The sequence below is a fragment of the Rhinoraja longicauda genome, chromosome 32 (genome assembly GCF_053455715.1).
Source record: "Rhinoraja longicauda isolate Sanriku21f chromosome 32, sRhiLon1.1, whole genome shotgun sequence".
NCBI classification, from domain to species: domain Eukaryota; kingdom Metazoa; phylum Chordata; class Chondrichthyes; order Rajiformes; family Arhynchobatidae; genus Rhinoraja; species Rhinoraja longicauda.
The window spans coordinates 4537810-4659705 of NC_135984.1; the positions used below are offsets into that span (position 1 = coordinate 4537810).

The 121896-nt window shown below is 40.4% G+C and overlaps 2 protein-coding genes across 4 annotated transcripts; one reads left to right on the forward strand and one right to left on the reverse strand.

Annotated features, from left to right (window-relative positions):
- Positions 1–825: 825 nt before the first annotated feature.
- Positions 826–16225, reverse strand: drc12 (dynein regulatory complex subunit 12 homolog). Of its 2 annotated transcripts, XM_078426728.1 has the most exons (7): positions 16025–16225; positions 13441–13539; positions 11264–11329; positions 9550–9669; positions 6862–6954; positions 3168–3298; positions 826–1119 (listed from the first exon to the last, which is right to left on the reverse strand). In XM_078426728.1, exons 1-7 carry the CDS (start codon positions 16155–16157, stop codon positions 991–993), a joined length of 771 nt encoding a protein of 256 aa, XP_078282854.1. In that variant the 5' UTR covers positions 16158–16225; the 3' UTR covers positions 826–990. The 2 variants fall into 2 exon arrangements, with proteins under 2 accessions (XP_078282854.1, XP_078282855.1); XM_078426729.1 differs by lacking the exon at positions 6862–6954.
- Positions 16226–22958: 6733 nt separating this feature from the next.
- Positions 22959–120292, forward strand: cbl (Cbl proto-oncogene, E3 ubiquitin protein ligase). 2 transcript variants are annotated; one of them, XM_078426823.1, is made up of 16 exons: positions 22959–23354; positions 42067–42314; positions 64682–64828; positions 69080–69236; positions 86264–86385; positions 88177–88314; positions 90625–90712; positions 94625–94756; positions 97358–97558; positions 102420–102551; positions 103647–104027; positions 105553–105647; positions 106126–106287; positions 106656–106750; positions 107289–107486; positions 109688–120292. In XM_078426823.1, exons 1-16 carry the CDS (start codon positions 23166–23168, stop codon positions 109954–109956), a joined length of 2754 nt encoding a protein of 917 aa, XP_078282949.1. In that variant the 5' UTR covers positions 22959–23165; the 3' UTR covers positions 109957–120292. The 2 variants fall into 2 exon arrangements, with proteins under 2 accessions (XP_078282949.1, XP_078282950.1); XM_078426824.1 differs by lacking the exon at positions 107289–107486.
- The last annotated feature ends 1604 nt before the right edge of the window (positions 120293–121896 follow it).

A 121896-nucleotide genomic window follows, 5' to 3' on the forward strand; every position in this document is an offset into this window, starting at 1 on the left:
TATTCTCTATTGCTTCTGATAACTCAAGCCCTCCAGTCCAGGTAACATCCTTTTCTGCCCCCTCCTTTCGTGATTAGTACGGGGTGTCAGAAGTTATGGGGAGAAGGCAGGAGAATGGGGTTAGGGGGGAGAGATAGATCAGCCATGATTAAATGTCAGAGTAGATTTGATGGGCCGAATGGCCTAATTCTACTCCGAGCACTTATGAGCTGAATCATATGAGCTTAAAAATATTGCTTGGTGAAAGGCGCACAATACTTAAAGTGCTGCCTAACTATGGTTTGGCACAACTCTGTGTTTCTGCTTCTGGGTTTGTTTGTGTGCAGCGGAATGAGAGAATATGGGTGGATGGCACATCCCTCTCAGGTAGAGGTTGCCAACTATCTTACTCCCAAATACGGGACAAGGTGACGTCACCACCACAGGGCCCACGTGACCTCACCCAGCCAGCGGCCACGTGCTCCCGCTCCACCAATGGCGGCCGCCCGGGCCGGGAGGCGGGTTGCCACGCAACCTCTATTAGGCGAACACACTCCGTTAGCCTACAATGTCCCGGCCGACAGTGGCCCGTGGGCCTAATACGGGACAAGGGCGGTCCCGAACGGGACAAACCAATTTAGTCCAAAATACGGGATGTCCCGGCTAATACGGGACAGTTGGCGACCCGACTCTCAGCCCAGAATGGGGAGGGAAACGAATAAACGTATTTCTGAACCTTTATTTTACACTTGAAGGTGAGGATTTCTCCAGTATTTAGATCGTTTAATAATCTGGATAATGCCCTGCTTAAGACAAAAGTAATGCTGTTCCAAATCACAATTTTTAAGTGATCATAAAATAATAACACTTTATTTGTTGGAAGACGAAATCTGTAAAAAAAGAACAGAGGAACTTCAGATTCACTGTCAATATCCTGACTCAGGGCACTGGGAAGTGAATAGGTTTGCGTGGAGACAGAGCCACCCGGATAGTTCCACCACCACCCTTGTGCTAGATCTCCAGCGGGTTGAGCCCAAATTCAAGCAGTTTCTGCTTGTGTTCCGAGTGTAAATTTGTTGCTGCTTTCTCCCACTGCTGTCCGGCCTTCTCCATCTTGTTCAGCAGCAGGTCCAGGCTATCCTACACCAAAGGGAAGGAGGAGAGAGGTCAGTGGCTCCACTGTCTGCAAGCTCCCGATCTCACAGCTGTCCGTGGAAAAGAAGATAGAACAAGAAGATAAATAAGTGACGGGCCTGGATAGAGTGAAACTGAAGACAGACACAAAAAGCTGGAGAAACTCAGCGGGACAGGCAGCATCTCTGGCGAGAAGGAATGGGTGACGTTTCGGGTCGCGACTCTTCTTCAGGATGTTTCCACTAGTGGGAGAGTCTAGGACCAGAGGCCACAGCCTCAGAATAAAAGGACATACTTTTAGAAAGGAGATGAGGAGAAATTTCTTTAGTCAGAGGCTGGTGAATCTGTTGAATTCATTTGCCACAGAAGACTGTGGAGGCCAAGTCATTGGATATTTTTAAGGCAAAGATTGATAGATTCTTTTTATTCACAAAATGCTGGAGTAACTCAGCAGGTCAGGCAGCATCTCGGGAGAGAAGGAATGGGTGACGTTTCGGGTCGAGACCCTTCTTCAGACTGCATTTTGTGAATAAATCGATTTGTACCAGCATCTGCAGTTATTTTCTTATACTACTTGATAGATTCTTGATTAGTACAGGTGTCAGGGGTTATGGGGAGAAGGCAGGAGAATGGGGTTGAGAGGGAAAGATAGATCAGCCATGATTGAATGGTGGAGTAGACTTGATGGGCCAAATGGACTAATTCTGCTCCTATAACTTATACATTTATGAACTTATCACCCAGTTTTAGAGTTCACTTTTCAAATTTTGAGGAGGAAGAGAAGACTGATGGGCTGGGCGTACTAAAGTTGAAAGAACAAATTAGAAGGTGAGACGATATAGCTCTTAAAACCACATTCAGCTTCTGAATGTCAGAACTATTTCAGTCGAGATATTTTGCTTTATGAAAGGGCTTGAAAGGCTGGATGTAGAGATCTGTCTATGTCGTAGAGACCAAAATTAGTGGCTATAAATTAAAGAGAGCTGCCAATAAATACCAAAGGGAAATTCAGTAGAAATGTCAACACCCAAAGAAAGGTGAGAATTTAGAACTCGCTATTAGAAGGCGTGGCTGAGACTAACAACGTCAAGAAAACTAGATAAACATAAGGGTAAAAGGATAAATGTAGAGACAATGATCTGTAGATAGTGATCTACACAAAAAGACCAAAAGGTCAGTGATATGGAGAATGTTTTGGGTCAGGACCTTTCAGTACGATGGTGGCTAGCTAGGTGACCCTTCGGTTTGGGTCACTTCTTCAGACTGATTGTGTAGATGATGTTTTGGGTTGGGTCCCCTCTTCAGACTGGTTGGGATTCAATCTGAAGAAGGGCGCTAATCAGAACATCACCTATCCCATGTTCTCCAGAGATGCTGCCTGATCTCGCTGCAGTTACCCCAGCACTTTGTGTCTTTCTTTAGGGTGAAAGGATTATTTAATATGCTGAAAGATTGAGATCAAGGGAAGAGAAAGAGGATTGGCTGGAGCATGAACAACAGTAATCAGATGGACCAGAAGGTCTATTTCTATGCTTTACATTTAATATATGGAACTTTCACTTCATGCATCCCACATCTTGGTCTCCCGCACTGCACTCTGGGTGTAATGAGCCACTGCCTCACAGCACCAGAGACCCGAGTTTGATCCTGACTATGGGTGCTTGTCTGTACGGAGTTTGTAGGTTCTTCCCGTGACCTGCGGGATTTTCCTCAGAGATCTCCGGTTTCCTCCCTCATTTCGGAGATGTACAGGTATGTAGGTTAATTGGCTTGGTGTAAATGTAAATTGTCCCTAGTGTGTGTAGGATAGCGTTAGTGTGCGGGGATCGCTGGTGGGTGTGGACTCGGTGGGCCGAAGGGCCTGTTTCTGCGCTGTATCTCTGAACTAAATTACGTAAGCACAATTACCCCGGTCAGGACATGGTCAGTCCAGGCCAGTGGTGTTTACTTACATTATTTATTCACAAAATGCTGGAGTAACTCAGCGGGTCAGGCAGCATCTCGGGAGAGAAGGAATGGGTGACGTTTCGGGTCGAGACCCGGTGTTTACTTACATGCAGAATGGCCTCGTATTCAGTCTCCATGTTGTCTATTTTCAACTGCAGCTCTTTGATGGTGGAGTCTTTCTCGCTGATGATCTGTGCTTTCTCCTCCTGCGTCTTTGCTAGCTGCTGCTGACACGATGCTGACATGGAGTTACAGCAGGGAGTTACTGTTGTGATATTGCTGGGACTACTTTGTGTATCCAAGAACTACTTTGTATGGCTGTGTGTATAAGTGATGGGTGTGATTAGGCGGTCACTCTGGATGCAGGTGGCCACGGAATAAACAGCCTGGAGTTGAGCTCCAGCAATGTAACCTTTTACACAAGTGTACTTGTGGTCATTCCAGAGTCACTAAAGGTACAACAGGTACCGGACCACGAAGTACAACATGGTGGCAGCGGCTTGGTGTTTCACCTAGGGAGGGAATGAAGCATGCCCGAGCAGAAAAGGTTTTTAAAAGAGCCCTGAAGGGAAACAAAACGAAAGAAAAGTTTCCAGCTCGGTACGGGACGTTTGGAGTGCATCCCGACAGGGCCAGTGTGAGTTGGCATAGTTACCTGCTCAGTAGTCGGCGCCGAGTTGCCGACGTGACGCTGCAAGCTGCTGGGGGCGGTGCGTGTAGGCTCACGTCGCGCCCCAGCACCTGTGTAGGCCCGAGATTAGAAGCCTGCGACTGCTTCGCGGGGGAGAGACCGGGAGACCCGACACACACGGAGATGTGCGGTGACCGGGGAAGACCGGGAGACCCGACACACACGGAGATGTGCGGTGACCGGGGAAGACCGACACCCATGGAGGTGTGCGGCAACAGGGGAAGACCGGGAGACCCGACACACACGGAGGTGTGCGGTGACCGGGGAAGACCGACACCCATGGAGGTGTGCGGCGACCGGGAGAGCCCCGGAGGAGACCGACACCCACGGAGGTGTGCGGCGACCGGGAGACCCGACACCCACGGAGGTGTGCGGTGACCGGGGAAGACTGACACCCATGGAGGTGTGTGGCAACCGGAGGAGACCGGGAGACCCGACACACACGGAGGTGTGCGGCGACCGGGAGAGCCCCGGGGGAGGCTGACACTCACGGAGGTGTGCGGCGACCGGGGAAGACCGACACCCACGGAGGTGTGCGGCGACCGGTAAGACCGACACCCACGGAGGTGTGCGGCGACCGGGGGAGGCTGACACCCACGGAGGTGTGCGGCGACCGGGAGAACCCTGGAGGAGACCGACACCCACGGAGGTGTGCGGCGACCGGAGGGGGTCGGCGACCGGAGGGACCGACCACCCGCGGAGGTGCGGCGGCCGGTAAGGCCGAGGCACTAAATACTCACCCAGGCGCGTCAACCGTAGAGTCGGGACGGCCCTGGGCCCGAGGCAGCAGCAGCGCGTTGGAATTGCGCGGCAGCTGCCGGGAGCACCTGTGGGCGGAGCCGGGGAGCACCTGTGGGCGGGGCCAGAGCGCACTGCAGCGGAGGCGCGATCGCACCGCGATTACAGCAGTGCCAGCCCAGCAGTGCCAGCCCAGCAGTGGGAGCCCAGCAGTGCCAACCCAGCAGTGGGAGCCCAGCAGTGGGAGCCCAGCAGTGGGAGCCCAGCAGTGCCAGCCCAGCAGTGGGAGGCCAGCAGTGGCAGGCAAATCATGGTGGTGGAGCATCTAGAGCCTACACTACGTTTGATCTACACAGCACGTCTTTTTGAGGGGAAGATATGGAACAAAATGAATATTTTGTGTTTAATGACCTGTGTAGTGATCTGTGTAATGAAAGTTTAATGTATTATATTTGATGCTTTGGTATAAATGTATATATCTGTGGAGTGACCACACGGAGTGAGTGACCACACGGAGATGAGTGACCACACGGAGATGAGTGACCACACGGAGTGAGTGACCACACGGAGTGAGTGACCACCCGGAGATGAGTGACCACACGGAGTGAGTGACCACACGGAGTGAGTGACCACCCGGAGATGAGTGACCACCCGGAGATGAGTGACCACATGGAGTGAGTGACCACACGGAGTGAGTGACCACACGGAGTGAGTGACCACCCGGCGATGAGTGAAATTCCGCAGAGGAGTGGCCACCATGATGGCGAAAAAAAGCAATTGTGTTTAATTGTGTTTAGTTGTGTTATTGGTTTTGTTTGCAAAAAGCAATGGTGTTTTGGTTTTGTTTGTTAAATATATTTTAGCCCTCGAATGGTAAAGAAAACAATTTAATATAAGACAAGGGGGATGTTGTAATATATAAGACAAGGGGGATGTTGTGATATTGCTGGGACTACTTTGTGTATCCAAGAACTACTTTGTATGGCTGTGTATATAAGTGATGGGTGTGATTAGGCGATCACTCTGGATGCAGGTGGCCACGGAATAAACAGCCTGGAGTTGAGCTCCAGCAATGTAACCTTTTACACAAGTGTACTTGTGGCCCTTCCAGAGTCACTAAAGGTACAACAGGTACCGGACCACGAAGTACAACAGTTACCTCCTAAAGACTACCCACGGTTCCAAGCTGACTCCCCTCTGCCATCGGCTGCAGCCCACCCAACGTGTCGATCCAGACTCTGCCTCGACACATTCACTCACAACCCCAACCCAGCCCAACACTGCAAAGCTCCAGCTAAATGGCGGCACAGCCCCATCACAACGCAAGACAGGCACACAGTGCTGGAGTAACTCAGCGGGTCAGGCAGCATCTCTGGAGAAAAGGAACAGGTGATGTTTCTTCAGACTGAAAGTTGTGGAGGGGGACTGGAGGTAGGAAAAAGCTTACGTTTGATTTGAAGGCTGACCCTCATGTTCCTCGTGGGCAGATAGTCTAGAAGAGTGTGATCCTACTGGGAAACCTGCAGGTCCCGCACTCACACAAATCACCCTAATCCAATTTTAAATGTAATTTCAAGCACTGAGTCACAGAGTCATACAGCGTGGAAACAGGCCCTTTGGCCCAACTTGCCCACACCGACCAACATGCCTCATCTACATTAGTCCCATCTGCCTGTGTTTGGCTCATATCCCAGTCCTATCCATGCACCTATCTACATGTGTATTAAACATTGCGATAGTCCCTGCCTCAACTACCTCCTCCAGCAGTTTGTTGCGCACACCCACCATCCTTTGTGTGAAAAAGTAGCCCTATGGCTTCCTATTAATTTTTTTCCCCCTTCATCTTAAACTTATGTCCCCTGGTTCTCGATTCCCCAGCCCTGGGACCTCTACTTTTAAAATATGTTACAAGGGATCTGAATGGGGTTTCGAGTTAAGTTCAGTTCACCAAGAAAATGAAAAATCCAATTTCTAGGCTGCCATACATCCTTACTCTCTCTTTCTCCCTCTCTCTCTCACACACACACGCTCTCTCACACACATTCTCACTCTCACACACACACGCTCTCTCACACACATTCTCACACTCACACACATTCTTACACTTACACACACTCTCACACATTCATTCACATGCACTCTCATTCTCTCCCACACTCACAATCTCTCACACTTTCACTCTCCCACACTCACGCTCTCACACACTCTCACACACTCTCGTTCACACACACGCCCTCTCACACACACACATTCTTACACTTACACACCCTCACACACACGCATTCTCACACACTTCCACACACACACACTCTCACTCTTGTCTCAGCATGCTACTATCCCTGTCCTCATTGTTCATACTACCTGGAACTCACTGAGTTGCTGCTGCAGATGACCGACCTCGATCTCCAGCTGATGGACACGGAGATCCAGGTTGGACCTCATTGTCTTGTACTGACGGGTCATATCTGGGAGACGGAGAGAACGGCAGTGGTCACACATTGTGGGGGTTGCAGGAAGCCTTTAACATTTGCCTCACACCTCAGGAGGTCAACTCAGATCCAATCTCCATCAGCCACTCAACACCTTCGCTCTCCAGGAGTTGTGTGTGAGTCCGCTGCGGGTCTAAATCTATCGCAATCATGCAGCACGCAGGAAAACGGGAGTGGGAAGAGTGTGGAGATGTAGGTGGAGGGGGAGGGGGTGAACTATGGGTGGGAGGGAGGCCGCAACTCCCACTTCCAGCTGATGTTCGGGCCGAAGGTCGACACAAAATGCCGCAGTAACTCAGTGGGTCAGGCAGCATCTCTGGAGAACACGGATAGACACAGCGTGTTGGAGTAACTCAGCGGGTCAGGCAGCATCTCTGGAGAACACGGATAGACACAAAATGCCAGCATAACTCAGCGGGTCAGGCAGCATCTCCAGGGCCGTCTTTACAGCATTATGGGCCCCGGGCAAAGCAGTGTACTGGGGTCCCTACGACAACTACTCACAGGAATAAAAATGTAAATGGTCAATAAAATGGGGCCCCTATGCTCGTGGGGCCCCGGGCAAGTGCCCATCAGGCCCATGCGTTAAGACGGCCCTGAGCATCTCTGGAGAACGCGGATAGACACAAAATGCTGCAGTAACTCAGCTGGTCAGGCAGCATCTCTAGAGAAAAGGAATAGGTGGTGTTTCGGGTCGAGACCCTTCTTCAGCTGGATTAGACCTGATCTTCAGGCCCACCATTTTGTAGAAACCTGGATCGCCTGGTTTAAACAATCTTCTCCCCCCTGCCATCTACCCTGATCATGAATCAATCAAACAACTTTCTGTTTTTAGTTTTTAGATCTTGATTGATCACAGAAGGAATAACAAACTAGAATTTCAACCCATGAATCTCCTGCTGAAACAGATAACACCAATATCATAATGTTATACTCCGTCAGTCTTTGCACATTCACTATCTATGATCACTCCCCAGGCTTTTGCTGTGCTCTGTACAACATGATTTCCCACCTTCCTTTAGCAAAATAGGCTGCATGCACTTTCCCTTCATCTAAGTCATCTAAAATTAGTTGATGCACCAGTCCATGTGACATCCCACATGTGATAGATTGCCAACCTGATAATGAACTGTTCTCTTGCTCTCAGTGTCCAGCTAGTTCGCCAGTACAGTCTACGCTGATATCTTAACCCCAACTCCATGAACTCTAATGTGTAGATAGGAGCTGCAGATGCTGGTTGAAACTGAAGCTGGACACAAAATGCTGGAGTAACTCAGCGGGACAGGCAGCATCTTTGGAGAGAAGGAACGGGTGACGTTTCGGGTCGAGGCCCTTCTTCAGACTTCTGAGGAAGGGTCTCGACCCGAAACATCACCCATTCTTTTGAGAAGTGGAGAAATGCTGCCTGTCCTGCTGAGTTACTCCAGAATGTTGTGTCTATCCATGAATAAGCTTGTAAAGTGGTCAATGAGGAAACAACTTTCCTTTGATGCAATTTCCGCAATTATAGACTCAATATTTCCCCAAAGTCGATTGTTATGTGAACAGACATGGTCTCCAACTTTCTTACTTCCTCCTTTCTTGAGGAATGTCAGAATTATGGTTTTATAATTCACGAGCATATTTCCAGTATATATCTCTTCAGCCATTTCCATTAAGATTCTAGTAATCAGGTTATCATCACCAGCAAAAGACAAAGCCCCCTTATTTTAATTAGTACTTTTCTTTGTGGGAAAGTAATTGTTTTAAGTTCTTCTCTCTGCTCCCTGATTCTCTACATAATTGGAATGTGTTATGTTTTCTACCATGTAGACATACGAAGCTTTTAGATAGGTTCACCTTCTAATGTTCTTAAGTTGAGATGAATGGAGGCTTGCATGGAATGGAGGGATGTGGACTGCATGCAGGCAGAGAAGATGAGTTTAATTGGCATTGTGCTTGGCATGGTCATTGTGGACTGGGAGCAGGGCCGTTTTTACAGCATTATGGGCCCCCGGGCAAAGCAGTGTACTGGGGCCCCCACCGTTACTCTCCCCCACCCCCCTTTCCCTACCAGCCCACCCCTGTCGTGCCGGCGAAAAGCACTTACCGAAAAGCACTTAGCGATGGACTTAGGGTGCTACATTGTTGCGAAAAGCACTTACAGATCGCTGTGAGAAGCACTTAGTGACCGAAAATGTTGTGAAAAAATCACTTATTGAACCTACATTTTTAAAGTAGTATTTATTTATTGCAAGTCACTTAACATACACAGATCAGCATGGGGCCCCTATGCTCGTGGGGCCCCGGGCAAGTGCCCATCAGGCCCATGCGTTAAGAAGGCCCTGACTGGGAGTAACACATTCTTCGGCTATACAGTTCTATGTTCCATGCATTATCGACCTCCACTCTGCTCCAGGTCTCTCACCACTGCCCAACTGAGATCTTCTAACTCAGTGCAAACCTGGGTCATATTCCAGCACGCCCGTGCTACCTTTCAGCTTTCTTTCAATGCCTCATCTGAGATACCCTCCCCAGCCCTGAGCCGACATTTCCTCCCCTTCCCCCTCCCCCTGTACGTTGCTTCCTTACCTGAATGAATCGACTTCTTAACAGCCTGCTCTTCTTTTAAGTCATTGGTCAGAACCTGTAGCCTTGCCTTCCATTCTTCCTTCACGAGCAAGGCCTGCCTTGCGATATCCCTTCGCAGAACTGGCATGCAGGAGATAAGAGTTTACACAGAATCTTCAGGCATTTTATTATGAACTGAGGGCAATTTGTGATAGGAATCTAATGTAATAAATAGTAACAAAAATGGATGTAAGAGCTGAATCCTAGACTAAGCTGAGAGTGGCTGCCCTTCACATCAAGAAAGCATTTGTTTGAGTGTACCATCAGAGTGGACACAGGCCCTTTGGCCTACTGAGTCTGCACCGACCAATGATCCCTGCACAATCCCTGTTCTATCCTACAGACTAGGGACAACTTACAGAAGTCAATTAACCTGCACGTCTTTGGAATGTAAGAGGAAACTGGAACACCTGGAGAAAACCCACGTGGTCACGGGGAGAAAGTACGAACTCCGTACAGATTAGCACCCATGGTCAGGATCAAACCTGAGCCTCTGGCGCTGTAAGGCAGCAACTCTACGACTGCACCACTTTGTCACCCACAAATATGATAAATGCATTTAAGAGGCTTTTAGATAGGCACATGAATGTGCAGGGGATAGAGGGAGAAGGATCATGTACAGGCAGACGAGATCAGTTTAACGGCATCAGGTTCGGCACAAACATCGTGGGCTGAAGGGCCCGTTCCTGTGCTGTACTGCTCTACGTTCTATGTTCTGAAGTGTCCTGATAAAACAGATGTAAATTGGCATCAAGGGGAAAATCTTCAGATCATAGCTCAGACAAAGGAAGCTGGTTGTGGTAGTGGAAATCCGAGAGCATTTGCAACATGATACGATATGGAACTACGCTTCCTTCATACGTTCCCATCTCACTGTGGCAGATACTGTACAGAATGAAGCTCCCTCTCCACAATGAGACACAGTGAGGCCCCTGATCCAGACCCCCCTCAAACCCATCAGAGCCCCGCTCCCTCTGCATCCTCCAACCTTACCCGACACTGGAAAACCTCTAGTGAGAAAACTGTGTAAGAGTGAAAAGTATTTTACTGTCATATGTACCGAAACAGAGCAATAAAATTCTTACATTTATGCAACATTTGAAAAAAATGATTCAAAGTGCATTGGTGCATTAATAGATAATAACTTCCATTAGACTGAAAAATCTGCCCGTCCAATACCACCAAAGTCTTGAACATGTTTATGAAGGAACTAACTTTACACCGCAGATAGACACAAAAAGCTGGAGTAACTCAGCGGGACAGGCAGCATCTCGGGAGAAAAGGAATGGGTGACTTTTCAGGTTGAGACCCTTCTTCGGACTGAGAGTCAGGGGAGAGGGAAACTAGAGATATGGAAGTATAAGGTGTGAAAACGACAGATCAAAGCAGACGATGTTCAAGGAATCAATGCAGAATGGCTCATTGTTGGCTGAGGGGAAGATGACAAACGAGGCTTTCAAACAGTAAAACATGTTTGTTTATTGAAGTTTTAAACCAGGACATAGCAAAGCTGCAACATAATTGACCGGTGGCAGAGAGCTCCTAGAGGTTACCCATTGTCAGAGGCGCCACTAGCAGGCACGACATGGAGTTGCGGTCCTTATTTCTTCTCCAACACTCCAACAACTAGAAATTGAGGATAAACCATATTTTAAATGCTAGATTCTTCTCTTACCTAACTGGTCTTTGAGTGATTCCACTTGATGCACCGTTCGTTTGAATTTCTCTTCAATAGTGTCTCCTTTGACATGGGAAATGGCCAGACGATGGGAGGGAGTCCAGGGTTGGAAGGGGTTTGAAGAACAAAGAATCAGTGGAATGGAGACAAAAGAGCATTAATAGATTTAATTGATAAGATCAGATGTCATTTGTAATTTGACATATGCTTTTACCTGTTCCAGGATCATGTTACTGACCAGAACAATTTCCTGAGGAATAGAATCACAGTGTCTACAGTACAAACATAAAACATACCGGTCAAAACAATTGTTTATCCACTCGCAAGCCTGCTCCCACCCTAGTTACTCTCTTTCCAATATTTCCCTGTATCTTTATCTAACATATACTTCCAATTTCCCTCTAAATGTTGCAAGGATCTTCGTTTAAATTATTCCACACAACAGCAAGTTCCACATTATACTGTTTATTTGTTTTCTTAAGAACATTAATGAACCAGTGAGAGGATTTTACATTCACTAATTATAACAATTTATTGAAAATGTTAAATTAAAATCAAAATTCACATTCCCAAACTACCATTGACAGGATCTGACTTTGCAATCTAAATGTAAAATACTGCATGGTGGAAATATGAAATAAAAACTAGAATATATTGACACACTAAAAAGGTCAGACAGTACCTGTGAGCAGAGAAAAGACATGACTTTAAATGTTAATTTTATTTTTCTCTCGATGGATCCTATCTGACTTCCTAAACATTTCCAGCATTTTTTATTTTGAACTCACATTCCCTGGTGACAGGTATTCCTGCAACTCTAATGAATCTGTGAATCATCACTATATCACCTCTCCCCCTGTTCTGGTTTCACATGGTCTTAGGTGTCTATATGTACTTCAACTGGAGGCCCCTTTGCAATGAGTGGCTGTAGTTAGACAGCCACAGGAGAATCATAGGCAACCCTGCTTACACTGCACACCCATTGCAAAAGAGTGTCGCTGAGACAAACAGCAAGGAAACAAGCCCTTCGGCACAACTTGCCCATGCCAACCAAGATGTCCCATCTACACTAGTCCCACCAGCCCGCATTTGGCCCATATCCCTCTAAACCTATCCTATCCATGTACCTGTCTAAATGTTTCTTAAACATAGCAATAGTACCTCAAAAATTATTTTCCTGTCCCATCCCTGCCTCTTTTGAATCTTTTTTATCCATTAATCTAGCCTCAGAAGGCAGTGGAGGCCAATTCTCTGAATGCATTCAAGAGAGAGCTAGATAGAGCTCTTAAGGATAGCGGAGTCAGGGGGTATGGGGAGAAGGCAGGAACGGGATACTGATTGAGAATGATCAGCCATGATCACATTGAATGGTGGTGCTGGCTCGAAGGGCCGAATGGCCTACTCCTGCACCTATTGCCTATTGTAATCTAGCAATCTCTGACTTGAATGTGATAAATGACTGGGCTTCCACAGTCCTCTGGGGGAGAGAATTCCAAAGACTAACCCCCACAGTGAAGACATTTCTCCTCCTTTCCATTCTAAATTGTCCACTCCTTACCTTAAGATTGCCCCTTTTTCTAGACTCTATGGCATGGGGAAACATCTTTCCCACACCTATCCTGTTAAGATCATAAAACATAGGAGTAGAATTAGGCCATCGAGTCTGTACTGCTATTAGATCATGGCTGATCCATTTTTCCCTCTCAACCCCATTCTCCTGCCTTTTCCCTCTAACCTTTAACGCCCTGACTAATCAATACTTCAAGACCTCAATGGATTTTGAACATTAGGTTAGTGCATATCATTGTGGTATTGCCAAGTTAAAACATGTTCACAGTGAGAATGGTGATTAGAAAACACTATGAAATAATACATGCAAAGAAAATCTTAAAGCTATGACCGATATAAACTGGTTTGGGAAATTTGGGAGTTAGACAGAGCTCTTAGGGCTAACGGAATCAAGGGATATGGGAGAAAGCAGGAACGAGGTACTGATTGTGAATTATCAGCCATGATCATAATGAAAGGCTGTGCTGGCTCGAAGGGCCAAAATGGCCTACTCCTGCACCTATTTTCTATGATCCTATTTAATATTTTTATCGGTGCTTTGGAATGTGTGTGTGAGGGTGCAACAAGACATTGGCCTGGATATGGTCATTTATTCCAATCATTACCTTCTGATGTCTTCTTCTTTCCTTTCTTCACCTTCCCCTTCATCTTAGGTGGCATTTTCCAAAGACTGAACTGAACCTGCAAAGAATCAGTGAGGAAATCTGAGTGGGAAGATGACAAGTAGGCAATTAGTTGAATGTAACAAAAATATAAATCAGCATGTCTAGCTAGCAAATGAGCTAGAAGCTGTTGCCCTTGAGAAGCATTTGCCCTTCTCAATGTGAAAATTATGAATTCAATTCCCACCAGAGCACGAAAATGTATTTATTTATTTTAGTTTCAGTTTAGTTTATTGTCACATGTAGCGAGACAGATGCTGCTGAACTAGTGCTAAATAATTGGAGTAGATTATCACATAAATATTAAATCATTGACCAAAGTGAATATACAGATCCCATTTCTATTTCAACAATTACAGATAATCTGACAATTGTAAATTTGTTTTTATGAGAGCTTGCTTTATGCAAACTAACTACCACAAGTTCACGAAGGACAACTTGGGTTATAGAGTCATAGAGTGATACAGCGTAGAAACAGGCCCTTTGGCCCAACTTGCCCACACCGGCCAACATGTCCCAGCTACACTAGCCCCACCTGCCCGTGTTTGGTCCATATCCCTTCAAACCTGTCCTATCCATGTATTTTCTACTAACTGTTTCTTAAATGTTAGGATAGTCCCAGCCTCAATTACCTCCTCCGGCAGCTTGTTTCATACACCCATGACCCTTTGTGTGAACAGGTTACCCCTTAGATTCCTATTAAATCTTTTCCCCTTCACCTTCAACCTATGTCCTCTGATCCTCAATTCACTCTGAGCAAGAGACTCTGCTCTGCATCTACCCGATTTATTCCTCTCATGATTTTATGCACCTCTATAAGATCACCCCTCCTGTGCTCCAAGGAATATAGTCCAAGGAATACAGTCCCAGCCTGTTCAACCTCTCCCGCTAGCTCAGACCCTCTAGTAATGACAACTCCCTCAAAAAATCTTAGCAACATCCCCGTAAAAAATATACGTAAAATAACTCTTATCCAAAAGGTGGTTAAATTATCCAAAAGCAGAACTCCTGAGAGTGTGGAAATTAATACATAAGTGTATGACTTTTTTTAACACCTTGTTTTAGAAACCTCTCCCTTCTGTTGACGATCAGCACCCTGCTGATTAATAACATGGCAAAGAAAATACTGTAGTGCGGTGGTTAATTACTGCACTGGTATCTAGGGGAATGGACAATTGATTTGGAAATGTTAGTTTAAACCTCACCACAAAGTTACGGAATTTAGATTCAATTAATTCAATTAATTCAATTGTAACCGTGAAACTATCAAATTGTCACATTGTTCTCTGACCATTAAACTACCAAAGGTAATAAAAGATCAATAGTTCACTGTATTTCTCAGAAGGGAAGCTGTTCTATGAATGAGCACACATGCCAATAAACCATCAATGCAGTGGTATGAAGGTATGAATGTTGATTTCTCTAATTTCCAGTAACCCCTGCATTCTCTCCCATTATAGTTGTCCTACTAATTCCACTGTTCACATCCATGTATCCCTTGTTATCACCTCTTCCCCGGCTAACAATGGGCCATTTTGGGTTCCACCCTTCCTTGGCCATCTGTTGCCGGCCCTGATTTGTTCTGTCCTTGTTCTTTCAGTCTGAAGAAGAGTCTGGATCTGAAAAGTCACCCATCCCTTCTCTCCAGAGATGCTGCCTGACCCGCTGAGTTATTCCAGCACTTTGTGTCTATCTTTTGTTTAAACTAGCATCTGCAGTTCCTTTCAACATATCAAAGTGGTCATCCTTGGCAAGGTACAGTGTTTAGTTGGATGGTGAGATACAGTGTTTCTACCCAAATAGAATAAACGCCATACAGACGAAGAGATGTAACTCATACACAACTGTCGTAACAGGACAAAGAACCAAAGAAATGACAATAACAAAATATTTACTATCTTTAGGCTTTAGAGACACTGCGTGGAAACAGGCCCTTCGATCCACTGAGTCCGCGCCGACCACTAGTTCTATCCCACACACAAGGGACTATTTCCAGAAGCCAATTAGCCTACAAAACTGCACGTCTTTGGAGTGTGGGAGGAAACCGGAGCACCCGGAGAAAACCCATGTGGTCACAGGGAGAACGTATTGTACAGACAGCACCCATAGTCAGGATGGAACCCGGGTCTCTGGTGCTGTAAGGCAGCAACTCTACTCCTGCGCAACTATGCCACCTGTAAATCTGCTTTCACTATCTACATACATTTTTATTCAGATATGAAAAAAACATTAAAAATATGTGAAAAAGTAATTTTATTAAAATATAGAATCACAGAAAAAAATCGGAACAACCACATCTTTGGAAATTGTAGAAAACTTTTTATAGCACAGCATGGATATGTTTACAGTTCTAAAATAAATATTTACACAAAGACAGCCAGTGGGTATTGATGTGACTCCACACCGACCTGAAACAGTTAACAGGTCTGTCGTTTTCACACCTTACTCTTCCACATATCTCTAGTCCCCATCTCCCCTGATTCTCAGGCTGCATTAAAGGGTCTCGACCCCGAAACGTCATCTGTACCTTTTCTCCAGAAATGCTGCCTGACCCGCTGAGTTACTCCAGATGTTTGTGTCGAGAGTCGGTGTAAAGCAGCATCTGCAGTTCCTGATGGATGTGTTGGGGCACCAGTCAGCGGCGGCACCTGAATGCCCATGCAGCCGGCACGAGGGAGGGGATCCAGGCGCAATGTTTGATGTTGCTAAGCAGCATGAGCGCCGGTTGCCTGGATACTGCAGCTCGACACAAGCTCTGCTACAGTCCGATAGCCATCTTTCAGACTGGCGGACGTTGCACAGTCTCTCAGGCGTTGATCGCCTCCACAGTCAGTCAGTAAATAAAGGAATACAGCAATGCGTGGAAAGAATACCAAACGGGCTCTTCCTTATCAAAAATATATGTCACGGCTAAATAAAAGCGTTTGTGCATTAGTTTCATATTAGCTTGATAATAATCAACAGTGAATACATTTGATAAACATAGTGTAAGAAAATAACTGCAGATGCTGGTACATATCGAAGGTATTTATTCACAAAATGCTGGAGTAACTCAGCAGGTCAGGCAGCATCTCAGGAGAGAAGGAATGGGTGACGTTTTGGGTCGAGACCCTTCTTCAGACTGGATCAGCCATGATTGAATGGTGGAGTAGACTAAACGGGCCAAATGGCCTGTCTTCTCCTAGAACCTATGAACTTATGAACATGGGGATCAGTCTGAAGAAGGGTCTCAACCCAAAACGTCACCCATTCCTTCTCTTTTTGATAAATATATATACCGGAATATTCCACAAAACCATTTTGTGTCAATAGATTGTCTGAAGATAGACACAAAATGCTGGAGTAACTCAGCGGGACAGGCAGCATCTCCGGGGAGTAGGAATCGGTGATGTTTTGGGTCGAGACCCTTCTTCAGACTGGATCCTCCGACTGGGTTCAGACTGGATTCTTCAGATCTCTGGTGAGTTGACATAACATGGAGATCTCTGGAGACTTGATTAGAACGAGTGTCAAGGGTTCTGGGGAGATGGCAGGAGAATGGGGTTGAGAGGGAAAGGTAGATCAGCCATGATTGAATGGTGGAGTAGACTAAACGGGCCGAATGGTCTAATTCTTCTCCTAGAACCTATGAACTTATTAACATGGGGATCTCTGGAGATGTTATCCCCTGGAGATCCATGGAGTTCTGACATCACCTGGAGATCCATGAACTCTTGCCATCCATTTCCAGAAGTTATGTTTCCCTTTCCAACATTTCAGACTTCGACCAACTGTCTTAATCAATTACATTGGTTGACCTGCAGCTCATTCTATGGATCAGAGCTTTTTCTAATTCACTCAAAATGAACCTAATCTAAAGAACATGTCCAATGTCATGTCAGTCTACTTTATGCGGATGTCTTTAGGGGATAAATTAGGTGCATCTCTTATCACTGTTAATGTACATCCAAATTTAGTACAATGGAAATTAGTGTCCAATCAGATTGAAACCAACCAAATAATGTGGTTTGCCATTTCTTTGTCATGCACAATATTTGCCTTCCACACCCATCTCTGTAAACCATTCTGCAGAGCCACACTGAAAGGAACTTATAAAGGGGAGTTTCACTAAACTTAACACTGTGGACCAGAAGGCCTGTTCCTGTGATGTACTCTGTTCTATGAGAAGAGGGCAACGGTCTTATGGATTCATTTCAAACAAACAAATTCAAGTCAAGTCAAGTTTATTTGTCACATACATATTCAAGATGTGCAGTGAAATGAAAGTGGCAACGCGTGCGGATTGTGCTAAACTACAAAACAGAACAGAATTTTTTTTTTAACACAAAAAAAAATTAATACAGTAAATTAAATTAGTCCCTGGTGATATGAGAGTTAACAGTCCTGATGGCCTGTGGGAAGAAACTCCGTCTCATCATCTCCGTTTTCACAGCGTGACAGCGGAGGCGTTTGCCTGACCCTAGCAGCTGGAACAGTCCGTTACTGGGGTGGTCGGGGTCCCCCATAATGTTGCTGGCTCTAGATCTGCACCTCCTGATGTATAGGTCCTGCAGGGGGGTGAGTGTAGTTCCCATAGTGCGTTCAGCCGAACGCACTACTCTCCGCAGAGCCTTCCTGTCCTGGGCAGAGCTGTTCCCAAACCAGATTGTGATGTTTCCGGACAAGATGCTTTCTACACCCCCAGAGTAGAAGCACTGAAGGATCCTCAGAGAGACTCTAAATTTCCTTAACTGTGTGTATAAGCAGATGTAAAACTCTTGGTCCTTTGAACCAACATGGCCATTTAAGAAGATCACATGTGATCAGATTCTAACCTCAACTCTGCATTTTAACTTCCCCTTCTTATCCATCTCTGCCTTAAATTTTTTGAAAGATTCTATTTCCATCGCCTTCCAAGTAAAAGAGTGCAAAAACTGACAACCCTCTGACAGAAAGTTCATTTTATCTCTGCCTTTAATAAGGGGGGCTTAATTTTAGATTGTGATCCACTGCTCTAGATTCCCCGACAAGAGAAAACATTCCATCCATTTTGCTTGCTGTAGCTACACATCAACTTTCTTTTTTTTGCCAATTATGCATTAAATCATCCAGATCTGTGCATTTTCTCACCATTTAGGCAATCTGCTTTTGTTTTTAACCTTTCATTCCAAGATGGTGTATTTCATGTGTTCGCATATTATCTGCCAGATCCTTGCCCAGTTCTAACCTATTTCATCATACTCTTAATCCTTCTCTGTCTGATCATGCAGATTGCATAGCTATTTTCCGCTGTCTATGTATGACCCTTGTGAGTCGATGACTAATTTATTTTCATTATGTTTCACTAAATGCGAACACATCCTCTTGCACTTCCTCTTCGGAAGCTGCTGAAACCTCTTATGAAATTATGGCATTGGTGATTGGGTTACCTATTCTCTTCTCTCTTACTTTAGCCAGAATAATGTTGAAATAAATGACAGAATTAAAATCCCAATTGTACCATTACTCCATTGCTCTTATTTGGTACATTGCCTCATTTCACATATAACATATGCTAAAAGTTTTAGATTGTTACTAAGAGGGAATACTGTGGAATTTTAAAGGTCAATGCAGATTTATATTAATTAATTTCACGTGATATTGCACACAGAAAGGTGAGGTAAAATATCACCTTAGTGGAAGTGGGTTAAAGGAAAAGGGGATAATAAGTCAAGTCCAATACATTTGCCTTTCTACAATGATGCATTCTGTGCATATCATTTTATAATCACCTATTTGCATAGAGTAATTTAAGAAGCAGCCAGAATTCTCTGCATTGACAGTTGATGAGAGACACCAAGGTGAACTGATAGTGGTCACGAGTCTCCAGGGCAATATGCTCCCACGAGTAACGTCACTCTCAGCTTATTTGGGGTTCTATCAATTTGGTATCTTTAGTTTAGTTCAGTTTAGCGATACAGCATGGAAACAGGTCCTTCAGCCCACCGAGTCCACGCTGACCAGCAAACCCCATAAACGAAGACACACACACTGGGGACAATTTTTATAATTTTACTAAAGCCAATTAACCTCCAAACCTGTATGTCTTTAGAGTGTGGGAGGAAACCGGAGCACCTGGAGAAACCCCACGCAGGCTATGGGGAGAACGTACAGACAGCACAGCACCCGTAGTCAGGATCGAACCTGTGTCTCTGATGCTGCAAGGCAGCAGCTCTACCACTGTGCCACCCTTTTTTTTTCTTTTTCAACTGCCTTTTTCGTCACCTGCCACCTGTCCATTTTTCTCTATGGATACTGCCTGGCCTATTGAGTTCTGCCAGCACAGGGTAGATGACACTACCCTGATTGGACTGATCCAGGATGGGGAGGAATCTGCCTACAGAGCGGAAGTGACACAGCTGGCGTCCTGGTACCATCGCAACAACCTGGAGCTCAATGCTCTTAAGACAGTGGAACTAATTGTAGACTTTCAAAGAGATCCCCCTCCCCTCTCCCCACTCACCATCAACAACACCATAGTCACATCTGTGGAGTCATTTAAGTTCCTTGGAACCATCATCTCCAAGGACCTTAAATGGGGGGACCACCATCGACTCCACAGTCAAAAAGGCACAAGAGAGGATGTACTTCCTGCGGCAACTGGAGAAACACAATCTGCCACATGCAATGATGGTCCAATTCTATACTGCTATCATTGAGTCCGTCCTCACCTTCTCCATCATGGTCTAGTTTGGCTCAGCCACCAAGCACGACATCCGGAGGCTGCAACGGATCGTTTGCACAGCTGAGGTTGTTGGCTGCAACCTTCCCCCCATTGACGAACTGTACACTGCAAGGGCCAGGAAGCGAGCGGGCAAGATCATCTCTGACCCCTCTCACCCTGGCCACAAACTCTTCGAAGCACTTCCCTTTGGAAGGCGACTCTGGACTGTCAAAGCAGCCACAGCCAGACATAAAAACAGCTTTTTCCCACGAGTGATAGTTCTACTCAATAACGAAAGTCTGTAGTCTCTTTTTTGCTCTGGTTTATTTTCACCCACATGTTTAGACCGTAATGTTGTATCCTTATTGTTTTGATGTGGTTATGCTTTATTCTTAATAGTTAACTGTATGTTTGTGTTGTCATTTGTGAGCGGAGCACCAAGGCACATTCCTTGTATATGCATACTTGGCCAATAAACGTATTCATTCATTCATACTCAAGAATACAGTTTCTTGTGTCTGGTCATGGCAAACTAGGTGCTATGTTCCCTGTATTGCAACAGTGACTTCAAAATTGTCTCTAAAATGCTTCTCTGATGCACCATTAGTTTGCACAAAGGGATCGACAAATCTATTCCTGTAATTTTCTAAATACTCTCATTGACAGAAATCATAACCAGTGTACAACTCATTACCGGTCCTGGGAAGGCTGCTGTGGGTCATTTCCCTCCACAGATGCTGGCTGATCCCGAGTTCCTCCAACACTTCTGTTTTTTTAAGCTCAAGAGCGCAGCGTCAGCAGCCTCTCATTTCTCTTGGTCTGCACTTCTGCTTATATGGGAAAAAACACCCACAAAGTGCTGGAGTAAATAAGTGGGTCAGGCAGCACCCTCATCGCCACCCTCTCCCACCAACCCTCAGCGAAATATAATTTATTTGTGTTGTATTTGGTAGTTCACAGAAATTTCATTGTGCCCAACACCCTTGTCATGTGGTCTCCTGGGGTGATATCCCTTCCCTCATTTGAGGGAAATCTCCACCACTGCCCCCCAACAAGCATCAGCAGAAGGACCCTAGACTGTGGTCCTCCTCTACAGAGCCTTGGCTTTGGATGCACCAAGTTTCAGTGCGTCACTCAGCACGTACTCATGTAGTCAGTCGTCAACATTCCTTGACCAACATCTCGCTCAGCTGGGAGATCAACAAGGTTCAGGCAGAGCGAAGGGCTTCTTTCACCGAGTTGATTACCTTCCAGCAGCACTTGATGACAGTCTCTGAATGTGTCCCTGGGAACAGTCCGTAAATCAGAGAGTCCTCTGTTAAGGAGATGTTCGGGATAAACTGTGACAAGGACGCTTGTATCATTCTCCAGACTCTCTTTGCAAATGCACTCTTGAAAGAGGTGGTCAATCTTCTCCTCTCCGTAGCAACCATCCCGATGGCAGTGTGTACAGGTCGTAAGATTACGATGGTGCACCAAGGATTTGACTTGGGGACCCCCCTCATGCAAGATCTTGGTGCTTGTGGTGAGTTCTGGACATGAGCCATTTCGCCAGACAAGCTGGGCAGTCTGCTCAGGGAACCACGCCACAGGGTCCATTGAGTCCTTTTCCTGCCGTGTCTGCAGGATGTTCCGCGCTGACCACTGCCTGATTACTCCAGCACTTTGCGTGTGTTATTGTGCAAACCAGCACCTGCAATACCTTGTGTGACTCGCTGAGTTACTCCAGCATTTTGTGTCCATCTTCTTGTACCTTGCTTCTGTTGATATGCCCGTCCCATCCCCATCCTCTCTCTCCACCCCACCCCGCAACCTTCCCTGTTTCCACCTCCTCCCCTCTCCACCCATGTCCTCTCCCTTCACCTTCTCCTCTCTTCCTCCACCACTACCTTCTTCCACCCTCTTCCTTCCTCACCTCTCGCTCCACCTCCCCTCACCCTTCACCCACTCCCTTCTCCACCACCCTACTCCACCTCACCTCTCACTCCACTTCCTTCCCTCTTCCTCCACTCCTTCCCTCACTTCCTCTCCTTCACATCCCCCCCTCTCTTCACCCCCTCCCTCTCCTCCATCCCTCCCCCCTTCCCCCCTCCCTCCCCCCCTTCCCCCCTCCCCTCTCTTCAACTTCCCTCCATCTCATCCACTCCTCCCTTCACCTCCTGCCTTCTCTTCACCACCTCATTCTCCACCTCTCTCTCTCCCTCCACTCCCCCATTCACTCCTCTCCCCCTGACCCTGACCGACATCCAGCTTTTGTTCTGCTCCAGGCAGCGCCCTGCCAGTGTGAATGATGGCGCCGCGCGCAGGCGCACACTCTCTCCCCCCCCCCGGGTTGTCGATGTGCGGTCCGCGCGGCGCTGGCCTGACCCGGGACGCGACCCCGGTGGGCGGGAGAGAGGGAGCGCGCAGGGCCAATGGGTGGGAGAGAGGGCGCGAGGGCGCGCGCGCAGGGCCAATGGGTGGGAGGGCGCGCGCGCAGGGCCAGTGGGTGGGAGGGCGCGCGCGCACACAGGGCCGCAGGGAGGGAGGGAGGGTGCGCGCGCAGGGCCGGTGGGAGGGAGGTAGGGAGGGCGCGAGCAGGGCCGGCCGGTGGGAGGGAGGTCGCGCGCGCGTGCACAGGGCCGGTGGGAGGGCGCGCGCGCGTGCACAGGGCTGGTGGGAGGGAGGGCGCGAGGGTGCGCGCAGGGCCGGCCGGTGGGAGGGAGCGCGGGCGCGCGCAGGGCCGGCCGGTGGGAGGGAGGGAGCGCGGGCGCGCGCAGGGCGGGCTGCGCCAGCGGAGCTCGAGACGGAGCCCATTCCGCAGCGATTCCGCTTTTAAAAAAAACAAGAAGCACCCATTAGAATAAAGCGAGCAGGGCGGCGGAGAGCGCTTTCCATGAAGTAAACCCGCCGCCTTCTCCTCTGGGCCGTCGCTCCGCCTCAGCAGTAGCCACAGGTTTATATTTATTACGCGCCGGTGGGTCTGGTCGGGTCGGGTCGGGTGTCGATGGCGGCGGCAGCGGCAGCGGCGGCGACGCGGGGCAGCAACCTGAGGAAGGCGAGCGGCTTCATCGGGCTGGTGAAGGACGCCTTCCAGCCCCAGCACCACCACCAGCAACAACAGCAGCAGCAACAGCAGCAGGCCGGCGTCGTGGACAAGCGGACCGTGGAGAAATGCTGGAAGCTCATGGACAAGGTGCGGGGAGAGGGTGGGGGGAGAAGGGGGGGAGAGGGTGGGGGGAGAAGGGGGGGAGAGGGTGGGGGGAGAAGGGGGGGAGAGGGTGGGGGGAGAAGGGGGGGAGAGGGTGGGGGGAGAAGGGGGGGAGAGGGTGGGGGGAGAAGGGGGGGAGAGGGTGGGGGGAGAAGGGGGGGAGAGGGTGGGGGGAGAAGGGGGGGAGAGGGTGGGGGGGAGAAGGGGGGGAGAAGGGGGGGAGAGGGTGGGGGGAGAAGGGGGGAGAGGGTGGGGGGAGAAGGGGGGGAGAGGGTGGGGGGAAGAAGGGGGGGGGGAGAGGGTGGGGGGAAGAAGGGGGTGGGGAGAGGGTGGGGGGAAGAAGGGGGTGGGGAGAGGGTGGGGGGAGAAGGGGGTGAGGGCGGGGAGAGAAGGGGAGAGGGTGGGGAGAGAAGGGGGAGAGGTGGGGGGAGAGGAGAGGATGGGGAGAGGAGAGGATGGGGAGAGAAGCAGAAGGTGGGGAGAGAAGCGGGAGAGGGTGGGGGGAGAAGGAGAGGGTGGGGAGAGGAGAGGGTGGGGAGAGAAGGAGAAGGTGGGGAGAGAAGGGGGTGAGGGTGGCGAGGGAAGGGGCAGAGTTGAGGGAGAGAAGGGGTTGAGGGTGAGGAGAGGGTGGGGAGAGAAGGGGAGAGTTGAGGGGGTGAGGGTGGGGAGAGCAGGATGTGGGGAGAGAAGGGGTGAAGATGGCGAGGGAAGGCGGAGAGTTGAGGGAGAGAAGGGGGTGAGGCTGGGGGGAGAAGGAGAGGGTAAGGAGAGAAGGGGGAAAGGGTGGGGAGAGAAGGGGGTGAGGGTGGGGAGAGAAGGGGGAGAGAAGGAGAGGGTAAGGAGAGAAGGGGAAGAGGGTGGGGAGAGAAGGGGGTGAGGGTGGGGAGAGAACGGGTGTGGGTGGAGAGAGAAAAGGGGGTGAGGGTGGGGAAAGGAGGGGTAGAGGGTGAAGGCGGGTGGGGAAAAGGGTGAGAGGGGAGTGGAGAAGGGAGGGTGGTGAGCAGGAGAAGGAAGGGGAAGTGGGTGAGGGGAGGGGGGAACAGTGAGGAGAGAAGGTTAAAGAGGGTGGGGATAGGGGATGATGGGGTGGGGGGGTAGAGGATGGTGGAAGGGAGGGTGGGGAACAGGCTGGGCAGTCCGAGGGTGGGAAATGGAGGGGGGAGACATTGGGGAAGTGAGAGAGGTTAGGGGGAGTGAAGGGGTACAGTTGAGATGTAGGGATGGGAAGGGGTAGGGGTGGTGAGGGAAGGAGGGGAAAGGCAGGAACGGGAGGAAAGGGGCGAGGGGTGGGGGAGGAAAGAGAGGTGTTGGTGGGAAGGGGCTGGTTGGCAGAGGGGGAGGATGTGTGGAGCGTGGGAGTGGGGGGCTGTGGGTGTCTGAGCAGGGGGTTAAAGGGTGGGAGCGGGGGAGATGGGTGGTGGAGCCGGGGTTGGTCAGAGGTGGAACTGGGGTTGGAGGAGAAGAGCAGTGAGAGAGGGAGTTGGGACCAGAAGGAGGTGGGGAAGGAGAGTGATGGAGGATGTCGGAGAGGAATGGATCTGTGAGGATTGGAGAAAGGAGGATCTGAGGGTATTGGGGAGGGATGGAGAAGGACAAAGGCGGAATGAGGAAGGGTATTTGTATTTGAACTATGGTTAGTGTGGCTTTAGGTGAAGGAGGACCCAAGATCTTGAGAGATGGTATGGGTATGGAGAGTTTGTGGAGTGCGATAAAGAGTGATAGAATCGGTGAAACGAGTCTGATATTGAGTCCGAGGACTGGTTGGTGGTTATTGATGACCAACAGACCATGTGCCTGATTTTAGCTTTCATGAGAGTTGTGCCGGTATGTTAGTAAAATTGGATTGATCAAAGCAGATTGGCCATGCTGGAGGAGGTCTTTTCGGCCTGTTGCTCCACGTTAGTGTGTCTTCCTTTGTTTGGACATATGCATGATTTCAAGATTGCCATAACAACTGGGTGCAAATTTTGCTACTGCTGCTGGATTGAGATTGTAGACGTGTAAACTCCTAAGTGCAGTTTCTTTGTTAGCATAAATACTCTAATAATGGGCGACATTTCCTGGAGGTGACATCAGTTATGATTAAAAATAATTTTCCCATAGAGAACAATGGAGAAACACCAATTGATGGCCAGTGTACAGCTTGAATGGAATGACATTCTGGTCAGCATGATTTTAGACTTCAAGTGATTTACTAATTTCTGAACACAATTAACAATTGGTATGACGTGTTTTTAACAGATATTACAATTATTGCAGATCTCTTCAAATCTTTAAAGTTGATATAAATTCCAAATTATATTTGCCATGTTTGAAGGCAGCATTGGTTTTCCACCATTATTTCAGAATCTCTGTTTTTATTGCTGTTATCCTTGCTGGATTAGTACATCAATTTACAGTAAGCCAGGTGGGAGATGTAATTGCAGTTTGTGTTCTACTCATTATTAGTGATTCACACCAGCGCAGGTAAATAGATATGCAGTTTATTTTGTTCATGAAAATTGTGAATTTATGAAGTTTTAAATTGATATGGAAGATAGGCATTATTGCATGCTGAAGTTCATTTTATTATAGTGACATATAATGTCACTCATGTGAATGTTTGAATGAGTGCACAATATTTAATGGACTTGCAGAGTGTCTTGCTCTTTTAGCTTATAAAATCTAGCTTGTAGTGTAGAGACTGTCTGTTATGTGTAAAGTGCAAGTTATTTCAGTGCCTGTGATTATTTTATCAGTTCGTGTCGGGTCATTATTATTGTAATTTACGCAAAAATGAAGAGGTATCGCTCCAACGAAAATCTCGCTTGCAGCAACATCACAGGCACATAGACTCAAACACATAAAAGCACGAGGAAGGGTCCTCACACGAAACGTAACCTATCAATTTTCTCCAAAGATGCTGCATAACCTGCTGAATTCCAACACTTTGTGTCTCCCTTTGGTATAAATTAGGATCTTCAGTTCCTTTTTATTACACAAACACGTAGATTCTACGCGGACATCCTACGGATGTAAATTTCTGCAAGACAATAGCAAGAGAAGATTGTGAGAGGGTGGGGGGGGGGGGGTTAGAAGGAGCATATAAGTGTGTAAATACACATTTAGCAAGAAACAATTCTATGTTAGTGCAAGATTTGGTCCACAGCTTTTGGTCACTGAGGTAGGATTAGAGTTGTGCAGAAGATAGACACAAGAAGCTGGAGTGTCAATTCTTGCACATTAAGGTTGTGTGGGTTGTTTCAAGAACCTGATGGTTATAGGAAAATAGCTGACCTGTACCTGGTGGTGTGGGACTTCACACTTTACCTCCGGACTGATGATAGCAGCAAGAAGATGGCATGGACCAGATTGTGGGGATAGTTGATGAGAGATGCTGCTGCCTTGAGGCAGTGCCGCGTGGATGATTTTGATGGTGGGGAAAGCTATGCCTGTGGAGAGGGCTGAGTACACCATTCTCTGCAACTTCTGTGTGGTGGAATTCCAACTAGTCAGGATACTTTCTACAGTAACTCTGTAGAATTTATATTGGAGTATTCAGTGACCTGCCAAATCTCTTTAGGAAGTAGAGGTGCTGGCATGCCCTCTTTGTGATTGCGTATATATGCTGGGCCTTGGTTAGGTCACCTGAGATGTTATTGGCTAGGAGTTTGAAGCTGCTAATTCTCCACGCTCCCAACCCACCAATACTGGCATGCGGCCTTCCAAAGTTCCCGTTCTGAAGTCAACAAATAGTTCCTTGATCTTGTTGATATTAAATGAGAGGTTGTGGCGGCACCATTCCACCAGGTCTCCTGTACAGTGAATTGTCATTCACTGTGATTGGCCGAATCACAGGCAATTTATTGAGGGCAATGGAGCTATGCTTAGTGACATAGTCATGGGTGTAAAGAGAGTAGACTTGAGGTGGATGGTTGGTGAGGAGGAGATGTTGTTACTGATCCGCACTAATTGAGGTCTGCAGATGAGGTCTTGGTGATGAGTTTGGAGAGGATGACATTGTTGAACGGCAAGCTGTAGTTGACGAACAACAGCCTGACTTAAGAGTTCCAATTATCTTGTTGCTTGGGTGTGAAATATTTCACCAGTAAATCTCAGTGTTAAACAATTTCTTCTTATGACCAGTTCTCTACCTTAGTGGTACACAGCTTAAAACAGCAGGAGCTAAAATTTCCCTGGAATTTTTTAACTGGCAAAAGCACTAGGTTATTAACTTAGCACTAAGGTATTAAGTTATTGACGTGATAATTGACTTGTTTTGTATCTGTTTGCCTGTGTGTTGTTGATTTCGCCTTGTCACGGCAGTAACTGAAGAAAAACTGTCTGTCTTCTTTGAATGACTTGTATGATTTTGTTTACCAATATTCTGTCAGTAAAGCTTTTAAAGTTTCGTGAAATGTCAGTTATGTACAAATTAAGGTATACATTTTCTCTTTTTAAAGTGTTTGGAAACCAAAATTTGACCATTGTTCAATTCAAAAAGAGGTCTTAAAATATATTGAATAAGTGTTTTAAAGGTGTTTTTTTGAACCCTGATACGAGTTTGATTTGCAAAGACAAAGAAGACATCTTAAGCCCTCGTCAATGTCTGAAAAGCAAAACCTGCAGCTGCAGAAAATCTGAAATTAAAACAAATACTTGGCAAGTCACACAACGTCTATTTCTTTCGCCATAGTTGCTGGCTGGCCTACTAAGTATTTCCAGCATTTTTTGCTTTTAACCATTTCATCATAGGGTGGAGATCAGTTGAACATTACTAACCTTGGGGGGGGGAAATTAACTTCTGCTTTTCGTGCAAAGAACTTGGTGGTAAGTGTGTGTGCGTGTACACAAGGAACAGGTGAAGGCAGGACTTAACTTTAAAGCAATGCTCCTACAATTTAAGAAGCAGTCATTTGTAGGTCAAAAAGTCTCCCTGCATGATTGTGAATGTTTTTGTGTGATGTTTGCAATCCAGGGAATCTACTTAAGTACAATTTATTGCTCAAAAGGATGACAGATCTAGATATTGAAAGAGGAAATTACATGATGTGACATTTAATCCACAGGAAGTATCATGTTCTGCAGCCACTTAATAATAATGTGACTTTAGATAATATATCTTGTATGGTAGGAATAGTGGCATATCGGAAGCCCCCAGGAAAGGTGTTGGGGGATATGTGCCTAATGTGAGCAAATGGGAATTTTGTAGATAAGAATCACAGTGGTAGGAAAAGGCCCATTTCTGTGATGTACAATTCTATGATTCTATAAACAATTCTGTGAAATTGTTTTGAATGATTTTGATAGTCAAATATTGGCCAGGTCACCTGGGAGAATTCCCTTGACATAGATACATTTGACTTGCTCTGCTGTAACAATTCTGTGTTGGCATTTGTGATGCACGTGAGCATCTGTCTTTTAAAGTTTTAAAGTTTAAACCCATTGTCGTACTTTATTCATTTCTCATGTACTTATCTTGATTCTCTTGAAATGTCTCATTTCCGATAGTCTGCTATATGCCAGTTTCCATAAGCAAATTGGATATAGTGTGAGTGATGAATGAGGGAATACTGTTTGTATTATCTGAACTAACTCAAGAGAGAGTTAGATTTAGCTCTTAGGGCTAAAGGAATCAAGGGAAATGGGGGAAAAAGGAAGAACGGGGTACTGATTTAAGATGATCAGCCTCGAAGGGCCGAATGCCCTACTCCTGCACCTGTTTTTCCATGTTTCTATAAAGCAATTTCAATTGGGGACGAGAGAAATACTTAAAAATTGGAAGTTGACAAACAGAAAAAAAATTATTGGGTTTAAACAGTATTTCGGGAGAAAAATCTTGTTTCATATAACCTCCCAGCAGTAATCGGAAGCCATTGTCACTTAAAAAATCAACTGCTAACTTTAACTGAATGGTCATTGAAATTGATAAGCATCATTGACACTTGTGCAATGATACTCTATCAAACAATGTAACATGCAGCCCTTAAAGACATTTTGTTTTTGAAAACCCTGTGGGGAAAAATAACTTTGTTACTGCAAGTTTGAAACTTTCTAGCCTCTAACTCCCTTTTCTCCCATTGACACAATTTTCTTTACAACATCATTTTCTACCAAATTGCCTGCATTCCTATTGTAGGCTAGTTACAAGAGAGGATTCTGAGGGATAAGAGATATAGGCATTTAGATTGACATGGGCTGATTAGGGATAGTGTAATGGAAGGGTTCCCCTCCATTCTTTGCAATTAAATGGCCGCACCTGATTTATAAATTGCCATAAAACTGAATGGTGTCTTTAATATCTCCCAAGTTTTTCTAAAATCTGTGTAAATTTGCATTTTATTTTTAACTATATTGGTCAAATAATTCCTATTGGTCCAGTCTGCGATATGGCTGCAATGTCTCAGTTTTTAAAAATTTTTAAAGAGTTTCTATTTTAACACAAGCATTTCCGAATTAAGTGTTCATGTATCCAAAAAAATGGCTCAATGGGTTTTGCTTGCAGCTTACGGTTACATCTGAATATGAAAATCAATTAAAAATAATATGGAGTATAAGGGTTACTTATAGGATTTGCACTTTTGTCTAAAAATTTATTTGCAGTTTTTCACCAGACTGTCTTCCATTAATCGTAACAAAATAGATAAAGAGCAATGTCAATGGAGGGGCGGGGGGCGGGGAGGGAGGGCGGGCTGCAGCATAGGATTTCACAGCGCTGAGGACCTCTGGTAGAGTAATTGAAATCAGCACTATCATGCATTCCCTCTATTTGATGTGAATCATAACAAATGATGCGGTTCTACTGAATGCATCTTGATTTATAAGTATGGAAGAAAATGGAGCAGCAGTAGACCGTGCAGCCTGTCTGGCCTATCTGCAATTTTTTAAGACCGACCTGATTATTGTCCTCAACTTCACTTTCCTGCCTGATCCAATAACTATTTAGTACTTATCAATCCAAATATGTCTTTCTGACCCTTAATTATATTTCAATGAGAACACTTCTTATTCTGCTAAGCTTCAGTAAGTAAAGACCTAATATCCTCATGTGCCGACCCCTTCATACTACGACTAAACCCAATGAATCTTCTCTGTTTTTGCCTTTAAGGCAGGCATAACCTCCTGTAAACGAGAGACCTAAACATTACTCCAGGTGTGGTTCCACCGAAGATCTATAGTGTTGGAAAGTCTACCGTGTCCATTTGAAATATGCTATGATACATCAACACTTCCCCTTTCCTTTCTCATTACTTGGTGATAGAGAAATAATAACTTTCCTTGAGCACTGAGCAGTTATGAAATGTGATAAGTATCCTCCAACAATGGAGTGTGGGATCATCTTTTCTGCCATTGCTAGATTGTGTTTGTATTTCTTTGGGGTGGGGTGTGGGAAAAACTTCAGGGCAGCATTTTGCAATATTGAGGAGTCAATTGACCTTTGGTAGAGTAATTGAAATTATTATCCATTCCCTCCATATCGGATCAATTTCCATAACAGTATGGAATTAATTTACCAACCAGTAGTTAGCATTGGTCCAGAGACATAATTTGAAGCCCACCATAGGCAGCAGGGAAATTTAAATTCATGTAATTATTTAAAAGAAAAACAGAAATTTAAAACCAAGAATAGTTTTCGGAAAGATAACTAGGAATATCCTTCGGGGAGAAATTATACCAATCTTGCCCAGTCGGATTTAAGTGACCCAACAATGTAGTTATCTATAATCTGGGTTGGACAGCAAATGCTGCTGTTGCCAGAGGCATCCATATTCACTGAATGAATAATAAAAACCATTAGAACAATTATCAATGAAAGACCTGTTCACAAAGTCTGACTCAGGCTAATTTGGCAGCTTGAGGATGAAATATCAGTGACTAGCTGTGCCTATTTGCCAGGTGGATGAGCAGGGTAATTGTTTTTATTATTTAATATGCTGGACAGATAAATATGAATTAATCATTTAAAGTAATCAAAACTTTAGTTTATTCTATTTAAGCAAATTTCACCACTTAAGCTGGAAAAATAGTACTTCGCTATTTTGCTTTTAAGGTATCGGGCATCTGCTGCAGTGTATTGGAACTTTGGTCATATTGTTGTTGCATTCACTGACCAATATCAATCTTTGTGTTTAAATCTATTTCTCCACATTTCCTTTCTCATCACCATGCACTTCTGAGTGCCGTTATGTTTTGTTTCATGTGACCATATCTATGCGACTTAGCTTTTGTCAAGATTTTGGCTGTTAGCTACGCCTTCATTTTCATTTTCTTTCAATTCTCTTGCATTATTTCACCTCCCACCTCCACTCAATTCATCTTCCCTATCAAGTTTTATCTTGTCTTTTCAGGTTTGTGAGTGCGAAATAAAATCATCATTCAACACTTGCGGTTTTCTCTAATTTCCATTGCTGTCCCAAGTGATTCATTCTTGGATTTCCTGACAGCCTTTCTTTGGCGTTTTTAAAAACGTATTTGTAGGTGCATCCTAGCAAAAAGCAATCATATTTACTGCATTCTCTCTTCCTGCCCTTTGTGTAAGTAAATGGAGTAGAGTTTAAGGTCACATGCACAAGCATGGTGAGGTAAGGGTATAATGAAAGTCTTGCTTGCAGCAGCATTAGAGGGATTTTAGACAACACACAAAAACATAAATTACTCTCAACTCTGCAACACGGTGAAAAGAAAAAGGTTAAAAAAAAACATTTGGATATGAATATGGAAGTTTCTGCTAATTTTTCTCTATATCTGACAAGCTAAGAATTTTTGTAAAAAAATTACAATGCCTCCTTTAAACATGGCAAATAATATGGATTAAACATGTAACCTTTTCAGCCGTTGATTTTAATACTGTATTAGATGATGCATTTATCCATCTTGTAGTTTTCCTCAGTTTGACATCAAAGATGCGTCTTGCAACTTTAGATAAGTGCTAGAAACTTATTTTGATGGGTGAGACATGCTTTATCATGTTGAACCAATTTAGGGTGTAACCATTGACATCAGATAATTTCTGTGGAAACGTATTTGTGTTACTTCCCAGTGCAATCTTATCTGCAGAAGTCAGTTTTTATAGGCAAGGTCATGCTTCCCATGGGTTAAAATCTGACCGTGCACACGATCTGGGATAACTTTGCAACAAATGGAACAATAAAACATTCACTCATTAATGTGTGAATTAGAAGCAGCATCCTAATACCATCGTATTTCTCTAATGAAGGTGAAATAATACAATGGCTCAGGCTAAAAACTCCATTATGTAGTAATTATTTAAATGATATTGAAGCAAAAATAATCAATTAACTGTTCAAAATAAAAGTTCAATTTTCACAATTCACTTCAATAATTTGTGACATTACAGCAGAACTGCTGTCAGTGCATTATAAGGCAGCATATTAAAACTTTTAAAAAGATTATAAGGGAGTGTAATTTATCACTTTGATATTCAAATTGCCATAAAAATCCATCTCACATTCTTAAATAATAGAAAAAAAGGTGAAATAAATCATTGTAGTGTAGGATTTGCTGTTGATGGGATGAACAAATGCAGGTAAAAACTTTGACTTGTTCCCCTCCCACCACTGTCTTGTCACCCATCTCCACAAACTTGGTAATCATTACAAGTATATTTCCCGACAAGAAAAGTTTGTTCTAGCAGAGGACCATCTGTGGGGAATCGTTTAAAATAAAGACAGGACTATTTTGAATATCCTGTTTATTTAAATTGATAAGGGTTCACTGGGTGAAAGCAGACAGATTAGTTTAAGAATGAAATATGTGATTTTTTAAAATTTAAATTACTATTTCACAAGTTATGTCACTGAAGATTTTAATGTGTTTTGATCATGAATGATATCAAGGGAGTTAAAGTGCATTCTAGTTATCACTCAAGTAACAAGTTGCATTACAAATCAATATATTAACAAATAGCTATTTCCATTGACATTTTAGACCACTGCGTTGTAGATTTAGAACATAGAAAAGTACAGCACACAAATAGATCCTTTAGCTCACCATTTCCATGTTGATAATGATGCCAAATTAAACTAATCCTATCTGCCTGCACATGGTCAGTATCCCTCTATTTCAAGTCTTGTGTCTGGCTAAATCCTTTTTAAACATTGCTATAGTACCTTCTACCTCCTTCCCTGGCAGTGCGTTCTAGGCATCGATCATTTTGTAAAAAACAATTTAGCTTACAGATCACCTTTAAATTATCCCCCTCTCACCTTAAACCTTTGCATTGTAGTTCCTACCAGTAAATATTTTGACTGATTCTCAACTTTACTTATCCTTGATTAATTAATTGCAATCTGATATATCCACAAATAAGGACAAGCCATTCCTACAACATTCAAATTTATTGATTGGATGAGACGGAAGATGTGCAATCTGGCATTGTAATTTTTTTGAAGGATGAAGAACAATCAGCAGTTTAATCTGTTATAATCAGCAGTGTGTATTTGGGATTGTCGATTGGTGTATAGGTTTTAATTTTTTTAGATTTATTATTGTCACATGTACAGTTAAATAGTACTCTTTGGCACACTGCACTTGGTTGACTGGGGTCTTAATGTAAACAAACCAAATAAATGTTGATACTTTGCACAGAATTGCTTTAAATTACATAGTGCTGTACTACTGAAGCATACACAGTCGGCTAGTGAGTTAAAACATGAAAATAATTTGTTCACAGCTCTCAAAGCATTAATATGGTAGAAGACTAATTCATTCATAATTCATACAGTCTATGTTCAGAGATACGAATCTCACAAATTATATCCAGAAAAGTTTGTTTACCTGGATTATCAGTGCCTAGGGCTGTAATTAACTGGAACATTCTGTAGCTGAGCTAAATAGATGTTCATGTGGTATTTTTTATAAGAGCACTAAAACATCTTATAATTTCATGCATAACCTCCTGCTGAGGTGGTCTTTTTATTGGTTGGATTTACAAAAGTTATCTTTTTTAAATAGAAATTGGATTAGTTAATATTAGAAAATATTAATAGGCTTCTATGAAACCCCTTGATGTTGAAGCATTGCATAAATACCAGCAGTTGAAGTCAAGTCAAGTCAAATTTATTTGTCACATACACATACACGATGTGCAGTGAAATGAAAGTGGCAATGCCTGCGGATTGTGCACAAAAAAGAATTACAGTTACAGCATATAAATAAAGGTAATAAGTTACTATAGTGTAGACAAAAATTTAGTCTCTGGAGTTATAAAAGTTGACAGTCCTGATGGCCTTTGGGAAGAAACTCCGTCTCATCCTCTCCGTTTTCACAGCGTGACATCGGAGGCGTTTGCCTGATCGTAGCATCTGGAACAGTCCGTTACTGGGGTGGCAGGGGTCCCTCACGATCTTGCTTGCTCTGGATCTGCACCTCCTGATGTATAGGTCCTGCAGGGGGACGAGTGTAGTTCCCATGGTGCGTTCTGCCGAACGCACTACTCTCTGCAGGGCCATCCTGGCCTGGGCAGAGCTGTTCCCAAACCAGACAGTAATGTTGCCGGACAGGATGCTCTCTACAGCCCCAGAGTAGAAGCAATGAAGGATCCTCAGAGACACTCTGAATTTCCTCAGTTGTCTAAGGTGGTAAAGGCGCTGCTTTGCCTTACCCACCAGTGCGGCAATGTGCGTTGCCCATGTCAGATCCTCTGTGATGCGGACTCCCAAGTATTTAAAACTGTCGCTCTAGCTATTGATTTGTTTAGGTTTGCAACAAAATGATAAATACTATATTTTAGATTTTATTTGGAAGTTGAAATTCTTTCAAACTATAATATGGATGATTCCAGAACCAAAAACCTAATGGGAACTTCTTGAGGAAATAAGGAAAGGACTGAGACTTCAAACAAGCATTTTGTATCTGTCTTCAGTGGGATAAATTAAGAGTCTTCCAATAATAATAGAAAATCCAGGGAAAAAGGGAGGTTGGGACTTAACAAAAAATGACCTAATCGCCCACATTCTAAGTTTTTAAAAGAAGTGGTTCAAAAATGGTGAATTCATTGTTTAACATCTCACTGGACTCGAAAGGTCCTAATGGAATGGAAAATTACAACCGTAATGCCCATATTCAAAGAAACAGGACAATGAAAGGAAGGAAACTAGGGTGGTTAGCCTAACATCTTTGGGAAAGTGCTGCAATCCATTGTTAAGAGGTATTAACAGTTTTTTCAGGAAAAAAATTAATATAATCTAGTTCTGAATCATGAAACGCACAGTTTTTAGACTTTAGAGATACAGTGTGGAAAACGGCCCTTTTGCCGATCAACTAGACACTGACAACTTGCATTTGTTTTCCAGACACACTTTATTTACATGCATAAGGAGAGCAGCACAGTCCCAGTTACTGTACTACTCTCAAATAGAACTGTCAGCTTTTATACAGATTTTGACCCTTGAAATCTTGTGCACTCTCTAATTTCTTATTACCAATCACAATACATTAGTAGTCTAATAAAACTACACGCTGTTTAATGCTTTATTTGTATTTAATCTCAGCGTGAATGGCTATCAAGAACCATATGGTCTAGGTTATAGCTAGCTGTATGTCAGGATGCCTTTCAAGAACCTTGTGCTGTCTGTCAAAGGATTTGTATTAGAAACTTTGTTCTTTCATGTCAAAGGAGGTCCAAAGGTCCTTGTGCCTACCTTTGTCATACTGCGGCTTCCACACTTCGGCCCACAGAGTACGTGCCGACCCGCGATAACCCCTTACACTAGCACTATCCTACACACTAGGGACAATTTACAATTAACAGAAGCCAATTAACTTACAAACCTGTGCGTCTTTGGAATCTGGGAGGAAACCGGAATGCCTGGAGAAAACATGGTTGCACGCAGAACTTACAAACCATACACTCAGCACCCGTATTCAAGATTGAAATCGGTTCTCTGGTGCTGTAAGGCAGCAACTCTATCGCTGCGCCACAGTGCCACTATTAATGAAATGTTGATTGAATCTTGGAAACATAGAAAATAGGTGCAGGAGTAGACCATTTGGCCCTTTGAGCCAACACCACCATTCAATATGATCATGGCTGACCATCCAAAATCAGTACCCCATTCCAGCTTTTTCCCCATATCCCTTAACCCTAAGAGCTAACTCTAACTCTAACTTGAAAACATCCAGTGAATTGGCCTCCACTGCCTTCTGTGGCAGAGAATTCCACAGATTCACAATTCTCTGGGCGAAAAGGTTTCTCCTCATCTCAGTCCTAAATGGCCTACTCTTAAACTGTGACCTCTGGTTCTGGACGCCACCAACATCGGGACCATTTTTCCTGCATCTGCCCTGTCCAATCCTCTAAGAATTTTATATGTTTCTATAAGATCCCCTCTCATCATTCTAAATTCCAGCGAATACAAGCCCAGCCAAACCATTCTTTCATCACATGTCAGTCCTGCCATCCTGGAATTTTACCTGATGAGCCTATGCTGCACTCCCTCAATAGCAATAATGTCCTCCCTCAAATTAGGAGACCAAAATTGCACACAATACTCCAGGTGCGGTCTCACCAGGGCCCTGTACAACTGCAGTAGGACCTCCTTGCTCCTAAACTCAAATCCTCTCGCACTGAAGGCCAACATGCCATTGGCTTTCTTTACTGCCTGCTGTGCCTATATGCTTACTTTCAGTGACTGATGTACAAGCACACCGAGGTCTCATTGCACCTCCCCTCCTTGTAATCTGACACCATTCAGATAATAATCTGCCTTCCTCTTCTTGCCACCAAAGTGGATAACCTCACATTTATCCACATTATATTGCATCTGCCATGCTTCTGCCCACTCACCCAACCTATCCAAGCCACCCTGCAGCCTCATAGCATCTTCCTCGCAGCTCACACTGCCACCCAGCTTTGTGTCATCCGCAAACTTAGCGATGTTACATTTAATTCCTGTAGATGGGCTATTGCATGCTAGCCAATCGTAGTGCTTGTTAGTAGTAGTCCCGCCTAGTATGTGCTTTATAATATTAAGAACTCGCCTACGTCAGGCAGTAGATGTAGCAGCTCGGAGCTATAATGTACTGCACGTCCTATGATGTAAGTGCTTCAATAAAATGATGCGTTGTATTTTAGCGTGGAATTAAGCACTTTATTACAATTCCCTTGTCTAAATTGTTAATATATATTGTAAACAACTAGGGTCCCAGCACTGAGCCTTGCGGCACCCCACTAGTCACTGCCTGCCATTCTGAAAAGGACCCGTTAATTCCTACTCTTTGCTTCCTGTCTGCCAACCAGTTCTCTATGCATGTCAATGCCCTAGCCCAATAACATGTGTTCTAATTTTGCACACTGATCTCTTGTGTGGAACTTTGTCAAAAGCATTTTGAAAGTCCAGATACACCACATCCACTGGCTCTCCATTATCCATTCTACTTGTTACATCCTCAAAAGATTAGTCAAGCATGATTTCCCCTTCATAAATCCATGCTGACTTTGACTGATCCCGTCACTGCTTTCCAAATGTGCTGCTATAACCTCTTTAATAATTGACTCTAGTATCTTCCCCACTATCGATGTAAGGCTAACTGGTCTATAATTCCCTGTTTTCTCTCCCTCCTTTCTTGAAAAGTGGAGTTACATTGGCTACCCTCCAGTCCACAGGAACCCATCCTGAGTCGAGAGAATATTGGAAAATGATCACCAATGCATCCACAATTTCTAGAGCCACCTCCTTGAGTACTGTGGGATGCAGACCATCAGGCCATTTTCTGACTAATGTGGATTCCCTTCAGTTCCTCCCTCCCACTAGATCCTCGGTCCCCTAGTATTTCTGAGAGATTGTTCCTTAGTGAAGACAGAACCAAAGAACTCGTTTAACTGTTCTGCCACTTCCTTGTTTCCCATTATAAATTCACTTGTCTCTGAATGTAAGGGACCTGCATTAGTCTTCACTAATCTTTTCCTTTTAACATACCTAAAGAAACTTTTACAGTTTGGCTTTGAGCTCTGCTTTCCAACTTTGTAGCTCTCAACTCAGGTCAAACATTATGTTTTTAATACATATTGCAGTTATTGGCAAATGATTTGCTTCTGCGGTGTGAAATAAAATATATGATAATCCAAATATAATCAGAACAGCTGAAGAACCAAGTCATTTATTTTTAATATAAGACTTGTTTTCTTAATCATTATTGTTTGTAAAATCTTTTGTTTTGTTGCCAGAAAATTGTTTAAAAAAATTGCTCCATGTAAATATACTGTAGTTTTTGCATTACATCCTGTAGAAATGGTACCACTGACAACAGAGGTCGCTTTTTGAGTAGTTGCCTGCTTCTGATGTGTTCCATATGGAATGCCTACACTAGGAACATTTGGTCATATGATAGTATAGTGAGACATTTGTGGAGTAAATAGTGGCAAGACATGGAGAATAGTCTTTCTTAATCCTTTAACTATATACTGACTATGACCCAAGCTGGGTGTTTTCAGTGGCTGTAATTTTTTTTTTTCAAGACTCCATGTATCTAGAATGTTCTACAAGCTATTGGAAATAGGGTATATCTAAACTTGAAAAGGGAATTAAGAGCATTGATTTTTCAGCATGATACACACACATTGACTTTGGAATGTCCCATAGCAGGCAGCCAATGGCATCTGAAGTGCAGTCACTGCTGCAACATGTGACAAGATGAACGCATTTGTGATGATTCCACTTGGTCTGAATTTCTCCTTTCCAATGTGATGAAGGCAGTTGTACAAAGCTGATTTAGAAAAGAAAATGGAGCTATAATATGATTGTTAAATAAGATTTCTCCTATCAGCTAGGTAATTAAAAAAATATATTTGCAGACGAGATGGGAAAGTCATTTTGAGGGGAAAATATATTACTTGAAAAAATAACTTGCATCTTGAAACACATTGGGCTCAACAACTCTTGGAGACGGCAAGCAATTAAAAAGAGAACTTTCATTACAAAACTTTTTGAGTATAAAATTAAAGATTGCAATCGCAAGGCTGCATTTTGTGTCTCTACTGAAGGAAGGATGTACTTACAATAGAGGGAGTGCATTGAAGACTCACCAGATAGATTCCTGGGGTTTGAAGGTGGGGTTGCAGATTTCCTTTGAATAGACTCATTGAGGTTCAACAAAGAGAGGTGATACTTTATGGGGCTTCTCAGGACGGATGCAGGATGATGTTTCCCCTAGTTATCGTGTCTAAAACTAGGGAATAGTCTCTGAATAGGTAAAGGCCATTCAGGTCTGGGATGAGAAGAAATTTTATTGTTTGGGGTAGCGAATCATTGGGATTGTCATTGGAAACCTATGGAGGTTCAGTCACTAATTGCAATTTTGTTTTGACATTAAGGGGATTGAGCGATAAGTAAACTTGGTGCAGGAAAGTGTTACTACGATAAAAGATCTGCCATAATCTTTTTGAATGATGGAACAGGCATACGGGTTGAATATTGTCCTGCTCTTTTGTACATTGCCAATTGGTATTTATTTTCAACGGTAGAAATGACCTTGACCTCTTCTAACCTTTCTAATGCCATGAAGTTTTATTTCCTGTCTATCTCGTAATATCTGCTGCCATCACTTTAACTATTTCTAGATGTTCTGGTAATATATATAATTTGACTATGTTCAGCTGCCAAGTTCACTTCCCTTGTACTAAACAGGGAAGTTGAAAATAAAAGTGTAACTTTGTCCTCATGTTCTTAACCTCAGTAACTTGTTCCCCCATCCTCTTCCTTAATAATGGTATCAGGACTTGTTGTTTAGTATTAATTTTTATTTCTTCAAACAAGAGTTCCCTCGGTTGTCTTTACCTTTGCCCTTCCTCCCTTTTCTCATACAACCATGCTCAACCCCCTCCAAATTTTCTTGCCTCAAGATGTATGCTGGAGTACAGATCCATAGTTTTATCAGTGTGCAAGGCTCACAAATGGAAATGTGTTGGCAAGCAAATTTATTAGATAATTAACTGGAGGGATCTTTGTAATTAAGCCATGGAATCAAATGATGTCTAAATGGTAAACACTCTTCCATTTTTGTTTTGGCTAAATAAAATTGAATGTGGTAAACTGGGGGAAAAAAGGGTTTTGGGAGGGTGAAAATGGAGGCCAAATAAACATAAGATGTTAAACCCAGGAATAATCAAGTCTTGTGGATTAGAATACAGAACGGCATATCAGAAAACACAATTTGCAACAGAGGCCATAAAAGCTGTGAATACAAATTTGAAACAAATTGCAACAGAGGAAGAAATCATGCCTTTTAAAAAAATAAAGCTTCAATTAGTTGCAGAACCTTCGACTAACAATCTCCCTGAGGGATGTGGGATATTTAACTTGCGCACCACATCTGGTTTTTAGGATGTTTTTTGATCCAACTTGGATTTCTGACATTGTCAGTGTCTAGGTGGTGAGGGAATACTTCTGGCTCACTGATGGGAAGACTAGTTCTGCTTTACCCTGGTAAGATGTGGTTTTCTTAGCAACCATGTGCATATTTTGTGGTCTGTTTCACCTCTGCCAACCTTTATATAAACTTGTGGAACTGCTCTGAAAAGCTATCTACTATAAAAATTGAAAATGCCAGAAACACCTGGTAAGTTGGCAGCATTTGTGGAGAAACAGCAGAACTTCAGGTTGATAAACTTGTATCGAGGTCATTGACCTGAAATGTTAGTTCCATTCCTCTCTTCACAGTTGTCTGATTTTAAGGGCATTTCTAGTATTTTTTTCATTTCTGTGATCTCACATTTACTATTTATTTTGTTTTTATGCACTTAATTATAGGTTGACTTAACTAAGACTTGTGAGGAGTTTATAGTGCAGATCTTTCACAACTGAGTTTTTCCGGTCAAGCAAGATATGGAAATGAGACAAGCGGTTTGCCCCTCGCATGCATCCTTATAAAATAATGGTTGACATTTTTAATAACTTTTTTTCTTATCTCTCAATTCCCTTAATATCTAAAAATGTTTCAATCTTTTACTTGTGGGCAAAGCAACCAGTAGGTCCAATGCACATCAGCAGAACATTTACTCCTATACGAAACAAGTTTTGTAAGGATTTTCCCCCACCCCCATGTCTTGATTTCAAATCTTTCTAAAATTATTTCATGCAATTCAATAGTTCTCTGGCTGAAAAGAAAAATGAAACCAAAATGAACATGACTATTTGGAGTAAGGGCGATAGGGGTCAAAAGCCTTTGTTCAAACAGTATTTTATTTCAGACAGCATATTTGCCTTCTGAATCTGATACACATTTTACATAAATATTCAAAATGTAAATATGCTCCACTGTATATTACATATGATAATGTAATTATCTGGTTTTGATAATAAGTAGTGAGAACTAATTTCTAAAGATAGAAATTAGTTCTCACTACTTATTATCAAAACCAGATAATTACATTATTCTTTGAGTTGCGCAATATCAAAGTATTTCCCCCATTTATAATAGCACGTATATTTATTTTTAAAGCTTATTTTTAAAAAACAACAATACACTTTAAGTAAGCCATTATTGCCTTGTGGGAGTGGTTCAGAAATTGGATTGACATTCTGTTTCTTCCCATTTTTTAAAATAATTGTAAAAATAACTATGCAGTGCTGATTGACTAAATGGATTGCTTTAGTTTTAGAAAGGACTTATTTTGTTAATCATTTCTGACTTGTTGATTTGCGCTTGTTTTTATGTCCTGTGTCTATTTACACACTGTTCACTTTTTTTCTCTGTGTAGGTGGTCAGACTGTGTCAAAATCCCAAAGTAGGACTGAAGAACAGTCCTCCATATATTCTTGATCTGCTGCCTGACACTTACCAGCATCTACGTCTGATCCTGAATCGATACGAGGGGAAAATGGAAGCTCTTGGAGAAAATGAATATTTCAGGGTCTTCATGGAGAACCTGCTAAAAAAAACAAAGCAAACTATTAGCCTTTTCAAGGAAGGGAAGGAGAAAATGTACGAGGAAACATCACAGCCAAGGTAGGGTTGGATTGTTTTTATTCTAGCTGCAGCTTCTGATGCTCAGAACTCTGGTGGTTGTGTCTATATCTTAGTCTTTGTGTAGTTTGTAACTTATTTGGAATACTTTTAATGTATAAAATTTCTAAACTGAATCTAATATATTTATTCGGAAGAAGTGTCCCATCCCAAAATATCATCTATCCTTTTTTCCTTTTTCTCCAGAGATGCTGCCTGAGCCACTGAGTTACTCCAGCAAGTTGTGTCTATCTTTTGGTATAAACCAGCATTTGCAGTTCTTTGTTGCTAATATATATTTATTTGTTGCAAACTTTTTTTGCATTTATATAACATTTTCAATGCTTGAAACTAGATAAAGGGCAAAGCAATTTGCTTCAAGTGTGGCAACCAAAGGGTTTTCATACTGATCTCTTCTCTCCTTTTTGTGGTAAGAGGGTTTAACAGCTGGGAGTATGTGGTGAATGCAGGATGTGCAAGTTGGCATGTTCAGCTGCTGTAGGTTCACAAGGCAAAAGCTGCTGATAGGATTCGTGCTTGTTCAGGCCTGCAACCTCTGCTCTGTCATCCTGTGCATTTCTTGCAACCGTGCATGCTAAATTCTCGAAGGGTAATTTGTCCTGAAAGCTTGGGTTCTGCACACAATGTCAGTGACAACTCTGCTTTCTGTTGCAGATCACAGGATCCCATGCTTGACCAGATAATCTTTTAACAGAAAGCTTTGGCATAGGCCTTGAACCATTTTCTAAATCCAATATGGGCATTCTTTCAAAATAGGAAGAAATATTTGCCATGGCCCCTTGAGACTTGATGGAATTGTAGTCAATCTGATTCTAAACCAATCTGCATTCCAGTCTATCCTGGCAACCTTTTATTTGTTTATCAGGAATTTCTCCATCTCTGTATTAAAAAAATATTGAAACACTCTGTTTCCACTACTGTTTGAAAAAGTGAATGGGGGGGGGGGGGGGAGAGGGGATGGTGGTGTGAAAAATTGCATCTAATTTTAAGCTTAAACAAGTGACTCCTTAGTTTTTTATACAACTTCCAGTTTCAGATTTCCTCCTCAACAGGAAATGTCTTTACCACATTCACCCTATCAGCACCCCACATTTCTTTCAATAAAGTTCCATCTCACTTTTTAAAAACTTTAGACACAAATCTAGCCTTTCTGACTTTTACTCGTAACACAATCTGCCCATTCCAGTCTAAAATCTCTGAAATATAAGCATTAACATCCTTGCATGGACAAGAGACCAATATTATACATTGGTGTTGTAGATGTAATCTCATCATTGTATGACTTGAAGTATAACCTTCGTAGGTTTGTGGGCAAATCCCCTAGCAATAAACACTGACGTCTGTTAAAATTATTTGCATAGGTACTTATTAGCCTTTTGCAATACGTATACCAGCGTTCCTGGATATCTTATGCATCTGAGTTCTGCAATTTCTTACCATTTAGACAATTTAAAATTTTTCCTGTCACATGGAAATTTAACATTTTTATACATTATTCTCTCTTTTCCTACAATTAACTTTCTTTTTCAGCAAAGGGGCTTTGAAGGAATATCTTGCCAATATAATGCAACCATCGCTTTTTCTGTTAATTCGCAGCACATCTCACCCATTGCTTCTTCATAGAACAATCTTTGATATGTTTTTATTTAGCAAATGCCTATTGCAGGGCCATGCTAAAGCATTCCCATTTACTGAGTTCAATGTTATTAGATCATCTTTGAACTCCTCATCAACCTCTCGTTTCACACTTCACTGTTTGAGTCCCAACTAAAACCAGGATGTAATAGGGTGGAGCCATCAGGGTGGGTGAGGCTTGATTAAGGAAGGTTGGCAAATGCATTGCTACCTATTAATTTTAATGGAGTAATTGAGTTCGATTTGTAAGATAAATGTAAACAAGTGGCTTTAAAAAAAAAAACAACCTTATTTTAAGGTGTTCATTAGTTTGAATTTTTTTCTTAATTATTTTAATCCATTTAGTTTATTATAATAGTCTCTGATTATCTGTCGGGTTTGTCAAAAACAGTTTCCTTTATAAATAGGAACACAGAACATGAAGTGTAAAACTCTGGAAGTTTCTCTCCTAATCATAAGCTAACTTTTTTTCCATCAGTCACTTAAATACTAGAGTCCTTAAATGCTAGAGTCATGTTTGTTACAAGATCATATTGAACTATCAAAGTCAGTGCATCCATTTAAAATCCTGTGATGTGGAAACATAAATATAATTGTGTTTGGGAAATTATTGGTTTTTAGTTTCATTAATTTTCCAATTTTATTTCTGGACTAATTTTTATGTTCCTCATTCTTACTAGACCCTTGGTACTCTTCTATCTGTGGAAACTATTTCATTCTTTGTATTTACTCTGGGGGGCAGGTGTAATGTCTTTGTTTAATTCCTTTGATTTCCTTATCCTTTGTCATAGAGTGATAAAGTGTAAATATCTACTATATTTACTTCCTTAGCTGAAATTGATAGTCAATTGATATGAATCCAAGTGTTGATGGTTGTCTGCACAGAAAATCTTAGTAATTGTATTGTAAGGAGATCTCTTGCATTGTTGTTTCAGAAAACACTTTTTGTTACATTTACAGTTGAGGTGCGAGTACTGAAATTGTGTTATTAGCGCACATATTATCAAAATGTGGATTTTTTGGATAGGTCCATGAAATGTGTGATTAAAAACATTTTAAAATGTGTTATACATAACCCACCAGAAGTTGTTCACCCAGCAAAGTATTTGCATTTCATATAGTACACAGTGATCGTAGTGAGATAAATTTCCTCGGTAGTTTATGCTTTGTTCCTGTTCTAAAGCAGTTTGTTGGTAGTAACGTTAGGATCAGAAACAATTCATGTCTGCTCTGCATTGCCGTTTGTTTCAACTTTATTTACAGACAACCCTGCAATGATTTAATTTTCATACTTTATTCATGTCAACAAATTAATTTTCACAATCTATTAGGAATATTTTTGCAGTCCAGAGAAAAATAAACTAACTGAAATGTATTTAGGATCTGTAATTTTTTTTAGATTTTTAGATTTAGAGATACAGAAATATTTGATCAATGTCAGTATTTCTGCTGCTCAAGAATTTCAATCCACCCCTCAAAGCCACCTTGAAGCTCTATTGGAAATTCAGATGTAATACATGTTTATAATTTTAGCTCAAATAATATTTCTGGCTCTATTAATCACTTTATATTTTGGTATGGGTTGTTACTAACTTAAGTTTTTTTTGTTCATATCCTTTTCTGCCCTCAGAAGGTAGAAATACTTTGCCTCAACAGTCCTCAGACTGGTGATACTTTTATGTTATTATCAGATATTAGATATTCTTTCATGGGAGCAAGGGCGGCATGGTGGCGCAGCTGTAGAGTAGCTGCCTGACAGCACTTGCAGCGATCCCGGTTATGGGTGTTTGTCAGTATGGAGTTTGTACGTTCTCCCCATGACCTGCGTGGGTTTTCTCTGAGAACTTCGGTTTCCTCCCACACTCCAAAGATGTATAGATTTGTAAGTTAATTAGCTTGGTATAAATGTAAAAATTGTCCCTTGTGTAGGATAATTTAATGTGCGTGGATTGCTGGTTGGTGCGGACTATGCTGCAGGACATTGATGTCAATAAGGTCTGTAGGAAAATAACTGCAGATGCTGGTACAAATCGAAGGTATCACAAATTGCTGGAGTAACTCAGCAGGTCAGGCAGCATCTAGGAGAGAAGGAATGGGTGACGTTTCGGGTCGAGACCCTTTTTCAGACTGAAGAAGGGTCTCGACCCGAAACGTCACCCATTCCTTCTCTCCTAGATGCTGCATGACCTGCTGAGTTACTCCAGCAATGCTGGAATAACTCAGCGGGTCAGGCAGCATCTCGGGAGAGAAGGAATCACCCATTCCTTCTCTCCCGAGATGCTGCTTGACCCACTGAGTTACTCCAGCGTTTTGTGTCTTCCTTTGATTTTAACCAGCATCTGCAGTCTTTTTCCTACATACTTAAAATATGTAATGATCCAAATACTTTATAGAAATCCCTTTCTTGCCAAAAATGGTTTCCTGATATTTTTATAACATGTTCTTTGAAATACTAAGTGATTATAACCTGGTAATTTCACTTATGAAATGTTTACAATAATGTGTGTAGATATTGGTTATAACCTTGTTCAATGGTTATTCATTTAAATCATGACAGCTTTTATAGTTTGACTTTGGACATATTCAAGGCTGAATTTGGTTCACTCTCAAAAATGTTCTATTTCACTTGCTAGGTGCTTCCTGTTTAAAACAAAGAACTGATGCAATTTTTGGTAAATCTAAATCCTGTTTTTAGCTGAAACTAATGCACAGGCAGCAGTTTGTGCAGGAAGGGTATTTTAAGTTGCTGTTATTAGCACTTAAATAGTCAGGACAGTGGGGATTGTTGAAGTTCAAGAGTCAAGAGTGTATAATTGTCATGTGTCCCAGATAGAACAATGAAATTCCTACTTGCTGCAGCACAACAGAATATGTCAACATAGTACACTGTAAATAAATAATTTAGGGAAACTTTAATGCTCAGTTGCTGCACTTGCCCATATTCCCTTAACGTGTCATTAAGTCTTGCTCAAAGCTCACAATCTATATAATTTGTCTTCTGCATCTCTCTATCTTTATTTCAGCATGATTAGTGATTACCATCCACTGATTTACACCCCAACCCCAAAAGCTATCTTGTCCACACATGGCCTCTCTCTTGTAAGGACCCTGTTCCATTTGTTAGTGTTTCTCCATCTGTTCTATCTGCTCAGACAAGACTTTACACACTAGTGTCTCTGAAATGTCTTAATTCGTCCTGAACCGTGCTTTCCCTTTCATAGTTGACAGAACCCTTGACCTTGGCATAGTTATTTGCCACAGCTCATCCTTCTCCCAACTAGAGCAAGGCTAGAATTATCCTAACCCTCATTTCAACACTACCAGACTTTGGATTCAGTGGATCTTCTGTAACAATTTCTGTCACCTACAAAGAGATTACACCACTAAGCACACATTTCTCTCCCCCCCCCCCCCCCTTCAACATTCCACTGGCACAGAAGATGATCTGAAGATAGATACAAAAAGCTGGAGTAATTCAGCGGGACAGGCAGCATCTCTGGAGAGAAGGAATGGGTGACGTTTCAGGTCGAGACTCTTCTGCTCCTTTTGTGACTGGTCTGCTCTTCCAATTCCACAAACCATTTCCAATTCCACTAACCATTTCCAATTCCACTAACCATTTCCAATTCCACTAACCATTCCCAATTCCACTAACCATTCCCAATTCCACTAACCATTCCCAATTTCTGACTGCTCTCTTTTGCAACCACAGGAGCTGCAACATGTGTGTTTAGTGTTCGTATCAGGAGTGACTGCAGTAGATCAAGCATCTATAATAATGACTTTGACTTTCAGCGTGCATTCTTTATAGCTCTACATTTCACAGCATTTGCATTGTATCCCTCCTGTTGTAATTGAAGATTTTGGAAAGGTGGATAATGAAATTCTAGAACTAATCATTAAAGTGTTATTAGATATTTTAGTGGGCGTAAAACCGGCTAAATCTGTAAGGCACAATGAAATGTATTCAAAGCTGTAAGAAAGGTGATTGGGTCCTTTCAAGATTTTTTGCATCATTGATGGCTGTAGGTAAGGTGACGGGTGACTAGAGAACAGTAAATGTTATACCTTTATCCAAGGGCAGCTTGGATGAGCTAAGTAATTATCAAGAGTATTTATTTGTCTTGTGCAGCGGCTACAAATTGACTGGGAAAACTAGGAAAATTGACAGGGGAGAGTCAGTGGATGTGGTGTACCTCGACTTTCAGAAAGCCTTCGACATGGTCCCACATAGGAGATTAGTGGGCAAAATTAGAGCACATGGTATTGGGGGTAGGGTACTGACATGGATAGAAAATTGGTTGACAGACAGAAAGCAAAGAGTGGGGATAAATGGGTCCCTTTTGGAATGGCAGGCAGTGACCAGTGGGGTACCGCAAGGTTCGGTGCTGGGACCCCAGCTATTTACGATATACATTAATGACTTAGATGAAGGGATTAAAAGTACCATTAGCAAATTTGCAGATGATACTAAGCTGGGGGGTAGTGTGAATTGTGAGGAAGATGCAATAAGGCTGCAGGGTGACTTGGACAGGTTGTGTGAGTGGGCGGATACATGGCAGATGCAGTTTAATGTAGATAAGTGTGAGGTTATTCACTTTGGAAGTAAGAATAGAAAGGCAGATTATTATCTGAATGGTGTCAAGTTAGGAAGAGGGGATGTTCAACGAGATCTGGGTGTCCTAGTGCATCAGTCACTGAAAGGAAGCATGCAGGTACAGCAGGCAGTGAAGAAAGCCAATGGAATGTTGGCCTTCATAACAAGAGGAGTTGAGTATAGGAGCAAAGAGGTCCTTCTACAGTTGTACCGGGCCCTGGTGAGACCACACCTGGAGTACTGTGTGCAGTTTTGGTCTCCAAATTTGAGGAAGGATATTCTTGCTATTGAGGGCGTGCAGCGTAGGTTCACTAGGTTAATTCCCGGAATGGCGGGACTGTCGTATGTTGAAAGGCTGGAGCAATTAGGCTTGTATACACTGGAATTTAGAAGGATGAGGGGGGATCTTATTGAAACATATAAGATAATTAGGGGATTGGACACATTAGAGGCAGGAAACATGTTCCCAATGTTGGGGGAGTCCAGAACAAGGGGCCACAGTTTAAGAATAAGGGGTAGGCCATTTAGAACGGAGATGAGGAAGAACTTTTTCAGTCAGAGAGTGGTGAAGGTGTGGAATTCTCTGCCTCAGAAGGCAGTGGAGGCCAGTTCGTTGGATGCTTTCAAGAGAGAGCTGGATAGAGCTCTTAAGGATAGCGGAGTGAGGGGGTATGGGGAGAAGGCAGGAACGGGGTACTGATTGAGAGTGATCAGCCATGATCGCATTGAATGGCGGTGCTGGCTCGAAGGGCTGAATGGCCTACTCCTGCACCTATTGTCTATTGTCTATGATCATGAACAATGGAATTCTTCTTTGTGGTTTTACAGGCATATTACATGCAACACCAGCCCCAAAATATGTCTAACATATTATCAGTCAATGTAAGTAAACTAGTCCATGATAATGCAAAAATACAGGCATTGTGGGCTGAAGTCCCTGTTCCTGTGCTGTACTATTCTATGTTCTATCCATGCGAACTTAAGTAATGCCTTTAACGAGGCATGCAATTCAAGGCACTTTGGCAAATCAAAGTCAAAATTGGTCTGATATTAAGAGTAGTGGGTTAAGGAGATTGTTTTAGCAATTGGAAGACTGGGATCGCTTTTGTACCTCTGGGATTGATACTTGGACCCTAATAGTTGGATATGAATATTAGAGGTATGATAAACTAGATAGTGGTGACGATGGCATAGAAGATACTTGGCTTCATTAATACATGGCATAGAATATTTGATTGGGGATGTTCGATATAACTTGATTAAATACAGATTCCCAGACCGAAGTGGTGCCCGTTTCTTTATTTACAGATGCCGCCTGGCTAGTTGAGTTTTTCCAGCATAATTTTTATTTCGGATTTCCAGATCCTGCAGTTGTTTTTTATTTTCATAAATGGAACTCAATGGCATGCGTCAACTGTGCCCATAAATGCTATTTCTGTGCTTTTAGACTCCAGGATTCCACTCATTTATCAAATGCTTAGTGATGCATTTTATAGGAGGAAGAACGGTTCAGGAGGGTAATTTCCTTTGTTTAGAATTTTGGTAACTAAAAGTTTGGTCGCTGTGAGGTGATTAAATTTTTGGACACAATTTGTCAAACATATATAGGACTGGAGAAGGTTAGCCATGGATGATAGTGGGGAAGGATATGGAGGAATTTAAGATCCAGCAGAGGTTCACGCTGAAACTGGAATTCATCTATTTAAGGAACCAATTGAAATAATTGAAGAAAAGGATGAATTGTCTCATTGTACCTGAACCCATCTTCACATAACTCCTGCTACATCAGCGCCGGAGACTCAGGTTCGGTCCTGACTACGGGTGCTGCACTGTAAGGAGTTTGTACGTTCTCCCCGTGACCTGCGTGGGTTTTCTCCGAGATCTTCGGTTTCCTCCCACACTCCAAAGACGTACAGGTATGTAGGTTAATTGGCTGGGTAAATGTAAAATGTAAAAATTGTCCCTAGTGGGTGTAGGATAGTGTTAATGTACGGGGATCGCTGGGCGGCACGGACTTGGAGGGCCGAAAAGGCCTGTTTCCGGCTGTATATATATGATGATATGATATGATCACAGTTGCAAAATTTGAGAGAAAATTTACTCTGAACTTAAATTATCGTATAACTTCCCTTACTTGCATGATTGTAACTGGTTTCCAAACCAGGCTTTTGGGCTGATATATTTCTCACCACCTTTTTTAAAAGAAAAGTCGAAAGCAATTGGTTAATATCCATATTTGTTGGCTTTGACTTAACTATAAATTAAACTAAACCCTCTTTTCTACTGATCAGTCTGAAGAAGAGTCTCGACCCGAAACATCACCCATTCCTTCTCTCCAGAGATGCTGCCTGTCCCACTGGGTTGCTCCAGCATTTTGTGTCCACCCTCTTTTCTACTGCTGTTTCTCATATTCCACAAAAAAAATCCATTGTTTTATATAGTTGGCAATAGTGCTCTTTTGCATTTCTTTTTATTGGAGCTACCTTCATAAATTTGTCTTTAATTAAAAAATATCAATACACGTTCCTCATTACCATGCTCCAAACTCCTTAATCTCATTCCCTTTTAGCTCAAAACTCATTCTTATGTTTTATTTCGTATGTATTATTTAGAGATAATTTGAGTTCAAGATGTACTTAGCAAGAATTTCTTCATAGCAATTTAAACAAGCACCATTAGTAGATATTTGTTAAAGGTAATCCCCCTAATTTAATAACGGGATTCTTATACACCTAATTAAAGTTTGCCCCAGTTAATCTGTAAACTAAAGTATTCTGTAGGCAGTACAGTAGAAATGATTTCTTAGGTAAATCTTTTCATGAAAACTACATGTTCTTGTATTTATAAAACAGCAGCTACCACACTATATCCACCTGTTTAGGCTTGTTTTCTGCAGCAGCTATGAATTATAGTTTTAATTGAAGAAACCATAATGTGGTTTGTCTGCATTACCAGTGAACCTAATGCTAGTGCGGGCAAGCAGGTGCTTGAGCTCATTTGCAGTTGGAGGAAATGCTGAGAACTTCCTTGTACAGTTAAATTACTTCCTGGTTTGCATTTTGATACAGGCAATGCAAACAGATATAATGTTTCTTGTCCTCTTCTGCATACTTCAGATTATGTTGACTGTGTCCCAAAATTGAAGTGCTTGGGAAATTTACCTCGTTGTGTGGAAGATTGTGGCAGATCTTGTGGTGTTCACATTTACAATTTTTAAGTTCAGTCATCTTCCATTATCCATGTCAGCTGTTTTGAGCGAATAGAGCGGCAAAAGATCTAAATTTCCTAAATGTATTAAGTCCAGAAAACTTTCAGAAAAGCTAATATAAAGATGAGATGTTTTTGGAGGTTGCATTGAGTTCCATTGGCAGATTTTGGTGATGGATTACTGAGGGAGTAGGATGTAAAATTCGTGAGAAATGACTTGCATCCCTAGGTCACATTATGATCCGAAGGGAGTTAGTTACATTAGTTATTGTTTTGGTTTAATCTTCTGTCTTCATTTCAAAATTTTTTTTTTTTTAAATGTGTTTTTTTTAAAGTGGGCAGCACTGTGGCACAGCTGGTAGAGCTGTTGCCTCACAGTGCCAGAGAACTTGGTTTGATCCAGACCTCAGATGCTGTCTGTGCAGTGTTTGCACGTTCTTCCTGTGACTGTGTGGGTTTCCTCTATGTGCTCCGGTTTTCACCCACATCCCAAAGACAGAGAGTGGATGAGAAAGTGGGATAACGTAGAACTGATGTGAATGGGTGAACAATGGTCACCGTGGACTCGTGGTTAGTTGTCAGCAACTAATTTATTTAAAACTGATAATGTTTGGAAAAGAGGAACTGATGGATGTTTATGGACAATCCTGACTTTAGTCTTTTAGGACTTGTATATGATAATATATTTTAATATATGTAACCATTTTTTAATTTTCTGTCATCTTCATCTTTTCAGTTGGTACCTTCTAGATTCCATCATTCATAAATCCAGTTTTGTTCTCTGCTGCCTGTAATTGAGTCTTTCAGTTCACCCTGTCTCTTAAATTAAAACATCTGAATTAAATCTTCTATCAGCTTCTTTGTGGAAAAAAAACGCCGATCTGTTCACATTCTTTGATCTTGGTAATCTCTTTCTGTATCTCATCTGTTAACTCTAATGTGTAAAGATGTATTTATTTTTTTAATCTTCATCATTTCAGGCACCACATTCCACACCCCACATTCTTTTTATGACCATATTTCAACTTTCCTTCTATTCTTAAATCTAGTCTTGATCTCTGATCCTTTCACGTCCATGGTGGCCAGAATCATGCACAGGACTCTAATTGTAGTTGAACTGGTATTTTACTCCGTTCCAGCTTGACTCTTCTGTCCTTATCTTTTGTTCCTTGTCAAAAACAGCTAATTTCACCATCACGACCACCATTTTGCCTTTTTTTTTTCCTTCCACAAATGTGTTAATTAACATTTGCCTCTTTTCTACCGCCCAACCAGTCCAGTCCAGCAGGTCAGATAGCATAAGTGGAAGGAGAAACGAGAGTTAATATTTTGTGCTGAAATATGAGAACCAGAAAAGTTCTGATGATGTGTTTTCAGCCTGAAACATTAGATCTATTTCTCTTGTCATTGATACAACCTCACCTGAGTATTTCTCGTATTTTCTTTGATATTGTAGCCTGCTACCTAACCTTTGCCGAATGAGAGTTATCTGTCTGTTAGGGTCAACTTTATATCGTGATAAAACATTTTGGCTTTGAGTTTGGCTATACTGTGCCAGCCAAGTTCAATGCCTATGCCGAAGGGGATAATTTCATTAGCATGAAAGCAAAACCAGAAATTAGTGTGTTTTTTGTGCATTTATTTGATATCTTGTAATTGGACAGCTCAATTGAGATTATAAATGCAGTGATGGGTACGGAGAAAAAAAAAATAAGTACTCATGTTTATTGGGTTCAGTCTGGCTGTGTTTTGATTCACCCCAAGTAAATTTCTAGTTCTCATGCTGAATGAGTTTCTTGCAACAGCGTTTCTGAACAGTGCAGTGGACAAAGCACAGCTTTGTCAGTTCTTTCAGATGTCATTACAATTTACTTCAAATGTAGCCACTCTGGACCAAGACCTTTTAATTGTTTTTAAATGAAAGCAACCAAAGTAGTAAATAGTTTAGTATAAAGTCTGAACCATAGAGCTGAGAAGATTATATAGCAAACTCTGGGTGAATGTGGAGTTCCCTTTTTTTTAAAGTTATGTAGCACTCACATCTTGGATTTAGTTCCTCAAAGACAAAATTAAACCGATTATTGACCAAATTCAAAGGTTCTGCTTGATACACATAGTTTGAACATGTGTGGTGGTGCTTTCCCTGCAGAATGATGATTTTGGAACTGCAATTTCCTTAAATGCCATGCAGTTGCCTGTGTGACTAAAGTACTGTCTGAGTCTAAGGTTCCAGCAGCAAGCAACTCTCCTGAGCCTTTCCATTATCTACATCAAGAACATGATGACATATTGTCCATTTGCATGAGTACTGGACCAATAACATTAAGAAAACCTAACACCATGCCGCCTGCCAGCCTGCTTGATTGGTACCCCAAACAACTCCCTAAATATTCATTCCAATCACCGCCATTACATCACAGCTGCAATGTTCACCATTTATTAAAGTTAACTATTGTATAGTCAGTATATATTGCATGCCTTCCTCGTTGATGGATTTAAACCTTCACATAATAGCATATGTTGGGGAAATATGTTCAGAAGCGCTTCAGTGTTTCAAATCTACCTTGCAGATAATTAGTAATGGGCAATAAATGTTGCCAGTGATGCTCCTGCAGCCTAAAAAATAATGTATCATGTTTTGTTCTAGAGTGTAGACCAGGCGTGTCAAACTCATTTTAGGTCACGGGCCAGAATGGGCAAAATGAGACTTCGTGCGGGCCGGATCAGTTGCGCACGCGCTCCTGCTCCCACAGCTTTCGTTGCCTTCGTTTTTTCAACCTGCTCTCGTGTCAGTCTCTACTATAACTACAAAATGTTTCACTTTATGAATTTTGTTTTTTATGAAGAAGATTGCCAAGCAAGCATTACTTTTATGATTGGTATCTAGGCCCTAGATAGAGTGGATGTGGAAATAATGTTCCCAGCAATAGGAGAGTCTAGGACCAGAGGTCACAGCATCAGAATAAAAGGTCATACATTCAAAATGGAGATGAGGAATGGATGATGAATCTGTGGAATTCATTGCTACTGACAGCGGTGGAGGCCAAGACGTTGGGTATTTTTGAGGCAGAGATTGATAGGTCTTGATTAGGTTACAGGGAGAAAGAAGACAATAGAACGTGGTTGAGAGAGAAAATAGATTAGCCATGGTTGAATGGCAAAGTAGACTTGATGGGTTAAATGGCCTAATTCTGTTCCCCTGTCTTATAGTCTTCCTACAGTGTTTATGCTTTGCCCACAATGGGTGGGCTGGGTGGTGAACAGCCAAACAGCAGCTACCTGGCATGGTGAAAGATGGTCTGTCCATCATCGCACCTGAAGGTCCCGCTCCCCATCCTTCTCCTTATATCTTTCTTCTTTCCCCTCACATCCTCTCCCCTCACCTCTCATGTCTTTCTCTACCCTCACCTTCTCTCTCACCTGCCCTCTCTCTTTCCTCAGCCTATCCCTTCTCTCATCCCCACTTCCTTCCGTCCAACTACTCCCCCACTTCCCTCCCTTACTTCATACTCTCTTTCCTTTCCTCGTCCCTAAATCCTCTCCGTTCCCTCATCCCTAAACACCATTTCTTCTCTCATTTGCTCCCTTCCTCACCCCCTCCCTCCCTACTTCCTTTCTTTACCACCTACTTCCCCATTCCCCTCCCTCGACACCCTCTCTTCCCTTCCTCATCTCTAAAAACTCTCCCTTTAATCATCTGCTCCCCCTCCCTTTCCTTTACCACCACCTTCTCCCTTCTCTTCCCTATTCCCGCATAACTACCAGCACGTCTTCACATTCCTCCTAACAACCCAAACCCAGAGCCCCCACCCTGGAGAGCAGCTCAGATTTTGGATTGCTGGCTGCGGCCCCATTCGCAGTGCGGCAATTTCCCACCAGCCTCTATCCACGTACTCACCTGAGTCTCAGGTACATGGTGGCGGTCTCTGTGGCGGCAGCCCAGGCACTTCCTGAGACTCCCCAAATTCCCCAGCACTGGCCCCTTCCCGCCCGCGTCACCACATGGCCTGTCCCGGGAGAGAGTGAGCGCGGCGCGAGAGGGAGAGAGGGGCCGGCGGCTGCCGTACAGATACATAATAAATGGTCGCGAATATACTTTTTTCCCCAAAAATCATCCCGCGGGCCAGATTATACCCCTTCTGGCCCACGGGCCAGTAGTTTGTCACCCCTGGTGTAGACCAATTCAACACAGGTAGAAATGAACATCTAATCTAGCTGTCCCCTTTTAATCAAGGAAAGCTAGAGCAGTGCTGGAAAAGGGAGCTTTTTATACTGAGTCATTCAACTTGGGAATTGACTACAGGCTTGCTTTGAATAGTGATTTCCGAGGTGAACATGTGAAACATAAAAATATATGCACGATTTTCTGAAGAATTTGTTACTTTTTTTGGAAAGCAATAATACTGTACCTCACTGGTTGCTCTTTCTATTATTTTCTCCCTAGTTCTCAAGGACATTAGTTGAGAATGATTTTATATTCACATGTGGAGCCTAAACTATTTCAACTGAAGTATTTTCATTAATATGCAATTTATTGTGGTAAACTAATTCTGACTTTTTTTCTGAAACGTGTAGTATATTTTTGGCATTAAAAATATGTGGCATATTTTTGTAGTATTTGGTGAAATATCTCTTTGCAGTTTTAGAACTTTGCATTTAAGATGCATGTTGATACTGCTATCATCGAGTCTGTCCTCACCTTCTCCATCATGGACTGGTTTGGCTCAGCCACCAAGCACGACATCCGGAGGCTGCAATGGATCGTTCGCTCAGCTGAGAAGGTTGTTGGCTGCAACCTTCCCCCCCCATTGACGAACTGTACGCTGCAAGGGCCAGGAAGCGAGTGGGCAAGATTATCTCTGACCCTTCTCATCCTGGCCACAAAATCTTTGAAGCACTTCCCTTTGGAAGGCGACCCTGGACTGTCAAAGCAGCCACAGCCAGACATAAAAACAGCTTTTTTACACAAGGTGTATTTCTACTCAATAACCAAAGTCTGTAGTCTCTTTTTAGCTCTGGTTTATTTTCACCCACATGTTTAGACCGTAGCGTTGTGTCCTTATTGTTTTGATGTGTTTATGCTTTTTCTTAATTGTTAACTGTATGTTTGTGTTGTCATTTGTGAGTGGAGCACCAAGGCGCATGCCTTGTATATGCACATACTTGGCCAATAAATGTATTAATGCATTTAACAAACCTAATCTAATTGTGTACTGGATCTGTTGGAGAAGGATATTTCTTCAGGTCACTATTTGCAAATGTTAGGAAAAGTATGTTTGACGATACAAACATTTTTGTTTGGAGACAGTGTTTTGACAAAGTTCCTAATGTCGGGGTCTACTTATATAGCAGATTGAGGTTGATGGAGACAGACTGCTATGACACTCTATTTTAGGTAAGAGAATGACATTAGAGTTGTTGATAATCTTTAATTTATCTGAATTTCACCAGGCCTGTAATTTTTTTTTGGCTCCATTCGCTTCTTACTTCCTACTCACAATTGGGAAGCACGCTTTGTCAAATGTTCTCACTAACTTGTGTAAGAAGGAACTGCAGATGCTGTTTTAAAACTGCCTGTCCTGCTGAGTTACTCCAGCTTTTTGTGTCCTTTCTAACATTGCATGACTGAAATCTGATGGTTTTCTGCTTTGACATTTTAATCTTTTGTCAGTAACACTGCAAAGGTTTTTAATTATGTTAAGGACGTATCATCTCTATTTGGGTTGGAGCAAAATCGGATACAAAAGTGGAAGAAATATTTATTTGGTGGGAAGGGAGTTCAATAATTATGGTATATTCACCTCTGCGTAGAATTAAAAGGAGATGTTGTAGTGTTAAGAGTTAAGTTCGTGTTCAGCATTTAATGTATACTTAGATGGCGGTGCCATTCATTCTGATTGTGGTGTTAGTTTCTTTGCATTTTGGGCATTAGAATTATAACGGGAATAACATTGCAACAAACTGCAGGTCCTTTAAGATCACGTATTCTTTGCCCTGGGGTTAAAAACTTCGACATAAATTCTAGCTGCTGAGGCCTATTACAACTGACCGAACAGAGAATTAAATTCATGCCTTGCATTGAGAAACAGTTTGAAGATTAGCTAAACTCCATTGACCTCCCAGCTAAGCACATGTTGCAAATGAAGAACTTAGTGGAAGGAGCACGAGAAGGATCCATACAGATTTGAGTATTTTTAGGATGATGAGTAGCAACTAAATTATACAGTAGTTTGTTCATGACCAGTTAGACGTTTAAATACTGTTGAAGTGTGATTCAATTTGAAATAAACCAAATTGATTTTAGCCTATGTTTTGCTAGATTTCCTGGATTGCTCAGTAAATAACTGTTTTATAGCTTTATCATTTTTGTGTTATAACTTTAATTTTAACCTTGGTCTGTGAAAATTGTGTGATGGTTAGTAAATAGATGGAGTGGTAGATAAGGCTAATATACTGACCTGCGATAACTTCACTCCCAGCATATATCATCTATGCCAACTAACAAGGTCTTGAAGGCTCCTGCTACAGCTATGAAAATGTAGGCTCAGTTATTAGAATGAAGTGCACAAGTGTCTAGGATTTTTCTTGCTGGCTATTTTTTAGCTTCCTGAACGGAAGCACATGTTCTTCGCTATACACAATTTTCAAGACCCATTGAATGCAACATTGCCTCCATGGAGAATTACCCATGTGAAATTGCATTGCATATTTGTTTTTTAATTGCCAAAGAGAATGTGATTTACTTTCCATTGGATCTTCCTTCATTTCCTTAATAGTGTTCTAAATTACTCTTGAGATTTCTCTTTTCATGTGAGATTAATAAGCCTTTCATCGGGTGCTCAGAATAATATAAATATTTTCAACTTTGCTAATCCCAAAAAATATAAATAACGCTTTTGAACTCTGAACTGATTTGATCAGTTAGACGTGGCCCAGAAATTACTGAGCAAAGCATCTGCTTCTGTATTGGAGTTTGCAGGAGGGCACAGAACTCAGTGAGGGAAAAGAATGTAATTGAGTGCTGGCCACCGTAAATAGAACAGTTTCAGCAGAAAGGAATTCATGAATCTGTTGCATGGGTAAAGAAGAAATGTTTCTGGACCAGAGAGAGTGGCTATATTGCTGAAAACCAGGATTAGACGTTGCACACTGTCATTTAGTGGTTGTTCATGCTGTAAAAATAATGGTACACGTGCAAACAAAATACTAGTAGTTCAATTTCCTTCCTCAAGACACCCAGAACTGACAGACAGACCTCCTAACTGTTTCACTAAGATCCTTTAGGTTTGGCATATATGTAACTAATTCCAAACCAATGTAGGTTATCTAACAAGTCAACTGGAGATGAACATGAAGAACTAACATAGACAGCTACGTCAATGTCTGGAGAATAATTGGAAAAAAATCTAGCTAGGAAGGAAATTGTGAAGGAGAGTGAATATGTTTTCTGTCAACGTCAGTTACTTTTGTTCCATATAATGAAAAGACTTCATTGTGATTGGTTTAATGTTGTCTTTTGGCTTCAGATTCCTGATTTACAATTCCCTGGGAACATAACAAAAGGAATATAAAGCATGTGGTATACATATTGTGCATTTTAACATTAAGATGTGATAAACCTATGGACTTTGTGTACTGAATTTTCTCTCCAGCTCTTGCAATGCACATGTTTTTAATCATAAAACAGCTGTAAACATACTTTTTTGCACTTTATTTTGTAGTACTTCTGAAGCACTCTTGGGGATTTAGGGATGCATCTGCTATTTAGAAGCAATGCTGAAATAGTGTTCCTCACTCGTTGAACCAGGCATATTTCTCTATTCTGCTTTCTGCATCTTTTGCACTCTGTTGTTGGCTTGTATGGTTAGCTTCCAGCAAATGTTTTCTGTATTTGAAAATGAAATGTGATTTTATTATCCTTCAGACATCCAGATTATTCAATGTGTGCCTAGCTCTATTGGGCATTGGGGCTAATGAAAAAAGACTGAGAATGGGTGACGTGGTCTGTATGTTTTTAAAAATACGGCTTATAGTACTTTGAATAATACTGCTCTCTTTCTAAAACTGATATGGGTTTTCTAGAGCGTTGTATGTTATGTGATAAAATTCCCAATATGTAGTGCTGTTCCCTTATGAAAGAAATCACTAAAGGGAGTTCAGCTAAAAAAGTGTATTTCTGATCATACTATCCACTGAAGCCATTAACTGTTGTTAAATGCCTTCAGCTCTGTTTAAACTAGTAAAAACCAAGTTACCTAATCCATTTTTCACCTGAAGCTCATGCTATGTGTAGGTATAGGTGTCACAGAGAAATAAGGAGCACAAAAGCTAATTGTTGTTCTTTACTGTTATCATAGTTGAGATCAAATATATAGCACGGATCTAGACCTGAATATGGAACTTTTCCCTGATCTGTAACAACTTTTATTTTATATGGATATGTCTGCAGATTAAGAGCAATGTGGACTCAGATTTTCAGCAAACACTCTGCATTGTGCTAACTGAGAGTAATGAATGTTGGTTTACTTATTGAAATTAGATTGCTTTTTGATCAGAATTTATCAGAATTTGTTAAAAGTGCTTTAAACCGGGTGTAAATTAGTGAAGGTAATTGCCTATCCAGATTTGAATTGCCCAAAGCCACAAATTTGTTATCCTCATTAGCATGCCTGTGTGGGTAGTCATGATGGGTAGCTTGGACATTTTTGGCTTCCTTGTTGACCATCTTTGTTTGACAGGCTGAATTTCAAAATAAGTTTATCATGAAAACCCAGAAAGTAAGGGAAATTCTAAACTTCCTTTGGTAAATGTATCCGTTTGTTGACATATGCATGACTAATAGATAGCTTGCCTTAAATGAGCTTGGATGACAATGTAGGTAGCACAATTAGTTAGGTTTGCAGATGCCACCAAAGGTGGCATAATGGAGAGTGAAATAGTCCAAGGTTACAAGATATTGATCAACTGGGGAAATGGGCATCAAAATGGCAGACGGAATTCGCCTCCAATAAGTATGGAGTGATGTATTCTGGAAGGTTAAAACAAGGGCAGGACATGCACGTTGAATGGCAGGTCCTTGGCAATTGTTGAAGAATGGAGAGATCTTGGGGTCGATATGATACGATAGAACTTTATTCATCCTCAGAGGGAAATTGGTCTGTCAACAGTCATAACAAGGTACACAAAAATTTGAAATTAAAATTAAATTAAAAGTGAAAAAAAGAAAAAGACAAGCGACTGTTGGCTTGCTGCCATGCGCACAGCGCCTTAACTGGAAGAAACAAATGCAAGCAGGCTTATCCCCTGGGCAGAGGATTCTAAAAAAACCCTCCCCCATCCCCCTTTATTTTCCCACCGTCCCTCACGATGGTCCCCCCACGTCGGGTACGCCATTGTTCTGCATGGTGGTCCCCCCACACCGAGCCCTCCATTGTTCTTCATGGCGATTCCCCCACATTGTCTTCTCTAGTTTCCTGGAAGTGGTGGCATAGGGTGACGAAAGCTCATGGCATGCTTGCCTTCAATGGCTGTGGCACTGTGTGGAAAAGTTGGAATGGAATGTTACAGTTGGTAAATTAGACTGCACTTGGTGAATTGTGCGCAGCTCTTGTTTTTATGCTACAGGAAGGATGGGATTTAAGTTGAACAGTTAGTGAAAAGATTGACAAAGATGTTGGCTGGGATGAAAGGCTTGTTTAAAAGGAGAGATTGGATTGGCTGGGACTATATTCCCTGCAGTGAAGAAGGCCTAGGGGTGATCTTAGTGGTTTATAAAATTAGGAGGGGGCTTATCTTTTTCTCAATGTGGGGTGGGGAGGGGGGGGGGGGCACTCTAAAACTAGTAGGCATAGGTTTAAGGCGAAGAGAAAGATTTAAAAGGAATTTGAGGGGCAAGTTTGTGGAGGGAATGAACAGATGATGTTTTGGGTCAACCCTTCTGTCAGACAGAAACATTGTCCATTCACTCCACAGATGTTGTGGAATGTCTGACCCACTGAGTTTTTTGCTCAAGATTCCAGCAACTGCAGTTCCTTGTGTCTTAAGGTGGAATATGATACACAAGGAGAAAATAGGAGAAGAAAAGTATAGCTAATCATTTAATACAAAATTTACAGATAATATAATATTCAGTAAGTAGGTGGATCCATAGGTCAATACCAAAATAAAGTTTTCTTTTTTGGGGAGGACTAAGGAGAACTTTTCAGTGCTGTATCACGGACGAATGAACTAAGATTCTTTTTTGAGTATGCTATTGGAAATTGTATGATGCATAAGATAGAGATTGGAGGCAAGTTTCTTCTCTTTTTGATAGAATAGTTCAAATAATCTGGACAGTGGTTGGAAACGGAATCTAGCAATAACTTGAAACTTGTGGGAATACATGTCATTGAGTCAGCTCCACAGCCTCATGGGAAATAGTACTTGTGGTCAAATTGCAGCAGGCCCAATATGGTATTAAAAGGTTAGCCATGTATAATTTGTATTTATTTAACCAGATCTCTATGATAGAGCTCCAGAGCTAATCCTAGTGATGGACATTGAAGATTCCATTCAAGAGTACATTTTGAGTTTTTTTTTAATCTACATGAAACACTTCTAAATTGTTACAGCATAAATGTCAAGTTTATTACGACAATATTTAAAAGTCATGTTGCTAACAATGTTGGATTGATGGCTTCATTATCACAGTTTAGTGGATGTTGAAAGTGAAAATTCTGAATTAAAGCATAATTAAAAACAGAAAAAGAGAAACAATGAATGTTTAAGATTGAAGATCCTTCAATAGCTATCCAGCATCTGTAGATTTTTGCTTTTCATTTACAGCTGAGTTAAATGTCATCTCTTGAGGAAAACCATATTTTTTATCAAAACTGCGCAAAGTTGTTCAATATTGTACTGTTCATATACTGGTCCTCGCATTAGTGGATGGACAGTTGATACAAGCTGTCACTCAACTCCTCTTTGGGCTTTCTTAAACGTAATTGATACATGAATAAAAGCAAACATTCATTCATAGCAGTGCAGTCACTAGGTCTGATTGACAGTGAAATTACCAATTCTTCGCCATTCTTCTGGGAATACCATTGTTTTTGTATATAGCCGGAAATAGCTTTTGTGCAAACAAAAGAATATAATAGCACAATATCAACCCGTTGCCTCTAAAATTGGAAGTCTCCTTATCAGTCTTGTAAGAGGTGAAATTACTTGTAAGCAGATAACCAGCATACGTACAGAAATTAGAAATGCTACTGTGAGCAGCACGTTTAAAAAAAAACGAATAGCATTCTGTACAGTCTCCTGTGATCTAAAGCCTTTCTTCTGACTGTTCTATTTGTGCTATGATAATATGAAGAAAGCAATGCAAGTCATTTTCAGTGATATGTGACAGGACTGTGGATTGTTTGGCTTTTGTCAGTTTCTTGAATATGCACTGTTTGTTCTTTGAGGGCTCATTTTATGACATTTTATGCTGCGTGTCAGTGCCAAACTGAAATTTATCTGCATTATGCAAAATGAGAATAGATTGTGATTGTTCAGTGAGCTTCAAATGTTTATTTCTGGTTCCAATATGCACTTCACAATATGTCATACGAACTTGGTATATTATGTTTATTTTGCTTAAAATTCAGTTTCTTAAATTAAGTATTGTAGTGAAGGTCTAATTTTATTGAACTGTTGCTATAACAGTGGTTTTAATGCGAATAATGGTACATGGATAAAATCACAACACTAAGTCTGAATTGAAGCAAAGGAATTTGCTAGAAATTCTCAACAAATAAAACATTTTACAGAGAAAATGTTAAAACTTCATGTTGACCTGAAGCACTAAAGGTCACTCCAAGTATCCAATCTGATCTACTTAGTTTATCCACTATTTTCTGCTTTTCATCAATTCTGCAATGTACAAAACGTATAAAATTTACAATTGATTCGGACAAATATAGAGAGGAATCATGTTTCTTTTTTTTTTAAAAGAGAGAAACTGAAGACTGTAGACTTTGTTTTGAATAATTGAAGAGAAAACCTGTCAGCTATGGAGGGGTGTTAAATTCTTGAGAATGTGTGATAACTTCTTGAGAAGCGGTGATCTGACACTAAACAACTGAATGGGTTTACTTGTGCTTACTTTCAGTGTTACATGGGGCATGTTGAGAAAAGAGGAAGAGGTTTGCAAATTTAACAAAAGCACTAAATGTGTTGAAAATCGAAATACATTAAAATTGACACTTCAATTTTTTGTCACCATTCAAAATTGATAATGTGAAACTTAGTCCTTGCCTCTCATTAACCACTGTGGTTGCATTCATTAACTGCCTTTACAACTGCTTTGTGGGCTGACAACGCTTCCCTTCCTCTCTTCTCTTTGGTTCTTAAGGCCTGTCATTAACTCGTTCCTGTTATCGACCAGCCTCAAATTAGAGTTGGCCCAGAATAGTGAAGGAAGTTCCCGAGTACAATACACATTCAGCTTGTAGATAGACAGGTTTAAACCAGCATCTGCAGTTCCTTCCTACACACATTCAGCTTCTGGTGAGTTAGCTAACTTAGCGGCTTGGGGGGTGGGGCTTGATGGGTGGGGTTGTTTACAGGATGCTAAAAATAGCTTCAGCACCTAATTTTAGGGAGGTTAAAATTGACTAAGATATGTGATTTTGCCAACTGTTCGTGAATCCTGCATATACAACGATGAAAAGTTGGGAGACACAGTGTGAAATGAATAATCAAATGTATTTGCTTAATAAGTTTATAAGAAATTCATACTATTGTCTGAAGGAAAATTGTGAAAAGGAAGATCTAATATAACTTGTTTATATATGAACAACAGTTTGTCATATTAACTGTTTTTAATTCTTAATGAGAAAAAATTGTTACGAACATCATTACCTAGAGATATTTATTCTCTTTGCAGACGACATTTGACAAAGCTGTCATTGATATTCAGTCACATGTTGGCAGAGCTGAAAGCTATATTCCAAAATGGCATATTCATGGGGGATACTTTCAGGATCACAAAAGCAGATGCGGCAGATTTCTGGAGGAAAGCTTATGGAGAAAAGTAAGTCACTTAATTTGTTCCTAATTTTGGTGTGATTTTCAGTGTAGTGAATTTTTTAAAACTTTTTCATGCCCCCCTGTTTTGCTGTAATCAATTTATCATTATTGCTTATTATTGATGTGATGAATCCAATGTCACATTGGATGGAATATAAATTATATAAAAGGAATAGTCTGTGCAGACAAGTTGCTGTTGCACTGTGCTATAACTGCCAATATTTATTTGAACACTGGTGACTATATTTTTTGGTTTCCTTGTATAATATTAGGTTGATTTCCCTTTGTTTTTGCTTTACTTTTATCCTAGTTATTTCCCCAAAGATTTCATTCTTGCTCTCTCTGTTGCAACACAATGATAACCATCTGTACTTTGGCCTTGCTCCCTGTTTTTTCAGCTCCAGAGATTCTGAGATGGTGTGAGCATGCTTAATTTTAGAGATTTCTGTAGTAGTCCATTCTCCAGTTAAACTGGGGTATTATTCAAACAATTAAATTTCATATTTCAACATCATCCTCTTTTCTCTCGATCTATAAATATACTTTATACACTTCTGCTCTTTGTCATTTTTTAGTTTGTGCCCATGCCCCCAATGCCAATACATTCTGCCTTTTCTGTCTTAGCCCTTTCACCATTTCAGTCTCCTCGTAAAATACTTTATATATTTCTACACTCTTCTCTCGTTGCAAACTATATGCTCATGTCGATTCCCCTCTTTTCATGCAAGCATTCATATCACCTTTTACCTAGCTTGTTTTGAGTACCCACTTCACTGCTATCAGGCTTCAGCAGCCATTATCCAACCAGGCTAGCCATCGTCTTTCAGTTGTACCAAAATCAGAATCGCTCCACACTACCATTCAATCTTTTCCTTGCCTGAGTTTATCCAAGCCCAATATTGTAACTTTCTACTATCCAGGTACATTCAAGGCATCGGAAAGATGGATGCCATCTTAAAAGTCCTGGGTGTATCTAGCTCTGCAAGACTATTGGACTGCCTTTGCAGTATTATCCTTCTGCATGTTTACTGCAATCTTAACCTCATTATATTTAAATGCTGTGCTAAAGGCAATGATAAACAATGTGGAATGAAAGACTTTCACAAGACCATGTGCAAGATAAAATTTGGGTTGCTGGAATATTAGCAATGTTACTGTGCAGCCCATATCTGATGTAAATGGTGAAGAGCATGTAGATAGCAATTACACCAATTGGCAAAAGTTATTACTAAAGAAATCTGCCATCACCCTAAAAAACAGAAAATGTCATTACTGTACCTTTTTGGAGGTGTTTGGAAGTAATTGTTAAATAGTTTGCACAAGCTGCTTCCTGGATTTAAGAGCACAAAACATTCATTAATCCATCAAACTATCCATACTCCCACTCACTATCCTTACACAATATATTACTTTAGCAGCTTGAGGCTTCATTTTGAGTATTTATGAAGTAGAACTTTACAGTGACAGACAATGGCATTGTTTGTTTATGAAGTTCTAATAGTGAGAAGATGCCAAACAGTTTGACACTCTGGAGAATAATATTTTTTCTATAATAAACTGCATTTGCTGACTCTTATTTTCTTTGATGCTTAATGTCAGTAAATTAGTGCCCAGTTTATCATCTGGGTACTGACACTTGGACCTAGGAGTCAGCACTCCACATTGCCACTAGATCTTTGACATTCTGACCCATAAACTATGGTTGGTGTGGAAAAGGAAAAAAAATGCTCCGCAATAATTCTTAACACAGGTGCCCTGCAACAATGTGTTCTTAGCTCCTTGCTATATCCCCAGTATGCTCTTGAATGTGTGGCCAAATTCAGCTCCAACTCCATTTAAGTTGCAAGATAACACCATGTAGTGGACCAGATCTCGAACAATGATGAGACTGTGTAGAGAGCTTAGCAACATAGACAAAAACAACCTCTCTCTCAAGGTCAGCAAAATGAAGGAGCTAGTTAGTGACTTCAGAAAACGAGGTGTAGAGTACATTCCCCATTCATCATCAATGGTGCTGAAGTGGAGATGGTAGAGCGCTTCAAGTTCCTTGGCGTACATAGTTCAGCAGTGCAGCAAATAATTGCAATTTTGACGGCAGAAATTATGTCCACGAGAGACTAGATTAGTTGTGGAATCCAGCGTCTAACCCAAGGAGCAGCTACTACATGGGAGGGTGTTGCTTTAGAAAGGTCGTATACGTATAGCGATATCTAAAGCCAAGTGAGAAATACAGAATGGGTTATATGAAAAAAAAGCTTTGTGTGAAGCTGATATAGATGGCAGAGTCACTGGGAGAACTGCAACCAGTTGGACCAGATCTGAAAGAGCAGCCGGTTGACCTAACTTGGAAGCCTTCACACCAAAGTAAAGAATATAGAGGCCAGATAGTTGTTGTTTTTTTGTCTTGTTTTAAAGACTGTAGCATAGGTGACAGATGTAGTATTGATTTGGATCTATATTCTTGCAAGGCCAAAGTTACCAAAGTATTCTATTCCATTCCAAAAGAGTTACTGCATGGACAAGACTGGAACCATACTTGTGTGGTATCACTCGGCTAGCAGACTAAAGAGATGTTGAAGATGGGTGCTTTTGTTGACCATGAGAAAAGCTGCAGAGAAGACTAGTTATGCTATTATCACATTTATATAGAATCTCATTACTTCAAATGTTTTTGATGTTGTGGTAGTCATGGATAAATCAAAAGAGGGATTCAAACGAGCTGTGTGGACTTGACAAGCCACGTTTCACCTGCCTGTACTATGATTATTGACTCCGAATGTTTGAATTCCAGGTAAAGTGGTCATGAATTTGCAAGGCTACAGAATGTTCATTTATCAGCATACCAGTGGTAATGTTGCTTGCTATGCAGACTGATAGAGTTCAAACGTTTCATGATAATATCAACACGCAGTGGGAAATGTTGCACAGATGTGAAGTTTTTGGGTAGAATAGGGAAGGAAAGTAAAAATTTAGAAAGCACACCTGTCACATCTATGTTTATTTATAAAATACATTGTTAATTTGTGTGCAGCAGATGTACCTGATATTACTTGTAGTGCTAGGCATGTTTGAAGCATTAACAATTTAAAATTTTGAACTCTGAGCTGCCAGATCTGTTGATTTGAACAATTTTGTGCCATCTGGTTTCATCTCAGCAGCCAAGTTGCACCGTGCACCAGTTTTATACCTTTCATCTCTTGCGATAATCCTAGCGATAATCCATAATGTACAGTGTCAACTTCAGCAAATTAATTGCCATACATATCTTCTTATTTGATTTGATTTTTAATGCAGGTAAAGCTTTACTTGAAGTATTACGACCTTTTTTTCCCATTGTTAAAGCAAACATTTTTGTCTTTTGGTTATATCCTAATATTTTTCTCGGGTTAGTCTATGTGTCAATGACTGTCAGCTGACTATGGAGGCTATCTGAGTTGACCCTGCTGGAGACCTATGTGCTTTTCCAGCAGACATCATTAGATATGAGTCAGTCGGAACTGTAAATCGATGACAATTTTCTATTCTTAATCTGGAAGTGCCAAGTTCAATTTGTAATTTTTCCGTTATTACCCTGTTGTGGTTAATTTAACATGGGACTCTGTTATTTGAAAGGAAAACTTTGTACTTCTCCCTAATCTGTACTCATTTGTATTTTAGATGTTATGGCAAATTCTAATGCAGGCTGGAATTTAGGTCTATATATTGATCAATAATTTTCTTGTGCAACAAATTCAGATTTTTCAGTAAAACTCTAAAAAATGTCTGTCAGGGTTTTCCTTTTTAAGGAGAAAAAGGAGATCAGCAAGTAGTACACACGAATGTTTAAAAATGTATAAGACTTGCTTGCAGAGGGTGGAATATAATTTGAGATAAGTTAATATACATTTTATTGCCCTCAAATTCCCTTTTTTGGATTTTGTTTTCTTGGTCTCTACTGAAGTCGTTATTAGCAAGTGCACTTTCGATCTATAGTTTTATGGCATTATAGTCTGAGTAATCCTTGGAAGATTAAAGAACTATAATTACAATATCACCTGCACCTTTATGAATGATATAAAGCACTTTTAATATAATTTGCCAAGCTAATCATAAAGTAGATTGATAGTGTCTCTAAAGAGGACTGTTAGAATTATTGAATTTTACAATGGTTAACATCAGAATGAAGTCATGCTTGTCTAAAATTGTCTGAAACCTACTATGTTATATGCTGTTGTATTTTACAATTTGTATGCTGACTGTCTTCTCCCTGTGCTAGGACCATCATTCACTGGAAGGTTTTTCGACAGGCCTTGCATGATGTTCATCCAATCACCTCGGGTCTTGAGGCCATGGCCTTAAAATCTACTATTGATCTGACCTGTAATGACTTCATCTCGGTTTTTGAATTTGACATCTTCACCAGACTTTTTCAGGTAAGTACATTTTGTGACAATATGAAAAGACAACTCATTTGATAACCCAATTATAAATGCACTGTTGAGGACAATTCTGCTACAAATTTTCCATTTTTAATTATCAATTTGAACGTGGCATTTAGCATTAACGTACTTGGGTTAGTAAAAAGTGATAAAAATCAACAAGTAAAATTGTTACTGAATATTACCTGGACAATGTGTACACTTCCAATGATAGGGTCAGATTTGTGATATGCTTATGGGGTATTTACTCAGATGTAAAGGTAAAGCACCTGTAGAAAATTAACTAAGCTGAAATTTAATAATTTTATAAGTGGGGTCTGCAAATACAAAGCCTTGTAACTCTTAACTGAGAAATCTAAAGATGTCACCAATTTTCAAATGAGATAGCTGAGTGAGAAGAAAAGTCCTAGAAAAGGGCGGCAGGCACGGTGGCGCAGCGGTAGAGTTGCTGCCTTACAGCGAATGCAGCGCCGGAGGCTCAGGTTCGATCCTGACTACGGGCGGCATCTGTACGGAGTTTGTACGTTCTCCCCGTAACCGGCGTGGGTTTTCTCCGAGATCTTCGGTTTCCTCCCACACTCCAAAGACGTACAGGTATGTAGGTTAATTGACTGGGTAAATGTAAAAATTGTCCCTAGTGTGTGTAGGATAGTGTTAATGTGCGGGGACCGCTGGGCGGCGCGGACTCGGTGGGCCGAAGGGCCTGTTTCCGCGCTGATCTAAATCTAAATCTAAATTATATATTTTCTTTGATCATATTTCCTTGTGGCAGAGGAGGCCATACATCGCATCAAATTCAAACAGAGCAAATCCATTCCCCTTCCCATTCTCTACAACCTATTATTTTTCACGTCCATTATTACCACCTGATTCCACCACTACATTAGCAGTAATTTACAGTAGCTAATTAATCTAATAATCAGCCCTTTGGGATGTGGAAGTCAGAGTATCTGGGAGAAACTCTCAGTAAGGGCGAGCATAAAACCTCAAATAGACTCTTCTGTAGTTCAGAATTAAATCCCGATTGCTGGAACTGTGTAGGTACCAGGACAACCAGCAGTGCCACTGTGCTGCCCATTTCTTCATTCTAGTTTATAAAATGTGAAATCCTTTTCTAAAAGATTTTTTCTATGTGACTACATTTGGAAAGAGATTGCTTTTCCGAAGATGGACACAAAATGCTGGTGTAACTCAGCAGGTCAGGCAGCATCCCTGGAGAGAAGGAATGTGTGATGTTTTGGGTCGAGACCCTTCTTCGAATTTGACCCTCGACCTGAAAAGTCTCCCATTCCTTCTCTTCAGAGGTGCTGCCTGTCCCGCTGAGTTACTCTAGCATTTCGTGTCTATCTTCGGTTTAAACCAACATCTGCAGTTCCTTGCTACACATGAGATTGCTTTTCCAGAAGGTTGTGTGCTTCTAATCATTATTGGTTTGATACATTGATACATTTAAGGTAGTAGTGGTTCTTGCAAGTGATTTGTAAATGATTTCTTCGATAAACTGCTGCATTAACATACAAATCATGAGTCCTGCAACGCTACAATCATCATTCATTAATAGCATTTATACAATTCAATAGACAATAGACAATAGGTGCAGGAGAAGGCCATTCGGCCCTTCGAGCCAGCACCGCCATTCAATGTGATCATGGCTCATCATTCTCAATCAGTACCCCGTTCCTGCTTTCTCCCCATACCCCCTGACTCCACTATCCTTAAGAGCTCTATCCAGCTCTCTCTTGAATGCATTCAGAGAATTGGCCTCCACTGCCTTCTGAGGCCGAGAATTCCACAGATTCACAACTCTCTGACTGAAAAAGTTTTTCCTCATCTCAATTCTGGGCCGAAAAGGCCTGTTTCCGGCTGTATATATATGATATATGATAAATGGCCTACCCCTTATTCTTAAACTGTGGCCCCTTGTTCTGGACTCCCCCAACATTGGGAACATGTTTCCTGCCTCTAACGTGTCCAACCCCTTAATAATCTTATACGTTTCGATAAGATCTCCTCTCATCCTTCTAAATTCCAGTGTATGCAAGCCTAGTCGCATACCAGTCTTTCAACATATGATAGTCCCGCCATTCCGGGAATTAACCTAGTAAACCTACGCTGCACGCCCTCAATAGCAAGAATATCCTTCCTCAAATTTGGAGACCAAAACTGCACACATTCATACCAGTTCACAGCTCAAAAATAGATCCTGTTCTAAATTTTTAATATTGAGAAAAACAACAGAAATAGCGATTCACTAACTTTTGATGCAATTTTGTTCATATGCAGAGATTTACAAAAATCATAACTCAGAGAATGAGCTGGGACTGTTATTCTAGAAACAGGAAAACGAGTAAACTTTGAATGTACTCAGTACACACTGATGTTTCACATATTAAAAAAAACTTAACTATAAATCTAATGGGAAATTCAGATGAAATTTCTTATCCAAAATGGTTGAGGCAATTAACAAAAATACTTTTTAATGTGATCTAAATTAGAAAGGTAAAAGAGAAAAGAATGGACTTAAACTGTTATTAAATGGTTTAGTTTGGTTTAGCGATAGTATGGAAACGGGCCTTCAGGCCCCCGAGTCCATGCTGACCATTGATCACCCATTCACTAATTCTATGTCTTACACACTGGGGGCAAGTTTTAACTTTCCTGACCACTGTGTAAAATGTCCCCTGATACCTTTCTCACTACTGAGTTGAAGATTGAATTCAAATTTTACTCAAGAACATCGAACAGTACACAGTAGAAGTAGGCTTTTCAGCCCAGTTGTCTCTGCCACCATGATGCCAAACTAAACTACTCCCTTCTTTCAATTAACAATCCACATTTCTTCATTTCCGGCATATTTATGTACCTATCTCAATATTTCAAGCACAAAAAAGACTTGTGCATAAAAGCTAGGGTGACCTTTACAGTGCAATGAGGATGAAATGTTACTTTCTTAAAGTTGTTATACTTTGTAAGAGGTGCTAAACCAAAACTGTATATGCTAATGTGAAGCTAAAGAAGGTACCACAGAATTATTTTGAAGAAGACCGGGGAATTGCCCTGCTTCCTGACTAATATTCCTCTTCATTGGGTGTTTTCGAATGTCCTGAGGTTGTAAAATGTTCAAAATGAATTAAAATCATTCTTTCTACAAAAGCATGTCATAATCTAGTGTGAACGGGTGATGGTTGGCGTGGACTCAGTGGGCTAAGTGGCCTGTTTCTATATTGTATCTTTAAACTTAAACTAAACAAATAATTTTCTTCTCCCCTAATCCTTGTGCCCCTGACCTATAAAAGGAAGCATTAAATTGCAAGAGTAATGTGAAACTGTATAAGAAAATAACTGCAGATGCTGGTACAAATCGAAGGTATTTATTCACAAAATGCTGGAGTAACTCAGCAGGTCAGGCAGCATCTCAGGAGAGAAGGAATGGGTGACGTTTCGGGTCGAGACCCTTCTTCAGACTGAAACATGTGAAACTGTAACATTATATGGTGTTTCCCACGAATGGACGGTGTTCACTGCACTCAGGAAGGGTACAATTTAACATTTACTTTTGCACGAAGATATGACGGGCTAATAAAGCACCTAAAGATGGTAATTTTGTAGAGAGTTTTAGAAAGATGGAAAAATCAAGTATGACCTCAGACATACAGTTCAAATAACTGCAATTAAATAGAATAATTACATTTTTTTTAAAAGTAGATTACAGTGTAATAATCAAATATCTTAATTAAGTGTCCATTGGAGGTTTGGTATATCCTTTTACAAAAATTGTTCCCACTGGTGTTTGCCAAAAGAATCCCGTTTGAACTGCAAAAGAATAAGAATCCATGCATTTTCTAGCACTTCGCTAAACATTTCCCACATGGCTGACTTTTATGATACTTTTCAAAACCAATTTTGATCCTTAACTATTGTTTTCTATAAATTTACGGCCAAATTTTTCAATTTTAAAAGGAAGTACCATTATAACTTATGGGATAAAAAACAATTTGCTCATGAAATCATTGTGGTTCTCCAAATGGTAAGCAGGGTTAACAAATGAACTATGAAGTACTGCACTGTTTGGTAACGTATTTATAGTATATTTTTGTGTTTGTTGGCAAAACATCAGCCCGTTTCCACCTGTAATTATTTGCGTGTAAGATGTATTATGAAATGGTGTATCAAATTAATATTGTAAAGTTACACAGAACTTTGATATTGGCAAGTGGTGAATTGAAATTGCAATTTGTTTTTTTGCATTACACCCCATCTTAGGTCTTCATATTCCATATTCCCTTTCTTCCTCTTTTCCATCCATTGATACACCTCAGTTTTGCCCCTTTTTATTGCAGTACCTGACCTGCAAAGTTAAAGGATTGTGGCGGACAGTTGCTGACGTCTGTGACTGAGTAGCAATTTCCTTTAATTTGATTTGACTGCATTGAGTCAGTCCCTTCCAATGAAATTTATGAGAAAATCCAAAAGTTTCAAACTCTTTGTGAACCTCTGTATGTACTTGCATGATAATCCTGGGGAGGGGGCAAGTTGGAGGGGAATGTTTAACGCTAAAAATGTTTCGGTGAGATACACGTGTTGACATGTCAGGCTGTTCTTTAAATTGTTGAGCTTAATACTCATAAGTTGATTCTAACTTCTTTAAAATCTGTGACTTTGTTAAATACCATTTCTACAGATTTAAATTACCGGTTGCCAAAATATCCTTGCTAGCATCAATTTTGCCTTTTTTGTTTTTTAAGTTCCTCGCCTAGCATGCCAATAGTCTTATTAAGAAAGGGTTCCCAGCAGTTACAGTTATAAAGCAACCACAAGTTACAATGTTATAAGGAAATTACTGTTAGAGTAGGCTTCAGTTTATGATGCATGACTAAACATTTTCAGCAGAATTTAATTAAATATACATAATATTTGTTAATCTTTAGAAGTTAAATTGTATGGATCTGGGTTATTCCTGCATTTTAACTATTTTCAAAAAATTATGTTTTGGGTTACACTTCCAACTGGCATTTAGATTGATATTCAAATTTCATTCAAAACCTAATCAAGTAAAATGACCCACTGTGTATAATTAACTGTTAATTTCACTGCCTCTCAAAATCATTCAAGTCCCTCAGCCTTCAGGTATTATATTTAATTGATGTTGTACTACTTATTGCACCATATTTATTCAGGGAACTCTGCACTAGTGTTCTTGATCACTGATGCTATTAATGTTATAAATGCATTTCTCCTCTTGTTTGCCAGCGTGGCCTGAATACTGGACACATCTTTGTTTGCACTGTAATGTAAATTGACTCGGGATCAAATGTATGAAGACTAATGGTAAAATTTTGAAGTTCTTGATGTCTGCATCATCAGGGAGAAGTACTGCAAGTATTATGTAGAGTTATTTTTCATGAGGTCACTTTATCCTGCACAAATATTGATGAACATTAATGCAGGGCTGTGGAAGTACATAATCAAGTTTAGTCAACATCTGAAAGAGAGGGTAAAGCTTTCCAAATTTCAGCCCTTTGGCCTAATTTGTTAGTGCCGACAAGATGTCTATCTGAGTTAATCCCATTTGCCTGTGTTGGCCCATATCTCTAAACTTTTCTTGTCCATGTACATGTCCAAATGTCTTTCAAACATTGTAGTTGTGCCTGCCTCGATAGTTTCCCTTGGCAGCTTGTTCCACATACACCACCCTCTGAATAGAAAAAGTTGCCCCTCAAGCCCCTTTTTAAATCTTTCCGCTCTCAACTTAAATCTATGTCCTGTAGTTTTCGACTTTCCTATCCTGGAAAAAGACTGCGTCTACTTACCTCGTCTATGTCCCTAGTGATTTTAAATGCCTCTGTAAGTTCATCCCTCAGCCTTCTATACTCCAGGGAAAACTGTCCTAGCCCATCAGTCCCAAGGCATATAACTCAAGACCTCCAACCCAGTGGGAATGTGTGTATGTACGGGGTTGGAGGGGCAGGAGATAGAGGTGGGGTATGGGGGTATTACATGAAATGAGAGAATTTGCTGTTCATACCATTGGGTTGTAAGTTAGTGCACATGTTCCGCAAAACGGTGGCTTAGCCTACACTTGGTCTCACCTTTGTAAAGGAGGCCGCACCGGGAGCACCAAATGGAACAAACAAGGTTGGAAGCATTATATGTGAACCTCCACTTGCCTGGAAGAGCTCCTCTAGTCCCTGGCTGGAAATGAGAGAGAGGGTGTAGGGACAGATGTTACAAAGGAAAATGCCTGGGGAGGGGCTGGGTTGTGTGGTGAGAGATGAGCTAACTAAGGAGTTACGGAAAAAGTGGTCTCACCGGAAAGCAGAAAGAGGCAGTGCGGGAAGGTGGGACTGATAGTGGGATGACATTGAAGGTGGTGGAAATATCAGAGAATATTGTGGTGGATGCATGAATATCCTTGCTATAGCTGGGTTATCAAAACTGCACTTAGTGCTCCAAATCTGGTATCACCAATGACTTGTAGAGTTGTAACATCCTAATTATTGTACCCAATGCTTGACTGATGAAGCCAATGCCCTTTTCCCTACTATGTCCAGTGAAATATATATCTGTTCCCTATGTTTCTCTGGACCCTGCACCTTGACATTTGCTGTGCATAACCTGATTTAAAGTACAAAAAGTGGAATTGTAGGTGCTAGTTTACAAAAGGGTACAGTGCTGGAGTAATTGCGGGCAGCAACTTTGAAAATCATGGATGGGAGATCTTTTGCGTCGGGATCCTTCTGACTCTCCCTAATAGGTCTAACCCTGTCCCTCAAAATGCCCTCCAATAACTTTCTCACCACAGGTTGTAAAGATGGTAAAGGAGGGACACAAGGAACGTGACTTTATTGGTAGAGTCATTGAATACGAGTGCAGGGAGATCTTTCTAAAACGGTATAAAACATGAGTTGGACTAAATCTATTGCACTGTGTAAATTTCTGATCAGCAAAAAATCAGGATAATTTATAACAATAGGATGGAAGCACAGGAAATGTGAGGATGACTTCTAAAAATGGATTAAATCACTCTGACCTGGAATACTGCCTACAAGATAACTCAAAATAAAACTGGATAAATCTTTGAGGGAACAAGATTTCTCCATGGACGGAGATTATTGGAGAGCTGCACCAAACAGCTAGCACATGAATAACAAGTTAATTGGACTCTTATGCTGCTGCTGTATTCTATGATTGTGTTTCATGTTTTTAAAATTACATTAGAAAATTAAATTGCAATCTTCCAAAGTATTTTTTAAATGAATTATTCAAAATGGACTCAATTAGTCAAACACATTTTGGCTTCCAATTCTGGAGAAGGCCCTTTGTTAGTTTTTAAATAGTTGTAGAACAAGATAGACTGGTCCACGAGTTAAAGAGCTAAATTAGGGCATGGCTAATTTTGATGGCATTTAAGCAGGAGCTTTTAAAGGTTGTCTGGGAGAGGCTATTAGCAGACAAAGGGGCATCTGGCAATTTGGAGGCATTTAAAAGTAGGATAGGGAGAATTCAGGGTCATTATGTTCATGTTTGAGTGATGGGCAAGGCAGAAGGATTAAGGGACCATGCTCGATGAAGGATAATGAGTGTCTAGTTATGAAAACGCTGTATGTCTAGCAGCTGGGATCAAGCAAATCTCTTTAGTGTCAAGGATCCAGGAATAATTTTCAGAACGAATAAGTGTAAAAAAAACCGACAAGATAATCTTGGCAGATAAGGTAAAGGAGAACCCAGATTTTCTTTGTATAAATAAAGAGCAAAATTATAATTAAAGAGGGAATAGATGACCGTGAATCAATATGGTCGTCTAGGTGTGGGACCATGGGAGATTGGCAGGATTTTAAATGAATACTTATCATCTATATTTACTGTGGAGGAGATCATAGAAACTAGGGAAATCAGAGACGAGCACAGTAATGTCCTGAAACATATTGATATTATGAAAAGGTTTTGGCACTCTTAAGATCCATAAAGGTAGATAATTCCGCTTGTGGGAATTGCGGGGGACTTGGCAGAGGTTTTTGTATCTCACTCTGCCATGGGTGAGGTATCTGACGATTGGAGGGTGGCTAATATTAAGCCTTTAAGAAAGACTACAAGAACAAGCTGGGGAACACAGGCTGGTAAACCTAACATCAGTGGTAGGAAAATTATCAGAAGAGATTCTGAGCTTCGGATCTATCTATATTTGGAAAGACGGATTGATTAGCGATGGTCAGCATCGCTTTGAGCGTAAGAAATCATTTTATTGAATTTGAGTTTTTTTAAGAAGTGACTAACAGAATTGACTAACAGAATTGACAAGGGTGGTGTCTTTGGGACTTCAGCAAGTCTTGAGCATTGAAGTAGCTTTTTAGTGTGCACATTTCTGCACTGCACTGCTGTCTGCAAGAGAAAGCAGGGAATATTTCAAATGGAATTTAAAATTATATTGGTAACTTTTGAGTATTCCTGAATCTATTCTGAGATGTAATTGAGTTCCAATCTACTCAATTAAAATACACTGTTCTGAAGAAAAGTAAATTGCAGCACTAAAGCAGATGACCTGGTTGTTATCATTCATTTTTATGAGTCTTTGCTATGTGCAAATTGGCTCCAATATTTCTTGTATTGCAATAGGGACGACATATTTAAATACTTTATTGGCTACAAAACATTTTGCTGTTGTAAAAGACGAGGTGATGTGTAAAAGCACCCAAAGTGCTGGAGCAACTCAGCGGGTCAGGCACATCTCTGGAGAAAATGGATAAGTGACGCCAAGGCCTACTGGATCTCCCAGTTAACCATTTTAACCCTTTCCATTCCAGCTGACCTTTATGTCCTGGGACTCCTCCATTGTTGGTTTAGGGCTACACACAAACTGGAGGAACATCATCTCGTATTCTGCAATGTATGAATGTTGAATTCTCCAATTTTAGATAACCTGTAATTACACCCCGCCTTCCCCCATTCACCACCACACTCCCCCTTCCACACCCCATGTCCCACCCTATGACACCCCACCTTCCCCCATTCACCACCACACTCCCCCTTCCACACCCCATGTCCCACCTGGCTGCTCGCCTATTTCTCCCCTTCACTCCATCCTGCCCTGTCTACTCTGCTACTTTCCTCCCCTGGATGCACAATCCACAACTCTTCAAACCTATCTCACACCTACTGTTCTTATTTTTGGCCTTTATTCCAACCATCTGCCTGTCAGCACCACCCCCCCCCCCCCCCCCCATGCTTTGTCCTGCTTTCTCCCCTTTTCCAGTTATCTTCCAAAACACTACCCAAAACATCCAACCTGCTGAGTTACTCCAGCATTTGTGTCCTTTTGTATGTTAACCGACATCTGCATTTCTTTGTTTCTACGAGGTGATATGTAATATCTTTTTGTATTGCGTTGTTTAATATGAAAAATAAAATCTGTCAGCATATTGGTAACTGGTCAAATGTATTAGAACAACCTGTTTACAGTAATCTTGAATTTTTGTAATGTGTGATGTGTAGGCCAACAAAAGGGACTTTATTAGCCTGTTCTTGTTGCAGCCAAATGTTTCAGGATTTTGCAATTCTGTTACCACCTACAGATTTTTTGCTACTTTCTACCCCACCTCCTCTAATCACTTTCTCAGTTTCACCAACCTCAAGCCAGGCAAGCTCCCTTTTCCCTCTTTATTTACTATTTGTTTAAACTTTTTTGAAGCGGATTTTTTTGCCTCATCACTATTTAACAAACTGAGGACCAATGTGTTAATGGAAACAGGCACTTCATTGAGTCATTCAACACATTAGTCACATTAGTCAGAAGCAGTCACATTAGTACCTATCAATAAGAACTGGCCTAAAACCTTTGTCTTGGGTATTCAAGTCCAGATGCTAAAATGTTATGAGAGTGCCTGAGTCAGAAGATTCCTGAAATTGATAGCACATGAAAATAAATTACTGAAAAAGACCATCAGACTACTTGTCTTTATTGACAAGGGCATAGATAATAAGATAAATTATGGTACAATTTTATAAATTTGTCGGTTGGGCCACAGATGGAGTATTGTGTCCCATTCTGGTTACCATATGATAGGAAGAATAATATTGCACTCGCGAGGGTGCAGCATAGATTCATCAGGATGTTGTCTGAGATGAAACATATCTGTTATGGAGTCATTGAGTCATACAGTGTGGAAACAGGCCCTTTGGCCCTACTTGGCCACACTGACCAACGTGTCCCATCTACACTAGTTCCGCCTGCCTGCGTTTGGCCCATATTCCTCCACCCATCCTATCCATGTGCCTGTCTACATGTTAAACGTTGTGATAGTATCTGCCTCAACTACCTCCTCTGGCAACTCTTTCCATACATCCACCACCCTTTGCGTTTTAAAAAGTTACCCCTCAATTCCCATTAAATCATCCCCTCTCACCTTAAACCTATGTCCCATGGTTCCCGATTTCCCCTACCCTAGGCATTATGCCTGCCAGTGGAAAGACCTGTAATTTTTGTGGGTGTGAGAAGTATAAAATCATAATGAATTGTACTTCACCCATAAACAAGGTTTTGTGCATGAGCGTGGTAATGCCACCTGGTGGTGTAAATTATTGAAATGACAACCATATTGGGGCCCCATAGGGCCGGATCATGAAGAGTGTTAGACAATAGACAATAGACAATAGGTGCAGGAGGAGGCCATTCAGCCCTTCGAGCCAGCACTGCCATTCAATGCGATCATGGCTGATCACTCTCAATCAGTACCCCGTTCCTGCCTTCTCCCCATACCCCCTCACTCCGCTATCCTTAAGAGCTCTATCCAGCTCTCTCTTGAAAGCATCCAACGAACTGGCCTCCACTGCCTTCTGAGGCAGAGAATTCCACACCTTCACCACCCTCTGACTGAAAAAGTTCTTCCTCATCTCCGTTCTAAATGGCCTACCCCTTATTCTCAAACTGTGGCCCCTTGTTCTGGACTCCCCCAACATTGGGAACATGTTATCTGCCTCTAATGTGTCCAATGCCCTAATTATCTTATATGTTTCAATAAGATCCCCCCTCATCCTTCTAAATTCCAGTGTATACAAGCCCAATCGCTCCAGCCTTTCAACATACGACAGTCCCGCCATTCCGGGAATTAACCTAGTGAACCTACGCTGCACGCCCTCCATAGCAAGAACATCCTTCCTCAAATTTGGAGACCAAAACTGCACACAGTACTCCAGGTGCGGTGCTAGAGGTTTGGATTCCAGTGTAAAAATTAAACTCTAAATATTATTTTTTAAAGTTTTAGGTACCCGAGTGGAACATTACCTGAAGAACAGAAAAGTACGGCACAAGAACAGGCCTTTCACCCCATAATGTCTGTGCCGAACATAATGCCAAAATCAACTAATCTCACCTGCCTGTATGTGATTCATAAACCTCTATTCCCAGCATATCCATGTGATTATTTAACAGACCATTAAATGCCACAATCATATCCGCCTCTACCACCACCTGGGCAACTCGTTCCAGACACCCATCACCCTCTAGTGTATATATTTTTTAAAGCCCAGCACATCTCCTTTAAACTTTGCCTCTCTCAAGTTAAAGCTACTCCCTTTAGTCTTTGACATTTCCACCCTTGGAAAAAGGTTCTGAATGTCTATCGTATCTATCCCCCTCCTAATTTTAGACACATCTATTAGGTCATTCCTCAACCTCTGATACTCCAGAGAAAACAATCCATTTGTCCAACACCTCATTATAGCTATTACCCCTTAATCCAAACAGCATTCCACTACGCCTCTTCTGAACCCTCTCCAAAGCTTCCACATTCTGTAATGCAATGACCAGAACTGCACACAACACCTCAAATGTGGCTTGACCAAAATATTTGTGCTGCATCATGACTTCCTGATTCATATACTCTCTAAAGTGTTTTAAAACTGGAATATTTCCATTCAAATATTATTTATACTGGAAACACAAGAGACAGGAATGTCTTACAAAGTACTGGAGAAACTCATCAGGTCATACATCTTCTGCAGATGGATATGACCTAAAACCTGTTCATTTACCTCCCACAGATGCTGCCTGACCTGCTGAGTTCCTCCAGCACTTTTGTTTTCTTTACTTTTGGATTCCATTTTGACAGCAGAGGACCGGGGTGATTGGAAACTTAATTCTGGGATATAACCTCTGAACTATCAAGCAGACCGTCACCTAAGAGATGAATTGCATGCTTTCACATAGTGGAGAATTTGGCTGGAGTATCACTGAACAAGCATTGTATAAAACTAATTAACCTGTTTTTTGTTGTTATAAACTCAGTATTTACAGTGCTTTTCACAGTATCTGAATGATTCAAAGTTATTTTGAAGTGGAATCGCTTCCAATTTGTTACTCTACTCAGTTAAAATGTAAAGACCAGTAAAGAGCTTTTATCAAATGATGTTCAAGTACTTTCTATGATGAGGGGATAATTGCTAAAATTAATGACATTGATTGCAGGAAATAATTGTATCAGTGTGGTCATAGTTGTAACCGGACAGAGTAGATTATAATGCATTAAGATCAATAAACAAGAATATCTACAAAAGCAAACTGCAGAGGATCCTAGAAGTTGAAAGTACTAAGGCATGGGAAGAGTTTGAACAAATGTATCCAAGGTACAGAGAAGGTGAGGAGGTAGAGGGAAAAAGGTATTGGGGTTGAAGGCGACAGTTAATATGACAATCGGAGAGATATTTTAGGTGGGAGCAAAAGGTCAGTTTGTTGGAGATGTGAATATGGCCTGAATACTGGAAATGATGATGGACTGAAATTGTTGAACTTTGATTCTGGAAGGCTATAATGTGCCTACTCAGTAGATTAAGTGCTATTTCCTTGGGTTTACATTGCAATTGTTTAGAATGCCAAGGACAGTCGGTAGGTTAGAATGAAATGGAAGAATTCAAATAACTGTTCACCAAAGGCTTGAGGTCTAGCTTGGATGACTGTGTTCTGCGAAATGGTCATCCTAGTTGTGGTTCCTCTTCCTTGGAGTGAATACAGTTTGTAAAACTGAAAGAAGTGTGAGATAATTGAAGACTTGGTTAACAAGTGTATTCAAAGCCTTGTTCAAGGAAGAAGCAAAGGACCTTTAGGCCTCACTGGTGGAGATGGAAGTAAAGAGGGATTGGATCTGTATAATGAAGGTGGTCCTATTGTTGATGGGTGGGTACCGATGTGTTGAAATATAGGTGGAAAGGGTAGAACTGGACAAAGGAAAAAAAAATAGTTCAGATAGGCAGAAATGATTAAGAGTAATGGGTCTATTGTAGCAGTCCCCTTTCTGACCTCCAGAGGGGCACTGGAAGCAGCCTATGTATGGTTGGAGGTTAGAAGAAAGATCTCCAGAGTAAGTGAGGTCAGTAATTATCTGAAAAATTAGTTCACAACCTTGAGGGGGAAATTACAACATTTACTGCCTTTAGAAAAAAAGGCATTGTGCAAATCCATATATTCCAAAAGGCTACTCAAATCCAAACTGAGCAAACTTGAAAACATTATTTTTAATTTGGTAATTCTCAACCCTCTCATACTTTATAAGTGTACTCATCTGAGCAACTCAACTACCCAAGGATTTAACACTGGCCTATGGTGAAGTTTCATAAGTCAGCAAGAGCAGCAGAAGGGACAAGAGAAATTACAAAAGAAAGGGACAGACAGATCAACCAATCCATATTGGTATTTATGTTTCAAATAAGTAGATCGTAATTTAAGGTATCTGCCATTTGAAGAGTTCCTGATTAGTGCAAAAGTTGTGAACATAATGAATCAACTTCAGATTTCTGTATCGATTACCTTTCCCTGGGGCATTGGGCTCCAATAACCAAAACCACCATCCTTGGGAAGTTAAGTATTCTTTTGACAATTTATTCTTTTTCTTTCTCAGTGTCAGGTTGTGCCTCTCGTTTGATCTTATTGACTACTTACTAAGTCTCCTTGGTGCTGGATAAATGCTGCAGTTGTGCTGTTTCTATGTTTTGCCATTCAGTTCTGGCAACAATGCTGCAAAGCTGTAGCTAAGACATCCTAGCTATGCCCAAATATCTGGCAGTGAGCAGGTTTATTTAGTGTGTAACAGTTGCTTGAATGCACTATTGATTAGACACGGAGAGCATGTGTTGAATGTGTGTAGCTTTGTTGTTCACTACGTACACATGTTGAGATATGGTGCAGCGTGCAAGGGAAAAAGTGTGAATTTCCAAAATCTTATAAGCTGGATGTCTTACAATTACTGATAAGAGTGTCACAACTCAAAAAATTGTCAATTCTGCTTGAGAAATGGAAATAGTGGAACATGAACAACTCAACTGCACTAGATCTCAGTTCAATCCTTGGTCTTTGATAAATTAATACAGTTCATAAGGAACAGGAAAAGATAGTGTGAAACAAACGCTAAAACTGGAAAGCCAAATTGTGACATAGGATTTTTTAAGCTGCATTTAAACATACTATATCTGAGCAAAGGACCAATGAAAGATGTGTTTTATAGAGTTAGAAATGTGCATTTTAATCCAATGTTTAAGGCAGTATTTCACTGTTTGGTGTAGCTTCGTCAATGAGTTGCGTTCATTTGGAAGTAATTATGATAAAAACTTCAAAAATAACTGAAACATAACATGAAAAGAATTGCTCCTGTGAACATCCACTTTAGTTGGGTCTGCATGTACCTAAATAGCATAAAATGTAGAGGTGAGATCAAGCAAATGCATTTACTGCTTATGTAATATGTACAATTTATGAAATTTGGCTCAACTGTTGGTGCCAAATACACCAAATAAATCAGTCTGAAGAAGGGTCTCGACTCGAAACGTCACCCATTCCTTCTCTCCAGAGATGCTGCCGGTCCCGCTGAGTTACTCTAACATTTTGTGTCTACCTTCGATTTAAACCAGCATCTGGAGTTCTTTCCTACACACCAGCAATTTCTTTAGTCCACAGCTCTTGTGACGTCAAAAAGATGTTTTATCTGTTCTTGATTAGATCTAGTTTAATTTTTTAGTCATGCAGAAAAATGGCAACCTAGGTGTAATTAAGTTGCTTGAGCCATTAAAAATGTATGATTTGCTTCAAGGAATCATGGGCTGCATCTTAATTAGGTTTGGACAACTAATGATTTTTATAATCCAATAAACAAAGTAAATTGTGATATTCCCTCCCCTCCCATCTTTTTTTAAATTATTTTTTGTTTGTAAACCTTTTGGTTACAGTAGCTGCAATTAAATTTTCTTTTAGAAAACACTAAAATGTCATTAAATAACAAAATTAAGGTGACATTTCCTCATTTCTGTTCTGGTCCAGTTCAATTGGCCCTGAGACATTTGGCAGTTGTGTCTAAGAAACATGTCATTCAAATTATTATTTTAGTAATTTAATTCCTATTGCTTCTTTTTCTCTTCATCTTGTGTTGTTATGGTTTGGCAATTCCCTGAAAATAAACTATTAGCCAGTTACAGGAGGCTCCAGATCTAGAGCCAGATGTATTGGCTGAGCCAACATTAGTTTTCTTTTTTTTTGTGGTTGTAGCTGGTTCTTGCATCATCCAATCCATGCAGGAAGTATCACTTACCGGAAGAATTTGAGTGGTGTGGATACAGTGTACCTTTAAATCGACAGCACTCTGATGTGGTGCAGTGTTCATCGCTGACGGGCTGGCCTTGAATGAGTCAGAACAAAAAGACTCGTATATCAGTCAGCTGAGGTTTCTAAAGCACCTGAAACTGATCCAAAACGTTATGGCACAGGGTGGTTACTTTGTTATGTGCTCATTTACAAGAGTAATTTCAACCACCTATTAATAGTTGTAAGAATATGTTTTTCTTTTTTATGTTCCAATGGGGTAAACGTACTGGTGTGGTGCTAATGAAAATAAAAAGAAAGAGGGTTAAAAGGAAGAGGAAACATTGACTAATTTTAGTACACGGTCTGGTAAATATGGGAATTTATGTCCTAGAGTTTGAACATTGACCACAAAAATTCACTTAATATTTGTTTTAGTAAAACTAGTTCTACCCTGACCTTTTAAGGACAGTTGTATGAAGTGGACCCTATTAATTATACATGTCTCACTCAGATATTTCAGCAGTTAAATGGATTTGTGGTGCTTGTAAATTAACTATTTAGAAGCATTAAGCAATCACTTTTTTAACAACATAATTGGCTCAGACTGTAGAATGTTTTGATTGAGACTTGGAGTAGCATCAAGCTATCAGTATCACAATGGTATCTTATTTACAGGCTGTCTAGTAATTAAGTTGTGTAAAGCTAACATTCGTCATTCTGAACAGAATTTGAAAACATTCCTCTTTATTCCTTAATATGTAAATATTATTTGCGGCTTACAGTACAAGAGAGGGCTCTCTTTCATCCTTTTAATAATGTTTATTTAAATATTGATGATAATAATAACTTATCAGCTGTTTTCACACAACTGAACCATGCTACCACAACTAGAGCGCAGTCCTGAACAACTATCCACCTCATTTGGAGACCCTTGGACTATCTTTGATCAGACTTTAGTGGCTTTATCTTGCATTAAACATTATTCCCATATCAAATATCTGTACACTGTGAATGGCTCGATTGTAATCATGTATTGTCTTTCCACTGACTGGTTAGCATGCAACAAAAGCCTTTCACTGTACCTTGGTACATGTGACAATAAACTAAACCAAGTTGTTATTTGTGACAGTTACCATTTCAGCTCAAAACCCTGTCAAAACTGGCAAAGAAAAAATGGTTTAAATTGCAAAAAGGGTGGGTTAAGGTTGAGGAGATGGCTCAGACAGGACTATCTCTGCTAGGTTGAGGCCTGAGTTACAGGGTGAAGCAAATTGTTTTCTCTTTCCCAGTTCTTTTAAAGTATTGAAGTGTTAAATTCTATTTCTCCTTCCCTAGATGCTGCCTAGGATGAATTCTCCCAACACTTTGTTTTTATTTCAGATGTCCAGCATCTGACTTTCTTTTGATTTTTCAACAACAGCAAATCCGCTGGGTTTATGTATCATGTGTTTCTGTTCCCTAGCCTTGGTCATCACTGCTCAGGAACTGGAACTCATTAGCTGTTACTCATCCAGGATACATGGCCTTCTTAACTTATGATGAGGTAAAAGCGAGACTCCAGAAGTTCATCCACAAACCTGGAAGGTAAGGAAATTACAAACTAAGTTTTTGGGTGGAACGTAAATAAGAATGGCCCCTCGGTTGCAATGAGGCAAATATATCTGGTAATTTAATTGTGTTTGCCAGTTCTGGATAATTTATCCCCATTGTACCACTTTAAATATCTCTCATTTTTATTTCTGCACTTGACAGATGGTATTATCAGATATCCTCTGATGGGAACTAGATGCTATTTTGCATCTTGAATGGTGAATTTATTGTGCGCAGCTGGTTGAAATTGCTCAAATGCCACAGGAACCCCATGTTTGTGCAGTTTGTGAAAACTGCTCTTGTACTGTAGCTGTACAGATGGCGTTCCAGGTCGGCATTTTTCTTCAGACTAGGACAAATTATATACCACTGTTAAGTTGTGGCATAAATTCAGCGTTTCTGGATTAATTATTGTTTTATTACTATTCACGATGTAAAAGGCTGCTTTGAGGTCTGAGTTACAGAGGTTTGGATGAGAGAGGCTTTGGCACTCTTTTAACCTAGTGCGAACGTCAGAGCTGCTGCAAAATGAGGAAGATCAGGGAGAAGCCAAATGTGCCATCAACTACACTTACAGGAAGAGTCTAACTGTAGCTCCTCCCAGTCAGCATAGATGGGTGTGAGCGGTGATTAGACTAATTGCAGACCATACAGAGACAGAAGTAGCAGTCTGAAGAAGGGTCTCAACCCGAAACGTCACCCATTCCTTCTCTCCTGAGATGCTGCCTGACCTGCTGAGTTACTCCAGCATTTTGTGAATAAATACAGAGACAGAAAGTATGGTCTGCAATTATAGAAGTTTTTAGGAGGCAGATGAGTTCAGAGCATGGAGCGACATACGGGATTGTTATGCTGGCTATTATGAAAATTGAACAATGTGTTGGACTGGCAGCTGAATATTACGGTGCCAATGCTTCCAACGTAACAGGTTGAAGTATGAAAGGAATGGGGAGTTGCACTATTTAGGAACAATATCGTGGCAGTATTTAAGAGGTGAAAAAACAGGGAATGCCCTGTGAGGCCATATAGAATGAGCTTAGAAATAAGTGAATGGTGATCACTTTAGATTGTACTATGGGCCCTCCAATGTTCAGAATTAGTGGGGCATTCATATTGGTAAATCATAGATAGGTGTAGGAATAATATGATTGTCACAGTCAGTAATTATAACTTGTTTAATATTGACAGGGACTGCCTCCCATTTTTCTCTATAACTTAAAGCCGGTTTATCTGTATTGTTTTTCAATTCTCCTGTAAGGTGTCTTGAAACATTAACAATTCCTTTCTCCACATTGATTTAGATTTAGATTTTTAGATTTAGAGATACAGCGCGGAAACAGGCCCTTCGGCCCACTGAGTCCGCGCCGCCCAGCGATCCCCGCACATTAACACTATCCTACACACACTAGGGACAATTTTTACATTTGCCCAGCCAATTAACCTACATACCTGTACGTCTTTGGAGTGTGGGAGGAAACCGAAGATCTCGGAGAAAACCCTCGCAGGTTACGGGGAGAACGTACAAACTCCATACAGACGGCGCCCGTAGTCAGGATCAAACCTGAGTCTCAGGCGCTGCATTCACTGTAAGGCAGCAACTCTACCGCTGCGCCACCGTGCCGCCCAATGTGTTGGACTGGCAGCTGAATATTATGGTGATGATTTAACCTGAGTATTTGCAGCATTCTCTTATTATTTGTTTCCAGCACCCATATCTATTATCATTGCTTGAGCAATGATAGTTTATTTTAACTAATGTATTGTGTGCCCCCTTTTTTCTTTCAGCTACATATTTCGGTTGAGCTGCACTAGGCTTGGTCAGTGGGCAATTGGCTATGTCACAGCTGATGGCAACATTCTCCAAACCATTCCTCACAACAAACCCCTCTTCCAGGCACTCATCGATGGATTCCGTGAAGGCTTGTAAGTTCACAAATAATTCTTAATGCCATTATTGTATAATCGTGTATATGGTCATCTGCTTTACTTTAGATTGTGCATTAATGTTTATTTAAAAAAATTAAAACACTTTAAAGCAGCTTTCAACTTATATGTTTTCATCTTGGACTAATATTCGCAGCTTGTGCTAAGGATATTATACTGTCTTTGTATGGCAGTTCAATAGTTAATAAAATATGAATATCTTAATCACGTTGAATGGATATGACAGTTGGTAAGATTTTAGAGTCCATTATAAAGGATGAGTTTGCGGAGTACTTAGAAGTTCACGATAAAATAGACCGAAGTCAGCATGGCTTTGTGAAGGGGAGGTCTTGCTTTACAAATTTGCTGGGATTCCTTGAAGAAGTAAATAGCAGGACAAAGGAGGTTCGGCAGATGCTGTTTCCTTGGATTTTCAGAAAGCCTTTGATAATATGCCACACGTTAGGGTGCTTAGGGAGATGAGAACCCACAGTTTCAAAGGGCAGATAGCAACACAAAATGCTTGTGTAACTCGCTGGACAGGCAGCATCTCTGGAGAGAAGGAATGGGTGACGTTTCGGGTTGAGACCTTTTGTTCAGGCTGAAGAAGGGTCCTCACCCGAAATGTCACCCATTCTTTCTCTCCAGAGATGCTGCCTGTCCCGCTGAGTTACTCCAGCATTTTGTGTCTACCTTCGATTTAAACCAGCATCTGCAGTTCTTACCAGCACAGATAGTGGGTTGGCTGGATGGCAGAAGACAAAGATGGGCAATAAAGGGGGCTGGTTGGTTGCCATGACTAATGGAGTTCCGCAAGGGTCGGTGCTGGGGCCGCTACTCTTTGCGTTGTATATGAAAGATTTGGACGAGGGGATTGAAGGCTTTGTAGCAAAGTTTGTGGATGATATGAAAATAGGTGGAAGGGCAAGTTGTGCAGAGAAAGCATGGACTCTGCAGAAGGACGGACAGGTTGGAAGAGTGGGCAGAGAAGTGGCAGATGGAATAAAGTGCAGCAAAGTGTGGAGCCATGCATTTTTGGTAGTAGGAATAAAGGCGTAGACTATTTTCTAAACGGGGTGAGAAGCCAGTAATCGGAGATAATAGACAATAGACAATAGGTGCAGGAGTAGGCCATTCAGCCCTTCGAGCTAGCACCGCCATTCAATGCGATCATGGCTGATCACTCTCAATCAGTACCCCGTTCCTGCCTTCTCCCCATACCCCCTCACTCCGCTATCCTTAAGAGCTTTATCCAGCTCTCTCTTGAAAGCATCCAATGAACTGGCCTCCACTGCCTTCTGAGGCAGAGAATTCCACACCTTCACCACTCTCTGACTGAAAAAGTTCTTCCTCATCTTCGTTCTAAATGGCCTACCCCTTATTCTTAAACTGTGGCCCCTTGTTCTGGACTCCCCCAACATTGGGAACATGTTTCCTGCCTCTAATGTGTCCAATCCCCTAATTATCTTATATGTTTCAATAAGATCCCCCCTCATCCTTCTAAATTCCAGTGTATACAAGCCTAATTGCTCCAGCCTTTCAACATACGACAGTCCCGCCATTCCGGGAATTAACCTAGTGAACCTACGCTGCACGCCCTCAATAGCAAGAATATCCTTCCTCAAATTTGGAGACCAAAACTGCACACAGTACTCCAGGTGCGGTCTCACCAGGGCCCGGTACAACTGTAGAAGGAGATGCAAAGGGACTTGGGAGTGCTGGGTGCAGGAACAGTCTTTTAAACGAGTTCCAATCTCTTGCCTATTCTAAATCCAGTTTGTTTTTTAAAGATGCCAATTAATTCCCTCATTAATTTTATTCTCTGCGTTTCAACCATGCAGTGGAGGTTGGAAGTGTTTCCTAATTTCTAGCCTCAGTCAAAATGTATGAATTTTCTACATCTATTTACACAAATCATGTCATCCCTCACTCATATCTTCTGCAGATATACTAATTGTTGCTTGTGCTACTTCTATGAATTAGCAGCAAAACTAGTCACTCTCTTCTCTGAACCCTGTCTTATATTTCAAAATACTGTTAGAAATAAGATCTACTAATGCATAGTCTCTTGTCTTCTGGGTCATATTTACATTGTAATTAAAATAAAGGCTTAGACTCCAATAACATTTAAATCTCATTTCTGATTCTTCCAGTTTGATATGTTCCCTTAAAAAAGCAATTAAAACAGAATGGGAAAGTGAAGATTATGAGAGTACCATAATAATTCAAAAAGTTATATTAATGATATTGTTTGTACAGTATTCAGAGAAAATCTTTGACCTGTTTGTTTTAATTTTCACCTGTTCTTAGTTACCTATTTCCTGATGGACGCAGTCAGAATCCAGACCTGACAGGTTTATGTGAACCAACGCCGCATGATCATATCAAAGTGACACAGGTATAGTGTGGGAGATGTTTAATGCTTGGCTTGAGAAGTTCAGTGCTGCGAAGTTTCATTAACTTCTGCGATCTCATGTTACGCAATCTTTATTTCATACTGAATCAAAATGAGTTGAAAAGCTTTTATAATTTTGTTTTCCATGGCGCTTGAGATATATTCAGCCCAAACCTGTCTGCACTTTCTATTTGTTTTGATTGGTTGCTGTGACTAATTTCAGATAATGTGTTTCAAGATGTCTCATGTAGTCAAGTCAAGTCAAGTCAATTTTATTTGTATAGCACATTTAAAAACAACCCACGTTGACCAAAGTGCTGTACATCTGATTAGGTACTAAGGAAAAAAAAAAGAAACATACAGTAGGATCTCTAGGTGAGCGACGACAGGCAGCCAAACACAACGGCGCGGCCATCTTGAACAAAATGTTTAACTAAAGCAGAATGGTGTCCCGCGGCCGCGCCGCACCGGGCGATGGAAGGCCCCGCGGCCGAGCCGCACCGGGCGATGGAAGGCCCCGCGGCCGAGCCGCACCGGGCGCTGTTCAGTCCCGCGGCCGAGCCGCGCCGGGCGATGGAAGCCACACCGGGCGATGGAAGCCACACCGGGCGATGGAAGGCCCCGCGGAAGAGACCTAAAAAAAGAAAGATTTCCCCCACCCACAAAGGTGGTCAAAAAGGCTTTTGGCACATTGGCCTTCGTCAGTCAGAGTATTGAGTACAGAAGTTGGGAGGTCACGTTGCAGTAGTATAAGACGTTGGTGAGACTGCATTTAGAATATTGTGTTCAGTTCTGGGCACCATGTTATAGGGAAGATATTGTCAAGCTTGAAAGGGTTCAGAGAAGATTTACGAGGATGTTGCCAGGACTAGGTATGTAGGTTAATTGGCTGGGTAAAATGTTAAAAAAATTGTCCCTAGTGGGTGTAGGATAGTGTTAATGTGCGGGGATCACTGGGCGGCACGGACTTGGAGGGCCGAAAAGGCCTGTTTCCGGCTGTATATATATATGATATATATGATATGATAGAGGGTGTGAGCTGTAGGGAGAGGTTGAGTAGGCTGGGTCTCTATTCCATGGAGCGCAGGAGGATGAGGGGAGATCTTATAGAGGTTTACAATTTCTTGAGAGGAATAGATCGGGTAGATGAACAGAGTCTCTTGCCCAGAGTAGGGGAATCAAAGACCAGAAGACATAGGTTCAAGGTGAAGGGGAAAAGATTTAATAGGAACGCTTTGCTTTGGCCTTCTATGATACTTATTTTCAGAGTCTACCAATTCTGTGCTTAAATCATGGTTCAGGAGCATGTCATCTACTTCTAATCCAGGTTGATTCCCATTTGCTGCTTCGGTTATCTCTATTTGAAGAGACCATTGGTGTTCGTGCCATTTCTTGTTGATCATAGACAATAGACAATAGACAATGGTTTGGGGCTTGGGCCCCAGTGGGTTTTATCGGGGTGCGAGAACCTGAAATGTGAGCTGAAAGGGGTGTGAGAACCTGAAAAATGTGATTTGATTGTTGAAGGTTAGGAAAGCAGATTATTGTTTTAGTGTGTATTAGAAAAGATGAACTTGAAAACCCAGAGCAAATTGTGTCAAATTTAGAGCTTAATTTACTGAAATTGAATGTTAGCGCTATTTAGATTAACTTTAATCTCCTTCATGTATGTTGTTGGTATTTTTCTAGAAGCTACCATACTTTCTCTGTACCCTGCAATAATGTCAGAAAAGGATGCGATAAGATTAAATATCCTGAGTTTGAGATTAATTTGTGTGTCCTTACACGGTTGCAATTTTTGAAAATATTTTGTGATCTAATACCTGTGCAGTAATTGCTTGCATGTCCATGGCACTATTGTGCATCTTTCCATTAATCATTTTTATACCATATTTCAGCAACATTATCCAAAGACCTGTCGTTAGGCTTGAATTGCATACTAAATGGTACGCTATTGAATCCCTTCTCCACAGCCACCCAGACCCTGGTGCAGTTGATAATCTGGTGATTCTTTGTGCAGCATCAAATACTGGATGAAATTTCTCGTATGTTGCAAAACATACTTGGCTAATAAAGTATGATTGTGAATTGTGAGCTGATATTTCATAAAGGTCAATGATGGAAATCAAATTTAAGGCTATATTTTGTTTCTGGCAGTGACTTTAACATCCTTGGCAGCCCTCTATATTGTATCACTTTTCTAATAAATATATACATCAGAATTTCCAACTACATTAATGCTATGGCCAAGAAAATATCACCAGCACTTCTACTTCCTCAGTAGACTAAGGAAGTTCAGCATCAGACTCTTGGCAATTTCTATAGATACACTAGTAAGCATTCGATGACAACTTGGTTTGGCAACTGCTCAACCCAAGACATCACAAAATTGTAGAGAGTTGTGGATACAGCCAAGTCCATAACAGAACACACAGGCTCTCTACACGCCCCTTCCACCACCCCTCAATCGATTCCATCTACACATCATGCTGCCTCGGGACAGCAGCCAACATAATGAAGGACCATTTACGCCCTGATCATACTCTCTTCTCCCCACTTCCGTCAGTTAGAAGCATTACCACCTAATTCAGAAACAACTCCTTACCAACTATTATTCGACTAATAAGGGTGTAGTCGCGATTTCGCAACCTACATCAACATTGTCTATCGTCTTTTTTTTAATCTGCACTTTCTCTGGAAGAGTAATGTCATAACACCATATACTGTATTTTGTTTTTTTGTGCTGCCAGTTATACTGGTATAACTTGTATAACTACACGAGCTTAATTATACCCGTGTATCTTATGGTTGACTGGATAGCACAGATATCTCTGTATTTCTCAATTAATATAACTAAAAATACAGATCACCATATTCTTTGCAGAACTATAATGTGCAAGTGGTAACATTTTCTACATTCTAAACTGTTAAATATACTTCACATCTGTAAATTTCAAATTCCAGTTCCAATTTTCCAAAGCATTGATGTACATGGTGAGTACAAATCATGTCAGTACTGAACCAAACCCATTGTACATCACAACCCACTATCACCCACTCTAAAATGCTGTAATGGAGTCTGAAATATGATAATGCTTTCAAATGATTTAACATTGAATGTAAAATGCTGCCTCATTTTTGAGGATAGATGATTATAAATTACTTGAACTTCATTGCTTTGAATTAGATGACTCATTAATTCAATTGCTATCTTGTAATAATTTGCAATTACACCCACATACCCAATTTTTAAGGTAAGCTTATGGTTTGAGAAGTAGTCTAACATTCACATCTAAAACAGTAAAAGCACAAACTCTTTAATGAAAGCTGCATTTCCTGGATTAAATGCAGTTCCAGTTGTACACTCCCTGTTTATATTTGTGCATAATTTCCCGGTGTTTCATGTTGACATTTTCTGGCAATAAAAAGAGGAAATTAAAATATTCACTGATAGCAAAATATTCACAACACCATCAAGCTTGCAGAAGATTATTTTTGGGAATAGATGAGTTGCAAAACTGAGTTGGCTCAATTGTCTGGTTGGTAAGAAAATAAAGTTTAGATCCAAATTCAACCTGATTATTTTTATTATTAACCTAATTCCCTAATTGGGAAAAGGATAAAATGGCAGAATTATCATGTCTAATCCGTGTTCATTTAACCCTCTGAGAAATATTTGTGATCATTTACCATGGATAAGACTTCCTCAATTTATGCCTAACCTCAGAATGCAGGCTTGGATGTGAAGAGTAGCCAATTGTGTTAAAGATATTAGAGAGTGGCTGTCATTCATAAAACTTCAAAAAGGTGGGTGGGTGTCTTGAGAGAAAGCTGAAAAGTAAATAATGGAAAATAATTGCAGTATTGAATTTCAACAGCACCGTAATTTTCATTTTTGGATTTCTCTTCTGCTAGGAACAATATGAACTGTACTGTGAGATGGGCTCCACCTTTCAGCTCTGCAAGATCTGTGCAGAAAATGACAAGGATGTCAAAATTGAACCCTGTGGTCACCTAATGTGTACTTCCTGTCTTACAGCCTGGCAGGTAAGAGAATAAAATTCAAAAGTTATTTATTCATTGGTTAGAGCAATGTTCTCTTTGAGCATGTTCTGTTGTCACAGCCACTTTCTTCCAACTGTGCAGGCTTCTTGTTTTTAAGAGTGTGTTTTTTAAAACTCGGTGAAAATAGGTGTCATCAACAAATAGTGACATAAATAGTTGGAAAATCACTTCAAAGGAATTAAGAGTGTATTTTGGTTATAATCCTTCATCCTGAACATTCAGGTCCTCCGCATCTGGCAGAAGGTAGCTGCGATGTGCACCATCTGGAACGTGCACCAAAGCAACGTCATTGAAATTCATTGTAGACGGTGAAAAATGAGCAGCATTGGATCAGCTGTTAGTTATACGTGGGGCGCAGTATTTAATTCTATTCAATTTTTTTTCATGTAGAATTTTGTTTTGAACTGTATTATACCACTTTCCAAAATTAATTTCTACCCCACATTTGTTTAATTGCATCTTGTGTCAAATTTATGTTGAGGAAATATAAGAAATTATCCATTTAAGAAATGATTGATGAAAACTTTACGCATATTTTAGCAGGTTATTTGTTATACATTAAGCAATGCTAAACTAGGTCCAGTAAATTATTATCTATAAATGAAGGATCAACGTGGTGAAATTACATTGAAGGGCATCATGAGTTTTTTTCATAGCAAAAGCAGCTTGTAGTAAATATTATCTGATCTCACCAACTCGTGGATCAGATTGTGGTAATGTCATGTGTCAGAAGGAACTGCAGATGCTGGTTTAAACCGAAGATAGACACAAAAAGCTGGATTAACTCAGACAGGCAGCATCTCTGGAGAGAAGGAATGGGTGACTTTTCGGATAGAGACCCTTCAGACCCGAAACGTCACCCATCCTTTCTCTCCAGAGATACTGCCTATCCTGCTGAGTTACTCCAGTTTTTTGTATCTATCTGTGGTGATATCTCACACGGTTGCAAATGGTAGTTTTGCAATTCAGCTTAGAGGGGGAAGTTATTTTTTTAGTGGTGAGTGTCATTGAAGCATTTGTAATTACCTCACCAGAAATGCTAAGTGGATGATCCATCTTCACCTCTTAAGATGTCCACCACTACCGAATCCAGTCTTCAATTCTATGCACCAAGTGTAATCAAGAAAGAGCTGAGGCCCTTGGATATAGTAACTGGTTAGGAACTTGGAAAAAAATCCTGGCCACTGTGCACCTTTTTGCCGGACTTTAAGTCTATAGCCATGATATTCAGGATGGCTACAAACCTGATCATGTGGGAAATTGCCCAGGCATAATCTACCCAGAAAAAGCATCTTAAATAAAATCTGTTTAATTAATGCTCTACTCGGCAATTAAGTGAAAGGCTGTCATTTTTTAATCTGTGATGTAAAAAGAAATTTGCGATGCTTTTGTTTAATCTATCACCCATGAAATACTGGTGATACTGTTGACAATGTAGATCTTGTCAACCACCCGATGATGCTTGAAATCATGAACTGCAATCTTACAGTAGTGGATCAAATAGCTTTGTAGCACTCACATGTATCACCATCAATATTGTGAGGCTTCATATTATTTCTGAGAAAGCCTTTCTGCCTTTTCATACCTTTGCTTGAATGCTTATTTTGATGTTGATATTCTAGTAGAAGCTCTAGAATGTATGACTTTTGAATATGTTTGACATCCTGGCCCATGGACTAAAGAGCTGAATTCCAGATTTTTGATACGATTAACACCATCTTGGCAATTTGAACCCAGCAGACCTGTTTAGAAAGGTATCTTTTTCTGGGCTGCATTGATTGAAAAAGACCACTTTATTCAGAGATAAAACCCTTTCAAGTTGTACTTAAATTTAACATATAAATGTTAAAAAGTCACATAACTCAGCATCTGCTTAATTGAAAGTTTCTTGAGGTTAGTAATGCTTCAGGAAGCCTTTCTGCAAATGTTTAACTAGATTTTATATCTGAAAATGGTTAACTTTTAGAATGACCCGATCAAAATGACTGGAGTCTTATCCCCAAATTGATGACTATAGGAATAATACCCCAAGTACATAAATTTAATTTTATTGGCCATGTATGGAGCATTTAAAATATCTGTTAAATGATATGTTTTTTACAATAAAATGTGGCATACCATTTCATAGAAAAAGATGATGGTCAAATACGTGGCATATGTGAAAGAGTTACTAGAGGCCAAATTACTTGATTCCTTGGAGTTAGCTATTGGAGTTTCCCCGTGGGATTTAAGGTGAAAATGTACATTAATGGGAATTGTATCTGTGGAGAATATACGTTGGCAGTCAAGTAGAAGCAGTAATAAACCTGTTTCTCATGAGAGCAATGTCATGAATTAAGAGCATTACGCATTAAAAGTGGATTTACTGTGATTACTCCTATGGTGCATTGGCATAGATCCTATTAGCAACACCGCTACAAAAATGTTCAAGTTCTGTTGCATAGTCATTATAGCAATTATTTTTGTATTAGGAATTATAAAGATGAAGTATACATAGGGTAAAGAACCATCATTCAGTATCTTTGCACTGATTGTCCCTTTATAGGTAACCAGAGCTGATTCAATTCCCTGTGTTCTATTTAGGAATCGGAAGGTCAAGGATGTCCATTTTGTCGTTGTGAAATAAAAGGCACTGAACCGATTGTTGTGGATCCCTTTGACCCGAAAGATGGACCAGGTCAAACCCGACTGGCAATGGAAGCAATGTTATCTCCAAATTTTGACGATGAAGATGATGACCGCAGTGATGAATTGTTTATGATGAACAAGCTGGCAAATGCAAAGGTAACTACCGGCATCAGTGTGTGATCATTTAAAAAAAAAATCCAAAGCCTGTAGCAGGTTGAAAATTATTGTCTGAGCACCAATGTGCACATAAATTACTGGTTCCAACTTCAGGAGTATGGTCCATATACTGGCTATGATTTTCAATTCGATATGCTTAAATAATCTTCCAAATTGAAGTGCAATTTTATGTTACTGATTTTTAGAAACCTGACGTGAGAGGACGCTGGCGCTATTTGTTCGCCGCTTCTCCGTCAGGACAGTTCGTTTGTTTGTTTTTATGTCTTGACTGTTCTTGTAAAGCGTCTTTGAGCATTTGGAAAAGCGCTATAAAAAATAAATGTTTATTATTATTATTATTATTATACTACCAACAGCAACAGGAATATGGAAACTGCAAGGTGAGACGAAGTGTAGTAAATTAGTAAAGTTGACATTGACAAATCCACACCTAGGAAGTGCCGTTTTCTGTTTGTGTGTTCTGAATTGTGCCAGGAATATTGAGAAAAATCTTTTCATTGTTAATTTTAAATTTTACTGTAATGCCAATGATTGATCCAAATTGAAAGTTATACACATTGAGGCATAATCATGCTTCAAACATAATTATGTTCACCACATTCCACAAAGAATTGATTTTATGTCCGAATTCTTTAATGTTGCTGCTTGGATCATGTTTAATATGAATAAGAGACTACTTTAATTATCTTCAGTGTTCATTTAAATTGGAAAGTATAACTTTTCTATTTGTCTGCTGCTGAACACACCAATCTGGTTAAGAAAATTGTGCAAGGCCCTGCAGGAAAACATAAAACGCAACAGTAGTGATCTTTAGTTATCTGAGAAAACTAAACATCATTTTATCAACAGTAAGTTGGTAAGATAGGTGGTGTAGTTAATAATGAAGTAGATTTTCAAAGTCTACAGAGAGACTTGGGCCTTTTGGAAGGGTGGGCTGAAAGATGGCAGATGGAGTTTAATGCTGATAAGTGTGAGGTGCTGCATTTTGGTAGGACAAATCAAAATAGGACGTACAGGGTAAATGGTAGGGAATTGAGGAATGCAGTGGAACAGAGGGGTCTGTGAATAACTGTGCATTGTTCCCTGAAGGTGGAATCTCATGTGGATAGGGTGGTGAAGAAGGCGTTTGGTATGCTTGCCTTTATAAATCAGAGCATCGAATATAGAAGTTGGGATGTAATGTTGAAATTGTACAGGGCATTGGTGAGGCCGAATCTGGAGTATGGTGTGCAGTTCTGGTTGCCAAATTATAGGAAGGATGTTGACAAAATGGAGAGGGTACAGAGGAGATTTACTAGAATGTTGCCTGGGTTTCAGCACTTAAGCTACAGAGAGAGGTTGAACAGGTTGGGTCTTTATTCTTTGGAGCGTAGAAGGTTGAGGGGGGACTTGATAGAGGTTTTAAAAATTTTAAGAGGGACGGACAGAGTTGACGTGGGTAGGCTTTTCCCTTTGAGAGTGGGGAAGATTCCAACAAGGGGACATAACTTCAGAATTAAGGGACAAAAGTTTAGGGGTAACATGAGGGGTAACTTCTTTACTCAGAGGGTGGTGGCTGTGTGGAATGAGCTTCCGGTGGAAGTGGTGGAGGCAGGCTCGATTTTATTATTTAAGAGTAAATTGGATAGGTATATGGATGGGAGGGGATTGGAGGGTTATGGTCTGAGAGCAGGTAGATGAGACTAGGTCAGAGAAAGTGGTCGGCGTGGACTGGTAGGGCCGAATGGGCCTGTTTCCGTGCTGTAATTGTTATATGGTTATAAGTACAAAAGATTTAGTTGCAAACTGCTACCAGATTACCTATTACCAAATAGCGATCTAATTTAAACAATCCCAGATCAATGACCCCCAGCATTAATGTCTTCATTGCGTTTATTCAGCTACATTGTGTAGCCTACATTGTTCTCATGCCCAATAACAGAATGCTAAAACAGAGCTCTGTAACAGGAAATGATAACCAATTGGACAGAGGTGAAGATTTTAATGATGTTATTAAAATCTCCTTGGAAAAAATCTTAATGTGCTCTCTAACTTTTGGAAAACCTTGGCCCATAATTTCTCAGAGGAGTATTTGGCACTGAGAATCTCAAATCTGTGAATTGGGAGCACCAAGCCCAACATAAGTGACAGTAATGTGGCCCACATCATAAACTATCCATCCATCCATCCTGTTGGGTACCACTTCCCTGATCTATAGCTCTAACATTGTCCTCATTAGTTACCTCCGGATTTGCAGAATTGGAGAGGAAGCAAGTCACCCTTGATCCAGAGCCACTGCCTGAGTAGTACTGCCTGAGTAGAATGAACTGAGAGACTTTGTCCCGCTGAATTACTCCAGCATTTTGTCTAACTAGGAGAATTAGTGGCTATATAAATCAGTTCTTTATACGTGTTCCTTTGTGGTGCTGATATATTAGTTCAATTTGTTGTTTTAGTTCGGACTATGAATATTATGACTGCGTGCTTTTTAAATTATATTCTCTGGAGAGCACAATTTTAATATGATGTTTCATGTTTATTGCTTTGCACTGCCTTTTAAAAGTTCTGTGGTGCACTTTGTGAGATCTCGATGTGGAAATTATGCAGCTATCAAGTCATAGTTAAACGTTTGAGCTCTACAATAGCACTGTAAAATTATTTCCTCGAAAGACTGGAATATTTCTTATTCAAATGTGAGTTCTGTTCTGCTTGATGATTTATCCAGTTAGTTGCTCATAGAAACTCTGTTACCTTACAGTCCAGTACACAGGAATTCTCCTTGGTGCCCTTTCAACACTTGACCCTAGCATTTCTTGGCCAGATTGTTTCATACGTTGCAATGCCAACTACAGTGCAAAAGTATAACATAATTAGAAATACTTCCTCGAGCAGTGTTTTCTACACAAATGCTCCAGGTTTGTTTTTGTATAATTGAGCAGATGGACATCTTAACTTGATCCTGATCCCAATTATGCTATTTATGCCTAGGTATGCATGGTAATTTCATAGTACTCTTTCCTTCCCTTCATGGTAATTTCCTTCCCCCCACCCCCTTGTATAATATCTTACTAAAAATGTTCACAAACTGAATTTTCTTTTGAAGTACTTCAAAGTCAAGTTTAAATTGTACATTAGGTAATTCATCGTCCCTGTTGTCTTACCTCCTGGGATTCTAAACTACCTTTTTTTCTTTAACTTCCTCAATTGACTTTGCCCTGTAATGGTTCACTGCTGCCTTCTGCTGAGGGGGAAGTGTAAAGGCTGATTCCAGGAAGAACTGTGGGTGTATCCTTCCATAATAGCACACTCTCACCCGAATCCCAATTCAATTGAAATTATTTAACAACATTCAGCAGGAAATGGGAAACAAGTGTGTAATTGTTAACCCATTTTATAAAAATAATCAAGTATGCAACGGACTTGATCTGTTTTTAAAAAAGTTAATTCAGAAATCTTTCACACCTTTCATTGGAGAGATCTTTTAAAGAACTTAAATGTTTTTCCACCATTGAAACGCTTATCAAAAACTTGAATATTTATTTCCTGACAAAAGGAAAACAAAGTCGCAGAAGCTTAAATTTTTTACTGATATGATTCAATTTTAGAAATTGTGTTTTGCGTACTTCCTGAACAGAACCATTAACTGTTTGTTCTCCTAATTATACTTGAGCAAAGAACTCTTAATGCATTAACAAAGTAAAATGTATTCCATTCATTTCATTCAAAACATAGTTGTTTTGCAGGTATTAGAATCACGCAGCTCCTCAAGCTAAGCAGTTGCAAACACAAATGATGCTTCTTTAGAAGAAAATAGTTTTAACACTATAGCTCCTTACTTTATTGTCAAGGTACATGCTTTTATGATCTGATTTTGGGGCAGTGCAAACCCGTTGTTTCTTATCCCCCATGATACCAAGGTGGTTTTTGCAGTCTTTGCCCTATCAGTGAGGCCGGCACGGTAGAGTAGCAGGTAGAGTTGCTGCCTTACAACGCCAGAGATCCTGGGTCAATCCTGATTACGGGTGCTGTCTGTAAGGAGTTTGTACGTTGTCTCTGTGACCTGCGTGGGTTTTCTCCGAGATTCTCCAAAGACCTACAGGTTTGAAGGTTAATTGGCTTGGTGTAAATGTAAAATTGTTCCTAGTGTGTGTATGGAAGTGCTAATGTGGTAAGGATCATTGGTCGGTGTAGACTCGGTGGGTCGAAGGGCCTGTTTGCGTGCGGTATCTCAACTAAATTAAACAGTGCAAAAGCAATTTTGTCTTAACATCAAGTTACTAGAATTCTTCCTGTATAAGGAGTTTGCACTTCTTCATAAAGGAATTTCTAGCTGCTAATGTCATGTAACAGATTCTGTTATCGGCTTCAAGTATTCATAGTTTATTTTCCCAAATGTTTGGCATTACAAACAAAAATATCTCATGTTTTGCTTTGAATTTCTTGTTGTAATGGTTTACCTGTTCTTTGCTTAATCTTTGCTCCGATATTGGAGTATGAATTGCTCTGTGTCCCCTTTTTAAGTACTCGCTGGGTGCCAGTTTTCAAAATCTAGTCTTTCAGGGTAACCTTTGATGGAGAGAAACTACTGCCATCTTCCAATTGCCAGCCTTGAGTCTGGTGCTGATCTCTGCCAGCATCAGCAGATGTATTTTCTTCCAGATGGGACATTTAGCTATTAGATACAAAGAACTTGAATAGCATTCCCTGGTCAATTATTTGATTGGGGGTTTTTTGTACAGGGAAAAAAATATTTCTCGTGGAACATTCACCAAGACTGCCATTTTAAATTAAATGGATTTTGCAGTAGAGATATTGCTAAATCTTCCTTGTAATTGTTCATTACAATTTGTGTCCCGTACAGATCGAAAGGCCTCCATCTCCCATTGCCCCAGCTCCTAATTCTGCACTTCCACCCGTTCCTCCTCGTTTAGATCTGCTGCAGCATCGATCACCCACTGTCTCCAGTGCTTCTAGTCCTTGTGTTTCACCTAAGGTAAGGAGCTATTTCATTGGGATAATGGCATTTTTGCAGACAACAGAATACTGGCAATTTGAAGTGTGAAGAAAGTTTGATCAATCCATTCCAGAATCATTGCACATTGTTATCATGAAGTTGCATGATAATGACATTCATTGTTTCACTTTAAATTAAGTAACGGTGTCAAGTGGCCAGTTTTCATCAACCTGGATAAAAGAAGTTGTGGTGAGGATGTATATGTCAAAACTATAGCTCTAACGGCCGATGGGCATTTGGTTTGTGGTGATGAAAAATACAAAACTGACACATCTGCTTTAAATTACAATTTGCGAATGTGTGACCGTTGCCACTCACTGTTAGAATAAATGTCTGTGGAGAATAGAGGGAAAATTAGGAGGAAATTGAAGCTGCTGCATATCTTGTATAAACATTTCCATTTCTCCTGTTAATTTAGCAGCTGTACATGAGGCTGAAGTATCTGGGGCGACTCGTCAATCTGCAATAAATCTTTATTCAGATGTTAGCTCTTCCATCACTAATACAGCTTATCATTCTTGATGGTATTTTTTCATTTATGAAGCTTAACATTCCTTTCCCTATCTAATATGTGTTCAATATTTGGGCGTAGCAGTGGATTGATCTATTAATGTTTATACTGAAGGATAATTTGTTTTCTGGATTTTTAATTCTAACAGGATTTCAGAAAAGTCCCTCCCCCACCTGAGTTCTCAGACTAGTTTCACTGTCCTCCTGATTAATTTTACTGTTTGTATTCCTTGTTGTCACCTTCCCTTCAGCCAACAATGAAGCATCCTACATTTCCTTGATCATCGTCTGCTTTGATCTATCATTTTTGCACCGTACATTCTCTTTGTTCCATCCATATCTCTAAGAATCTTGTAGTGTTTGATTGTCAATTGCTATAAATCTTGCCACTTGATTTAATAATTTAATTTAAAATGGAACACTTTTTGTCATTATCATGATTGCATGTGCTATGATTCTGAAGTGGATTTATCAAATTCCTTAACACCTAAATTGGACAGTATTTGAGCACTTGTAAATAAAACACATGTTCAATTACTCAGAGGGTTTTATTTGTCCATATAGGCTTCGTCGAGTGGCTTGCATAAGCAGGACAAACCTTTACCTGTTCCTCCATCTCATCGAGATCTTCCACCTCCACCACCTGAGCGACATCCATCTGTAAACTCAGAATCTCGTATGCAGAGGCGTCCCTTACCAAGCACACCAAATGACCTCCCAGCAAGAGATAAGCTGCCTTTTGCACCACCTAACCGACCTGGAGAACCTTGGCATTCACGACCTCAGGCAACTAAAGCATCTGCACAGACACTTAACCTTGGAGATAGGTGGACAGGCAGAGAGTTGTCCAACAGACACTCTTTGCCTCTACCATTGACGTCTCAGATAGATACCAGGACGGATGCAGTTAGGCATAGTAGCTCGCTCGTGCTTGACAATGTCGTGGTAAGAAATACACCTGTGTCATTACATTTTTTTTTACGGTTGGGTAGTTCATAACCAGGTAGTGGGATCTCTTCAAGACAACATCTTAATTTAGTTTATTATTGTCCTGTGTACCAAGGAACAGTGAAAGGTTTTTGTTTGCGGCTATCCAGTCAAAAAGACTACACATGATTACAATCAAGCTGTCCACAGTGCACAGATAAAGGTTACAACATTTAGTGCAAGATAAAACCTGATTAAAGATAGTTTAAAGGTCTCCAATCAGGACAGCAATCTAGCTGATGAGAGGACCATTCAGTTGCCTGATAACAGCTGGGAAAAAAATGTTCTTTAATCTGGAAATAACAGCATACCCAGAATCTTAGATACAGGTTTTCGTTTCTAGTAGTGTGCACAGGGTTTTGATTTGAATAAACATTTTGCCAAGGTATTTACAAGATTCTTTACTGCTACAGTTTAAATTAGGATGTGGAGCTAAAAGCTGAAATTTAATGAAACGTTAACTTGAGATGTGCCATGAAGTTGAAGGCAGTTTCTCAAAATGTAAAGTTTCATTAAACAAAATGTGGAAATTGGCATTGCAATGGGAGATAAATATTTATCACAGCTATGTGGAAAAGTGTTGCATATATCTATACAAATTATTACAATAATGTGTGATGTTAGGAGAGCTAGACAAAACCATAGGCCAGGTGTTCATTATGTTTATCTGATAGAGAACTGTATTCAACAAGAATTAGGGTAGCTGAATGGAGAGAACCATGATCAATGGTCTCTTGCCACATCTTAAGCACTCTTTCCTGTTATGGTTACCAAAAAACAAGGGAGACATTTCAGTGCTGAAGTTGATACACACATTTTTGAAGTAATCTTATAGAAATGCAACATAGCAATCTGTGAAAAAGATGATCTAGAAAATTGTCAAGTGCAAGTTGAGTCATACAAAGGAATGTAGATTCAGACTAATAAACAAATAAGATGTATGGAGTGATCTTCCAGACACATGAGTACAGAAACGGAATTATCCAATTTCTAGTCAGAAGCTGACTAGCTCTCCCTCTGAAGTTGATGTGGTACGGTGAGAAAGGGGTCAATATTATATATAGTAACAGATTTTAATTAAATACTTTACAAGATGATACCGGGAAAGGTGTGATTCAAGAAATGTCTTTCTGAAATATGTAGCATTTGGCATGACATCCTCTAAACTCTGGAATCTCTGAAAAACAATTGGATTCTGCAGTAGGCATCTTAAACTTGGATGAATAAGCTGCATTTGATTTTGCTGTAATTATCTTCAGCTAATACCTGCAAGAGCAGAAATGAGATTACTAACCCAAATGCACAGGTTTGCAAGTTACTTTAATGGTAATTCATCACCAATTAAGCAAAAGCCACAAACCCATGTTCAATTTTAAATGGAAGTGGCCAAGTTATCTCATTTAATTTTTTGTACAAAATACAGTCCAATATTTCCAATCTGCCTTCTATACACCCAATCACAGTTATCTTGTAATTATTCCAGGCTTTCAGTGGGGCCATGAATGATGATTTAGAGCACGACAGCTCCAAAGTGAAACCCTCTGCATCAGCGAATGCTATTTACTCTCTTGCTACACGGTAATTACAGCCTTACAATGCCGTATGTTTCTTTATGGTTTGCAGTACTTGTATAAATTGTTTATAGAGAAGTGAAAACTTGTTTTGATGCATCGATGACCTTTTGCATAATGATATTACTTCTCTTATGTAGCCTTTATTATTTTTCTGCAGATGTTAATGTTACTTTGCATGTCTTGAAAAGAAATAAACACTTTAAACTGTCCCCGACATATTAATACACAATCTGACTTGATTGATATATCAGTACAGATGAATCTGTGCAATTCTCTATATTTAATACATTATTATGTTTTGTTTACTGCATTTGTATATTTTAACACGCACTTCTGAAAATGTTTAATAAGCAGCAGCAAACTGCTGTCATGATTTAATGGTAGAATTTAGAATTTATATGGATTATGTTGATATTGTGCATAATTTTGTACAAGTAGAACAGGACATCTTGAAACTATTTTAAGCTCATCTTTGCTTTCAGACCCCTGCCAAAACCATTTACATCAGAGGAACCCTCACAGAGCAGTGATGAGGATATTGATTACATGACCCCATCTTCATTGCCTGTGCATGCTCCTCTCTGCGCCACCTCCTCCTTAGATTCCAGACTTCCGCTGCAAACACAGAGCAGCCACCACGCAGAGTAAGAAAATTATGCTTCAAGTATATTTTTATTTAATTACCTAGACTGGTAGATGTATGATACTAATGGGAGCCGGTTTCAAACTGATCACAGTTGGGTTATTCTGTGGCAGTAGGTAACGCAAAACAGCCTTCTGTTAGAATGTATTTGTAATTGGTCACAAAAGGTGTGGTTAAGTAGACTTCTACAGGACGACACTGAATGTAAATACATGGGTGCCTCCTGAAGTTTCTCTGTCCTCGCCTACTGAAATGTTTTTGTATTGAGTTTCTCAACTGGGGGCTTGGTGAACTAACTGAAAAACATTAGCAGAGAAACCAATTATTTTTACTTATTGCTATTAATATGTCTTCCTATGTTTTAATTAGAACTTTGACTGAATCTGATCCATTGAGACTGATGTGTGAGTCGATGTTTTCATCATCTCTGGCCGCAAATGTAGATTTGCCACACATTATGTCAGGTAAGGTGCTTCTACCTATAAAAATAGAAATACTAGAATTGCCCAGCAGGTTAGGAGGCGTGTATGATTTTTCTCTTTCCACTCACACGGCCTTTTGGGGAAGTCATCCATCCTTACATTTTAAACCTTTCCATATTCCATTGCCTTGCTCTCTTTCTAACTGCTTCAACATATTGCTCTTGTTTCATTTCCCCCCCTCTAATTGCCCCCACTAACCTGTTAACCAGATGACCTCCACAACTCATGAACTGAGGTATTGTCTTCTCAGACATAATCCCTATGCCCTGTTAAACCACCCACCACCTTCTCTGAAGTTTAAAACTAACTTGTTTTCTTTCCCAGTTGTAATTAAAAATTTACAGCCTGAAATGTTGTTTCCAGAAAGGTATTCTGACCTGCTGAGAATTTCCAGTATTTACTGTTTTCATTTCAGATATGGCAGCATCTCTCATTTTATAATTTTGCTTCAACACGGCTACGTTTATCATTCTCAAAATTATTTTGTTATGTCATTCATTAAGTTGTTACATTTTTGTAGACAATGGTGATTCTGCCATCACTGATGGGGCTGAACGAGATGAGAGTGAAGGTGAGGAAGATGCATATGATTTTCCCAAACCACCTGTACCACTTCCTCCAGCTCGCCGCACACTCTCCGACATATCTTATACCACTTCAGCATTTGCCAGTGCACCTGCTGAACAGAATCTACCTGACCCCAATGCACATGCAGGAGGTGAGACGATCAAATTCGTTTTGAAAGTCAATGTCACTAATCATGCTGTCAATTGTGGTTCATGCAGTTACCCTTAAAATCTGGTTTGGGCGTTTTATCCAGAGGGTATACATCTTCTTGAGTGGTGTAACTGCACATACAATAGGAAATTCAGTATAAGTGGAGGAAAGCTTTATAGTCATAGGAATATGAGGCAGTTACCACAGAAAATCATGCTCCAATCAGCACAGCATTAATGTGATTAATTCCGTTAGATTTCCGGTTAGTCGGGATCCCTAGATTTTCAAACAGCATACTAATGTCCAAGTCTTTTTCTGCTACATTATGACTGCATTGTGACTGCGTCCTCACCCATCCATAACTTGTTGATTTCATTAACTTTATCACTAGCTTCCACCCTGCCCTCATATTCACTTGGACTATCTCTGACCCCTCCCTCCCCATTCTTGATCTTTGTCTGTATCACAGGGCACAAACCATCGTCTACTGCAAACTCTCACGGTTACGTGGACTACACCTCCTTCTGCCCAGCCTCCTGCAAAGATGCTATTCCCTTCTCACAATTTCTCTGCCAAATCTATTCTCATGATGAGACTTTCCATTCTAGGATATCTGAGATGTCCTTTTTTGAGTAAAAGTGGCTTCCTCACTGCGGTCATAGATGGATCCATCATCCACGCCTACTCTGTATCCCACAGTTCTGCTCTCGCTCCCCCTCCCCCCAGACAGAACAAGGATAGAGTTCCCCTGATCTTCACCTTTCACCCCACCAGTCTTTGCATCCAACACATAATCCTCCAACATTTCCACCATCTCCAACATGATCCCACAACCAGTCACATCTTCCCATCCCTATCTCTTTCCACCTTCTGCAGAAACCGCTCCCTCTGCAAAACCTTAGCTCACATCCCTTCCCACCCAAATCACCCCCTCCCTGGGTAATTTCCCGTGCAACCACAGAAGATTTAACACGTCCCCATACTTTTTCCATCACATCCCATCTAATTTTGAGTCTGTTGCCATGCTTTGACTTTTGTGTCATCGTTTGTTTTTTAATTGAGAAGCCCAGATGAATCGCCATGCATACGCAGCACAGGACGACTACATTTTAAAGGTTGAATAATCAATAGCACCGAGATATTATAAAGTCTGTAGATTGTAGCATGAAAGGAGATGGTACTATTTGTTAAGGTTTTGTGAATGCTTGAATTAGAATTGGAAACTAAAATGTTTTGATTTTGACACATTGAGGAGATAGGGTGGAAGAGCAGTGTAAGAAATAACATAATGAATTAAAAGTAATGAAGTAATAATATTATGGCAACTTAAGTGAAGCAAGAAAGAAAAAAAGTATTAATGCACGGTATCATCATAATATCAAGGTTAATGACAAGACATGAAGTTGGAGGTTAAAAAATAGTTAATGTTTCTTTTGTATGTCTCAAAAGTGCCAGATTAGCCAAAGTGCCAAGAGCAGTGTGCAAGCTTTGAATAGATGGACTTTTTAGAAAACTGTTGAAGGGAGAGATGGTTTTTATTTAAATGAATTCATCTTTTCTTAAATTTATTTAAATTTGGGAATTAGTTAGATTTAATTTTGTAATGGGTATAGCAATAAGGAATCCTTAGCCTTTTCATAATGCTAATTGAGTTCATATAAAATTACAAATACTGAGAATCTTGGAGTTAATTCTAGTTCCTTCAAACTTGCTTTAGTTTCCTTTTAAGGAAGCAAGTCTTTAATACTTGCTTATGATCATTGACTTGGAAAGTTGCACATTCATTCCCCAGTATATGCTGAGTTAGCTAATGTCAAACTGGGACAGTGGAAGGGATAAGTGTACTGGACAGTCATTAGTCTGTATTGAATGAGTAGTCTCCCAACTCTGGTTAATAGATGAGAAATGCCCCTGCAGCGTCTTATAGCATTGGTGGTTGTGTGTTAAGCTGAACTCTAGCAATAGCCACCTCTCGAAAAATAAGATTACTTTTATAACTCAAGGATAAATATCTAAATTGAATATCTTGGGGGGGGGATGCACATTTGATGTGTAGAATTTTGATTCCTACCTGATATAGTTACTGCCTTTAAACCCGTATGAATTGGTGATTCTCAAGAGCATAAAATAATTTGAGGATTTTTACATATGAAAATCTCAGATGATTGTGTCTCTTAACTTTTATTATTTAAATTTCCACAGATTCATCTGCGCCTGAAAGACCTCCCAAACCTTTACCTCGCAGAATCAACTCTGAGCGTAAATTCAGTCCTAATCGATCAAACAGCTGTAACATGTTGCTGCAGCAACAGCAGACTTTGTCAGCTGAGATCAACAGCCTCTTGAGCCAGGGCTACTCGTATCAGGATATACAAAAGGCATTGCTTATTGCACAAAATAACGTGGAAATGGCAAAAAATATTCTTCGTGAGTTTGTGTCTGTTCCTTCCCCTGCACATATCGTGACGTAACCACCCTTCAGGACACTGACTCTGGCAAGTCAGCGCTCACGGGTTGTGTCTAATCTGAGTTTCGGCTTGAGTGACACCATGCCTCATGTAACCCTGCCACCTCATCAATTTGAATAATCAGGTCTGTGCAATTACTGATACACTGAAGGACGGTAGCTCCCTGCCTTGTTTCCATTCCAACTGTGGGCTTTTTTAAATAAAGTTTATATTTGAAAGTATCATAAGATACTTGACCTTGACAAAGTTACATTCTTAAGGGCAGTAATCATTTAGCAAGAAGTGTTACAATCCATTAAAAAATGATTTCAATTGGTTCATTCTTGTCTGATTACAATAAATATTTTGACTATAATGTGAATTCCCTTAAATTCTACAAGCAAATGCACATCCTGCATGCATGTCACTACTTTCCCACAAACTGTAGCACAAATTTGAAGTATGGAATGTATGATATTGAAAGACTTATTCTATGCTGTAACAAGCCCTTCTCTACCTGTGCACGCTTTGTGTAAATTAAGTTTAAAGTGCTATAATAGTTGGGATCCAGAAGTCATGGTACCAGAGTAATGAGCTTTAAAATGGGCATCTATTTGCTGTTGCTGGTAAATGCTTGCTGCTGAGATGTGCAATTATTGTTGTGGTCCTAGGTTAGCACTTGTATCAGCCTGCCATTCAGAAAAAAGGGGGTCTATTTTTGTACCAACATGTCGTTTGCACGAAGCAAAATGTAATTAACAAATTGTTTTTATGCAGTAACTTGAATATGATAATTGACTTCCAAATCATATAGGTTCAAAAAAGGAAAGTCATAGTCAATGGTGCAAAGTCCTTCAGCAGTTAGTTAAATCTGTGGTGTCAAGAAGGGTGCACTTGTGATTTCTATTATCCCCTTTTGAAATACTTGTGCATAAAATGTGACTTGAATGTAAAAGTTAAAAATTGAAGATGCAATTTGCTGCAAAGTGACCACTCCACGGGGTAGATTTTAGGGCAGTTTTTCTTTTATGTACCGCTAACCTTTGAATCATTCCTGGTTTACCAAGGAAGGACCCTTCATTGCTTTCAACAATAGTTGGTTTATAGCCTAAGGCATCACAGTGCATTCAATGACAAGTACACGAGGAAAGTCAGGATTGAAAAATTGCAGCTTGACCCTTAAGTTATTCTCGTACATTAATCATGCCCTTATAACATGACATATTGGACTTGCAAACCACATATCCTGGTAATACTCAACCGATAAGGCAGCATCAATGAAGAGAGGAGCAGAGTTTTATGTAGGGAAGCTCTTATCAGAGTTCTTCGTTTTGACGAAACTTATAATTTATATTTTTCCCATGTGAATGTTCTTTCTTTCGCCATAGATGTTGCCTGATCGGCTGAGTATTTCCAGGATTTTTTAAAACTATTTTTATTTCACATTTCCAGCATCTAAGTTTTTATTTTTGGCACATTCAGTTTCCAATAAAAAAATAAATACTTGTACCTCCTGCTGCGTAGCTGTTCTTAGGAAATGAGTTAATGTTTTTGCACTGAATTGTGATTTGAACTGATTTAGAAAAAAACACATTGAAAATGTCTTATGTTGGATTGAAAATTGTCTACATTAAGATTTCACAGGAACAGCAATGGTCACAGTAGATCTGTAACCGATCATAGTACAATAGCCTAACTTTATAAGTTACTGTAAGTGTCAGTATCATTTGAGAGGAAAGTGAAACATTGAAGGCAAAACGTGGTCAATTGGATTAAGCGCAGCTTCATCTTCAGTTAATTTCTATTTGTTCTATTAGTCTATTTGTTCCTGTTCTGTGCAAGTTGATTTGGGCAATATTGAGTCCAATGTGCAGTTCTGTACTTCCTGATAACTGGGTTTGCTCAAATGTCGGAGGCCAACTTTGTCTTGTATACTTTTAGCATTATTTTTGATCAAATGTAGAGATGGTGAAAAAAGTGTGCTTTTATTTCAAAACCTAACAAATCAAGATTTTAAAAGCAACTATGTAATGACAGTTCTGCTGGTGTACAAGTGATATTTCTTACTCGTATAAAATTACTGTTTGAGGTAATGATAAATGTAATTTTACCCTACTGTTGTGCTTAACAAATTAGGCATAATTTAGCCTGATGTGTCAAGAAAGTTATCATAAAATTGTGTGATAAATTTAACACTAGTCGTAAATAATTGTGTGAAAAAGGGCATGTCGTCATTTAAGGTCTTGAATGCTCTTGTTCCCTCATCTTCCAACTTTGGAGTAGTGTAAGCTAATAAGAATAGATTCCTGGTGTACCATGTTCAATCAAATTCACAGAGGTTCAGATGAAAGATTATCAAATGTTAACTCTATTTCTCTATTTCTCAGATGCTGCCTGACCTGTTGACTAACCCGGAAATTTATTTTTAGTTTTAGATTTCCAGAATCTGCAGTTTATTTTATTTTAAATTTAGAAGATTGCTGCTATGAAGTAGCATAGCTTAACTGCTGGAAACGCTAATGGTCTTGGGTTGTCCCCTTCACTTCTGACCCCAATCCCCCACATGCTCTCCTCCTACTCCAGTTCTGGCAAGCTCTGTGAGCATGTGTGATTTGTACCCTACTGTTCTTGCAAAATAGTGGGTCATCTGGTCATTCACTTCATACAATAGTTTGCAGTTTAGCATTTTCATACTTTACATAGAAAATCTCTTTAGTATCTTCCATAAATTAATTTGATAAAGAAGGAATCTGCTGTGATCAACATTTCCGATGCATGGTGTGTTTCCAGTAAATTGTGCATCCCATTCACATATCTTTAATGGAAAGGCAAGGTTGCAGTTTCAGGAATTCCATGAGTTGTCAGTGGTTTTCAACGTATTTAATTTTTATTTTATCTAATGAGGATCATTTTACAGTAGCATAGAATATTCTGATCATACAATGATGCCAATGCTTTGGAAGATTGATCCTATCAATTCCACTCGTCTGTTCTTTCCCCTATATTGTTTTGGTTATTTATTTAATTCAATTTGTAATACTACCTTTAAACCTGTTTCAACCACCCACTATGGCAGTGTACATGTAGTTCCTCGAGACCGCATTATTGCATTCTGCAAATTGGATATAATGTGATTGATGAATTGGGGAACACAATTCATTTTAAACAGGCTGAAAGGGTTATAACATCTTTCAGTTGAGAACTAGAGAGCCACATAAAAGTTACTCGAGCAGAAAACATGTTATCTTGCAAAAAAAAATAGTCGGGAAATGAACAACCACCCAGCAGTAATCAAACACCATTGTCTAACAAGAACACAGTCTCTCACTTTCACCACAGGTGACAATTGACATTTATAATTCATCGCTTCTATTGATACTTGTACATTGATTAAATGATGTAACATACAGCCATTGATACTTGTACATTGATTAAATGATGTAACATACAGCCTTTATTCTTAGCTTGCAACAAAAATAAACTTGTAACTTTTCAAAAGATTTTATGCTTCAAAATCCTGCAGGAAAAACAACTTTGTTATTGCGAGTCTGAAACGCTCTAACCCTTTACACCTTTTTCTCCATTGACACAATTGTTTTTATAAAGCAGTTTTCTATAACGTAAGTTTTCTTAGGAATGCAACTACCGCCTTATAGCAGAACTACCTAAATTTCAAATTGTAGCAGATGGTGTTTGTTTAAAAAAAAGCTTTGTTACATTATCTGGTTCTTCAGTCACCTAAAAACAAAGTCCACAGTTAGGAATGTCGGTTCCTTCCTTTGTTCCTTCAAGGATACTGATGACTTTGAGGAACTGTTACCAGACCTGGAACCTACCTTAACCAGAATTTTCCTGTACCTTTACATACCTGAAGTTACTAGGCTCAAAAGACATTATAGTAAAGCTGTGCATCCTGTCCAAGGCCCCCACCTTGTTGAAAGTTTGGTGTTCAGATTTGAACTTGTACTGGGTTTGTTGTATAGTTTTGGCATAAATTTCATCCATAACTTGTTTTTAATTACTCTATTAATAAAGTCAAGGCCCCTTCTATTTTTTAAACAGATACTTTAGCTTGCCCTGCCTTCTCCAAAGAAATTGTGTGCATACATCTGCAGTGTTACAGATACCCAAGTGTGGGGCTTGAATACTTGAACCATCATTATTAGCTCCACACAAGCCTTCATCTCGTCCTATTCCATTCTGTGCATCCCTAAATGAAATCCTTCAGATCTGTCTGAAGAAGGATCCTGACCTGAAATGTCACCTATCCATGTTACTCAGAGATGCAACCTGACCCATTGAGTCACTCCAGCAATTTGTGTCCTTTTTTCATACCTTTCCTTTTTCTGAACAAGTTCCCACATGCATAGACAAATGTTTTCTCTATTGATACACATCACCTGGATATAGATTGACACTATCTGAAATAAATCTCATTGATCCCTTCTCTTTGAGATCTCTGAGCTTCAGTCCCAGTTTTGAATTTTTATCGTATTAACAATGAATTTCTTTGAAATCTAAAAAAATTGCCAGGATAGTATTGTAAATACTTGAAAGGTTTTATTTTGGTAGCAATAAAACATTCTGGGATCGGTTTCATTGAATGCACACTATTTTCAGTAAAACAGCAAATTCTATACCCTGAAATATAATTTTTACGTGCTATGGCACAGGAAGAGGTGATTGAGGTCTTCTGGGCCATGCTGGCTCCCAACAGAGCAATCCCCTTCCTCTTTATTGCCCTATGGACTTGCAACTTGTTCTCTTCAACATGCCAATCCCACTCCCTTTTGAATCCTGTTGACACTTGTGCACTGTAGCCAATTGACCTGCCACCACAATTTTGTGGAGGAAATCATAACATTTGGCCGAAACCCACACAGTCACTGGGAGAGTATGGAAACTGCAAAGCTATAAATCCCTCCATTACAATTCTGGCGTAATAGTCTAGTAGTGTGATATCCTGGTATGACCTTGACATAGAACTATATAGCACTGGAACAAGCTTTTCAGCCCCTGGTGTGTGTGCTGACCATGATATTAATTGTGATTAATCCCATCTTCCTGCACATGGTTTACATCCCTCCATTCCTGTACATGTGCCTAAGTGCCTGTTCATGTGCTTGTCAAAATGCTTCTTAAACATTCCTATCATATCTGTTACTACTTCCCTTGGCAGCACATTCCAGGCACCTACCACTCTGTGTAAAAAAAGACTTGCACGTATATCTCCCTCTCGCATTTAAACTATCTTAGGCCTCTAGTATGTCCTGGGAAAAAAGACTATCTACAATATCTATACCTCTCATAATTAGATATACTTGTCAGGTCAACCCCCAACCTCCAAAGATCTAGGTAGAAAACAAACCAAGTTAAGCCAACCTCTCCTTGTGTCTAATACTCACTAATCCAGGCAACATCCAAGTGAATCTTCCTCTCACAAATCTCAGTTGCCCTACTATTTCCCGTCTCCCGAAACCTTAAAATCCCCACTTAAACGATCAAAGCTATCTTTAGGCTGACCCTCCAAAAATGTAAAAATCCTATCTCTACTATGGTCAGCATTTTTGGTCTTGTTCTCACTTTTAACAGCTCTCCTACTATTGTCACTAATAGAAAGACAATGAAACTATATACACTTCTACCGGAATAATTCTGAATTCTAAATGATTAACCTTACCTTTCACTCCATTTGCAAGGTTGAAGATTTTCTTGTGGGGATGAACTTGTTTTCCCTTGGAGTTACAATGTGTCTAATTTGCTGCCGTAACGTTTTCAAAACTTAAAGAGTAATATTTATCTTGTTGAATGCAGACAATTATGTTTATAGTTGGGAATGGAAAGTTGGTTATGATTCACTTATCTATTTTCTGAACAAAACTTATGGTCCCAATATGTGATGTCGGGTAGGGCTGAACACTGGATGAATGTGTCTGTATGATGAAACGGATAGTATAAGAAAAATGTACTTATTTTTTTATGGCCTGGTCATCTCGTAATTTTTAACCCAGTTCATCTTTCTAAATAGATAGTTGGTAGTAGTTTCCAGTTGAAGATTGCATGTATGTTGCGTAGTATAATGGGCAGCTTGTGACTCCAAAGAATACCAGGTATATCTTACTGAAGGAGTTGCTGTTATATTGAGCTACAGATAGGAAATGGCAGTGGTTAAATCAGTGGTTTTGTTATTATATCTGAATATGTAACCGTAAGTTGTGACTTATAGCTTGTTGTAATGTTGGTTGCACCATTTTACATTAGTTTAACTTGTTTTCCGTTAATGTCATTTATAATTATTGGTAAATAACTAGAATTAATATTCAAACTTCTCATTCGCCTGAAAAATTGTTAGAAAATTGTGAATGTTGTACTTGTGTGGCTGTAATTGAATAATATGCAAAAATAATTTTAATTAAATTATTAACCAAAGTGATACAGTTTTCGTTTGCCAGGTTGTGTGCAACTCGTGAGATAAATAATAGCCTTCAGAACATTGTGCCAAATATTGTGCTCTCCAGGAAGATTTGCAGGGCAGTGATGTGCAATTTTTGATTCACTTTCCCCAAAAAGGAAGGTTTGTTGATTTGTAGCCTCCTGAGGTGCAAAGAAGGCTTGTGTCTTTGATATTTTCTATTATGGAATTAATTTGAAGACTTCAGCAGCAAACACAAAATGTTTGTCATGCTTTTAATTTAATGATAAGTTGTTTAAAAATCTTAATATTCTCCCCCTCAGTTATGCTTGAATTTTCTTTTTGGAATACTGCAAGTTGTGTGGCATTTATATTTCTTTTTTCCCCACCACTCCAATTCTTCAGGCAATACTTCACTTTTTGGCCACATGAGGTGATAAATTAAATGGGAGCACGCTAAGCCCTAAAAGGATAGATAATTTCACATTGAGGCAGAAACCTGATCACAGCATGACACTGAGCAGTTGAGGATGGAGCACATTGCATTGTTCCACTGACCTATGTAATGGGTCCATCCCTTAATACATTCAGGGAGGTGGGACAGTATTATCGGTGCATTAGTGATGATTTTAATTTCAACATGAATAGGAATCTGACAGTCTGAAAAAGCGTTCCAACCCAAAACATCACCCACCCTTCTTTCTCCAGAGATGCTCCTGACCTGCTGAGTTACTCCAGCACTTTGTGTCTATCTTAAGAATCTGGGTGAGCAATTTCTGTTTAATGTTGCTCCATCTCATTTAGGAATTCAGTCAAGTGGGACACAAGGCAGAAATTAAACATACCAATTCATTAGTGCTTTCACCGGCTGCAAAGAGTGTCAAGAAAAATGTTGTCTTTTGTGGCTTGGAGTGCATTGTATGCTGGAGCTTATTTAAATTAATATTCATTGCTTATTCAATAACTATTTGTTCTTGAAAATATGTTTTAAATAATCAACTAAATAAATATGAAAATTTAATATTTAAAAGAATTGTATAATTGACAGATTTAACCAGAAGAATTGTTTATTAATTTTTATGGGAAAGCAAATAGCAATCTATCCATAGATAATATTGCATCATAAAGCTAGTGATCGGCCATAAGGATTGAGATAAGGCGCTCTAACTCAAACACTGGGTTTATGCAACGTGGCCACACACAGGCCTATCATCTTCTTTAGTCTCTTGGTTCCATTTACTGAATCTAATCTGTCAGCCATCATGGTGTCAAGACATCATGTCTGGCAACCGAACTTCTGTAGAACCTTTTAAAAAAAAAAAAGACACAATTAATCATTTTGTCTGAAAGCTGTGCATTTTGTTAAATATAGATTTGACTGTCATATTCCGAATTTAAAATCCACGAAAATCCATTCCTAAAAATTCTAGGCACATTGCATTTGTAATTAATTGTAATTTGGGAGGGATTTTGCGTTTGAAGCAGACCTGAGTTTTTGAGAGATAAAAGTAATGTAGTGATATCTGCAACATGTTGTGAAAGGTGTCGCTGTCTCCCTTTGTAGTCACACAGCTGACCACCAGCTGCAGCTTTAAGAATGGAATATAAGCTCTAGTTCTGTTTGTATTGTTTTATGCAGTTCAAAATGTAGACTTGATTCACTCACCAGGTTTACAAACTCAACATCTGTTTTCACAACACATAATTTTCTAATTATGAGGTTGTATTGAAATTAAGGCTTGAGATTTCTTCAGTTAATAATTCTTGTTCTGACATTGATTGGCAGGTGTTCAGCTAATATTGCATTATATTTTCAGATCAGGGTCATTTTTGCAATACAGAAAATTAAAAAAAAATACTATTTAAGCCCTTTTTCGTCTAAATCTCTTGTGGCAACATGCTTCCTATTTTTTTTATCCACAGCCTGCTTTTATAGTTTTGCCTTTGCCTAGCCTCGTGCACTCTTCCTCTGTAAAAATAGGATTACATTTTGACTAAGGGAACATGTTTATTTGTACACTGTTTATTATTTTTCTGTAACATCCGATATTTAGTTCTTTCCTCGGGATTTCAGACAGTTACATTTAATCAGTGCGATGTCTGATGGTTCCAATCTTTGGTAGCCCTCCTAAGCAACAACGAGGCTCATTGTGTCCATGATGGATGTGACACCGAAATGTTTCAGAGTATCAGGGCATATGATTCAGATTATTTACGTCAAGCTTTCTAATCCATTTTAAATCATTTAGTTGAAAAAAGGAACAATCTGTCCACAGGAATGGCACTGAATGATCTGCAACTTTTGGTAGGTTTTGATTCACAGTGATAGTGCAAACATTTTTGGGCTCACTATTGATGTCAGTGGATGTCTCTAGTGCAGAAGCACTTTGTAGAGATATGCTCAGGAAGCAAAAAAGGCATGGATAATATAGCTCCTTGTATGTCTATACTTCATTTGGTGTTTTACTTTTAAGTACACTGACTGTTAAGTAGGTAAATACAAAGTATTTCTGTACACTGGATGGCTCGATTGTAATGTATTGTCTTTCCACTAACTGGTTAGGACGCATCAAAAGCTTTTCACTGCACCTCGGTGGTACAAGTGACAAACTAAACTCAGATTCATTTCAGTTTAGTTTATTGTCACGTGTACTGAGGTACATTGAAAAACTCAAGTGCTTTGTACACAAGAATCCACAAATTGCAATGAAATGAATGGCCATTTGTTGTGGTTTTAGTTGAGAAAGAAATCTGGAAAATGGATCAAATCTTTGATTCTTGAGGGGTGTAGTGAGATTATTAACATCCATCTTAGTGAGCAAACAGGCTTCATTTCATTGGGGCCTAGAATGCAACAGGTCCTCACTACTGTATTGGAGCTTCATCTTTGTGTATGTGCTCTGGCCACTTGTACGGGGTGAACATCCATAGCTAGCTCGAAGATGAACCTGCTACCGACAGCCAAATCGATCAAATAGTTGACTATTTTTAAGCAATAAATGACATCTAATCTTTCATTGGGGAACTCTTGTAATGAATGAACAATTCTACACAACATGTAAGAACAGAATAATTCCTTCTAAGAATTATTGAACTGAGATCCACAAAAATAAATGGAAAATGGGGGGCTCAGGTTTGAATTTATTTGTAGCATTACTGTTTCCTCCAAATTGAATATGGGACTGCTTTGTATGAGATGTGAGGACCTGAATAATTGGGAGACTTCGCAAATTGAGTATCACTTCTTTTTTTTGAATGCCCCAGTCTAATTTTGCCATTATGTTGGATCCGATATTTGCCTGCTGTAGTTTGCTAGCTTGGTGTTGAAGATAAATGTCGGAGACAAATGTTGTGGAGACAGCATAGCCACACATAACCTTAGCACGGAGCTACCCAAAGCTAACTTGTTTCTGAATGGCTCTCAATATTACCCCATTTGAGTACTCAACAACTTTCCAAATATGCACTTGCTTTGCCTCATAGCCTCTGAGAAAACAAATTATGTAAATTTCGTATGTTCAATGTTATAAATGTAGAAATGTACAGAACGGAAGGACGTTTAAGTCATGGTATTTTTCTTAAATACTGTAACCTTAAGATTTTAATTTTGGTGAAAATGCTACTGTGAGAGATGACTCCAACACTTTTGATATGTTGGAAGTTAAGTCTCACCATTAAGCCCACACTGGTCAGTCTCGGTGTCTGTTTTGAGCAATGTGTCCGTCTCCTGAGATTAATTTTTTTTAATTCTGCACTGATGTAGGACGATCTTTCACTTTGTTCAGGGTTTTTGTGCTTGCAATATGTAATTTTTTTAAACTCCTAACCTCATTGCAGATTTGGAAAGTTCTGTGCAATTAATTTATATTCATTTAAGTGCTCTCTGACTGTTGGTAAGTGTTTTAAGAAATGATAAATGGAAAGTGCTATTGTGAAAAATTGTATTAAATATGTACTGAAATCACATTTGTTTGCTGTTTTTTTTATCGAGGGATATAAATAATGGAAGGGATGGGGGGGAAACAAATCAAGAACATCAAAATCAACAACTGATAAAATAGAGTTCGCTTACATGAACGTTCCATTTGTTGGCTAATTCTTTACCTGTTACTTCCAAATGTCTTTATAAAGAGGCATGGAGTCATACAGCATAGAAATAGACCCTTCAACTCAACTTGGTCATACTCATGTGACCAAGATGTCCCATCTACAGTCATCCCACCTGCCTGCATGTGGTCCATATCCTTCTAAACCTTTCCTATCCATGTCTTTACCCAGTATAATTTTGAATCAACAATTTCTCTCACTTAAAGACAAGATCTACTTCTCTCTTGTCTAATAGATTTTTTTAACCTGCAACCTCATCTTTTTTCTGTTTTTATCACTCATCGATGTATTTATCACTAAATTCACTCAAGTACCAAATCCCTTATTTCTCCTAAACTCTAATATATGCAACTCCTTGGACATAGCCTCTGGGGTCCTTTATTGATAATTACAAGATAATTTATAAGTGTCATGGTGGGAGAGGAATAAATAATTTTGTATCTGCACTCAGAGCGAAATATAAAATACCCCAAAAAACTGGAGAACAGGATCCAGTGCAATTGACTAAAAGAAAAATGGCATAAGTTTAAAAAAGTTAATGAATGTCAAAACTGATAAATATCCCAGTGGCCCGACTGCAAATCTTTTGATCAAAATGGTGTTGAGGTAGTGAATGGTATTATTTTCCCAAATTATTTTGGGAGTCGAAGACCAGAGGGCACAGCCTCAGAATAAGAGGATGGGCCTTTATAAAGGCGATGAGGAATTTCTTTAGCCAGAGGTTGGTGAATCTGGAATTAATTGCCATAGAAGGCTGCGGAGCCTGTCATTGGGTATTTTTAAAGTGGAGATTGACAGATTTTTGATTAGTACGGTTAGTGCAGGATAATGTTAGTGTACGGGGATTGCTGGTCGGCACAGACCCGGTGGGCCGGAGGGCCTGTTTCCATACTGTATCTCTAAACTAAATCAGTCTGAAGATAAGTCTCGACCCGAAACGTCACCCATTCCTTATCTTCAGAAATGCTGCCTGTCCCGCTGAGTTACTCCAGCATTTTGTGTCTACGATATAAACCGGCATCTGCAGTTCCTTCCTACACATCTAAACTCAATCTGTTCTGGCACCTCATTCTATATACCAATTACTCCTTGTGTGAAAACTTTACCTCGAGTTCCCATTAAACCTCCTCCCCCTTCACTTTAAATCTATACCTTCTAGTTTCAGACATCCTACCATGAGAAACACCTATCGACCCCACGTTTATGAATACATTCTATGTTTATCCTAAATGTATGTTGAAAGGCTGGAGCAATTAGGCTTGTATACACTGGAATTTAGAAGGATGAGGGGGGATCTTATTGAAACATATAAGATAATTAGGGGATTGGACACATTAGAGGCAGGAAACATGTTCCCAATGTTGGGGGAGTCCAGAACAAGGGGCCACAGTTTAAGAATAAGGGGTAGGCCATTTAGAACGGAGATGAGGAAGAACTTTTTCAGT

What these genes read in the sequence shown, in the direction of transcription:
- drc12 (XM_078426728.1), bottom strand. Translation starts at nt 16,157, where the DNA reads ATGGGCATTCAGGTGCCGCCGCTGACTGGTGCCCCAACACATCCATCA. An exon ending in AAAGAAGAAGACATCAGAAG is followed by an intron (nt 11,330 to 13,440) that starts GTAATGATTGGA and finishes CCCATGTCAAAG; the next exon opens with GAGACACTATTGAAGAGAAA. An exon ending in AATACGAGGCCATTCTGCAT is followed by an intron (nt 1,120 to 3,167) that starts GTAAGTAAACAC and finishes CCTTTGGTGTAG; the next exon opens with GATAGCCTGGACCTGCTGCT.
- cbl (XM_078426823.1), top strand. Translation starts at nt 23,166, where the DNA reads ATGGCGGCGGCAGCGGCAGCGGCGGCGACGCGGGGCAGCAACCTGAGG. An exon ending in CCTGTCTTACAGCCTGGCAG is followed by an intron (nt 94,757 to 97,357) that starts GTAAGAGAATAA and finishes TGTTCTATTTAG; the next exon opens with GAATCGGAAGGTCAAGGATG. An exon ending in ACAAGCTGGCAAATGCAAAG is followed by an intron (nt 97,559 to 102,419) that starts GTAACTACCGGC and finishes TGTCCCGTACAG; the next exon opens with ATCGAAAGGCCTCCATCTCC.